Below are 144,179 nucleotides of genomic sequence, written 5' to 3'. Positions count from 1 at the left end.
GAATGGAAACCACACGAAGAGAAAAGTTAATGAATTCAGAATTCCTGTCAATTTCATTGAGCTGTTTGACTAGTCTGGGGCACTTCAGCCTAGACCTGTTGATATATGGGTTAATAAATCCTTAATTTTTGTTTTGCAGCTTGATGTTGTTTCTAAGTTCACAGTTTGTGGTATATTTTAGGACATTTTAATTGGTATCACCTTCAGAAGAGTGGCGTGGGAATAGAAAATAGTCATGTTCCCTACATACTTTATAATAATACTTCAATTTAGTGTGCTAATGCTTTGCTGAAGAACCAAGAATTTCCTTGATAAATCATAACATCTCTACAGAACTGCTACCAAAACAGGGAATAATGAAGGACATTTAATAGGGAAACTGAAGAAGAAAAAGAAAACTATTTTCTGCATAAGCAGGAATCAGTGACCATGAAACCTGTGTGCAGTATAGAGGAAAGCCGGCTGAGGCTCAGCAGTATCACTTCATGCCATCTCTGCTGGTGACTTTGTAGTGTACAGAGACCCCAACTCTGCTCAATCCTCACATTTAGGATGGGACAAGTCATTCCAGCAGAGTGGACCTAACACCTCAAAACTCCATTCTTTCTCTAATTCTTAATCCCCACTGTCTATTTGCATTTGAAAAGTGAAACCTCCCTCAGAAGGTTCCAATGCCCCCAACTATAGTACTGGAGTGAAAAAATTAATGAATCTATTAAAGAGAAGGTCAATCAAAAGAAAGAAAGTATATACATTAGGGCATCAAGATGGCATCAGTGAAGCAAGATTTCTCTAAGTCTCCTAATCAATGAGACATACATGAGATCCCTGGACTCAGTGTAGTATCGAGAGAGAAAAAGAATATTTGTTTTACCCAGGAGGTGGTGAGCTGGAGATGAAGGGCAGATATGTTCTGGAGTAGCATTTCCATAACTTCTCATTAAACATACACTTCAACTCTCATTTTTTTCATCAAAAAAATCAGTCAATTCCCAAGGGAAGAGTTGGAAAAAGTGTCACCCTTCAAGACTTGGTTCTTGAAATATCACATTAAAATGTAACTGAATTGGAAGTTATAGTCTGGTAGATAGATTGCAGGAATGTCACTAGTCCTCCATCTTTTTCTGTATTCATATCTTCATAATATTACCATGAAGCTCCACCCATTAAATGGTAGAGTCTCTTTCCCCACCTTTGAATCAGGGCAGGAATTGATGTTTCATTTGCTTTGGCCAATAGAGTGTGGCAGAATTGGCAGTGTACTTAAAGAGGATTCAGTGTGGTTCTGATGCTCTCTCTTGCAATACTGCTCAGACATTTGATCAAGTTCAAGCTCGCGTGCTGGAGAATCAGAGAACATGTGGAGGAAAGCAAGTTGTTCCAGTTAAGGGCATCACAGCCCAGTCTGCAGGTAATTAGTCCTCCAATGGTGAGAGAGCTTATCCAAGAAGATCAAAACAGCCCAGCCAATCACAAAAGACAACAGACTCATGAACAGCCAAACGAGATCAAAGGAATTCCAAACCATGGTGTCCTATGAAAAATAAAACCATGATCTGAAGCCATGTACTTTTGTTGACTTTTTATGCATCAATGGTTAAATGACACATATTAGCCAGCCACGGGAGTATTCATATAGCTTGCTGATTCCAATTTTTGCATTCTTCCAGACATTTGAAGTCAGTACTGATGATCACTTGTTATTAAGGTTTACTTCATTTAATTGTACTTAAATGTGAATACAAATAAGGTTTCCCTCCAGACAAGTAGGAGAGTATAAAAGGACATACATCTGACCACAAGGATTGAAGAAAATCTTGATGATAAGTGAGATAAAGGGATGATAGAGCAAATACAGTTTGTTCCTTCACCTTCCTTTAGTGTTTTCACAGGAAAATGGCAGATACTTGGTTTAGAGGAATAGACACACGTTTTCTGGTGTCACTGGAAGCTTTCAAACTGAAAAAGCATATAACCCAATAAACAATATATGATACATGACACTTTCCTGAACTCCGATGCATATGCACCCTTATATCCTCTTATATATTAGCATGAAGATTCCATTCTTCATGAGTGCACTTATATCATCAAAAGAAAATTTCTCTGTAGTTAGACACTGCACAATTGAAAATTTTCCTCCTCTGTATTTACATCATCTGTGATGCTATGGCCATATCATGTAAATTATACACCAATGTGTCTTCTAGCAAACTCCGGTTCAAAGATGAGCATTTGATTAACAATTTTTGCTTTAGTATTCTGTGCAAATGAACGTCAATTCACTTTGGACAATGAAAATAATAAGAGTGCGGGATCCTAATAAGGACACTAAAACTGGATGGCCTAGTGTAAGCAGCACAAACACATAAATGTTGGCATTAGTAGAAATGTAACTTATTTTATTTTATTTTTTAACATGGGCAGGCACCGGGAATCAAACCCGGGTCCTCTGGCATCACAGGCAAGCGTTCCTACCTGCTGAGCCACTGTGACCCACCCAGTAGAAATGCATTTTAAACTACAGACATAGAGTGGGATGACGAACACAAAACTGACATGCTGCACTGCCAGACTTTCATTTACATAACAATTCCATAAATAGTCTTAGGTGCTGTGTGTACTTTTCCACAGGACCAGGACAACTCACTACCTTTACTAAAACAAAAGAAATAACCACTTCTGATAATAAATGTTAATTAAGGGAAAATATTTCTTAAGAAATCCATACTTGTGATACATTAGAATTTCCAAGCTGTTTCTCATTGGAAAAGTGGGAAAGTGGACAAAGAGAAAACTGTGGATCAATTTTGTTTTCAAATCAAATGTATTGATGAAATACTTTGAAAAAATTAAAAGGCACTTCCTATTTCCATGCTCTCATAACTAAATCAGATTTCTAAATCTGTTTTTGAGCCCTGATATCAGTAGCAATTCTCAGTCCCAGCACTAACGATGCTTTTAAGATTTCCTTCCTAAGAAATTTTTCAGTGCTGCTTTTATATATTTATTCCTCAGACTGTAGATAAAGGGGTTCAGCATGGGAGTGACCACAGTGTACATCACTGAGGCCGGTGCCTTTGAATGTGTGTTCTGTGAACCAGCAGGACTAAAGTACACCCCTAGGCATGCACAGTAAAATAAGGAGACCACTGAGAGGTGAGATGCACAGGTGGAAAACGCTTTGTATTTCCCCTGAGATGACGAGATTGCACGTATGGAGGAAACAATCTTAGAGTAAGAGAAAAGGATCCCAGCCAGAGAAACCACACCCAGCAGCCCAACTGCAAGATACATCAGTAAGTAACTGATGAAATTGTCAGAACAGGCGAGATGGACGATCTGATAAAGTTCACAGAAAAAGTGGGGGATTTTCAAATGCGTACAAAAGGAGAGCTGCAACACCACTGAGCACTGTATCAAGGAATTCAGGGCACTTATGATCCAGGACCCTAGAACCAGCAGGGCACAGAGCTGGGGGTTCATAGTGACCATGTAATGCAAGGGGTGACAGATGGCCACGAAGCGGTCATAGGCCATCACAGTCAGGAGGAAATTCTCCAACCCTGCAAAGAGTAAGAAAAAGGACACCTGGGTGAGGCATCCTGCATAGGAAATGACTTTGTTCTGTGTCTGAAGATTCACTAGCATCTTTGGGATGGTGGTGGAGATAAAACACATGTCAGAAAATGACAGGTTGGAGAGGAAGAAATACATGGGCGTGCGGAGGTGGGAGTCACAGATGGTGGCCAGGATGATGAGCAGGTTCCCAACGAGAGTGACCAGGTACATGGACAGGAAGAGCCCAAAGAGGAAGGGCTGAAGTTCTGGCTCCTCTGAGAACCCCAGAAGAAGAAATTCTGAAACTTGAGTGTGGTTTTCTGGTTCCATGTGGCTGATGTAGCGAGGAAGAAAGTGATAAAGAATGTGACTAATTTTTCCATAAATGGGCATTGCTAGTCAGGTAGACATGCTATAATCTATGATACATTCAGAAAATTAATTCCTTTATGTTGTGTTTTGATCTGCTTTTTGACAACCAAATGTTGACACTGAGTCCTAGTTTTGTACCTCATACAATTTTCAAAGGATTTTCAAGACCATTCGCTATAAATATCTGCACGTGTCAAGACTGTATTATGATAGCGTCTTTCTTATTCTGTTGTATCCCTGAGAATATTATGTCACATGCACTTATTTGTTGTACTTAACTTCTGCAATCTATTATAAAACCCAAGGAAGCAGAGACTATAATGACATTGCATGTTTTCACAGAGGTTTACGAATATCTGTTCCTCATACAGAAACAATTTTAAGTACATGGTGAATAAATACTTTAGTTTCTTTATGTAAAGAAGGAAACTAGCTGGGGGATCTTTTGTCACCGGGCTGTGCTGCATTGACTTCAGATGACGTACGGTAAAAATCCTTGGCATGTGTAGTCCCTGACACTTTCCTGCAGCCTCTACATTACTTTCCAACTCACCTGGACAGCTCTGAGATGGTCTCTGCCTGAAAGTCTGAATTCCTTCCTGGGTAGCTGGTAATGGAGCCTGTAGCCCTGTCCCCAGACCAGACAGGTTGGAAGGAGTCAGTTTTCTGTCCCCCAGCGAGATTTAGGACCCCAAAGATAAAACAATGTCTCAGCTACCCAGCACTACACAGGATAAGGGATAGCAACAGAGGGGTTATTTATAGCTTTCCTAAAGCTGCTCATTCCTGCATTTCCTTCTGTCCTTCATTAGCACATTTCTCTCTATGTCCCTCATTAACACATTTCCTTGCTGCTTCACCCCAGAGCCATCATTTCCCTTTGGGACACTGATCCTGAGACAATGGAAATGGGTCCTGCTCACTCCCTGTTCCCAAGACAGCAGATTGCAACAAGTGCATCCAGGTTTATCACTCATTCTGCTCATGGATTCTTCTGCCTTGCACAGCTCTAACCTTCTAGCACTTTCCCATCCATTGAATTAATTAATCCCTTTATGTAACGTTTCTTGAGCCTAGCACATTTATAGGAACTTTCATATTGAATTCTTACAAAAATCATACTCTAAGAGTAGTACTATGGACCCAAATCTAAATTCGCATGAATGGGTGATTCAAAATTTATCTGACAAAAGTTATGACCCAGGTAAGGGCTGGGTCATTTGGAACTCTGCAGATGTTTCTAATTCTGAGTCTCACAGCCAGTGGATTTCAAATGGGTGATTCTGCCCGCCCCCTGTGATTACACAGCAATGCCTGGAGATATGGCCAGGGAAGAGCTCATATAAAATCTGTTTTATTACATATAGAGACTTCTTTTACAACTCATTCATGTTCTTTTGGTATTATAAAATACTAAAGAACTACCACTCTATTGAGCTACATGAATTGTTTGCAACATGGCAGAATACAATGAATTTCCTAATCTAATCAGCTCTTAACCTTAAAATTACACAAATGATGATTGCTCTCTTAGAATCCTTAAAAGTACTAATTTCTACAATTTCTTTTTCTTCATTTATTGTTTTTTTTTCTTTTTTATTCATTATAGAACTTGTGAGTTTAAAGAACAATGACCCCTAAAAGATGGGCTTCCCATATAACATTCCAATATTAATGCTTTTCATAGGTGTGGTGCATTTGTTACAACTGATGGAAGCACACTTTTATAATTATGCCATTAACTGTAGTCCATGACTTAGGTTAGTGTTGACTGTTTCTGTTGTGTAGTTCTATGAATTTTTTTGATATATTTTTGTTCCATGCATACAACCTAACATTTTCCATTTTAAGCACATTCTGATATATATTTCGATTATGTTCACCATGTTGTGCTTACATCACCACCATCCAATACCTAAATTTTCTTTTACCCCATAGGAACCCTGTGCATTTTGGCAGTAACTCCCATTTCCCTAACTTCACCCCATTTATTTGGAATGCTGGGTATAAGATTCTGACTTCATGATTTAGCTTATTTTAATTATTTCAAAATATTACATTCATACATATTTACCCTCTCATGTTTCATGTATTTCACACAACATAACATCTTCAAGCTTTATCCACGTTGTCTCCCATTTTCAAAGCTTACTTCCCTTACATGGCTGAATTATATTCCATCATACGTATAAACCACAATTTGTTTATTCACTCATCAGTGGCGTGACACTTGGGTGTCTTCCATCTTTTGGGGATTGTGAGTAATGCCAGGATGAACATGCTCTGAAGAGATCTCTTCGATAAGAAGAGCTATACATTTGTAGCTAAATACATCCCTTTATTAAAAGTAGATCCATCTCTGGTTTGCTGTCTTCTGGCAGCAATTAGGGAAATATGAATCATTGTGGTTTTGCTTCACATTTCCCTAATTGCTGATGATGTTGAACATCTTTTGGTGGGCTTTCTGGTCATTTGTATACTTTATATGGAGAAATAGCTACTCAAATAATTTTTTCCATTTATTTAATATTTAAATTAGTTTTAATACTGTTTTAAGTTATGAGCACAATACTGGTAATTTCCTTGAAAATTTTATGAACCACCAGAATTTTACTCCCATGTTTCCTATTTACCTATCTTCCGTTTATCACTGCTAGTTACATACATATTAACCGTATACAACAATAATGGCATATTGTTGCACAGTGTTCTTTTAACATACAAAGTTATTTTATGACTCAAGCTAGTCATGACAATCATGTTTAGAGCTTCATTAAACCTAGAAACTGACCAACATAATATAATTTTCAGCAACAGCTTTCATTTAATATGTATTAGCAAGTACTGATATGTTGAAAAAAGTGTCATATCTGTGCCTACTACTCATTACAAATTCTGCTTCAACATTATCAGATACCTTTTATAATCATAAACTTTAACTTTTATAACTTTAATTTTTTCAACACTAGATCAGCAGGCAAAATTCTGAATCCATGGTTGAATTAGTTGGCAAAGGTTTTCCTGTTAGATTTTTCCCCAGTCTAATATTCTTATCTGAGCTGAAGCTTAAGGATTTTTCCCTTTGATTACAGGATTGGCATTTCCTCAGTCAAAACTTTAGCACCGATGAAGGAATTCAAAATCACGGAAAATTTTCCTGTATTATTTACACGCAGATTTTTTTTGTATGCTGGGTGGTGGGGGTCACATTTCATTATTTTTCCATGTGGGTATCCCCTTATTGCATTTTTGTTTGGTTGGTTTTTCATTTGTTTGTTTGTTTCTTTGTGAAGTGCATGGGCCAGGAATCGAACCTGGGTCGCCTGCATGGCAGGTAAGAATTCTACCACTCTATTACACTTGCATCCCCCAAACAAAGTTTTTGCTCATTGTGTAACTTTACATATTTTAAAAAGTTTCCCTGTATCGAAAAGACTTTTCATATTTATTTGAATGACTTCTCCAGAAAAATTTTCTGTGGTTCCTCTAGATTCTCCCTTTTGTGGTAAAGACTTTCCTGTGTATTTAATTGTTTGAGGTGCTATTTCTACTCTGAGTTTTTCTTCTGCATACTCTAGAGCTCAGATGCAATCTCCTGCAGGTACCTGCAGACACAGGGTTCCTCTAAACGTTATACAATCATGTTGTTTGCAGATAAATTATAAATAAAAGCATTTGCACATTGATTACATTGAAATACATTGTGTGAGTATTTTCATTTGTTTGAAGGTTAGATTTTTAGCTTGAAACTCTTTCATATACATAACATGTTTATATCGGGTTATCTCATGTCATTTAAAATAAAAATGCTGACAGAATGTTTTCTCACCTACATGGCATTCCTATGGTAACTTTCTAGTGCCATCTAAGGTTAGAATATTTAGTGAGGTGTTTCCCAGATATCTGTCATTCATGTAAATCTATCATGTACTGTAAGTTTGGAAGGGTCTCACCAGAGTTAATTCTCTCATATCTTAAATTGGAAGACTGGCTGAAGGTTTTCCCACATAGATGATAGTCATGTGATTTACTTCTAATGTAACTTTGCTTGTGTTGATTTCAGGATGACTGTTCACGTACGACTTTTTGAAATGGTTTGCTGACGTAGGACTTGTGAGTTGGCACATATGGACTCAAAGGCGAGCTTTGATTGAAATCTTCTCCCAGATAATACATAGGAAGGGATTCCCTCCAGTATGAGAAATCTGCTTTACGAGGAAGGTAGATGTGTTCTTTCCCCAGATAAATTGAACGGATACCATTTCTTATCTTTAAAATCATTTTCCCTTCCTGTCTTTCAGAGACTATCACTCAATTAAGGAAATCTTCAGTTGACATTTTCAAGGGTCTGCTCATTCATGTACCATCTTCCAACAAGTATTGCAGAAAAGGCTCATGGAGATCACCTGTACTCTAGCTATGGAGAAATCCTATTCCTTCTCTCCACAGTTTTTCTTCTTGTTCCAAATTGGAAATCGCACCCAAATTTCATAATTTATCCAATAACTACATTGTCAATATCTCAGGTATCAACTATCTTCCTTTGTATATTCACTCACAGACAGTCCAAGCACTTATCAAGCATTGCAGATCCCAAATGGTCTGGAAAACATGATGAAGCCACGTCTTCATTGAGGATGCTGTCACTATACTTGGAGCTTAGAGCTTCCTTGTTTCTTTTGACCGTTTTAAAGGTTGGGTTGTTTGCCTTTTTGTTATTGAGTAGAAGGCTTTCTTTATATACTCTCTATATTAAAGCCTTATGGAATATGTGGTTTCCAAATAATTTCTTCCATTATGTAGATGGTGGTTTTACATTCATGATAAAATGCTTTGAAGTGAAGAAGTTTTAATGCTGTTGAGATTCAAGGTATCCATTGTTAAAGACCAGGGATGCTGTTAAAACTCATAATTATCTCAACAATATATAGGATTCATTGAAAATCTTTCTGAGATGCTTACTAGCTATGTTTCATTTACTGAAAGAAAATTATTTAATGTGTTAGTTATTTTATTGTAGTAACATATACAATGTAAAATTTAATATTTCAATCATGGTTAAGCATACAATTCATTGACACATACAACATTGTGCTTGCTACCATTGTCACCTCCTATTACTAAAGGTTTTCCTCACCCAAAACATAAACTCTTGCCTAGTAAGAAATAACTCTCCATTCTTCCTCTCCCCAGGCCCTACAAATTAATCTACTGTGTGTTTCTATGAATGTTCTTAATATCTGGGTCTACGAACTCACGTATACAACCACAGGTGAATGGATAATGAAATGTGATGGATCAATTCAATAGAATACTATGTAGACATAAAAAGTAATAAACTTCTGATATATCTAAAACATGAATAAACTTAGCAATTGGTGTCCCATTTTGGGATTCCTTCTACATCACTTCTTGGCAGATCCTTCCTTTACCTATATATCAGTAAACCAACAAATATTTAAGTCTTTTTCTCCTGGAACTTTCTTAGAATCCAGAGATGAAGCCCATTATCTTTGGTCTATTCTTCTCTACACACCAGCTCAGCATCATGGGGAATCTTCTCATTATTCTGTTCATTATTACAGGCTCCAACTCCAGAGGCCTGTGTAATTCTTCTTCTCCAGCATTTCCTTTTGTTATATGTGCTGGTTTGAAAGGAAGTATGCCCCCTAGAAAATCCATGTTTTAATCAAAATCCCATTTCATAAAAGTAGAATAATCTTTATTCAATACTGTATGTTTGAAACTGTAGTCAGATCATCTCCCTGAATGATGTGATTTAGTCAAGAGTGGTCATTAAGCTGGATTAGGTGATGACATGTCTCCAACCATTTGGGTTGGTCTTGATTGGTTTATTGGAGTCCTATGAAAGAGGAAACGTTTTGGAGAATGGGAGATTCAGAGAGAGCAGAGAATTCTGCAGCACCACGAAGCAGAGAGTCCGCAATCCAGCGACCTCTGGAGGTGAAGCAGGAAAACGCCTCCCGAGGAGCTTTGTGAAACAGGAAGCCAGGAGAAGTTAGCAGATGGTGCCATGTTCACCATGTGTCCTTCCAGATGGTGACTGTGTTCACCATGTTTTTCTCTTGAGAGAAAAACCCTGAACTTCATCGCTCTTCTTGAACCAAAGTATCTTTCCCTGGATGTCTTAGATTGGACATTTCTATAGACTTGTTTCAATTGGGACATATTCTCGGCCTTGGATGTGTAAACCAGCATCTGATTAAATTCCCCTATTTAAAAGCCATTCCGTTTCTGGTATATTGCATTCTGGAAGCTAGCAAACTAGAATATTATATCTCTTTCAATTCCACCACTGATCCTAAGATGCTGTGGAACATCCAGCATTTCCTAAGTTAGTTACATAAGACAGATATATTTTCACCATTTTTCCACTTTGGGGAAAACTTACTACTCACTGTGATGAGCGATGACTGTATTACGGTCATCTGTCACCACCTGCATAGCATGTTCATTTTGAACCACAGCTCTTTCTGGGAACTTCTAATTGGCATTCTTGAAAATTATTATAGGTCACAGATTTCTTTTCTGCAGTTATTGAATTCCCTCAATAATTGGAACTCCCTGAAGTAATCTATCTTACCTGTCCAAAATACTTATCAGAAACTAACAGATATTTTTAAACTGATCTCTGATGATTCCATTCACTGGAGCACTGTAACTTGACTATTATCTCCTCGATTTTGAAAAGTTTATCAGCCAGGGGTAGTTATAAAGTCTTTGCCACTGTGCACCTCACCTCTAGGTTGCCTCCTTATTCTATAGCACTGGTATTTGGGTCCATCTGAGTTCTGCAGTCACACTGACCTCTAGGACAATTTTAATGGCCTCAACGTTGTACAACATGAAAAACCCCATGATAAATTCCATCTATGATCTGAGGAACAGAGTCATGAAGGGATCTCTGGTGAGACACCTGGGATTGGCAGCCAGCACTTACTGACTGAGCCATTGAACAGTTGTGCCCAAATCATTGGAATGCAGTTCCCATGTATCTTTTATGTATCCAATCATCAGTATAGCTTTCTTCAATTTTTGTAATCACTACAACTTATCATGTCTTGATTCTGACCGTTGTTTAAGAAACCATTTCATCTGGACTGCCTACTAATGCAAATTAGGCAAAAAGGCTATTTCTAGCTTTTGCCAGTTTGTGTATAAAGAATTAAAATAAACTCATGTCCTTTAATTTATGGATTGAATATGGCTGCCTACTTGCTTACAATGGCAGACAAATGATTGCCACAGATATAATCTGGCATGCAGAGCATAAAATATTTGATATTTGCCCTTTGCAGAAAGAGATTATTGACCTCTGAATTCAAGTATTATCTTCTCTTCTCTTTAAATGTTAAGGTCTCAGGACACCCGTGTAAGTTAATGATAACATGAAATACTCCACCAAACTTCCCTCACAATGTATATGTGCCAATAGAATGATTGTGCATCTGTACTTGAGATACCTAATGAAACATGAGTGATTCTTATGCTAATAATCTAATTAGGTGTTTCCTACTGATGTTGTGACCCTGCCAATTTCAATATCCATATGTTTTCTGCTTCAACGTGCAACAGAGCTGCTCAACATCTCCCACCATTTGCTGAACAAGTTATATCAGTAAGCAGGAGAAACGTGACCTGCACCCACAGGTCTGAAAATGCAGTCAACTTAGCAAATGTCAATATAGTGTTAGGTACTTCTCAAACCAGCACATCTAAACCGATTTTAAATTATTTTTTTTGTAGAATCTCAGACGGAGAGCCCTGGGAGTTCTTTAGGGTTAACAGGAATGATGTTTGTTGGTGTTTGTCAAACTATGGAGATTAGCCATATCTAGCTTAAGTATGCATAAGAGTAGCCTCCAGAACCATCTCTCGACTCCATTTGAACTTTCTTAGTCACTGATAACCTTATTCTGTTTCATTTCTTTTCCCCCTTTTGGTTCAGAAAGCATTGTCAATCCCATGGTGCCAGTGAAGTCCCTGGGAGTCCTGTCTTATGTTGTCAGGGAGACTTTCACCCCTGAATATCATGTCGCACACAGCGGGGAGGGTAATGAATTTCCTAGCACAGCTGGTCTTTGAAAGAGATAGGCCACATTTTAGCAACAAAAAGTTTTCCTGGAAGCAACTCTTAGGCATGGTTGTGGGTAGGATTGGCTTCACCACTACAGAAATAAGCTTCACAAGTGCAAGCCTCAAGACCAAGGGCTTGGCTTACTGACTTGGGAGTCCCTAATGCTTGAGACATTGTCAGTTATTTCCCAGGTAGGAAAGTTTAGTAGTTCCATATTTTTTCTCCAAGGACTCTACTAATACTTTTTAGTTATTAGTCCACCACAGTCTTGCATGTATTCGGGTATTACATTAAGCTATACAAGAAATATAAGTCCTCATTCCCATTCTGGGCTCCATGCATTTGGGTTGTTTAAATGAGCTATCCATGAAAGTTGATTTAGATTGTGAGTTATAGAAGATTCAGATTCTAAACAATAAACCTCTCAGCCTTTAGTCTCATACAGTAGGTGAAGCTCTAGAATACATACAGTATCATCCTTTGCCCTGTATTCTGATTTTCCTTAACCTCAAACAAATCAACTTCACTTTTATCTATAAATGAAGGCTGACCTCTTTTTCAGTACTTTCATATTTTTATTTTTTATTTAAGATAGCAAACAATTCACTTAGAACCACCAAAAATGGGTATCTTAGTTTGCTTACCCATAGGCATATTTTAATAAAGTATCATACAATCATTGAAAAGCCTGTGTTTGTGCAGTAAGTTTCATAAACCAATGTAAAATTAAGGCAACAAGGAAAAAAATCTACAAATTCAGATAGCAAAGCTCTTAAATTCTATGTATTAAGCACTAACGTAGATTCTTTTTGATTAGGTGTCAAAACTGTGAATGTTCTCAAAATATCAAGTAGAAAGTTCTTACAAATATCTGCATGGCAATACTAATAACCTATATTGTTAAACATTTTCCTGATTTCAGGAAAATATGAAGATTCAAATATTTTTACAGTTAACATATAAAAATCTTAACCATCTGAAATGGATACCTTAGCTTATTCATAAACATATCTAAAAAAATCTAAGTAATCATTGTAAAACTTGTTTGTGCAATACGTTTCATAAAGCAATTAAAAATAAAAGCAAGAAAGGGAAAATATCCATAGATACAAAAAAATCAGAGGTTCTTAAATTCTAAATATTAAACACTATCTTAAATACCATTTGATTAACTATCAAAACCATTTGCATTCTCAAAATATGCAAGTAAAAAGTTCTTACAAATTTCAACTGTGCTATAGTAGTGAGCTACCTTACCAAATATTTTCAAATTTTTTATTTCAGGAATTTATTTTATATAATATTACTGTGGCTGCCTATAGTTTTTTGCCATCTTTTTGTTGTTGTTAAATATAGTATATAGAGGGAGAGAGAAAGAAAAGAAAGAAAGAAGCAATAATTTTCAAAGCACACTTCAACAAGCACCTACAGAACAGCTCCAAAAGACTTTCACAGGTTACTATGTCTTCACCTCAGAATTTTCCTTCTGGATGATCCAAAACACTGGTGGCTTTTTCAGAGTCATAATAACAGAATTATACAGTATCTGTCCTTTTGCGTTTGTCTTATTTCATTCAACATTATGTCCTCAAGCTTCATCCATGTTGCCATATGTTTTGGGACATCATTTTGTCAAAATGTTGCTTAATATTCCATTGTATGGATAGCCCACGTTTTGTTTATCCACTTTTCTGCTGATGGGCACCTGGATTGTTTCCACCTCCTGGCAATTGAACATAGTGCCACTAATGTACAAATGTCTGTTCATGTCACTGCTCTTAACTCTTCTAGTATATACCAAGTATTTTTATTGCCAAATCATAAGGCAACTCAATATATCATTTTCTGAGGAGTCGCCAAACTGACTTCCACTGTGGCTGAACCATTTTACATTCTCACCAACAGTGAATAGGTGTTACTATTTCTCTGCATCATCTCCAACATTTATAGTTTCCTGTTTGCTTAATAATAGCCATTGTTATAAGTGTGAGGTGATAGCTCATTGCCACCTTAATTGCATTTCCCTTATAGCTAATGAAGATGAGCAGTTCTTCATTTGCATTTCAGCTGTGTGTATTTGCTGTTCAGAAAAGTGCCTGTTCACTCCCGCTGCCCATTTTGTAATTGGGTTACTTGTTCTTTCTTTGGTAAGCTGTATAATTTCTTTAGGTACACAGGATATCAAGTCTTTATCCAATATGTGGTTTCCAAATATTTTCTCCCATTGAATTGGCTGCCTCTTCACCTCTTTAACAAAGTCCTTTGAAGCACAGAATCTCTTGATTTTAAGGAGTTCCCATTTGTCTATTTTTTCTTTTGCAGCTTGTGCTTTAGCTGTAAAGTTTTAGAGGTTATCTCCTATTAAGAGATCTTGAAGATGTTTCCCTACATTATTTTTTTAGAAGTGTTATGGTTCTGGCTCTTACATTTAGGTCTTTGATCCATTTTGAATTAATTTTTGTATAGGGTGTAAAGTAGGAGTCCTCTTTCATTGTTTTGGCTACTGAAATCCATTGATTATTTTACTTTAAGAGTTAGATATGATTTTATTCTTATCACTGGATAAGGAAACTGAACTCAGAAACAAGGATGGTCAGTGCAGCCATAATTTTAACCACATTATTTTCACCCCTTATGTTCTGCTGTGAGGATGTGAAGGGCTGTACCCAGTAACATTAGGAAGAGAATTCCTTCCAGGCTATTGGAGCCATTAGCTAAAAAGCCAAAGGAAAGCTCCTGGTTGGGTCTTCACTCACCACCCCTGGACCTCAACTTTGAAATATTTAGTGGTACAGGAAACAGGTATGTTGGAAGGCGGAGGGTTAGCCAGCACAGATACTGATAAGTAAGTGATTCAGGGCTGGTAAGGTTGGGCAGGACTTGAGGGACGTGACCATTGTGGCTCCTCAGTAGGTGAATCCCACTGGGGAAAAGGTGGTAGGTGATTTCTACTTTCAATTTTACAGTTTCCTATGTGATATTCCAGTCCCTATGTTTGATCTACTCTCTAAATCAGGGGTCAACTAATGACATTCCATTGGACATCACCCATCACCCAGCTCTGTTTGTGCAAAATTTTATTTGAACACATTGTATGGTCTTCTTGGGGTCCCCAAAAGTGTATGCATATCCTAATTCCCCACGTGGAACCAGTAAACTAGATTGATTTGGAATAAAGTTCTTGCTTAATATAAAGTGAAAGGTCTCTTGATATGATCACCAAAATTATCCAAGTGGATTTGAAGTCTAGTAAAATCTGTCTTTCTAAGGTAAACACAGAGGAGACACACAGAAGGAAGAGGAGGAGGTCAGGTGAGGACAGAAGCAGACATTGGAGTGATCCAGTCACAAGCCTGGAATAACCACAGTCAGAGGAATCCAGAAAGGGCAAAGGAGAATTCAGTCCAACAGGTTTCAGAGGGAACACTTTTGTGCATCAAAGAACTTCATCAAGAAAGTAAAAACACAATCCATACAATGGGAGACAATATTTGGAAATGACGTATCAGATAAAAGTCTAGTATCGAGAATTTATCAAGAGATTATTCAACTCAACAACAAAAAGACAGCCAATCCAATTTCAAAATGGGAAAAAGACTTGAACAGACACTTCTCAGAAGAGGAAATACAAATGGCCAAATGGCACATGAAGAGATGCTCAATTTCCCTGGCCATTAGAGAAATGCAAATCAAAACCACAATGAGATATCATCTCACACCCACCAGAATGTCCGTTATCAACAAAACAGAAAATGACAAGTGCTGGAGAGAATGTGGAGAAAGAGGCACACTTTTTCACTTTTGGTGGGAATGTCAAATGGTGCAACTGCTGTGGAAGGCAGTTTGGCGGTTCCTCAAAAACCTGAATATAAGAATTGCCACATGACCCGGCAATTCATTGCTAGGTATCTACTCAAAGGACATAAGGGCAAAGACACAAACAGACATTTGCACACCAATGTTTATAGCAGCATTATTTACAATTGCAAAGAGATGGAAACAGCCAAAATGTCCATCAACAGACGAGTGGCTAAACAAACTGTGTATATACATATGATGGAATATTATGCAGCTTTAAGACAGAATAAAGTTAGGAAGTATGTAACAACATGGATGGACCTTGAGGACATTATGCTGAGTGAGTCTAGCCAAAAACAAAAGTACAAATACTGTACATTCTCACTGATATGAACTGACATTAGTGAATAAACTTGGAATATTGCGTTGGTAGCAGAGACCACCAGGAGATAGAAATAGGGTAAGATATTGGGTAATTGGAGCTGAAGGGATACAGATTGTGCAACAGGACTGAATATAAAAACTCAGAAATGGACAGCACAATACTACCTAACTGTAATACAGTTATGTTAAAACACTGAATGAATCCGCATGTGAGAATGATAGAGGGAGGAGGGCTGGGTGCATAAATGAAATCAGAAAGAAAGATAGATGTTAAAGATTGAGATAGTATAATCTAGGAATGCCTAAAGTGTATAATAATAGTGACTAAATATACAAATTTTTTAAATCTTTTTGGATGAGGAAGAACAAAGGAATGTCATTACTGCTGGGTGCTGAAAATAGATGGTAATTAATATTTTAAAATCTTACCTTATGTGTGAGACTAAAGCAAAAAATATTTATTTGGTACAAAATTTATATTTTGATTAGTGCATTTTCTAATATAACTTATGTAGATAGGTTGATTGAACACCTTAAGTACTTGGAATCTCAGGTAGGACATGGTATTTTGTTGGTTTGTCCAGAGTGAGGCCTAAATGAATCCCAGAATGATTCGATCAGTGAGTGGAAAAGTATTTGCAAAGTCCCCTTTAGGGAATGGTGAGAACAGGGAGAAATTCAACTTCCCCAAGTTGAATTCCTGATATTCTCACAAGCAGTGTGGACAACCAAATCTATAGGATGAGCCACCAGTCCTGGGATTCATTCATATGAAACTTAACCCAGCAAAGGATAGGTCAAGTCTACTTAAAATTTAGGCCTAAGGGTCACCCCCAAGAGAGCCTCTTTTGTTGCTCAGAAGGGGCCTCTCTCTCCAGGCAACACAACAAGCAAACTCACCACCCTCCCCCTGTCTGCTTGGGATATGACTCCCAGGGGTGTGGACCTTCCTGGAAATGTGGGACAGAAATCCTGGAATGAGCTAAGACTCAGCATCAAGAGATTGAGAAAAACCCTAGAATGAGCTGAGACTCAGCATCAAGGGATTGAGAAATCCTTCTTGACCAAAAGGGGGAAGAGTGAAATGAGACTAAGTGTAAATGGCTGAGAGATTCCAAACAGAGTCGAGAGGTTATCCTGGAGGTTATTCTTAAGCATTAAGTAGATATCACCTTGTTATTCAAGATGTAATGGAGAGGCTGGAGGGAACTGCCTGAAAATGTAGAGCTGTGTTCCAGTAGCCATGTTCCTTGAGGATGACTGAATAATGATATAGCTTTCACAGTGTGACTGTGTGATTGTGAAATCACACACATTGTGTCTGATGCTCCTTTTATTTACCTTGTCAACAGACGAGTAGAACATATGGAATAAAAATAAATAATGGGGGAATAAATGTTAAAATAAATTTAGTATAAAATGTTAATGGAAGCGAGGGGTAAGGGGTATGGTATGTATAATCTTTTTTTCTGTTTTCATTTTATTTCTCTTCTGTTGTCTTTATTTCTTTTTCTGAATTGATGCAAATGTTCTAAGAAATGATCAATATGCAACTAAGTGATAATATTATGAATTACTGATTATATATGTTGATGTTTTAGTTCATTTGTTAAGATTTTAATTAATAAATAAATTTTAAAAATTGTCCTTTTTTATTGAATCCCTGGAGAGTGGCTTTCAGGAACTGTTGTGTCACTCATTGGATGTCATCACTTCAACTCTCCAGCTTTTTACTTAAATTGAGAAATGTGTGTCTCTTCCTTTCACTTTAACATATAAAATCTGCATATAACTTGGAATATAATTAAACAAGGATATAAAATCTTGAAAATCAAAACTACAAAATATTGTTGAAAGAAATCAATGTAGACCCAAATGAATAGAAGTATATTCCATGTTCATAGATCAGAAGATGAAATATTGTTACCATGTCAGTTCTACTCAAAGTGATTTACAGATTCAATACAATGGCCATCAAAATTCCAACAACCTTCTTTGCAGATATCAAAAAACCAGTCATCAAATTCATAGATAATGATCATGTGTTGTGTTTTTCTAAAATCAAGTTGAAAATGAAAAGCAAATTGGTGGGCTCAGTCTTACTGATTTTAAAACTTATTACAAACCTACAGTAATTATAACAGGTTGGTACTTTCACGGGAACAGATACATGCATCAATGAAATTGAATTCAGAAAGAAGCCTTTATGTGGATAGGAAATTTATTTTTTAACAAGAATGTGACCCCAGTCAATGGGGTCACATTTCATGTAAAACTGGGTATATGCATGTACAATAAAAAGGTGGACCCTGACCTAACACCATATGCAAATAACCACAAAATGCATGAAAGACCTAAATCATGAGTCCTAGAAGAAAACATCATCAGAATCTTGTGCTAGGCCAAGGATTCTTAGACATTATACTGAAAGCATGGGCAACAGAAGAAACAAAAAAAAGATAAATATTCTTCATCAGTACTAAAACTTGCATTCATGATTGGCTTTAGCAAGAAAATAAAAACACAACCTATGAAATGGGTATAAATGTTTGGAGACCACATATCTGATAAAGGTTGAATACAGAATATATAAACAACTCCTACAAAACAGGAAGAAGGTAAACAGTCCAATTTTTTAAATTGATGAAATGCTTGAATAAACAATTATCCAAAGAAGAGATACAAATATCAGTTAAGAATGTAAAAATATACTCAAGTTCATTAACCATTACAGAAATGCCACCGAAAACTGCAATGAACTACAATTTCATACCCACTAGAGTGGGTACAATTATAAAAAGGAAAACAAATGTTTGAAATGATGAGGGAAAATAGGAACTCCCATAAATTGTTTAGAAGGTAAAATGATGCAGCTGCTGTGGCTATTTCTCAGACAATTAAACATATAATTGTCAGATGACCCTGTAGTCCCACCTCCAGGTATATGCCACAAATTATTGGAGGCACAAATTTGAACAAGTATGTGCACATGATATCATAGTGTCATTATACCTAATTGCCAATGGTGACAAAAAGAAAGCAGATGCCGTAGTTCTTACACATGCTTTAATATGGATGAATCTTGAAGTGATCCAGTTTTGCATAATAAACCATATACAAAAGAAGAACTATTGTAGTGCTTACTCAATGGAAATGATTAGAATATGCAAAATCATATTCATATACTAGAATAAATGTTACCAGGCCAGAGATAAGGAATGAGAATGGGGAATTGATGCTTATTTTGTAGAGCTTCTCTTTGGTTTGATAGAATAATTTTGATAGCAGATGGTGGTGATGATAGCATAATGCATGAAAGTAATTAATACCTCTGAATGGTATTTTTAAAAATAGTTCAAAGGAACTTTTTAGGTTGCATAAAAGTTACTGTAATAAAACTTCAAAAAAGCATAGAACAACCAACCAAAACAGTGATTCCATAGGTAAACTATAGAGTAGAGTTAATAGTATACTAAATAAAATATTGTTTCAGAAATTTAACAACGTATCAAAATAATGGAAAGTATATTTAAACCAAAAACTGTGTATGTGTGGTGAGTTATAAAGGAGCTCTTTTCTTTTTTGCATGACTTTTCTATAATACTATATTGCTCTAATAAAAACATAAAGAAAATGTTTTCTATGAAATAAGCTAAGCACAAAAGGACAAATACACTGTTTTCCCTTTGAGATATATCCACAAATTACAAATTCACTCCTTCAGGTTGTAAGACCTAGTCAAGAGGCCATCATCAGAGAGTTGTTGTCTGCATAAGGAGACCCATGCCTGACCATGTCTTCCTTCCAAGCCAGAGTACAGAGTCTCAACCCTCACCATTTTTCCAGCCAGGTAGCAGTAATGGGTCCACAGTCTTTGAGCATGACCTAGGAGAAACACAGCTCACCCACTGAATTCCACAGAAGGTATTGGATGTAGTTGGGCATCTGGGAACATGGTTTCCCTTTGTTTAGAATAAAGCAGAAGACATAGCCAAATGGGTGGTCTCTGAAATACAAAGTTTCAGTTCAGAGGCTTACAGGGTTTAGTTCTTTATTCTAGTAGGTATTTCATTGCCATCCTTCTCAGTCCTCCTGTTCTCCACGTTTCCGGCATCCATAGAAACATCCTGCAACAGAACTGCAATAAGTCACTGTAAACTATCTGCTAATCACCCCGAAATGATCATGAAGGAGAATGACAGGTACCAAAATATCATGAAGAGTTACAGAGTGCTACCTAGTGCAAAGATCTCAGTTCAGTCTCTAAATTCCTCCTCTCATTCCATCTGCAGAAGCATACCCAAGATAAAGAGCAAATATTAATGCTGTTTTACACTTGTCCAAATGAGCATGTAATTTTCATTTTGTTTTAACAAATTCCAGTGTGGTAAGCCTTGACCCCGGCTTTAACCTCAGCGGTGGGACTCAAGGCACAGAGCAAATTGTCCAGTATTCTCCTCTAGCAATGCAACATGCAAATTAATTTTTGTTATCTCTCCAGTCAGAGTGGTTGGAAGTGAATTCCTAAGTCACATTTGCCTGATTCCCAAGGGTTTATACAGTGTGTGACATAATAGGCAAACAGATAAAATTCTATTATATATATATATATATTATACCCCTTTGATTCACAGGCACAAATTGCACCATTATGGATCCTACACAATGGGTTGCTTCATATATCTGCTTTCATACCTTTTAGGAACATTCGGTAGGACCAAAGACAAGAATGATCTAGAGCTTTAATGCTGTCCAATGAAGTTTGCATGGAACCTACTATTTTCCTCACTTAATAAGTAGGCTGTCTGACATTACATTATTTAACATTTGTCAGACTTTCATTAAAAAGTAAAGCAATAAAACTACATGGAGGTGGACAACACTATCTTATTGTGGTCTTAGAAATATTTTAGGATTTCCAGTCTTTCTATGTTATAATTTCTTGAGATAAGACAAGCTTGAACGTCTCTCACATTTTATTGAAAAAGTTAATTAACTATTTCTTGGGATAGTATTTCATCAATAAATCTGCTCCTCATACTATTTAATATTAAAATACAATTGGGTATTTTATAAGTGATGAAATTGTATGGTTTGAAAGATAGGAATTCTGGGTTTGATACTAGGAATATGTCCCTCTACTATAAAGTGTTCTTTTTTCTAAATCTACTTTGGTCCCAGAAAGAAAACAGAGGTAGAAGCATTGAATTCTCCTTGTAACAGAGGTGGGATGCATCTTTTCTTTGAGGGGGGTGTGCACAGACTGGGAAACGAACCCAGAATGTATCTTTAAATTTGCTACGTGAGCTACTTTTTAAAAGGGGATTTTGTACAAGTAATATAGAGGATCTTGTGTTTTCCATGAGTAAAATTGCATTTTACACCTCAAATTGGAGTCTGGGAACATTAATATTCTGTACAAAGATGCAAATTTCATGTGAATAATTCATAAATCAATCTTATCACAATGACATTAGTTGTACTTCTGATTCTATAACTCAACATTAAGAGCCAATACTTAATTACACTTGATTTTTCTATTAAAGAAGGTGTAGGAAAGTAATAATACCACTGAAAATGCATATATTATTACTACTCATACAAGAATACTTTACGCATTTATTTTTACAGAAATTCTCACTTGTGTCAATGGAGAAGGGAAGAACTTTCAAAAGTTTTTCATAAGAAGAAATTGGCAAATAAAATTATGCTCATCCCCCAGGCAATACCATACATTAGTAAACTAGAATTTAACTGCATGCATGTACCTGACAGAGAGCCTTAAAACACAATATTGGAGTAAATGAGAATGTATATAAGTTAATATGTATATTAAAAGACTAAGGAGATGTAAAAAAATACTTTATGAATACTTAAATCAATACTAACATAAGGAAACATTATTAGGTAAATGTACCAACCACATTCATAACAGTTTTTGCTTGAGATGGACAGAATTGCAATTAAAAAGGATAATATATTGTTCATATGAGACTTAACTCTGCAGAGGATAGGTCAAGTATACTTGCAGTTTGGGCCTAGGAGTCACCCCCAGGAGAACCTCTTTTGTTGCTCAGATGTGGCCTCTCTCTCCAGCCAACACAACAGGCAGGCTCACCGCCCTCCCCCTGTCTGCATGGGGTATGGCTCCCAGGGGTGTGGGCCTTCCTGGAAATGTGGGAGAGAAATCCTGGAGTGAGCTGAGACTCTGCATCAAGGGATTAAGAAAAGCCCTGGAGTGGGCTGGGACTCAGCATCAAGGGATTGAGAGGACCTTCTCAACCAAAAGGGGGAAGAGTGAAATGAGACAAAGTGCCAATGGCTGAGAGATTCCAAGCAGAGTCAAGAGATTGTCCTGAAGGTTATTCTTACACATTAAGTAGATATCACCTTGTTAGTCAAGATGTAATGGAGAGGCTGGAGGGAACTGCCTGAAACTATAGAGCTGTGTTCCAGTAGCCATGTTTCTTGATGATGATTGAATAGTGATGTGGCTTTCACGGTGTGACTGTGTCACACGGTTGTGGGAACCTTGTGTCTGATGCTTCTTTTGTCTACCATGTCGGCGGACGAGTAGAACATATGGAGTAGAAATGGGTAATGGGGGGAACAGGTGTTGAAATGAATTTGATTTGAAGTGCTGGTAAGGGATGGGGGCAAGGGGTGGGGGTATGTTATGTACATTCTTTTTTTTCTGCTATTTTATTTCTTTTTTGGTTGTCTTTTTATTTCTTTTTTCTGGGTTGATGCAGATGTTCTAAGAAATGATGAACGTGCAACTACATGATGATGTTGAGAATTGCTGATTGTATATGTAGAATGGAATGATATGTTAATGTTTTTTATTGTTCTTAATTTTTTAATTAATAAATAAATTAAATTTAAAAAAAGCTCCCACCCATTGAGGATAAAAGGACATGGCTTTTCAGGGATACACGACAGATTCAATCTGGCACACTTGTATACTTCAGATAAACCCAAGGTGGTCATGATTCTTTTATATATTGATGGAATTAGTTTGCTAATTGTCCTTGTCTGTTTAGTTATCTTATGCTAGCCTCATCAGATAAATTGGGAAGTTTTTTCTCCTTTCCTATAATTGAAAGTGTCTGTGTAATATAATATTGGAGTTATCTGTTCCTTGAATAATTGGTAGAACTTACTAATAAAACTGACTGGTGTTTTCTTTGTGACAAAAAAAGGATAACATATACATAGGAGGAAACAATGAAATGATATCAGCAATAACTTAAATAGTAACATATGAAGCAAATGGCTTATATGTTTGCAATATTATATAGCTTGATATAAGTGATAATAATAATAGGTAAAATTAATGGAACATTTAAAAATCTCCTGACATTGTTTTGGCAATAGTTCTTAAATCTAGGAACTTAGGGTCATCAATGGCTTCCTATGGAGAAGTTCTGATTTTATGGGTTCAGTATATTTTAACACTCATGGGTATTTATAAAGATCAAACAGGATAGAGACTCACTGCAGTGAGTACTCTCTCTCTATCATTTTATTTAAATTCTTCCAAGAAAAATCTAATATATATTTAATTATTATATATAAATATGGCCTGCTGAATAAACTTGCATTTAGGATAGAATGAATTTTTGTGATTGTAGGTTTTTATGATGGTTTTGAAGCCACAGAATTGAACACCACCCAATATTTGGTTCAGTTTTGTCCAAAAATGTCTAGAAAGTTTATTACCCACATAAAGCAGCTGTTTATGTAAAGTAGGCTAGAGCTCCAAGACTGGTTAGAAAATGGCTGGTCAAAAATGGCTTGAGGGAGCAAGAAAAGTGGGCACATTCGTGTTTCTGTTATGGTTAGTGAGTGAGACTGGTTTAAGAGTCCCCTTGCCAGGAAGTTGTCTTGCCTGGTTTAAGTCTCTGCATAATGCAGAAGGAGAGAGCAGGATTCCTTATCACCGCCAATGCTAAGTTTAAGTAACATCAACGATGAGACTTAAATGCAGTCAAGAGTCAAACATCCAAAAATGGGATCATACTCTTGATTATATAGTTATAGGAGGTATTAATTAATTGTCCAAATGAGGAAGATTTATTTCAATGCATTTTGATAAAGTACATTTCAACGCTCTGTAATTACAACATTTTTTAAAGGTGAAGAATCATTCTTATTCCTTAAGTTTCTTCATGGAGGAAAGAGATATCTAACTGCATTCATGGTTTTTTCTGCCCTTGTGTCCTTGCTCCCATGTTTCTCTATGGTGGGAGTACAGACGAACAGGGTGAAAAGCAAAAAAAATCAATAAAAAGTGACTTTAAAAAGTATTGGTTTGTAAAATCTGAAAAGTATTGCTAAGATACCAGGGTGTAAGGGTGCATGGGCAGTTTAGGGATTAGAATGGCCCGTCTTCATGTGGGAGACCCAGTTTAGATTCCCAGACCATGCACCCCCCCAAAACAAGATACCAGGGTGTATATTCCTGAAGTGTGAAGGTTATGTATATATTAGTTACTTGAATCTGAAATAAGCACACAGCGATGAGTGGCTGTATACTATTTCTTTAACAAACTCCTATTTTTTTCCCAAATATGTCTCTGCTTTGTGGAACCCCAGAATCGAACCAGTATCTCAGAATTGCTCCTCTTAGGGCTCTCAGCTGACCCAGAACTTCAACCCTCCTATCTGGGTTTTTATCCATGTATCAGGTCATTATGCTGGGAACCTACTCATCACGCTGTCAGCTGTGACTCCCACCATCATACCCCTATGTACTTCTTCCTCTTCAACCTGTCCTTGGCTGCCACTTGTTTCACCTCTACCACAGTCCCAAAGACGCTTATGGATAGTTGTACTCTTTCAATAGTAATTTCCTGTCTGGACTACCTGATACAATTGTCCTTTTTAAATCATTTTGGGTGGTTGGATGGTCTGATTCTGATTGTGATGGCCCATGACAGCTTTTTGGCAACCTCTCGCCCCTCCACTATCTGGTTATCTGGTTATCGTGATCTACTGACTGTAGCCTCAAGATTCTGACTCATTTTACCATCAGATTTTTCATTAATCTCAAAGAAGCGAATTTTGAGGTTGTCAATTTTCTCTATTGTTTTTATTCTCAATTTCATTTATTTGTGCTGAAATCTTAGTGATTTTTTTCTGCTTGTTTGGGGATTAGTTATTTTTGTTGTTGTTCTCTTCATAGTTATTTAAAAGCTGGGTCTTTGACTTTAGCCTTTGTCTTTTTTCATGTAGGCACCTAGGGCTAAAAATTTCCCTCTCAAGTACTACGTTTGCTGTATTTCATAAGTTTTGATATGTTGTGTTCTCCTTTTCATTCATCTTGAGATGTTAATGGAAAGCTCTTGCAATTTATTCTTTAACCCCCTAATTGCTTAAGTGTGTGTTGTTTAATTTTCATATGTTTCTGAGTTTTCTGGTTCCTGCTTCTAGTGATTTCCAGCTTCATTCCCTTATGGTCAGGTAGTGTGCTTTGAATAATTTCAATTGCATTCATTAAAACTTGTTTTGTATTTTGTGACTCAACATGTGGTCTATCCTTGAGCACCTTAAGAAAATGTGTACAGTACTGGGATGCAATGTATATGCATGTTAGGACTAGTCATTTTATCATTTTATTCAAGTTTTTCTGATAGAATAAATGTCATTTCCTTGAATGGGCCTTGTTTGTTGACAAAGGTTAGGACTAAATCTGCCTGGGGAGGAGGTAGTCCCTGGGGCCTGGCTCTCCATGGACTTGGATGAAATCATAGCCCCTAGGGGTGAGAAGGATGGTCTTCAAACATATTTTTCAACTTTTGCTTTTCACCTGGGCACAGAACCTCAGCTGTACAGCACCAGGCAGAAAATTTCCAGATGTCCAATTGTCTCACAGGAAATGGAAAGGCTTAGCAAAAAGAGGTCATTAGAAGCATTAGCGCTGCCTCTCCAGTTCACAACAAAATCATATTCACATATCCTCATATATATATATGTCTGCTTGAGCCTGACGTTTCATTTCAGCTTTGCCTGTGCCATATCTTGTACATACCTGGCTGCAGTTTGTGGCGATACTTCTGAGATGCTCCTGCTGATTTATTATTTTCCTGCTCCTGAGGCTTCCCCTCTCTGTATGCAGTTCAGATGATCCCAGCGGCTTCCTTAGAATGAAATCCAATGTATTTAAGGATGGAGATCTGACTATTGCTGGGTTTTCCCCCTTTATACATTTGTGCCACACTACAGAATCACGAAGCCCACCAACGATGTATATTTCCAGCAGTAAGTGCCTTTTTCATTTATTCTTTGCTTGGTTATTTTATGATGAATGGTGTCTAGGCAATTTGCGGGTGGCTAGACAGACACACCCTACATATTTGTCTTCCCTTTACACCTGCACCACCTACATCCCACACCCTCCATATGTCATTTTGCGTCTTCCAACCGGATTTTTTCTTTCAAAGGGGAATGGGAGAATTCCATTTTTCTTCTTTTAGTTCTCATGACTTCTTCTCTTCCATTGCTGAATCTGCAACCTTTTCCACTACACTCCACCGTCCTTGCTTCTCCTCCCACCTTGGATGCCATAAGCAGTGGCTCAAATGCTATCCCTTGGAAACAAATCCACTGTCAGTAGGACTGTGCTAAGAGGTTACAGAAAAATATTTCTTCCCCGAAGTCAAAGGTCTGTTAATGCTTCTTTCCTCCAGGGCATAACTACAAATATTTCTAGAAAAAAATGCCACTGGTATCTAAGTCCCCCTTGCATGGACACACTTCTTACTGTAGGGCATCTGGTTATTCTTTGAAATATTCCTATATCACAGCCTGCCAGGTATCTTCCAGACCTCCATGAACTGCAAGACAAGCCAGGAATAAGCGATGAATAATTTGTGAGGTATTTTCTACTCCAATTTGATTCTGATTCACATGCACATTTGAAAAACCTCTGTTTTAAGATTTCTGCTAATGCCAGCTCTATATTTGATGGTTTAATTAATACATCTATGAAGTAAAATATCAGCGAGTTCCAGCAGATTGTTTCCGCTTGTGTGAGAAGAGGGGAATTCCCTCAAGAATATGAATGCTTACTGCTTTTTTGAAAGTGCCAGAGGCGCATGGTTTGCCAGCAGCTGTGCCCATTTCTGACTGGGGATAGCAGGGTTAGGAATTTGGGTCTTCTTCCTTCTAGAGAAGCAGTTTGTACGTATCTTTAATTCCTTTTCATTTCCAGATGTTTGTCTGATTACCCTTTTTATTCTTTGACACTCTTCCAATGTTTCCCTGCTTACTTTTTTCTATAGCTTTCCCAAATGTATTTGCCACCTTGTTCTCCATGTCTGTGACACAGACACCTCGTGCTGACAGATGCTGCTGAGTGCTGACTCTCAGCCAGCTTCAGGGCTGCAGGCGTGGAGGGTGGTTGATTCAGGGACGCTCTGGCCTGACTCTCCCAGGGCGGCAGGCGAGCTTAGTGCACACATCCCAAACTGCTGGAAGGACCCTGTGGGGTTGAGGGAAAGAGTGTGTACTGTCATAGGAGGAGAACTAAAAGCTTTTCTCCCTGCCCTATGCTCTCCACTCAAACCATACCAGGGAAGTATGCACCGTGACAAATCTGCTCTTCAGAGACCTGAAGATAAAAACTGGGTCTGACACTTAACAGAACACACCTGAAATCCAAAAAGACTTTCTCCTCTGGGCTGACATATCCTCTAGGCTCAGAAGGACAGTGCCCATGGCTCACAGGACTTCAGGGGATCAAGAAAATGTTTTCATGTTCTTTATGCTCAGAAGAAAAAAATAGTTTTGGTCAAAGAAAATGTTTTAACATATAATATTAATATATTTGTCTTTATACCAATTCAGTCATGAAATATGATGTCTAATATATATTTATTTATGGAGCAACAGGCTCACAGAGGCAAAAGTGCCTCTGGCCCTGAAACCCATAATGAAACCCTCATCATATTCTTTACATTTCTGTGTATAAATATGAGATTATTAAAAAAATGGGATCATTTTGTCCCCATTCCTCTTTAACATGGTTTCCTTACAAAACAGGGTGTCATAAATATGTTTTTTTTAACATGGGCAGGCACCGGGAATCGAACCCAGGTCCTCTGGCATGGCAGGCAAGCATTCTTACCTGCTGAGTCACCATGGCCCGCCCATAAATATGTTTTATATACATAAATTTCTTCAACCATCATTCCTACACCTGCATTAATATTATAGACTTAGAACTAACATAATTTTAACCCAACAACTTGTTGTATTTTATTGGTTTCTAATTACAAGCTACTGAAATTGACAATAATGGGCATATGAGTAGATAGACCTTTATGCTGCATTTTGGAAAAAGCAAATGAACTCTTTAGAGTAAAGAGGTTGAGTGCAAGACTATGTGTATTTTAACGACATACTGCTAAGGAACCCTCCAGAAATGCACTAATTCACACTTTAAATAACCATGAAGCACAGATTCCATTTCCTTCCCATTTAAAAAAATACTTGGACAGATTAATGTATAAAAACAATTAATTATATTTGTATTTATTTTATTAATAAATGGATTGTTATTATTTCCTTGTCTCAATTGATAAGAATATATTGTTTGATGATTTTATGATTTTTCCTGTTTTCCTATTCAATTATAAGCATTTTCATTTTTAAAAAATACTTTACTTATCATAAAACACAAGTATTTGGCTTTTCATATTATTCAATTTATCAGATTGTTGCTTGTTTTAAGTAGTTTTGCCTAAGGCATGTTGAAGATTGAAAACAACATGAAATTTCATGTAGAATTAAATTTGATCATCTTTTTTCCTATTATATCTGCCTTTTTCCATGCCTCCCAAAGCTACAATTTTATAAACAGTACTTTGTTTCTCTTTGTGGAAAATGGGAAGCTTTTGCCTCAAGTGTGGAGTATATTACCTTGATTTTATATTCAAAATGATTTACCTTCACGACTATTTAAACAGTTCATTATTCCTCTACTGGTTTCCAATACCATCCTTATGATGCATTAAACACTTACTTAAACACACACTGTGCTTCTATTTTCTACTCTACAAGTGATATATCCATATCTTCTAGTGCCATTCTAACTTGCTTAAAATATTGTGGCCAATTAATAATAGCAATTATGGGTTTTGATACGTCAAATTCACTTCTTACCATTCTCAATTATTTTCACTAATTTCCTGAACTTTTCATGCCTTTAGAAAACCTCTAAAGCTTTCCTTACTAAAACTTTTCCTTACACTTCTGTGAGGATAAAAAAATTATGTGCTCATTGAAGTAGAAAAAACATTGAACAAGTTTAACGTCTGTTTGTAAGTAACACTGGTTGTTATTATTTAATATTATCATTTAATATTTAATATTTTAAATTAAATTTAATATTATCTTTACTTTAAAAAAATTCCTTGAAACTATTTTTAAAACTTTCTATTGTAGCAACATATATGCAACTCAAATTTTTCCATTTTAATCCATTTCAAGTGTACAATTTAGTGGCATTAATGGCATTCACAGTACGGTGCCACCGTTACCAACATTCATTATTCCCAAATTTCAACACCTCACACAGAAAATCTGCACCAACAATCAATAATTCCCCTTTCTCCAAGGCCCTGGTCACCTGTAATCTACTGTCTGTGTTAACTGATAGAAAGACTTATAGACTATTGACATCTTTGTAATATTGTTTTTAATGCTTTTACATTCATCAGTAGAGATTTATAGTCTTGTCCACAGTAGGCAGAGAAAACTTTAAGTCTAATGCTATCAATACATATTTTCCCATAATGCTTTTATAAGTTATTGATGTTATACTGAGAAACCATTGACAGCTGTATGCTTGGTTGACTACATCTTTATCAATTACATATCATTTTCATATTTTCTTTTGGGCTTCCCAGTTGAACAGTCTTATCCCCAGAACAATATTGTGGCTTGCTCCTCCCTTTCCATTCTTTTTTGCCTGTTATTTTATTGTATTATCTGATAGGCTAACGAGTCCAGGAACGTACTAAGTAATTCTGGGACTAACAGAATGCACTTTTAATCGTGATTTTAGTAGAAATACCTCTTGTTCAGGGATTCTTTAAGCATTTTTAATCCCACAATACCTGAGGGAGATGACACTTCATCAATAAACCTGGTTAATAGTGTCGGTGCCTTCAGATCTGGAAATGGAGGTGTATTTGACCAGGTAGATGAGCTCCTGGGTGGGGGTAATTCTGCCATGACTCACCCTCGCCCATACCTGAGTGTGACTCATTATCTTTGCATTAAGCCAAGCCGAGGTTCTGACTTTGAGGGTGTTTGTGTTCTTGTTTTTAAACATGCTAATGAAAAGCCTTCCTCACAACCAGTGTTACTTGGAAACAGACATTGAATTTGTTCAAATGTTTTTTCCACTTCAATGAGCACATATTTTTTTATCCTCGATGAAGTGTAAGGGCCATTAGTGAGCAATTACCTAATTTGCTAATCATCTCCTTAAGATGGTTCTTCACTCATATTTTCTTTTCAGTGTTGGTCAAACTTTTGGTGCTCCATTTTTTTCTATATTTTTCTAGAGTTTTCCACAAGAGTAATTCTCTCTTACTTAAATGTTAGAAGCTTCTATGAATCTATCCATGCTGTATATTTTGAATTTTATTTCTTAAAAAAAAGCCTGATATCTTCTCTTATCATTGGTGTAATTTCTCCCTTTCATTGATATTTCATTCAGTTGCTTGATTATAATTATATTTCCTTTGAGTAAATATAAAAAAAGGAACAGTCCTTTCATTAATATCATAAAGGGTATTTACATGTAATTATACACAATGTTCTCTTCATGATAATAAATTTCTTCTGTGGCTTCATTCTTGTATCTTTCTCTCTTTTTTTATTTTTTACATGGGCAGGCACCGGGAATCAAACCTGGGTCCTCTGGCATGGCAGGCAAGTGTTCTTGCCACTGAACCACTGTGGCCCACCCTTGTACCTTTCTCTTACCTAATGTTGCTAACCATTATTTTCTCTATTTTTTTCTACATCAAAATTGTCTGGATGATATAGTTATATTGGCCCTTTTAAAACAACAGATCTCTTGACTATTTTTCTTCGGGCATAATTTACATCTGTTGTGTACTGTTTTTGTGTTTTAAAACTAATTTCTTACTCCTTTTATTTCTCTTTTTCCCCTTGATTTTCTCCTTTTGAGTTGAGGTTTACTTCACATTATTTGATTCCTCCTTTCTGTTTTTTATTCAAGAAATGAAGCCCTCAGATATTTTATCACAGATTAGGAATTTTCTTCCTCTCTCTCTGTCTCATTGGCAACTTGCTCTTAATTTCTGATTGCTGGTATGATTACCTCTTTAACCCAAGAATTATTCATGAGTATGATTATTAGTTAATAACTTGTCTTATTTGTTTACTGCATTTTGGTGTGTAACAAGAATTATTTGGGCTAAATGAACTGGATTCGAAACCTGTTTGCTCATTTTATAAGCCACTGAATGGGAATTTCAGTGGTTGGTCAAAGAATCTCTCTTTTCTGATGGCTTCAGTAATTCAGTAACTGATTCTAATGTAGAACTTACTTGGTAAACAAGAATGAGACTTAATTTTACAATGATATGTTTTCTCTGCTTTTCAGGCAGAAAGTTTGAAATTTATATGTTAACAGTCATGTGTATGTGTATGTGAATTACCTGAATATATGAGAAATCGAGTTTACAAATAATTCATTTATTGATTTTTTTGGTACACTACAAGAAGGTAAATTGAATTCTGTCATTGTGATTTTAGTCCACTTTGCCTAATATTTATAAAAACTTTATTTTGTACGTGATATGTATTACAGATCATGTGCTTTTTATTTCATTTACTTATTTACTTATTTTAATGTAATAATATGTATATCAAATGCAATTTGCTATTTAAGCACTTTTAAGTGTATAATTCCATGCTGTTAATTGCTTTTACAATGTGGTGCTAATGCTTTTTAGACCCTACTTTTTTTCTCCTTTAACATTTATTTTGCCTTAAGTGTGTGTGAAAGTATTAATTGTCTCATATTAAATGTAACTTTATTTTTTAATATTTTTATGGCATGTCATGGATAATCCCTGGTATTTTGGCACCTATGTTTAGTGTTGATTTCATATGTTGTCTGTGCATAGGTTAGCACTGAATATTGAAAAAATCATTTAAATAATTGAAATGATATATGTGGATACACCTCTGTGGTTCTTTATTAGCTGCTGTAATTCACTTCCTTTATTTGTTCCTAGGTTTGCTAGTTGTACAATTGTTCTAGTTAAAATGTCCCCTACTAGCTTGGCAATATGCAACTTATTTGCATTCTATTTTAGAGTACTTTTCAGTTAAAAAAAAGCAAGAAGAACACAGAATCTGAGGCCTTGCCTCATTGACTTAGATGAAAATTTTACTAAATTTTTACTTCTTAATCCTCTCTTCAAATCCAGGCAATCTGGGCATAATTTGACCTGTCAATCCAGACGATTTTGTCTGTTCTCTGTTTTAACTATCTTGTATTTTACATTTTCTAAAACCACTTTTTCTGCATTTATGTTTATTTCTTGGATATTATGTTTTTTTTCCAAAACCAGTGATTCTCAAACACTATCATGCATTGCAATCACCTGAAATGTTTGTTAAAACACAGTTGGATGGGGCAGGCCACACTGTCTCAGCAGGCAGAGTTCTTGCCTGCCATACCAGAAACCCAGGTTTGATTCCTGGTGCCTGCACATTCAAAACAAAAAAGAACACAGTTGGATGGCTAAACACCACCCACCCCCAAGACCCTCTGATTCAGCAGATAAGGAGTGGGGCCTGAGGATTTTTATCTCACATTGTGATTAGAAGCTCTCTCTGCCTAATCCAACTTTCACTTCCTTAATTTTTCAAAGTTCTTATATACCAGTAAATTTCTCGTACTCCTAACTACATTTTAGCATCTACTCAATGGAGAACCTAAGTAACATGCAAGCTTTATTCTTTATTACTCCAATAGTGATGCTTTATTTTCAGGTACAAGACACATCTGCAGTAAGGAAAATGCGGCTGCCTCTCTGTGTTCTTCAGATAATTCAATTTATTTTCATAAAGCTGCATCATGCTTTTTACCTGTGAAATGCATTTATAAGACTACATTGGAAAAAAAGAAAAACTTGAAAGCCAGAGTATGCATTAGAATGTATAGATATCCTAGGCAGGTACTAACTAAAATGAATTGGTGGTAAGTATTTTTATATTAAGGGAAAATGGATCAGGATATAAGGCATATTAGACATCAAGTGGTCAATCCATAATGATAAAAGGTCCAACTCATCACAAAGGTACAATGATTGTCATATATTATGTGAGGATATTATAGACTCAAATGAATAAAGCAAAAAAAGAGAAACAAGAAGATATAAAATCAACAATCATAGTGAGAAATTTCAATATTTCTCAAACAAATAATATATATGTATATGCATATATATATAATATAAACTATATGGTGAAACAAGTTTAAGAAGTTTGATTTATTGGATATATTTGGAACCCCTTGTCCAACTATAGAAGAGTACCCATTCTCCTAGAGGGTACAGGGAACAGGAACAGTTAGTAAAATGTTAAGTCTAAACAAAAGCAAATTCAAAATAAATATATGGGACTATTTTATTCTTGTGGAATTGCAGATCTCAGGTAATGAAAGGGAAGGAAATTTTCTTGGGCCTGGGAGATGATTTCTTAAGAAAGAAAATGAAACTGTGCACAGGTCTACACCGGAAGGTGAAAAAAAAAGGATCATTTGGAGGAGATACTACTGAAGATGTTGATTTTTCACGTTAACATAATTGTTATAGTTTTAAACTGAGAAATGGATAATAGACATTTTAGACTTTATGATGCTTTTCCAGTTAGATTCCTAACGTGTTCCCCATCCTTTTTAGTTATAGGTAAGGATCAGCTCCCTCTCCAGGTTTTTGCTTCTACTAAATATTCCTTCCTTCTATGATTCAACATTCACTGGGGTTCTGTGGTTCCCTTTCGGGTTGTTGATTATTTTGTTTTTTTTTTTTACTTTTGCATGGGCAGGCACTGGGAAAGTTTATTGATTTTTCATGATGGAATGTCCAAAAGTTTGATGGGGTAAAGGCTTAGGCTATATGATTGCCAGTCTTCTGGTGGGACCTCCAGATGTTATGCCTCTGCCAAGCCCATCTGATTTTGCTCATGATGTGGAGCTGAACCATTAAGGAGATACACCCTTCAGTTGGAATTACTCTGTCTTCAACCTCATGTTCATATTAGCAGCATACTAAAAAACAGTTAATAATGTGTTAATATGATAATAAGCACTGTGGTTTCTGAATCAAAGAATAAATTGCAAATACCATCAGAAAGTCAGTCTGTTTTTCCATTCATCACACTTTCCTTTGTACATAGTGTCTTCTTCCCCTATGTATATAGCATTCAGTCAAGACCTTCTAGAGCCAATATTATATTACTTGCATTAGCTAAAATTCTAAGATCTCAAAAGAACCAACTGCTGCCACATAGAGCCTCAGTCAACTGTGATTTCCTTCTCAGTTCAGTCATTGTGCTGGATTTGAAGATAACTGTGATTTGGTACATTTGCCTAAATATCTTTGTGCCCTCAGTGCAGGTTTCAGACGAAAAACTACCAGTTTGTCCTGGCTTTGGTTTTTGCCATTGAAGAGATCAACAGGAACCCCTATCTTTTACCCAATATTTCTCTGGGATATGATCTCTATAACACCATACACAGTGAACAGAGGACATTGGAGAGTACCATCCTTTGGCAATCAGGGCTGGACAAAGGCATTCCTAATTACACCTGTAGGACAGAGAGAAAATCTGTAGCATCTCTCACAGGGACAACATGGGCAGTGTCTGCTCAGATTGGGACACTCCTTGAACTCTGCGAAGTACCACAGGTGAGCCTGGGTGGAGGGGAGGGAAAATTAAATCATGTTTCCTTTAGTGCCATTTTCAGTTCTTTTCAGAAAAAGGGGGGGAAATGAAGTACTTGTACCTGTGCATCTCTCAGCATACAACCAGTATACAGACCCTTGGCAGGATGTGCCCTTGTCTTTATTTGGAATAGAAAGAACAGTGAGGGGGGGAGACAAAAATATTTTCTTCAACCTCAGAATCATCAGTTGTGTTTTAGAAAGCTCTCATGGATCAGGGTAGGATGAGATCACAACATATGCAACTCTTCCCTTCTATCGCTTCCCATCATTGCTTAATATTAACAAGGACTGAGGTCATGTTTCTCACCAATCCTCTCCCTCACACAGGTTCACTTTCTGTTTCCCCTTTAGCTTTCCTATGGCCTTTTTGATCCTGACCTGAGTGATGGTGGCCAGTTTTCATCTCTCTATCAGATGGCTCCTAAGGACACATCTCTGGCCCTTGGCATGGTCTCATTGATGCTGCATTTTGGCTGGACCTGGGTGGGACTGACCATCTCAGAAGACAAGAGAGGAGTTCATTTCCTCTGGGACTTGAGAGGAGAGATGGACAGGAAGGGAGTCTGTGTAGCCTTTCTGGAAATGATCCCAATCACTGAGAGGTTATTTTTCTCAAAGTACTGGCACTATAATTTGCATATCAAGGAATCCTCCGTGAATGTGGTTGTCCTTTATGGGGACTCTGACTCACTGCTAGGTTTTAGCTTTCACAGATGGGAATGTTTAGTGATCTGGAAAGTCTGGGTCACAACCTCACAGTGGGATTTTTACTCCAACGAGAGAGAGTTTCTCCTTGACTCATTCCATGGAACCCTCATTTTTTCACATCATCATGGTGAGATACCTGGTTTCAAGACTTTTATTCAGACAGTTAACCCTTCCAAATACCCAGAAGACTTTTACCTCACTAAATTGTGGACCATCTGCTTTGACTGCTTGGTTTCTAAATCTGACTGTAGAACACTGGAGCAATGTCCAATCAATGCCTCCTTGGAGTCCTTGCCTTTTTGGCAATTCAAGAAGGTCATGAAAGAAGGGAGTTATCATGTGTACAATGCAGTGTGTGCCATGGCTCAGACCCTTCATGAAATGCTTCTTCAACGAGCAGAAAGACAGTCAGTAGGAAATGGAGATCAGCTGGTGACTGAACCCTGGCAGGTAATGTCTCTTCCATTTCATAAAACATGTATTTTAAGATGTGTCATAAACATACCTTTTGGCGTTCCACGCGTTCCACGTATGTTTGTGTCAGGTAGTTTAGGAATCACTCTCCAAAATCACAGAAGTTTATGTACTTTGTTCACCATCTAGGAGGTAAATCTAGACCTACATAGAAATGTCATAAAAAATAAAGTGTCAAGTGGCAGAGAGGGAATGAGTTATGAATTAAGGACAATGCTTTGTGTTAAGGACCTCAAAATCGCACCCAATGAATGTTTTTAATAGGAAATATCCAGACATCTTCCATGAAATTTTTTGGGACAACATGAAGAGAACTTGTTCTTTAACTGACTATATAAGCAGAGTACTGTAGTATATACCATAAATAAATTATCTCATTTAATTCTGCCCACTGCAACTGCTGCAGTTATTGATAAGCTTGCTTTGCAAGATGATGCTATTGGAGAATTCAGATAGCAAAAGAATCATTAGTTTTGATTCTTCCACTAAGATTTTCCTGCATCCCACAACCACCGATTGATTTGATCCCATTGTCTTTGGAGTTTTCTATTGAAACTGACTGCTATTTTACAAACATCATTATATTTTAGTCCTCCATATGCTTCCATTTGCTTTCCTTCATTGAATGCTAATAATCAAATTGCATTATGAAGCAGAGATTTACAGTGGATCAAGGGTGTTCCTGAGTTTGGGTTTTCTGTCCTCAATATTGGGGCACACTTCCTCACGTAATGATGCCTCTCTTTTAGCTACACCCATTTCTGAGGAACATCCAATTTAACAATCCTGCTGGTGACCCAGTGAATTTGGATGATGCAAGAAAATTGGATGCCAGTTATGACATTCTCAACTTCTGGAATTTTCCAGAAGGTTTTGGACTTAAAGTCAAAGTAGGACAATTTGCTTTAGATGTGTCATGTAATCAACAATTATCTATATCTGAAGGTTTGATAGCATGGGCCATAGGATTTTCAGAGGTGAGTGGGACCCAGGTCATGCTTTTTTATATTACACATAAATTATCAAAATCTTGTATTTGGGGGTTTTCTACATCCTTACTGTTCACTAAATGGGCAAATCTAGGCATTTAACAGCTCACCTTTCAAGTGGAAGATTTTCTTTTTTACCCACTATCCAAGGGATGGAGAAAAATACATTTATTCAACTACATATTTCTAAATTATTATATATTTCAAACCACACCATACAGATGACACTATACAGATGACACCATACAGATGACACCCACACCATACAGATGATAGCTAAAAGAGAGGCTATCAAATTAACAAATCATTAATTTGATTTATTTAAAATTTAAATTCATTAATGGTCCAATATCCCAAATAGCCTAATTATTAGATGGTTAAAGTCACAGATGTTAACAACACATGTCTGATTTTCTTCAGACTCCTCTGTCTGCATGCAGTGACAGGTGTCTTCCTGGATTCCGGAAAACTGCTCAGGAAAGAAAGCCTGCCTGTTGTTTTCTTTGTACCCCCTGCCCAGAGAATGAGATTTCCAATGAGACAGGTAATTGTATGTCCACAGTGAAACTCCCCACTTCTCCTTTATGTCTCCAAATGATACAAGGAATTGGGAGGGATATGGAGGACAAATGCAGAGTCAAAATTCTTCCTTCCTTCATTTACTAATTTAATTTTTATAATCAATAATATTTTCCATTGAAATGACACTCTCTGCCCTGAATTAGCTTGAGTCATTCCAGGCAAAATATTTTTTAGGAAACACTTTTTTAAACACACCACAGTAACCTGTTTCATCCATATCTTGGAATTTAATACATGGTATTATAATTACCTGCTTCCTCTCTTGTTTGAACATCTATTTAGATTACATTGAAGACATGGATTTAAACCATCCTCAGTTTTCCTGTGTCTCACACTGTGGACACAGAACAGATGTTCAGAAAAGTTGTGATTGATTTAAGAAAAAGGTATTTCTATGTTGCTCAACATGATGATGATAAAGCAGATGCTCAGTGAATAGGTTTCAATTTCTGCTCTGCTCTAGTTTAGAGCCGAGTAGGGAGAGAAAACAGAGACAGTTTGCATTCATCCTTAAAGGCTGCAATAAAGGTGCATACAGGGACCATGGAGCAGTATCTATTAGGAGGAGGGGATCATGAAGTTCTCCACAGAAGCAGTAGAATTAGGATTAGAATTAGTATTAGGTGAGATGATTGAAGGGTGGAATAAATTCTTGGCAGAATTATTAGGCTCAGGAAATTGGAAAACAAAGGTTCACGTGACAGGAGCACAGAGAAGATTGGGGATGGAGATTAGCACATGATGTAGAAAACGGACAGAAAACCAATATTTGTGATTGTTCCGTACTATAGTTAACATCTTGAAATTACTTATATTCATGATATTAAATGCTGGATTCACCTCCTTAGTGCTGATTTTCTAATTTTCTTTCTGTGAGTTATATGTAGTTTAATTTCATAAAATAAATACTATGATTTTTGTTCTTTGAAACAAGTTGAGAATGATAATATAATCTGGTGTTTAGTCAATTTGGGAAAATGATTTATGTACACATTGTGTATAAGGCAAGTTTGAGTATATGTTTCATGTACTCATATGAAGAATACTGCCCCCAACGTGTTTGAAAATTAATAAATAAATGTTTAAACAATACGTATTTAAAAGAACAGAATACAATAGGAGTTATAAAATGTTTTGAAATTGAAAATATTACATATCAAGTCTTATGGGATGGAGTTATAGCTTCCTTAGAGAAAAATGTATAATTTTACATAAGTTTTTTTATTATTTAGTATGTACATTTATATGTAAGCTCTAAGCATTCATCACAAAATGAAAAAAAACAACAAACTGATCATAAAGAAGTTAGAAGACAGAAAGCTATAAATAAAGAAGAAAACTTAATAAAAGCCAAATAAGGAGAGGATAATACCATCAAAGCCAATTCTAGTAGAAGACAAAGTGGGAAACTCCTAGAAAGATGTATTATGAAAAATTACATGATAAATCACAGCAGGAGTCAAAAGTGAGTCATCTGTATTGACATTTTTTAGCATCATAAAAAGATAGTAAAAATAACTTCATGCCAATACACTTGAAAATCTGAATGAAATTCACAAAATCTCAGAAAAGTAAAAGTTACCAAACTGTCCCAAGAATAATTTTTAAAAACCTGAAAAGTTTAACATCTACCAAGGATACTGAATCCCTGGTTTAAAATATTCTCATAAAGTTTTATTGCAACCAGTATCTTCATTGGGGAATTCTGCCAAAGTTTCAAGGAAAAAATAATACTCATTTACTCTTCCAGATAATAGGAAAACTTCGCAATTTGTTTTATGAGAAGAGCATAAAATTGGTACCAAAATCTGGCAAGATCATTGCAAGAAAGGGAATTTACAGGACACTTTCATTTTTGCATGTAAACTCAGGTATCTTTAAAACTCCACATTCCCAATCCATCTCTTTATAAAGAGGCTATATCATGACACAGTTTGGTTATGCAAAGTAATTCCATACATGAGCCTTCTGAAAAGGAGAAATAATCATTCAATAAATGTAGGAAAACATTTAATACAATTCAACACCCATTCATGATCTTAAAACAAAGAACAACAAAAACAACTCTTATCAAATCAAATCAGGAATAGAAGGAAACCATCATAATCCCATAAGGAATACTTCCTGAAAACTAGAGCAAGCATTCAAGTTCATGGTGCAATAGTGAAAGCATTTCAGGACAGAGAGATCAAGAAAGAGACTAAAGTGCTGAACATACCTCTTCCACTAGACATTACCCTGGGGGTCCTGACCAGCAGAATAAGAAAAGAAGTGAAAGGAATAATCACGAGAAATGATAAAATAAAACTGATTGGTTTGCAGGTGATATTATTTTGTAAGTATAAAATATGAAGATTTTTATAAACTGATTTCAGTGGTCTGAGTTCAAGGAAATTAGACATACATAAATTTATATAGGCCAGTCATAAGGCATTCTAAAATGAAATTTTAAAAAGATGACATTTACAGTATCTTGAAAACATAAAATGCACATAAATAAAATTAAAGAAATTTTGGAAAGACTGTGCTCATAAAGTATAGAAACATATTAATAAAATTTTTAAGAAGACTGAAAGTAATGGGAAGATAATCCATGCCCAGTGATGAAAAGATGCAACATTTCAAGATGCCAGTGCTCTCTAAATTGATCTACTGATTCAATGCAATTGGTATCACAATCACAACTGTTTTTGGAATGGGAACTTATGAAATTCTTAAGAATATGAAGAAAACAAAAGCATAGCTAAAGCAAACTTGAAAATAAAGAATGAAATAGGAACACTTCTCCTGTTTCAAGATTTTTAAAGTCACAGTAATGTGGTTCAGCATAAGGATACAAAATAAGTGAAAGGAACCAAGTGGCAAATCCAGAAACATATTGGTCATATATGGACTGAACAAAGGGAGAATTGTTATAGATCTATATGTAAAAAGTTTAAAAATGTAAAAGAAGTCAAAGGAGAAAAATTCTTTCAACTTAGGAAGGCAAAACTTTCTTAAACAAGACAGTTATTCTTTCAACTTAGGAAGGCAAAACTTTCTTAAACAAGACAGTTATAGCCTCAGTCTTAGAACCAAATTTAAGTAAATGCAAGTATATGAAACTACAATTTCCTGTTCATTAGTGAAATGACAAGCAGCTACTGCAATAACATACTAAAAATAGATAGGGCCAGACACAGCAAGCAAACTCACCACCCTCCCTCTCTCTACTTGGGACATAACTCCCAGGGGCATGTACCTTCCTGGCAACGTGGGACAGAAATCTTAGAATGAACTGAAACTCAACATCAAGAGATTGAGAAAATCTTATCGACCAAACGGGGGAAGAACAAAATGAGACAAAATAAAGTGTCAATGGCTGAGAGATTCCAAACAGAGTCGAGAGGTTATCCTGGAAGTTATTATTATGCATTGAATAGATATCACCTGTTCAGTTAAAGTGTAATGGAGTGGCTGGACGGAACTGCCTGAATATGTGGAGCTGTGCTCCGGTGGCCATGTTTCTTGAGGATAATTGTATGATGATATGGCTGTCACCGTGTGACTGTGTGGTTGTGAGAGCCTTTGTCTGATGCTCTTTTGTTGACCTTATCAACGGACAAGTAAACATATGGATTAAAAATAAACAAATAATAGGGGAAACAAATGTTAAAGTAAATTTTGTAGATTGAAATGTTGGTGATCGGTGAAGGGTAGGGGTAAGGGGTATGGTATGTATGAATTTTTTTCTGTTTTCTTTTTATTGCTTTTTCTGAATTCATGCAGATGTTCTAAGAATGACCATATGATGAATGTGATGATAGTGTGAGTTATTTATTATATAATAAGAATGGAATGATCATATAATAAGAATGTGTTTGTATGTGGTTATGTATCATAAATAGAAAATAAACAAAATTTAAAAAATAGATAGGGTCAAACAAAAACACACACACACGCACAAAGAAAGAAATGTAAAGAAAAAATAGATGGGGCCAATAAGAAAGCACATGTGGAATATGTAGAAAGGCCCCACAAAACAAGATATGAAGAAACTCCTTTAGAAAAAAGGGCATGCCTTGTAAACAGGCTCTTCACACAAAAGCATCTCTAAATGTGCAATGTACATTTGAGATACTGCTCAAATTAATTAGTCTCAAGGAAATTGCCAAAAAATTTCTTAGTGAAATACCTTAAAATATCCCCCACAATAGCTAAAACTAAACAGATATTGTGTCAAGTGTCAAGAGAGAATTTGGAACAACTAGAAATCCAATACATTTTGTTGGAGTAAAAACTGATGTAACTATTTGCAAAATGTATGGTATTGCATGCAAAGGTGGGTACTTGTATATTTTATGACTGAAATTCATATCAGACATATAAAGATGTACATAGCAGCATTATTAGTAATAACCCAACCCCATAAACAATCCAAACATTCATCAGTAGCAAAATGGTTCAATAAAATATGATGTGTTAATATAACTGAATTCTATCCAGGAGTATCAGTGTATGGATTATACCACTTCACAAGCACAGAGATCACCACATTTTCAAAATGTAAACTGACAAGTGTTGGAAAGGACACAGAGAAATTGAAATTCTAATGCACCATTGGTAGGAATGTAAAGTTGTGTAACCACTGTGGAAACCAGTATGGCAGTTGCTTAAAAAATTAAATGTAGAATTGCCATATGACCTGGTAATTCCACTTCTAGGCATATACCCAAACACAATGAAGATAGGTTCTCAAATAGGTAATTGTGCACGATGATTATTGCAGTGTTAGTCCCAGTAGCCAGCAGATGGAAAATGCCCATGTCCATCAACAATGATTGGATAAACAAAATATGGTGCATATACACAATGAAATATTATTTGATCACAAATAAAAATGAATTTCTGAGATATGCTGCTACATGGAAGAACTTTGTAAACATTATACTCATTAAAATAATTAAGATGCAAAAGAACAGATATTTTATAGAGCCATTTATAAGAGACGTCTAGATAAAACAACCCAAGAGACATAAAAGTAGATATTACTAAGGAGTTGGGCATAGAGGAAATGGGAAATGTATGTTTGCTGGATATGATATGTTTGCAAAAGGAAAGTAACAAAAAACATGTATTTAAAAAGTGATTGAACTGTATGGGTGGTTCAATGGTTAGAATGAAGACTTGAGTTCAATTCCCAGATCATGCACCCACCCAAAAAAGTGATTGAACCATATCTATATCCAATGGTATTGATGATTCTCATAAACATATTATTTGGTAAAAGTACATGAGCAGAATTTATAATTTTAATTTATAGGGTCAGAAATAAAGGAGGTATTTCCTTTGGAGATGTGTCAGGGAAAATGCTAAGGGATAAAGGGTAAGGAAAGGGGCTTCTAAGGGACTGAATATGTTTTATTCCTTGGCCTGGTGTGGTGTTACAGGTGTTCACATCCTCAAAATTCATTAATCAAATACACTTATGATTTGTGCCTTTTTATGAGTAAATAGTATATGCCAATACGTATTTAAAAGGAAAAGAAATAAAGCCCAACAGTGAAGGATAAATGCAACTGTTATTAAATTGAAAGTCTAAAGGAAGACCAGAGGTTTAAGAGAACGTTTGGGTGATGAAAACCAAACTTGGTGAAACATGAAAATCCATAAGAGCTGGACAGAATTTGGCAAAAATTGTCCAGTGTGATTCGTTTGGGGTCCTATGAATAAGAGAAAATTATTGGGCTGATGACCTTTTGCATTTCTCACTAGATACAGACCAGTGTGTGAAGTGTCCAGATCATCAGTATGCAAACAGGGAGAGAACTCGCTGCCTCCAAAAACTGTGACCTTCCTGGCTTATGAAGACCCTCTGGTGATGACTCTGGTCTGCACAGCTCTTTGCTTCTCTTTGCTCACGGCTGTTGTTCTTGGGGTCTTTGTGAAGCACTGAGACACTCCCATAGTCAAGGCCAACAACAGGGCTCTCAGCTACGTCCTGCTCATCTCCCTGCTCCTGTGCTTCCTCTGCTCCATCCTCTTCATCGGTCGTCCTAACACAGCCACCTGCATCCTCCGACAAATCTCATTTGGAATGGTGTTCACCATGGCCGTGTCCACTGTCTTGGCCAAAACCATCACCATGGTTCTGGCATTCAAGGTCACTGTACAAGGAGAAGGATGAGGCAGTGGTTGGTGTCAGGGGCACCTAACTCAGTTATTCCCATCTGCTCCTTGATCCAGATGACTTTCTGTGGAATCTGGCTGGGAACTTCTCCCCCATTCATTGACATAGACGCACACTCTGAGCCTGGGTATATCATCTTCGAGTGCAACAAGGGCTCAGTCACTGCCTTCTACTGTGTCCTGGGGTACCTGTGATGCTTGGCCATGGGGAGCTTCACCATAGCTTTCATGGCCAGGAACCTGCCTGACCCCTTCAATGAAGCCAAGTTCTTGACCTTCAGCATGCTGGTGTTCTGCAGTGTTTGGGTCACTTTCCTCCCCGTCTACCACAGCACCGAGGGGAATGTCATGGTGGCCGTGGAGACCTTCTCCATCTTGGCCTCCAGTGCTGGATTGCTGGGCTGCATCTTTGCCCCCAAATGCTATATTATTTTGTCAAGGCCAGAGAGGAGCACTCAGCATGCACTACAATGTAAAGCATATTCTGAGGGCAGTAAGCCTCCTTAAGTTTTAACTCATGTTTCCTACAATTAATAGAAACCACAGATTCCCATTGTCATATTTTAAATATAACCTCTGTTTCTAAATATACCTACATATACCTCTTTGTATAGGTCCCTTAATATTTATTATTTCATTACTTTTTTTCTCTCTTCAACAATAGAAGCCTGTTTTAATATGCTGAACTTGATGGTATGTTTTGTTTGATAGCTGACAAACTATTTCCATCCTCGTTATTGCATCATTTTACACCTTAAGAGAGAGTAAAACCTCATGATATCTGTGCCATTGAAAAGTGTGCCTGACAGAAATGTTATTTAGTGAAGATCACCTAGAAGAAGAGTAGTTTGCCCTGTCCTCTCTAGGTTCTCTGAGGTCCACCTCTGACCATATTCCAACAACAGGAAGCTGTGCACATGGACCATTAGCTTTGCTTCTCTCAGAACAACCTTCTGAAATATAGTTTATTTAATGCCATGCCCTGGTTTCAGGAAATAGTCATGAATAAACATTTCTTTTTATTAATTATAGAACTGTTATAAAAAGCTCTGTTCATTTTGCCACTCAGGGTCTTACTTAAAAGGAAGGTTCCACTCTAAGAAATTTATTTGAGTTGATTTCTAAGAATGTCTGCCATTTTTCTAAGAAAATAATATCTTTCTTGATAATGAGAATTGTGTGGTTGATGCTCAGTCACAGCAACTAGAATAACGTTTATGATCAAAATATTTGTGTTATGCTCCATTCTTTGGTACTGATTTTCTCTTTCTGTTTATTACACATGTACAGTTAATCCTTCCACAACTTTCCCCATTGCTGTTTCCATATATTGTGGGTGAGCATAAGACATTAACTGGGAATTTGGAGGGAGTTTTTGGAAGCTGCAAAATAGCTGTTGCAGTTGGTGCCATTACTACCTCAGTGAGCTGGCCTTAACGCATACAAGGAAAAAGAAAAGGAAATCTGTGAAGCTGTTTTGTCAACTACAGCAGAATCTGCAAAGCATTTGCATAAACCACTGTGTTCCGCATACCTCTCACATAGGAATTGCAACATGTTGGGGTGCAGGATTTTTATAATAAAGGCATCCTGGTTACACTTTGGCATCAAACAAGAAAAGGTTCAGTCCTTACATGATTTCTTAGAGAAAAAATGAAGGTGAAAGGTCTTTTATAGATTTTCAGTCCAGCAAAAGGCTAGTCTGAAATTGAAGAAAAAAATTTAGTCTATGCAATGTAAAAGTAACAGGAGAGGCAGCATTTGCTGATGAAGAGGCACGTAGGGACTTTCCCAAAACTCTGATGAAAACTGGTGTGAAAGGAGGGCCAAAAATTTCTACACAAATTTTCCAGATCATGGTGGGGCGGTGGGGAATGCCCAAAGCCCCCTGCAATGGGGAAGGGATAACTGTATTATGCTGTTTTGTTGTAAATAAATAAATAATGATGTAATTTGTTGTCAATAAAGCCAAATTCTCTTTTAGAGATGCAACTTTCTGCCCAGTGGAAATACTCGAATGATGATGATGCTTAAGATGCATTAGTCTACTCAAAAAATCCATTTTTACCTAATCTTTTTCAACATCTTTATCTCTGGGATTTCTCAGAAATCTCATAGATCTGAGTTATAGACTTGGACCCTCTATGGTCTTTGAAAAGTCACTTAATCTCTTATACCTCAGTATAATACCATGTGCCCTGATTGACTAATAAGGTGCTATGTAGAGTGATGGCTTCTCTCTGAAGTAAGGCTCTTTGAAAAAGACTAAATAGTGCCTAATATTTTTTTCAATTTATGACACCGCATTATGCAACAAAGAGGAGTGAGGAAGAGAACTAAAATGTATTAACCACCATGCAGTATTTTTTTTATGTTTGCCCCTCCAAATCCAGTCTCCACACAGAAATGTACAGAGAAAATTTCAGGCATGGAATGAAGCCTGGTATTGAGGTTAAAGCTGCCTTTGCTGAATTTCTCACATTCAGACTTTAGAAATGGCTTGTCAAATGCTATAATAAATACTTTTGAATTTGGTTTAGAAATATATTGCATTTATAGATTAATTTGAGGGAAAACTGATATATTTGCAGTAGCGAATTTTCCCTTTCAGGGATTGCTATATTTTTTCCATTCATTCCCTGTTCACCCTCTTTTATTAGCACTATATATGTATAGTGCATATATATATATATATATATATATATATATATATGCATGCATATAAGGACAATATGTTTTCTTGCCATATTTATTCCTAGGTAATTTTAGGGATAATTGATACTGTGAAGCGGAATCTGTTCTTTACCACATTTCCAAAGTTGATTTTCAAGTTATATAAGAAATTATTATTTATCTTCTATTATTCTCTTTTTAAAATATTTTTATGGAGAAATTTTCACACACATATAATCCATACATACTGCACAATCAGTGGCTCACAATATCAATACATATTGTGAACATTTTAGGAACATTTACACCCTCCCAGGAAAAGAAATAAAAAGACAAAAAAAGACATACCCCTTATCACTCACACTCATTGACCACTAGTATTTCAATCTACTCAATTTTTTAACCTGCATCACCCCCTTCTATTTATTTACTTTTTTACTTATCTGTCCATTCCTTGGATAAAAAAGGATTTTTATAAACTGATTTCAGTGGTCTGAGTTCAAGGAAATTAGACACACATAAATTTATATAAGCCAGTCTTAAGGCATTCTAAAATGAAATTTTAAAAAGATGACATTTACAATATCTTGAAAACATAAAATGCACATAAATAAAACTAAAGAAACGTTGGAAATACTGTGCTCATAAAGTTATAGAAGCATATTAATAAAATTTTTAAGAAGACTGAAAGTAACGGAAAGATAACACATGCCCAGTGATAAAAAATGCAACATTTCAAGATGCCAGTGCTCTCTAAATTGATCTACTGATTCAATGCAATTGCTATCACAATCACAACTGTTTTGGAATTGGAACTTATAAAATTCTTAAGAATATGAAGGAAACAAAAGCATAGCTAAAACAAACTTGAAGGTAAAGAATGAAATAGAAATACTTCTAACTGTTTCAAGATTTTTAAAGTCACAGTAATGTAGTTCAGCATAAGGATACAAAATAAGTGAAAGGAACGAAGTGGCAAATCCAGAAACACAATGGTCATATATGGACTAAACAATGGGAGAATTATTGTAGATCTAAATATAAAAAGTTTAAAAATGTAAATGAAGTCAAAGGAGAAAAATTCTTTCAACTTAAGAGGGAAAAATTTTAAGATGTTATTTTCAGATGTATGTGCACACTGCTGTTTATAGTGGCGTTATTCCCAATTGCCAAATGGTGACAGCAACCCACATGTCTATCAAGTGATGAATGGACAAGCAAATGATATCTCTCCATAAAATGGAATATCATTCAGCTGAAAAAGTAATGTAGCTCTTATACTTGCTTTAATATGGATGAGCCTTGAAGGTATCTAGTATTGTAAAGTAAGCCATACACAAAAGGAGAAATATTGTATGTGCTCACTTGTATGAAATAATTAAAATGTGCAAATTCATATTTAGAAAATAGTATACAGTTTACCAGAGCTAGGGATGGGAGTGGGGAGTGGGGAGTTAACATTTATTTTGTACAGTTTCTGTTTCACTCTTGAAAGTGGTTGAAAAGGGACATTTTATGTTGCATAAATTTTACCATAATAAAAATGTTTTTAAAAATATAGAACATCCAACCTAAACAGTGAACCCTAAGATATAGACTATAGCTAAAAGTATAACAATTATAAAATTGTTTCAACCATTTGACAAAGGTACCAAAATAATACAAAATATTATTTAAAAGAAAATCTGTGTGTGTTGAGTTATAAAGCATGTCTGTTCTTTTTACATGACTGTTCTATGAAAATATAACTCCTCTAATAGAAACAAAAAACACATTACGCATGAAAATGTTCAAAAATTGACTTTGGTGATGAATGCACAGCTATATAATGATGGTATGAACCACTGACTGTACATTTTAGATGATTATATGTTATGTGAATGTATTTCAATAAAATTGCATTAAAAAAACTATGTTCTGTGAAATCAGCAAGGCACTTGAGGACAAATTCTATGTGGTTTCACTTTATCAAATATTTCTAAAATGCAGATTCATCTAGACAGAAAATAAATTAGATGGTACCAGATGTTGAAAAGAGTGGAGAAGTGGAAATGTTTGTTTCGTGAATATAGATCGTTCATGATTTAGTTAATTTCATAAAAAATTAATTCAAAAATTTATACATTGATTCTTTATATTAAAAACATAAGTCTGGATTTTATGCTAAATAACCTGTAAGTTTGAAGCTAGAATAGATGGGACAACATAGATTCTATATAATAGATGAAGGAAATTCCTTCTCAAGAAGGAAATTCATTTTCTCCACCTACTATTACAGTCCTATTAACAAATTATCAGAGATGGATTACATCAGCCAATTTGTCTAATTATGACATGAGAGAATTGAACTCTCAAGTTCACACAACATTAAACATCCCACTGTAACCTCGAGTCCTTCAGATTGAGTGTACCAGTCAATCGAGCTCTCATCTGAGTCACTGTGTATAAAGATGCCCATGCCTGACCATGTCTTCTTTCCAGGCCATAGCACAGACTTTCAACCTTCATCACTCACTTGGAAAAGAAACACCAGTGGATTCACAGTTCTTGGTTATGCCTCAGTCGAAAGAAATCTCAGCCCAGTGAGTTCCATAAATATTGGATATAGACGGATATGTAAGAACACTGTTTTATGTCATTAGTACAAAGCAGAAGAGATAGCCAAATGGGTGGGCTCTGAAATGCAAAGTTACACTCAGAGGTTAAGGGGGTTAATTCTTGATTCTGGTAGGGATTTCAGTGCTATCATTCCTTGTCTGTTTGTTATCTACCATTGGTCTCCCGTATCCTTTGAATTATCCTCCACCAGAGCAGAAATAGGTCATGCTAACCTGTCCCCAAAGCCCTCCAAAATTATCATGAAGGTGATGATTATGATAATGATGACAAGGAAAATGAAAACAAAATATCATGAAGCATATTTAAGTGTCCCCTTGTGCAAGGCTCGGAGGACAGTTTTCTATATAGCTTCTCTCTTTTCATCTGTATAACCATCCATCAATTAAATGTGCAAATATCATTGCTATTTTTCAAATGAAGAAATTAGGGTGTCATTCTTATTTAATATTTAACAAGGTCTCGTGTAGAAAGGATCAAGCCAAGTTGAACTTGAGTAGTGAGACCCCAAACACAAAACTCCTGGTCAGTGTTCTCTCTTTCAACCTGCAATTTCATGTTTCTTGTCTCTCCAGGAAGTATGATTGGAGTGAGATTACTAAATTCCAGTTATCTGATTCCCCAGAGCCTGTATTGTGAATGCTGGCAACCAAGTAAAAAGAAAAAAATCTCTGTTAAAATTGATTACACTTCTTTAGTTCATAGGGACAAGGTGCATTTATTATGATTCCCAAGCAATCGGTGACTGCCTGATTGTGCTTTCTGTCCATCCAGAGAGATGCAGTAGGACAGACAACAATTTAAATCTCTATACCATATGAAGCAAATATTTCAAGCCTTTGAATTTTTAACATGGTGCTTGGCTTTAAATGATAAGTTAAATTAATGGAGCATTTTCTATGTTCTTGACATTTTTCTAGAGAAATGGTTCTTAACTCTACAGGTGCTAAGGGTCACCATTGGCCTCCTTTGTAGAGCTTCTAATTTAATTGGCCCTGGAATGTAGCCTGGACTTGTTCATATTTTAACAGAAACATGGGTATTTTTAATAATCAATGAGGCTAGAGAAACACTACATTAAGCATTCTCTATATAATATTTTATATAATTTCTTTCAGAAATCCTCTAATGTAAGTTAAATTATTATATATATATATATATGTCAACTGATTAAATACACTTAATTTTAGGATAGATTCAAGTTTTCTGGTTTTTCTGATGATTCTGAAGCTTCAGCATGGTCTGCAACACAATATTTTGGTTCAGATGTCAAGAATTATGAGGTTTACACACACACACACACACAACCCAAGAGTGTATGGAGAGGTTATTACCTGCATAAGATGACTTTTGAGTAAAGCAGGCTAGGTCTCCTAAACTGGTTTGAAAATGGCTTGAGGAAGAAAGATAGTTGGCAGGATTGGTATTTCTATTGTGGTTATGTGGACAAGACAGAGTTCAGAGTCCTCAGGCTATGACTATTTCTTGTCTGGTTTAAATCTCTGACCAATGCCAAAGGAGAAAGAACTAGGGTATCTTACCAGCTTACTCATATGTGGGACAGAGAACAACATAAATAGTGAGACCTAATTGTTGTCAGGAGTAAAAAATGATAAAAAGTGGAGTCAGACTATTTATTTCATAGCTTTTATAAGGTATTCATAAATTGTCCAAAATATGGATTTATTTCAACGCATTTCAATAAAGTGAAGTACATTTGACTGTGTTCTTATGTCCTTTAATAGGGCTACTTTTTAAAAAGGATATAGATTTCTTATGTCTTATGTATTTTAATGGAGAAAACAGGTGTTTAACAGCACTTTTTTCAACTCAATGTTTTTGCTACCAGTATGTCTATTAGCAAGTGTCTAGAATAACAGGTGAAAAGCAAACAAACAAATGGAAAGGTGTCCTATGAAGTATGGGTTTGTAATAATTTCGAAGCATTAGTAAAGTACCAGGGTATATGCTACTCAAGGGTGAATAGGTGACTATTTTACATAGGAAAGTACTTGAATCTGAAATAAACATACAGTGGTTGGTGTATGTATATAATTTCCTTATATCAATCCTCTTTTCTTTTGCAAATGTCTCTGCCTCTCGGATTCACAGAATCTAACCAGTGTCTCAGAATTCTTCCTCTTAGGACTCTCAGTTGACCCAGAACTACAGCCTCTCCTATTTGGGCTGTTTCTGTCCATGTACCTGGTCACTGTGATGGGAAGTCTACTCATCATGCTGACCATCAGCTCCGACCCCCACCTCCACACCCCCATGTACTTCTTCCTCTTCAACCTGTCCTTGACTGACATTGGTTTCACGTCTACCACTGTCCCAAAGATGCTTATGGATATCCATGCTCAGAGAGGAGTCATCTCCTACAGAGGCTGCCTGGTTCAGTTGTCTTTTTTCTATCTTTTTGGATGTTTGGACAGTCTGATTCTGACTGTGATGGCCTATGACAGGTTTGTGGCAATCTGTCATCCTCTCCACTACACACTTATCATGAACCCCCGGCTGTGTGGCCAGCTGGTTCTGCTGTCTTTGCTCTTTAGCATTTTGGACTGCCAGATGCTCTGCTTAATGGTGTCACAACTACTGTTCTGTTCAGACGTGGAGATCCCACATTTCTTCTGTGACCCTCCTCAACTCCTCAAACTGGCCTGTTCTGACACCTCCACCATTAGCATATTAATGCATTTTCTGGGTGCCATCTTTGGTGGAATACCAGTCTCACTGATCATTCTTTCTTATACTCAAATTCTTCCCTCCATTCTGAGAGTCCCAGTTTCAAGTGGGAAATATAAAGCCTTTAGCACCTGTGGCTCTCACCTGTCAGTAGTTTCCTTATTTTATGGAACTGCCATGGGTACAGTTCCATAAAACTGCTCAGTGTACCTGAGCTCAGCTTACTCACATTCACCCAGGAAGAGTGCAGTGGCCTCAGTGATGTATACGCTGGTCACTCCCATGCTAAATCCCTTCATCTACTGCCTAAGGAACAGAGACATCAAGAGAGCCCTGAGGAAGGTCCTCAAGGGAACACACTCATCTCAGTCCTGAGGTTTCCTTCCAGATTTGTGGATAAGAAGGCACAGAAAACCAGATATCTGAAATTACAGTATCCTCTCTGGGCACAGACTTTTTCATAGTTCCCACGGTTTTATTTTCATAAAAAAGTCATGTCTCATATCTGGTCCTGGTTCCTTCGACACGTATTTTTGATGTTGCTGTAATATTCCTCTGACTTTGACACATTGTTTAACTCTCAAGATCTTTATTTCTTCATTTGTAGTCATAGTTAGTCTAACTGCTGCATTTTGGGATTTACAAATAATGTAGGAGCATGGTAAATTTTCTTCAAATATAGGTAACTTCATGGTGATCACCTACTCTTATCTAGTACAGTGAGGGTAGAATTTTTTCCCATGTTTATTCTCAAAATGATGAATAAATAATCCTTTATCACACTAGAAAGTGTGAAAGCTTTTTCCATGCTTACATCCAGCATTTTCCTTCCTTTTCTACTAGAACTTCTATGCAAAAAACTAAGAATTTCTGTGAGTAGAAATACATGGTTTGTTTGCTTTTACAAATATGGTCGTTCAGAGTGATCTCTTAGACGTCATCTAGTAAAATGTGCAAGAATAATTCATATAGTATAGTAAATGTGTTTTCACAATTTTATGAAAAATACAGGGATAAAAAATTCAGGATCAAAATTCCTCAATTGTTTATCTGAATAGTTAAGGGGAAAAAAACTGGAGTAGTCTTGTTGTTTCTTCAAGGATGCTCAATCACGTGAGTGGTAATTGTGAAAACTAAAAACATGGTTCGTATAAATATATGCATGGTTGAATTGTGCACCAACATATATTTGGACATTTTTTGGTCCTGACTTCACATTCCAGTGGACCTATTATAAATAATCTCCCTCAGTATACAACTTCACTTATGATATGGTCCTACTGAGCAAGGCTCAGCTTCAATCCAGGTTATTAGATTCTTTTCTAAGCAGGGTTTCAATCCAGGTTATTAGATTCTTTTCTAAGCAGAGTGAAAGTCATATGGAGATAAAAGCCTGGGGAGCATCCAGAAGCGAAAAGTCAATGTAAGAAAGAGGAAGAAAGAAAATGCAATTCCTTGTGCATTGGCCTCTGATGGAAAAGCCAAGAAAGACAAAATTTCAAACCAGCAAGAAAACTGACCCAGAAGAAAGCAAGCCTTCTAGTTTTCTGAGCCAATAAATTCCTATTCCTATTATAAAGCCAGCCGCTTGCATGGTATTTATTTTAGCAGCTTAAAAAATAAAATGCTGTATGAACCCAACTATCTGTGGTTTCCATAACCCATTCCCTATACTAGACTTTACCAGGAACTCATAATCTCAAATGTGATATCTTGTACTCACCATAGCACCAGCATTCTAGAATGTCTCAATGAATAATCTCTCTGCCTTTAATCCGTGTATGCACACCTTCCATTTGGTCTTTTCTTCTGTAAAATGTTACTCTCCAACTATTAGCCACAGACTCATAAATTGCATCCTTTTTTGGATATCAATTCTAATTTATTATACATATTTAAGGTTTATTCTAATTGGTAATTTACAAGTCAATCTCAGAGGTCCGAATTACAGAGATCTCCTAACAACCACTAAAACCACATTGGTCAAAACACATATTAAAGTTTTGAGATTTGTGAACAAGAAATTCTAAAGAAAATACATTCTGAATAAAGTAATGCATTTTTAGTTAAGCAGAAATGAAAGCCTCTGAGGATGTTTGTTGACTTTGGGCATGGAATGCATACACTGTTACCTGATGTCACTGGAGTGACTCTGCTGGTTTAGGAGTCAGCAGGGTGATTCTTTTGACTGAATTGAGATAGCATCGTGTTGTGAAAAACCAGAGGAAATTCTGCATGTGCCAGTTTCTTTCCAGGGATTGCTTGCTCTGTGCATATTGGTGATATGGGTTGGGGATTGTCTTGTAAAGCAGAAGGAGATATCCAGAATCCTGTTTTGTTTTAGAAACTAAATTTCTGATACATTTTGAGGCCTATGTTGTGGGCATAACATAAGATTCTCTCGATATCTTCTGCCTCCTGGTGTCCATGCCCTTTCCTAAATCCTTCACTAGAACATCTTTAGGATCTAATGATTCACCTCCAAAGATTACTACATGGCCAAAGACATTGGATGTTACCTCTGAGTCTAGTGGTTTCAACACTAAAAGAATCTGAATTTCCCCTTGCTGACATTCTGCTGCTTTCTTGCTTGTGTGCTCAGATGGAAGCCAGCTGCTATGCTGTATGTCCTGCCCCTGGTGAGAACCTGGAAATCCTCTGCCCAATATCCCATGAGAAACTGAATCATGATAATAGACATGTGAGATTGGAAAAATATCCTCCACTGCTCTGGTCTTGATATGACTGTAACCCTTGCTGACAGCTTGTCTGTAGCCTTGGAATGCCCTGTAATATTAAAATAAAATCTCAAGTTATCAAACAAGTATGCAAAATGCACTTGTTTTCTAATAAGGTCAACATATAATATTAGGACAGAATTAACACTGGATGGTCATTCAAATTAGTAAAATTGTATATCTCAATGCATAAAACACCAAATGATGTCAAAGACATATAGAAAAGAAAATAAGTAATTATCCTTAGAGACAAAATTTTTGATAAGAAAATGTAATAGTATCACATAGGTGGTATGGAAGTCCTAATTCTTCCTAAATTACTTGAAAAATACAATGCATTTTCATGTGTGACTCATGTATTGATTCATTACATTAGAGTCTGAATTTTACATTGAGATTCCCCACTACTTAGAAATCAGATTTGGAGTAAATAGCAGCTTCCTCCTACGAAGACAAGCCAAGATCTATCGAGGACATTTCTCTTCCTCCTATTCCATTATTCTTAATTCTTAGAGAGGTAGATAACATCTACCAATTTGGCTGATTTTGTGGTCTGTCAGTTGAGCTCTTAGGCCATCCAGCAAATAAAAAATTGACCTGTGTTCTATACCACTAGAGATTGCTAATCCTAGGTAGGTGGTCTCCACGGGTGTTCTCTCCACCCAGACTCATCATCTGCCTTGGGGAAGAGTCTGTCCATGCCTGAGTTGGTCCTTCCATCAATCCTGAGGTCAGAGCCTCAAGCCTTTTCTCTCATTTAACACAGTAATGACATTGATCACACATTCCTCAGTCATGTCCCAGCAGGCATGAGATACAGCTAAGCGACTGTTGCAGATGATGATGTATTTAGATGTGACTGTTTGGAATATTGTTTCCTCATCATTAGTACAAATGTAGCCATTCATATAGCCTTATGGGTGGGTGGGGGGCCTCAAATGCAATGTCTCAACACTGAGGGCTGAGGAGTTTATGTTCCTGTTTCTAGGGGGATTTCAGAAGTCTCATTCAGAATTTTGCTTTTCTCTACCACTGGTCTTAGCTGCCATAGTACTGTCACCACCATGGCAGGCAATACAATCCTCAAAATTTGTTGATGTGTACTCCAAATGATCACAAAGACAGTGCTGATAAGGAGGGTGTGAAACTAATCATGATATTAAGTCCCATATGGAGGGTTTCCTAAGGCCAGCCTCTGAACTAGGGGTAACTTGTTTCATTTTTTTCTGAATAAACACCCTCAATAAAGAGGAACATATTTTATCCTTTTTTACAGATGAGGAAAAAAGCACAGCCTCTCAATCTAAGTTTTACCATGTCCTAGAGTAGACATGGGTAAATCCAGATATGACTTTGGATAATAAGCCTCTAGACCCAAAGCACCAAGCCAACCCAATCTGTTGCTTCATTTCCCTGGTCACTGCTGGCATGGTGCTAGGAGGGAAAGGACTGAAACTAATTTATTTTTTGTTCCCAGAGCATATGCAATGCTTGACCCAGATAGGTAATGAATCAACAAATCTGTTGAATACTGATGACCATTCCTTGCTTCATAGGAACAAAGAAGGACCAATATGAATTAGACACACTACATTGACAACCCCTCCAAGGATGTCCCATAGGAGTAAAGATAAGATTAAGAGCTGGAGCTGTGGGTATCTGTGGCATTAATTTTTTAGGGGACTTCTATTTTTCTCTTAAATATAACCTCTAACTTTATATTGTCACACATCAGCTAAGCTAAATAAAAATTTAAAAGAAAATGGGGCAGGCCACCATGGCTCAGCAGGCAGAGTTCCCACCTGCATTGCTGGAGACCCAGGTTTGATTCCCAGTGCCTGCCCATGAAAAAAAAAATTTTAAATAGAGGAACAGAAAAGGAAATTCAATCTTTTCTTGTGACCTGAAACACAGTTTAGGATTTTAAAAGAAAAAAATTCATCTGTGCCCAAATTTTTTTAGATAAGATAGGCTTCAACGTCAGCCATATAACTGAAAATAAAGGTGGCTAAATCTTTTGTGGAATTCATTAATCAATAATCTTGTTATTACAATATCGATTTATATCTCAATTCCAAATGATGAATTTTCTTTAAGTGCCAAACCACTAGGGAGTCATAAATGAGTTTCAGATATTGATTCTCATTTCCCTCCATGAGAACTGAAGAGCTTTCCCTTTTCACATCTGCTTTAATTCCAGATGAGAAAATGGAAGCAAACCCATTGGATTTTCTCCCTTGGTAATAGGTTATTTCATCTTCAAATTTGCTGAATGAGTCAGTGGTTTGCAGTATTCTTGAGCAGTTTAGATTATAGGGCTTATATGAATGTTTATTAAATTTCACCCCAGTATGGAAATCCAATATTCTGAAATAATGTTCTATAGAGAAGACGGGTATTGTTGTGGAAAAATCATAGGATAACTTTTACTACACTTCTTTGGGAGTATTTTTCACATGATAGTTTAACAATAAGAGCACATATTTGGTTGTGTATGGTTTTTCTATTGAGGAAGCATGCAGGAAATTAATAGTAAGATTTAATATGCATCAAATGTTGAAATGCATACATTTACCAGTCATGAGTATAAGTTAAAGAATTTATCATTTGGATGAATAGAGAAAGGTTTGGGAATTTTTATAAGATTGTTTAATATCAATGAAAGTGAAGTTCATCTCCAACAATGTTATGCATCAGGTTAACTAGAATTTAATCAAATGTGTGATAAAGGGAGAGTCAAAAATCACAATATTAATATGTTTTGAGGTTCTGTTAGTAGCAAGATGCTGTTTACATGAGTCTTCTAAAGAACTCTTTATGAGTTAATGAATCAATATAGAAAATTATGGAAGCATTGTCAGGTACATATCCACCCACATTTATGACACTAGTTGTTTTAGAGAGACAGAAGAGTGGAGGAAAGGAATCATTCAGTGATAGCAAGAGAACCCAAATTTTGTTGATAATATTTTAATATCTCTGTTGCTTTGAACCACTCTCTAGTTTCTTTTACTTTCATTCTGAAGCATTCCTTTAGGATGGCCTGGCTAAGTCCAGTGGTGATGGAATCCCTCAGTTTTTGTTTATCTAAGAATATCTTAAGCTCACCCTCATTTTTTAAATAGAGTCTCACCAGACATAACATTTGCGGTTGATAGTTATTTTACTTTAGCAATTTAAATTCATCAACCCAGTGCCTTCTAGCATCCATGGTTTCTGATGAGAAATGTGAAATCAATTGGGACTCCCTTTTACATAACACTAAGTAACACATTGCTTTTCTCTTGCAGCTTATCATTCTCTCCTTGTCCTTTGCATTTGATAGTGTAATCAATATTTGATGGGTTACTTTTTCTTCATGTTTATCCTGTTTGCTTTTCTCTGAATTTCTTGGATGTGCATATTCAAGTTGTTTTGCTAAGGTTAGGAAGCTCTCTGTCCTTATATCCATGACTATTCTGTCCGCCCATCTTTCCCTATTTTCTACTTCTAGGATTTCCAAAATACACAAATTGTGTGCTTGATGATGCCCAATAGCTGTCAGGCTATTTTCACTGTTAATATTTCTTTTTTTCTTTCTGCTCCTCATCCTGACTCTTTTCAAGTGTCTTGTGTTCCAGCTCACTGATCCTTTCTTCTGCCAGTGGCATTCCACTCTTGGATATCCTCCTGGATATTTTTCTTCAATTATTGTGACCTTCAACTCCAGAAGTTCAGATTGCTTCCTTTTTAAAATGTCTATCTCTTTACTTAGACTCTCACATTGTCCATTCACTGTTTTCCTGATACCCTGTAGTTCTTTCTCCATCATTTCTTTCATCTCTTTGAGCATTTTTAAAATCAATTTCTAGAAGGCTTTGTTCAGTTTGTCCACATTCTCATCTTCTTTGTTGGTGTTTTCTGTGTTTTTCTTCTTCCTTTGGATGGGCCATTATTTCCTGCTTCATTGTCTTGCAATCTTTTCTTGTATATTGTATATTTTAATATTTTAAATGTTATCTCTGGGATACTAGCTGGGAAACCTAACTCCTGGATTTATTACTAGCTGGCGAAAAGACACATTTTTTTTAACTTCAGCCCTCCCTTCAGGAAGGTCTCCCTTAGGTGGTTGCACTGTGAAGTGTCTTCTCTATCGTTCTGGGCCTCTGTTGTGTCCTGGGCTTGTGATTGTTAATTGTATTGGAGTTTCCTTATTCACAGTAGTTTGGCTGTCCCTCTACTTCACAGGAACGAAGGTTTCTTCTCCCAAGTATCTGAAGCTGGTGGGCATTTGTCACAGTCTGTTCACTTGTGCAGTGTTTTAGACTCCTTTCATTGTCCCATGTTGCTTTTATCTGGAGGTCAAATTCTGAGAGGAGGACCACCCTGAGGAGGAATTTCCCAATTCAGTCCTTCCCAACCGAAAAGATGCAGAGACCCACAAAGGGGGCACAGAGAGGCTCTAAGGTGCCCTGGAGAGGAAATCAAGAAGAGAGATAAAGCTTCTCTGAGGGTTCCCAAATGCTGAGCTTTCCTGGTTTGCCTGGTCTATGCAGCCCTTCAGCTAAATTTCTTCTGCAGCCCTGAATAAGTACTGCATCTTTATTTCTTTTCAGGGAGTATTGAAACAATGGTTGACACCATCTTTTCCCCAGTTGGGTTGAGACAATACAGTACAAACAGACCAGGACGCAGTGATGCAAACTTGTTAATCCTGTCATTTGAAGTGCACATGTGCCAGTTTAGAGAGACTCGTTTCCTCCTTTGGTGGTGACAATGCTTATGGAACCTGGGCTCAGAGATAGAGGTAGGCAAGTTTCTGGATGGGATTTATGAAATCCCCACTGAAACAACCTCCATAGCTCTCAGTGCTGTGATGATGTTACACACGAGAGCCTTCTAATATGACTATCTCAATCGTTACACTTGTACTAATGATGAGAAAACAGGAATCCCAACAGCCATCCCTAAATCTAATATCTCCCATGACATTCACTTTGCTACTGCTGGTTCCAGCTGGAGCATGAATGACAGATGTGTATGCAATGCCATTATTCTGCTGGACAAGAGAAAATGCTGAGGCAGCAACTTTGGGACTGGCAGGAAGACAAACTCAAGCATGGGCCACCTAAGGCTGAGGAGAATTCTCAGAGAGAGAATTCCCACGGAGACTGTTTCCCCAGAACCAGCAATCTCAAGTGTATTCTTTTGTGTGGGATGGCTTAAGAGCTCAATTCACAGCATGGATAATTAGCTAAATAAATGTTATTTAAATCTCTGAGGACTTATTAATGTTAATGGGCTGAAAGTAGGAGAAATCTCATTGTCCCTAATGAAAGTGACTCTGCCCTTCTCCCAGAAGGAAACTGACATTTATTCCAGATATTACTTCCAAATAGCAGACTATAACATAAAATTAACATACTCATTTTATAAATCAATATATAACTTAATGTCTGAAAATGTAGTGAACTCCTCAAGTAATTTAGGAAGAATAAGGACTACCATACCAACAACATGACACTCTATTTTCCTTATCAACATTTTGCCTCTAAGTAATTGACTATTTATTTTACTTTTTATATACCTTGATGTGGGTTGGGTTTTGTTCATTCAGATTTATCGTTATAGTAATTCCAACGACAGTTATATCCTAATTTTTCTTTCTCATTGATATATATTTACATATTAGAAAACATTTGAGTTTTGCATATTTATTTTATAACTTTTTACTTTTCTTAAATATTGCAGTGCTTCACAAGGCTGGACCCAAGATGAAAGCCAGGGTTCCAGTTACATGGAAGCCAGAAGAGTGGAGGATATTCTTACATTCTCACCCATAAGACTGTTATCATGATTCACTTCCTTACAAGCTATTGAGCAGAGAATTTCCTGGGTTCTTTGCCACATTGGTCTCTCTGTGGGGAATCTCACGATATGGCAGCTGGCTTTCATCAGAGCAAATAAGCAAAAAAAGCAGTGGAGAACCAGGAAGATGAAATTCAGGTGCTTTTAGTCTTTTAGAACCCTAGCCTCAGAACTAACATCCAAAGTCTTTGACCACTTGATAATCATTGCAGGTGAGCCATTAAGTCCTGCCCCCTCCCAAAGTGTGACATTTAAGAAAGTACATAGCCATAAGGTAGCAGGGGACATTGGGAGAGTCTTAGATGCTGCCACCACACAGTCTTAGCAGCTACGAGGACAGCTGGCTCTAAAACACAAGGCTCTGGAGATGTACTTCTGATTTCCAACATAATCCCCAAACCATATCTCCATAGTGCCATGTGCAAAATAGCCACAAGGAGGAACTGGTTTGTGCAGAACTTCCTCTGTATTTGTTCCACTGGAAGCCACAACAGGGTATGTTTTCCATGCAATCAGAAGAACATCCTGGTGTCTCCTGCATCAGAAAAGTCACTCGATCAATATCAGACAAAGCTGCAGTCATCCCGTGCTCAAATTCAACAAATATGCCCAGAGTCTCTGTTTCATGCTTCACTGAAAAGGCTCACTTTTATTCAGAATGTATTTTCTTTAGAACTTCATGCTCACAAATTTGAAGTCCTTATAAAATATGGTTTTGACTGATGTTGTTATTAGTTGTTAGTAGATCTCCTTAGTGAAGAAATCTGAAAATTGGTTTGTAAATTACTGATTAGATGAAATCTTAAATGTGTATATACAAATAAATTTGTTATTGGAAAAATGATGCCATTTACAAGCGTGTAGATCAAAGTTAGATAATAACATTTTAGAGAACTAAAAATCTAATGACAAATGTGTACAAATGGATTAAAGGCAGGGAGGCTGTGCATTGAGACCTTAAAATGCTGGTGCTAAACGAGATTGCAAAGCATCACAATGAGCGTTCTTGAGAAAGGTGCGCTGCGCCCCATACACCAAGCCTTGCTCCATGCTTGATCCACAAATACAAAACCTTAGAGGAACTAGGGAAATCAACTTCCAAATTCACCTTTTAAAAGTAATGAAATGTCTCAAATTCAAAACAAAGTTGCAAAGCATTTGAAGATGCAAACAGATATAGCCCAGCCTAATGACCAAATTAAAACACCAGAGTAGACACTGGCTGTGAAACAACTAATCCAAGATGTTCATACAAGCCTACTAGATAAACTCACTGGGTTGGATAATGACATAAAAAAGATCAAGAAAACACTAGAAGAGCATAAAGAAGAATTTGAAAGAATAAATAGAAAAATGGCAGATATCAGAGAGATGAAAGATTCTGTAGACCAAGTCAAAAATATACTAAGACACACAACAGCAGATTTGAAGAAGGAAAAGAAAGAACAAGTGAGCTTGAGGACAGGAAAATTGATTTTGAATGCACAAAAGAGCAAGTGGAAAAAAACATATGAGAAATTTGAATTGGATTTCAGGGAAATAATTGACAACAAGAAGCACACAACATAAGAATCACAGGTTTCCCAAAAGAGGAATGGAAGAGTAAAGGGCTAAAGATTAGCTGGGAAGATAATGGGGGGAAACTTCTCAACCCATAAAAAAGACATAAATATACAAACCAAAGAAATCCAACAAACCCCCAAAAGAATAAACCCTAATAGGCTTACTCCATGACACATACTAATCACTCTGGCAAATGTTGATGAGAAGCAGAAAATCCTGAAAGTGGCAAGAGAAAAGCTATGTACTACATTCAAGGAAAACCACATAAAACTGAGTTTTGACTACTCAAGAGACACCATGGTGGCAAAAAGGCAGGAGTAGGACATATACAAGAACCTTAAAGAGAAAGAATTCCAAGAATTCTGTACCTAGCACATTGTCCTTCAGAACTGAGGGAAAGATTAAAATTTTCATGGACAGATAAAGGCTGAGAACATTTGACAACAAGAGATCAACCCTATGAAAAATACTAAAAGGAGAGAGGAGGGGCCAAGATGGCGGCTTAGCAATGTGGGCATTTTAGTTCGTCCTCCAGAACAACTACTAAATAACCAGAAACAGTATAGAACAGCTCCCAGAGTCACGATAGTGACTGGACACACAGCATACCTCAGTCTGGACCAGCTGGACCGGCAGCGAGTCTCCAGAACCATGAGTTCCCCAAGCCATGGTGGCCAGCGCCCAGCACCCCCCCCCCACAAGAGGCTTCCCAGAGGGAAACAAAAGACACTCTAACAGTAGCAGGGACTGAGTCCAACCAAACACCAATTGTGCCATTAATAAACAAATTCTGACTACTAAAAATAGGCCCCCAGTTCAGGCGAAACTGGTCAAGGTGGAGGTCGCTTATTGGGCTAACCGAAAAAGAGGAAAGGGGATGAAAGGAAAGTTTTTGTGGCTGTTCCTACAGAGGCTTGGCTGCCTCTGGATTCAGCGGTGGGACTACTCGGGTTGCAACTGCCCCAGACATAGGCAGAAACAGACTGCTTTCAGGGATGTCTCCCACTTGTTCCCCACGGGAGAGGTGAAGACCAACTTAGGTGGAATCCCTCTCTCAAGGAATTCAGACCCCAGGGCTTGGCAAATGGAAGCCATTAAAACCAGCCTACAACCTCTCCTCTGTCTCCACCACGCCCCCAGCAGGGAGAGCCTTCCAAAATTAAAAGAGCCACAACATCTTTTGCTGGTGGAACCCACAGGCATACAAGCACCACATACTGGGCAGGATAAGAAAAACAGAGCCCAGAGACTTCACAGGAAAGTCTTTCAACCTGCTGGGTCTCACCCTAGGGAAAACTGATGAAGGTGACTCCTTCCCCTTGATAGGAGGACAGTTTAGTCCAGGAAAACCCGGCTGGAGTCTGTAATACCTATGTAGACCCTCCTAAGGGTGGGGAGGGAAAAGGCACCATATAAGCAGGAAAAGCAACAAGAAAACAAGAACTGAAAAATTACCCCCTGTTAAACAAAACTTAAGCTAGAGGCACAGAAAAACCTGAATTCTTCAACTCAAGGAACAGACAAAAAACTCATGTCACAAAAAAACCCTAGGTAAGATAAGTGAAAGCAATCTCCAGAATAAACTAATTAAGGTAATTAACTGTCTAGATGCCAGCAAAAAATTACAAATCACACCAGGAAAATTGAAGATATGGCCCAGTCAAAGGAACAAACCAATAGTTCAAATGAGATACAGGAGCTGAAGCAATTAATTCAGAATATACGAACAGAAATGGAAAACCTCATCAAAAACCAAATCAATGAATTGAGGGAGGACATGAAGAAGGCAAGGAATGAACAAAAAGAAGAAATGGAAAGTCTGAAAAAACAAATTACAGAACTTATGGGAATGAAAGATACAGTAGAAGAGATGAAAAAAACAATGGAAACCTACAATGGTAGATTTCAAGAGACAAAGGTTAAGATTAGTGAACTGGAGGATGGAACATCTGAAATCCAAAAAGAAACAGAAACTATAGGGAAAAGAATGGAAAAATGTGAACAGGGTATCAGGGAACTCAAGGACAATATGAACCGCACAAATATACGTGTTGTGGGTGTCCCAGAAGGAGAAGAGAAGGGAAAAGGAGGAGAAAAACTAATGGAAGAAATTATCACTGAAAATTTCACAACTCTTATGAAAGACCTAAAATTACAGATCCAAGAAGTGCAGTGCACCCCAAAGAGAATAGATCCAAATAGACATTCTCCAAGACACTTACTAGTCAGAATGCCAGAGGTCAAAGAGAAAGAGAGGATCTTGAAAGCAGCAAGAGAAAAACAAACCATCACATACAAGGGAAGCCCAATAAGACTATGTGTAGATTTCTCAGCAGAAACCATGGAGGTGAGAAGACAATGGGATGATATATTGAAATACTAAAAGAGAAAAAATGCCAACCAAGAATTCTATACCCAACCAAATTGTCCTTCAAAAATGAGGGAGACATTAAAACATTTTCAGACAGAAAGTTACTGAGAGAATTTGTGAACAAGAGACCAGCACTGCAAGAAATACTAAAGGGAGCACTAGAGACAGACACAAAAAGATAGAAGAGAGAGGTGTGGAGAAGACTGTAGAAAGAAGGAAAATTAGATATGACATATAAAATAAAAAAGGCAAAATGGTAGAGGAAAGTACTACCCAAACAGTAATAACACTAAATGTTAATGGATTGAACTCCCCAATCAAAAGACATAGAATGGCAGAATGGATTAAAAAACAGGATCCTTTTATATGCTGTCTACAGGAAACACATCTTAGACCCAAAGATAAACACAGGTTGAAAGTGAAAGGTTGGGAAAAGATATTTCATGCAAATAACAACCAGAAAAGAGGAGGAGTAGCTATACTAATATCCAACAAATTAGACTTCAAATGTAAAACTGTTAAAAGAGACAAAGAAGGATACTATGTACTAATAAAAGGAATGTTTCAACAAGAAGAGATACCAATCACAAATATTTATGCACCGAATCAGAATGCCCCAAAATACGTGAGGCAAACACTGAAAAGGGAAATAGACACATCTACCACAATAGTTGGAGGCTTTAATTCCCCACTCTCATCAATGTACAGAACATCTAGAGAGAGGATCAAAAAAGAAACAGAGAAGTTGAATATTACAATAAATGAGCTAGACTTAACAGACATTTATAGAACATTACACCCCACAACAACAGGCTACATCTTTTTCTCAAGTTCTCATGGATCATTCTTAAAGATAGACCATATGCTGGGTCACAAAGCAAGTCTCAACAAATTTAAAAAGATTAAAATCATGCACAACACTTTCTCAGATCATAAAGGAATGAAGTTGGAAATCAATAATAAGCAGAGCACCAGAAAATTCACAAATACGTGGAGGCACAACAACACACTCTTAAACAACCAGTGGGTCAAGGAAGAAATTACAAGAGAAATCAGGAAATATCTCGAGGCGAATGAAAATGAAAACACAACATACCAAAACTTATGGGACGCAGCAAAGGCAGTGCTAAGAGGGAAATCTATTGCCCTAAATGCCTATATCAAAAAAGAAGAAAGGGTAAAAATACAGGAATTAACTGTTCACTTGGAAGAACTGGAGAAAGAACAGCAGACTAACTCCAAAGCAAGCAAAAGGAAAGAAATAACAAAGATTAGAGCAGAAATAAATGAAATTGAGAACATGAAAACAACTGAGAAAATCAATAAAACTAGAAGTTGGTTCTATGAGAAAATCAGTAAGGTTGATGGGCCCTTAGCAAGATTGACAAAATAAGAAGATAGATGATACAAATAAATAACATCAGAAATTGAAGAGGAGACATAACCACTGACCTCATAGAAATAAAGGAGGTAATGACAGGATACTATGAACAACTTTATGCTAATAAATACAACAATGTGGATGAAATGGACAACTTCCTAGAAAGGCATGAACAACCAACTTTGACTCAAGAAGAAATAGATGAACTCAACAAACCAATCACAAGCAAAGAAATTGAATCAGTCATTCAAAAGCTTCCCAAAAAGAAAAGTCCAGGGAGTCTTGGGTCTCCCTCCATCTTGGGTGTGGTCAGACTTTGACCCTGATTGGAACAAAATCTCGAGTCAAATATTCACACCAGAACGCCTCCACCTCACAGCGTGTCAGAAGCCATCTCGCTGCAAATGCTTCACACACCTTGGAGAGCAGCTTGTGGAACTGATGAGGTTCTTGCTTTCTCTGTTTCATTAAAAAAATATTTCCCGACTTCCGGAGAAGATGGCGGCTTAGTAAGACGCGCGGGTCTTAGTTCCTCCTCCAGAAAAGCAACTAAAGAAACAGAAACAATACAAAACAGCTCCCGGAGACACGACAGAGACCAAAAAAGACAGCGTACCCCATTCTGGAACGGCTGAACGGGTAGGGAGAATCCACTGCTGTGAGATACCCGAGGGGTGCACGTTTTCCCGGCTGGGGTGGCTGGCGTTAGGGTCCCCTCCACGCACGTGGCTCCCCGGTCTGACTGGGAACATTGGATAGCGGGGCCCTCCCGTCACGCTTGGCGTCTCGGGCCAGCTGGGCAATTTGGACCGGCACTCCCCCAAGCCACGGCCAGCGACCCCCGCCTCCACGCGCGGTTTCCCGGGCCGACTGCCCCGCAGACAAACGACCGCCACGAGCGCCACCTACTGGGCAGGAAAAGAAAAACAGAGCCCAGAGATTCCACAGAAAAACCTTTCAACCAGCTGGGTCCCACACCCAGGGAGATCTGATCAAATGCCCAGACACCAGCAGAAAATAATGGATGACGCTCGGAAAATTGAAGATATGGCCCAATCAAAGGAACAAACCAATAGTTCAAATGAGATACAGGAGCTGAGACAACTAATGCTGAATATACGAACAGAAATGGAAAAACTCTTCAAAAACCAAATCAATAAATTGAGGGAGGACATGAAGAAGATATGGGCTGAACAAAAAGAAGAAATAGAAAATCTGAAAAAACAAATCACAGAACTTGTGGGAGTGAAGGACAAAGAAGAAAAAATGGAAAAAACAATGGATACCTACAATGGTAGATCTAAAGAGACAGAAGCTACAATTAGTGAACTGGAGGATGGAACAACTGAATTCCAAAAAGAAACAGAAACTATAGGGAAAAGAATGTAAAAACTTGAGCAGGGAATCAGGGAACTGAATGACAATATGAAGCGCACAAATATACGTGTTGTGGGTGTCCCAGAAGGAGAAGAGAAGGGAAAAGGAGGAGAAAAACTAATGGAAGAAATTATCACTGAAAATTTCCCAACTCTTATGAAAGACCTAAATATACAGATCCAAGAAGTGCAGCGCACCCCAAAGAGAAGAGACCCAAATAGGCGTTCTCCAAGACATTTACTAGTTAGAATGTCAGAGGTCAAAGAGAAAGAGAGGATCTTGAAAGCAGCAAGAGAAAAACAATCTGTCACATACAAGGGAAACCCAATAAGACTATGTGTAGATTTCTCAGCAGAAACCATGGAAGCTAGAAGACAGTGGGATGACATATTTAAATCACTAAAAGAGAAAAACTGCCAACCAAGACTCCTATATCCAGCAAAATTGTCCTTCAAAAATGAAGGAGAAATTAAAACATTTATAGACAAAAAGTCACTGAGAGAATTTGTGACCAAGAGACCAGCTCTGCAAGAAATACTAAAGGGAGCACTAGAGTCAGATACGAAAAGACAGAAGAGAGAGGTATGGAGTAAAGTGTAGAAAGAAGGAAAATCAGATATGATATATATAATACAAAAGCCAAAATGGTAGAGGAAAATATTATCCAAACAGTAATAACACTAAAAGTTAATGGACTGAATTTCCCAATCAAAAGACATAGAATGGCAGAATGGATTACGACCCAGCAATACCACTGCTAGGTATCTACTCAAAGGACTTAAGGGCAAAGACACAGACGGACATTTGCACACCAGTGTTTATAGCAGCATTATCTACAACTTCAAAGAGATGGAAACCGCCAAAATGCCCATCAACAGACGAGTGGCTAAACAAACTGTGGCGTATACCTACGATGGAATATTATGCAGCTTTAAGACAGACTAAACTTATGAAGCATGTAATAACATAGATGGACCTAGAGAACATTATGCTGAGTGAGTCTAGCCAAAAACTAAAGGACAAATACTGTATGGTCCCACTGATGTGAACCGACATTCGAGAATCAGCTTGGACTATATCATTGGTAACAGAGACCAGCAGGAGTTAGAAACAGGGTAAGATAATGGGTAATTGGAGCTGAAGGGATACAGACTGTGCAACAGGACTAGATACAAAAACTCAAAAATGGACAGCACAATAATACCTAAGTGTAATGTAACTAGGTTGGAACACTGAATGAAGCTGCACCTGAAATATGGTTTTTTGTTTGTTTGTTTGTGTGTTTGTATCTTTTGTTTTTGTTTTTTTCTTTTTCCTTTTTATAAATATATATATTATTAGTATTATTATTTTAATTCTCTTCTCTATATTAACATTCTATATCTTTTTCTGCTGTTTTGCTAGTTCTTTTCCTAAATCGATGCAAATGTACTAAGAAATGATGATCATACATCTATGTGATGATACTAAGAATTACTGAGTGCATGTGTAGAATGGAATGATTTCTAAATGTTGTGTTAATTTCTTTTCTTTTTTTTGATTAATAAAAAAATTAAAAAAAAAAAAAAAAAAAAGAAAAGTCCAGGACCAGACGACTTCATATGTGAATTCTACCAAACATGTCAGAAAGAATTAGTACCAACCCTGCTCAAACTCTTCAAAAAAATCGAAGTGGAGGGAAAGCTACCTAATTCATTCTATAAAGCCAACATCACCCTCATACCAAAACAGGCAAAGATATTACAAAAAAAGAAAACTACAGACCAATCTCTCTAATGAATATAGATGCAAAAATCCTCAATGAAATTCTAGCAAATCGAATCCAGCAACACATTAAAAGAATTATACATCATAACCAAGTAGAATTCATCCCAGGTATGAAAGCATGGTTCAACATAAGAAAATCAATTAATGTAATACACCATATCAACAAATCAAAGCAGAAAAATCACATGATCATCTCAATTGATGCAGAGAAAGCATTTGACAAGACTCAACATCCTTTCCTGTTGAAAACGCTTCAAAGGATAGGAATACAAGGGAACTTCCTTAAAATGATAAAGGGAATATATGAAAAACCCACAGCTAATATCATCCTCAATGGGGAATAACTGAAAGCTTTCCCCCTAAGATTAGGAACAAGACAAGGATGTCCACTATCACCACTGTTATTCAACATCGTGTTGGAGGTTCTAGCCAGACCAATTAGACAAGAAAAAGAAATACAAGGCATCAAAATTGAAAAGGAAGAAGTAAAACTATGAGTGTTGCAGATGATATGATACTGTAGGTCGAAACCCTGAAAAATCCACAGCAAAACTACTAGAGCTAATAAATGAGTAGAGCAAAGTGGCAGGTTACAAGATCAACATTCAAAAATCTGTAGTGTTTCTATACACTAGTAATGAGCAATCTGAGGGGAAAATCAATAAACGAATTCCATTTACAATTGCAACTAAAAAAGTAAAATACTTGTGAATAAATTTAACTAAAGAGACAAAAGACCTATACAAAGAAAACTACAAGAAACTGTTAAATGTAATCACAGAAGACTTAAATGGATGGAAGGGCATACCATGTTCATGGATTGGAAGACTAAATATAGTTAAGATGTCAATTCTACCTAAATTGATTTGCAGATTCAATGCAATACCAATCAAAATCCCAACAACTTACTTTTCAGAAATAGAAAAACCAATAAGCAAATTTATCTGGAAGGGTAGGGTGCCCCGATTGCTAAAAGTATCTTGAGGAAAAAAAATGAGGATGGAGGTCTCACACTGCCTGACTTTAAGGCATATTATGAAGCCACAGTGATCAAAACAGCATAGTACTGGCATAAAGATAGATATATTGACCAATGAAATTGAATAGAGTGCTCAGATATAGACCCCCTCATCTATGGACATTTGATCTTTGATAAGGCCATCAAGCCAACTCATTCGGGACAGAACAGTCTCTTCAATAAATGGTGCCTAGAGAACTGGATATCCATATGCAAAAGAATGAAAGAGGACCCGTATCTCACATGCTATACAAAAGTTAACTCAAAATGGATCAAAGAAATAAACATTAGGTCTAAACACTTAGAGGAAAATATAGGGAGATATCTTATAAATCTTATAATTGGAGGCAGTTTTATGGACCTTACACCCAAAGCAAGAGCACTGAAGAAAGAAAGAAAGAAATGGGAGCTCCTCAAAATTAAACACTTTTGTACATCAAAGAATTTCATCAAGAAAGTAAAAAGATGGCCTGCACAATGGGAGACAATACTTGGAAACGACATATCAGAGAAAGGTCTAGTATCCAGAATTTATAAAGAGATTGTTCAACTCAACAACAAAAAGACAGCCAATCCAAATTACAAAATGGGAAAAAGACTTGAACAGACACTTCTCAGAAGAGGAAATACAAATGGCCAAAAGGCACATGAAGAGATGCTCAACGTCCCTGGCCATTAAAGGAATGCAAATCAAAACCACAATGAGATATCATCTCACACCCACCAGAATGGCCATTATCAACAAAACAGAAAATGACAAATGCTGGAGAGGATGTGGAGAAAGAGGCACACTTATTCACTGTTGGTGGGAATGTCAAATGGTGCAACCACTGTGGAAGGCAGTTTGGCAGTTCCTCAAAAAGCTAAATATAGAATTGCCATATGTCCCAGCAATACCATTGCTAGGTATCTACTTAGAGGACTTAAGGGCAAAGACACAAATGGACACTAGCACACCAATATTTATAGCAGCATTATTTACAATTGCAAAGAGATGGAAACAGCCAAAATGTCCATCAACAGACGAGTGGCTAAACAAACTGTGGTATACACATACGATGGAATATTATGCAGCTTTAAGACAGAATAAACTTATGAAGTATGTAACAACATGGATGGACCTAGAGAACATTATGCTGAGTGAGACTAGCCAAAAACTAAAGGACAAATACTGTATGGTCTCACTGATATGAACTGACATTAGTGAATAAACTTGGAATATGTCGTTGGTAACAGAGACCATCAGGAGACAGAAATAGGGTAAGATATTGGGTAATTGGAGCTGAAGGGATACAGACTGTGTGACAGGACTGGATACAAAAACTCAGAAATGGACAACACAATACTACCTAACTGTAATGTAATTATGTTAAAACACTGAATGAAGCTGCATGTGAGAATGATAGAAGGAGGAGGGCTGGGGACATAAATGAAATCAGAAAGAAAGATAGATATTAAAGATTGAGATGGTATAATCTAGGAATGCCTAGAGTCTATAATAATAGTGAAATGTACAATGTACAAATTTTAAAAATGTTTTTACATGAAGAAGAGCAAAGGAATGTCATTATTGCAGGGTGCTGAAAATAGATGATAATTAATACCTTAAGATGTCACCTTATGTGTGAGACTAAAGCAAAAAATGTTTATTTTTTACAAAATTTATATTTTGACTAGAGCATTTCCTAATATAACTCATGTAGATAGTTTGATTGAATGTCATAAGTACTTGGAATCTCAGGTAGGACACAAGATTTTGTTGGTTAGTCCAGAGTGATGCTCCGATGAATCCCAGAGTGATTTGATTAGTGACTGGAAAAGTATTTGCAAGACTCCTTCAGGGAATGGTGAGAGCGGGGAGAAATTCAACTTCCCCAAGTTGAATTGTTGATATTCTCACAAACAGTGTGGACAACCAAAGGTATAGGCTGAGCCCCCAGTCTTGGGGTTTCTTCACATGAAACTTAACCCCACAAAGGATAGGTCAAGTCTACTTAAAATTTAGGCTTAAGAGTCACCCCCAAGAGAGCCTCTTTTGTTGCTCAGATGTGGCCTCTCTCTCCAGCCAATATGACAAGCAGTCTCACCACCCTCCCTCTCTCTGTGTGGGACATGACTCCCTGGGGTGTGGACCTTCCTGGCAACATGGGACAGAGATCCTGGAATAAGCTGAGACTCAGCATCAAGGGACTGAGAAAAACCCTAGAATGAGCTGAGAATTAAGATCAAGGGATTGAGAGAACCTTCTTGACCAAAGGGGGAAGAGTGAAAGGAGACTAAGTGTCAATGGCTGAGAGATTCCAAACAGAGCTGAGAGGTTATCCTGGAGGTTATTCTTATGCATTAAGTAGATATCACCTTGTTGTTCAAGATGTAGCAGAGAGGCTGGAGGGAACTGCCTGAAAATGTGGAGCTGTGTTCCAGTAGCCATGTTTCTTGATGATGATTGAACAATGATATAGCTTTCACAATGAGACTCTGTGAATGTGAAAACCTTGTGTCTGATGCTCCTTTTAGCTACTATATCAACAGAAGAGTAGAACATATGGAATAAAAATAAATAATAGGGGGAACAAATGTTAAAATAAATTTAGTTTGAAATGCTAGTGGTAAATGAAAGCGAGGGGTAAGGGGTATGGTATGTATAATCTTTTTTTTCTTTGTTATCATTTTATTTCTTTTTCTGTTGTCTTTTTATTTCTTTTTCTAAATCGATGCAAATGTTCTAAGAAATGATGAATATGCAACTATATGATGATATTAAGAATTACTGATTGTATATGTAGAATGGAATGATATCTTAATGTTTTATTTGTTAATTTTTTTAATTAATAAAAAAGTTTTAAAAAATACTAAAGGGAGTTTTGTGGCTGAAAAAAGAGGACAGAAGAGTGAGGTCTTGAGGACAGTATACAATTGAAGAGTACCAGTAAGGGTAACTTAAAGAATAAGAGGAGAAAGAGGGAAAGTAATATATGAATCTGAGAAATAAAATCCAAAGAATAAGATGGTAGATTCAAGAAATGCCTTACAGTAATACTTTTGAGTACTAATGGACTAAACTCACTGATTAAAAGATACAGACCTGCAGAATGCATTAGGAAGTATGATCTATTTATATGCTGTTTGCAAAAGACTTCATCTTAGACCCAAGGATATAAATAGATTGAAAGTGAAAGGTGGAAAAAGACACTCCAATTCAAGTGGTAACCAGAAGAAAGCAGGAGAAGCTATACTAATATCAGACAAAAAAGACTTTAAATATAAAAAGTCATAAAGGGCAAAGAAGAACACTACATATTAATGAAAGGGACAATTCACCAAGAAGAAATAACAATGATAAATGTTTATGCTCCTAGTCAAGGAACTCCAAAGCACTTGAGGCAAAGGTTGGATAAACTGAAGGGACAAATAGACGTTTCAACATTAATAGTGGGAGACTTCAATATACCACTCTCCTCCATATAGAGAACAACCAGACAGAAGATCAACAAGGAAACTGAGAACTTAAACAATTTGATAGGTAGATTAGATCTAACAGACATATATAGATTGTTATACCCCAAAACAACAGGATGTATAATCTTCTCTAGTGCTCATGCAGTGTTCTCCAGGACAGATCATGTGCTGGGGAAAAAAACAGGTCCCTATAAATTTAAAAAGATTGAAATTATTCAAACTACATTATAATGGAATAAAGCTAGATATCAATAACTACCTAAGAACCAGAACTTTCACAAATATTTGGAGATTAAATAATTCATATTTAAATAACCAGTAGGTCAAAGAAGATTTTACTAGTGAAATTGGTAACTATCTGGAAGTGAATGAAAATGTGAATAAGACATATCAGAATGCACTGGTTTGAAATGATGTATGGCTCCTAGAAAAGCCATGTTTTAATCAAAACCCCATTTCATAAAGGCAGAATAATCCCTGTTCAATACTACATGTTTGAATCTGTAATTAGATCATCTCCCTGGAGAAGTATCCCAGTCAAGAGGGGTTGTTAAATTGGATAAGGGAAGATATGTCGCCACCCATTTGGGAGGGTATTGCTAAGTTTCTGGAGTTCCATGAAAGATGGAACACTTTGGGGAATGAGGAGATTCAGAGAGAGCAGAGCAGAACAATGCAGCCAAGAGAAGCAGAGAGTCCACGAGCCAGCGACCTTTGGAGATGAAGAAGGAAGATGCCTCCTGGGGAGCTTCATGAACCCAGAAGCCAGGAGAGAAAGCTAGCAGATGACACCGTGTTTGCCATGTGCCCTTCTAGCTGAGAGAGAAGCCCTGACTGTGTTTGGCATGTGCCTTTCCAGATGAAAGAGAAACCCTGAACTTCATCAGCCTTCTTGAACCAAGGTATCTGTTCCTGGATGCCTTAGATTGGACATTCCTATGGACTTGTTGTAATTGGGACATTTTCTTGGCTGTAGAACAGCAAACAAACAATTTATTAAATTTCCCTTTTAAAAAGCCATTCCATTTCTGGTATATTGCATTCTGGCAGCCAGAAAACTAGAACACAGAACTTATGGGATGTGACAAAGGCAGTGCTGACAGGGAAATTTATTACCCTAAATGCCTATATTATAAAAGAAGAAACAGCAAAAATTGAGTCTTAACTGCTCATCTGGAGAGACTAGAGAAAGAAAAGCAAACTAACCCTAAAGTAAATAGAAGAATTATAACAAAGATTAAAGCAGAATTAAGTGAATTGGAGAGCAAAAGAACAATAGAAAGAATAAAACCAAAAGCTGGTTTTTCATGAAAATCAATAATACGGATGGACCCCTCACTAGGTTGATAAGGAAAAAAGAGAGGATATAAATAAAATCAGAAAGGAGAGTGGGATTATTGCCATGGACCGTGAAGAAATAAAACAAAAAAATTATAACACTATACTGTGAACAACTATATGCCAAAAACACTAGACACCTTAGATGAAATGGAGAAATTCCTAGAAACACAAAAACAAGCTACACTGACTCAAGGAGAAATAGATGATCTCAAACAAGCTAATTGTAAGCAAAGAGATTCACTCATTCATCAAAAATCTCCCTACAGATAGTAATAGTACTGATTTGAGGTGGGGCAAGATAGTGGCTGAGGGAAGTGTGGAATTTAGTTCCAGAGCAGCTAGTAAATAGCCAGAAATAGTACAGTACAATGCTGAGGCTCCATCAGTGACCGGACACACAGTGTACACGAGTCTGGACAAGCTGGACCGGCTAAGACCCCACATTGGACTGTAAATCCCTCCAAGCTTCAGATTCTGGCTTCCCTCTGCCATGAGTGTGGCAGGCTGCTTCCCTGAGGGGAAAGAAAACAAACTTTATTACTAGCAAGGGCTTAACTCAACCGAGCTCCAATTGTGGAATTGATTACCAGATTCTGACTACTAAAAATCGGTCCCAGCACAGATAAACTTGGAATAAGGGCTAAAAGTACTAGGAGCTTTTGCCCCGGGCAGAGAGGGGGCAAGGCTGATGGGGGAAAAACATTGAGGTTTGTTGAGTATGACAGCACAAAATACTGGAAGAGGCTGTACCCTAAAGAAGGGAGGCACATAGAGCCTGGAGATACATAAAGCCATGTACAAACTTATAGAAAGTGCAAGCAGCACATGTAAGGTGATACTGACAGTAAGCCTGAAAGAATACATACTCTGGGACTGGTTTCCTGGGTTTGAATTCAAGGTCTCTCGTTTACCAGCAAAAGTATGTTAGTAACTTCTTTCCTGATTTTTCTCACCTTAAAAAGCGGATAATAGAATCTGCTTCTTAGCACTTAGAATAGGGCCTGGCAAAAAGCAAATACTGTATAAATATTATATACATATATATATCATTATTTTATAGTATTTTTATAAGTGCTGCTACTATCATTTTCTTTGTCAGTTGGTGGATCGATTTACAAAAGGGATTTTCTGGAGTTTCATAGAACACATAAATATAGTCATCTTGGTAGGTTTATTATGTGTGTTTTCTATTTTAAGTTGAGGATCAAAATAGGTACTATTCTAACAACATTTTGTTTCCTTTAAGATGGCAAGTGCTTGAGATGTTTAATTGTTGGTGGAAACAGAAGATATCCATGTATGCCTAAAACCTAATATATGAGTTTAATAAATACTTGTTGAATGTATGAAAGAATTAAAATAGAAATGTCAGGCTGTTATAGCTAATGTGACTTGAAAGAAATTAGAGTGTACTCAAATTTACTTTAGACTGTATTTCTATTTCAAACTTATGATACGATTTGATGATTAGGTAGTATAAGCTAAACTATGTGGCTATAACAAATACATCCTGACATCTAAGTGATTTAACGCAGCAGAGAGCTATTTTTTCAAAATTCCAGCATGGGTCAGCAGTCTCTCCTCCATGTAGTGACTCATACACTTTGGGAGCTGAAATTCTGTGGCTCTGTTATTTCACCATGTGGCTCCTTTGCTGAAAGGGAGAAAGCTGGACCACTGGGCAGACCTCAGGCATAGTTCAGAACACACTACCAACAGCTCTCTGGATGGAACTCAGCCATGTGTTCCAGACAATCTTCAGGCAATGCTGGGAAATGTCCTCTCCTGTGTCCACGTGCCCAGGAAGGGGAAATGATGGGGAGATTGTATTACATTGTTCTTGTCTCACTTGACCCTCATCCTATGCGTCTTTTGCAGTCCTGAAGGAACATCTAGTGCTATTTTACAAGTATCTGTAGTCTACTCCAGTGAGTCTCAACATCTTTTCAAAATGGACCCATGTCTTTCCCCATGGTCTTCTGCACTCTCTACTTTGTACATAATGGCCTATGTGTTTTATCTATCTGTTCCCTCAGATAAACTTTATGTTTTATTTGACAACCTATGTATTTGAAGGAAGGCCTTTCTTCCCTCAATAAATAAGTTTCCAAGACGAAAACCACAAGGTAAGAAGTTGATCGGATAAATCGAAGCCTTTAGCATAAGTTGTATTTTTATAGGCCATTTTACCGCACAGGTGATGCAATCAGAATTTTCCACATATCTAAGAACCAGAGTTAGTTTATGGGGAAGGAAGGGGGGATGGGAAGGGATAGGTAGATTGAGGGGTATATTACTCATTGAGCACCAGACCCTTTATTATAAAACGATGAAGTGGTTTCATTTATCCCATTTTATGAATGGGGTAACAGACAGTTCAGGGTGATGCTATATATTAGAGGATGACTTCTGTTTTACATAAGGATTCTTCCTTTTCCTCCTGGATTCATTTACTCCAACTGTGAGCAAATTACAGCCCATGCACCAAACCTTGACTTCTATTTTTTCCATCCCATGAACTATAAATAGTTTCAATACTTTTAAATGGTTGGGGAAAACCAAAAGTAATATACTTAACAACATGCAAGAATTATGTGAAACTCAATTTCAGTTTTCATAAATAAAGTTTTATTAAGCCACAGTCATTTCCATTCATTTACATATGATCTGTGGCTGATTTTTCACTACCCTGGCAGAGTGGATTCTGCTGACAGAGACCATGTGGCTTACAAAGCTGAAAATATTTACCATCTGGGCCTTTCCAGGAAAAAATTACCAACACTGTCTTAAATACCAAGGGACAGGTTTTGGAGCCTATTTACATGAAATTTACTTACAACCAAATAAACGGCAGTTTGCAGAGTTAATTAATATGTTACAACCATCATCAAATGAGGAGCTGCCTTCAATTAAAAACGTATGTATTCGAAACCATGATGAACTAAAAAATGTCCACCCACTTGTAACAATGCATATTAGAAGAACACATCTAGGGAATAAATAAGTACTCCTCTATTACTGGCATTTACAATTAAATGTAGCCATTGTTTTCTTAAATCAAGTACTAATTCATTAATGTTTCTTGACCACATTTTTAATTCATACACATAGTATCCCCAAGTCCATTGTGGTTTAAGAAGAGTTTGTGAATATTTACAAGAGATGGTGAGTGAATCCCTGCAAGAAGGACAAAACAATATTCAGAATAAAGGATGGTGAGATTGGTGACCCTCCCTCTTGGTTTTATCAAGACATTCACATTTAAAGCCTTTGTTCAGCTCTTGTTTTTCTACCCCTTGTGACTGCATTTCTTATTGAGCCACTAAAGGTGCCATCCATATTGGTTATGTCTCGGTTTCACCATCACCAGTGTCCAGTACAGACCCTACATCTTCATGGTCTTCCATCTGCTCAATTGGCAGGTCATGTGAGCCTCATGCCCTGTTCCTAGCACTCACAAGTATGGTCATCCCTCATCTTTTCATGGGCTAATCTCATTTCAGGCCTGATTTTTTTATCCCCCTGCATATTGCTGACTGAAGAATAGATCTGGAGGGGCAAACTGAAAACATCCAGCATGGTGCTTAATACATTCTAGTCTCTACTTCCTCCTCCTTCTTGGTTGCCTTATAGGCATAGAACACCACTGACGTGTAAATTGGAAAAATTTTAGTCACTCTTAGACTTTTTCAAAGAACCTCACTTCAAACTGCAGTCATCATTTTACATAGCATTTTACTAGCTAAGCATAGTAGCTGGTATTATACTGAGGTTTAATAGATTAAGTGACTTTTCAAAGACCATAGAGGGTCCAGGGCTATAACCCAGATCTCTGAATTTATAAGAAATCCCAGAGATACAGATGTTGAAGAGGTTATTTGAAGATGAATCTTTTGAGTAAATGAATGGATCTTAAACATCTTCATCATTCAGGTATTTCCACAAGGCAGAAAGTTGCATCTCCAAAAAAGGATTTGATTTTACTGACAATAAAGTATACGTTTATTAATTTATTTACCACATAAGATAAATGCATGGTTAGTAAAAGAGAGAAAATCAGTATGAAGAATGGAGCATAATATAAATATGTTGACCATAAAACCTGCTGTGGATGACCCTCAAACTTGAGGCTGAGTCTCTTGGCATTAGTAAGTTACATAATTCTCATTTTCAGAAAAGAAAAACATTATTTTCTCAGAAAAATATGGCAGGCATTCTTAGACATCAACTCTAAAATAAATTTCTGATGGAGGAACCTTCCTTTTACGTAAGACAATGAGTCACAAATTTGAAAAGTGCTCTTCATAACAGTTTTATAACTATTAAAAGAATGTTTTTCCATGACTTTTTCTTGTATTCAAGGCATAATATTCAATAAGTTGCATTTCAACTTATTCACTTATTCACCTAGCAGGTGACTCTGGGAGAAGATAAACTAATGGCCCACAAGAAAAAGCTTCCTGGTGTTTTCTTATGCTCAGGTGGACTCTAAAGAACCTACAGAGAAGAAAAAGTCCTGTTTAGATGATCTTCCCTAAAAAGCTTTTCTGTCAGGCAGGCTTAGTTGGAACAGATATCATGAAGTTCTTCTCTCTTTCACGGCCTGAAATGATGGGAAAAGAAGGTAAATATGCTACCAGCCATCAAACTAAACAGACCATCAAGTTCAGCATATTTGAACAATGTTGTATTTGTTCAAAACAGAAAAAAAATCAATGAAATATAATAAGGGGGTTAGAAACAGAGTCATTTATAGGTAGGAATTAATTATATTTAAAATATGACAATGGAAATCTGTGAGAAAAAGTAATATTCCATAAATGTTCTTGGATCTTTAGGATAACCATGTTCAGATGAAAAGAGAGGGGTCTTTATTGTATCAGAAAATTAGGAAAAAAGAAGTGAAAAAGAATTGGAAGACTATTTAAAGGTGGTTATGACACACAATTAAGATAGAATATCAGTATTCATCAGAGAATTTAATGTGATGGATTAAAAAAAAGATCAAATTAAAATTTAAATTTGAAAATTGGAATGGTTAAGGGTTGTAACTCTCCCAGCACTAATAGAGAAAAATGAGAGTAGCTTGCTCATTTAAGAAGGTAAATTACATTATATTGTTACCTGGTATCTGACTGCAAGTAGCTATCACTCAGGCTCCCTATTTATCGTAGGAATCATATGAGTTAAAACTTAAGGAGGCTTACTGCCCCCGGAATATGCTTTACATCATAGTGCATGCTGAGTGTTCCTCTCTGGTCTTAATAACATAGTATAGCATTTTGGGGCAAAGATGCAGCCCGGCAGTCCAGCACTGGAGGCCAAGATGGAGAAGATCTCCACGGCCACCATGACCTTCCCCTCGGTGCTGTGGTAGACGGGGAGGAAAGTGACCCAAACACTGCAGAACACCAGCATGCTGAAGGTCAAGAACTTGGTTTCATTGAAGGAGTCAGGCAGGTTCCTGGCCATGAAAGCTACGGTGAAGCTCCCCATGGCCAAGCATCCCAGGTACCCAGGACACAGTAGAAGGCAGTGATGGAGCCCTTGTTGCACTCGATGATGATATAACCAGGCTCAGAGTGTGCATCTATGTCAACAAATGGGGGAGAAGTTCCCAGCCAGATTCCACAAAGAGTCATCTGGATCAGGGAGCAGATGGGAATAACTGAGTTAGGTGCCCCTGACCCCAACCACTGCCTCATCCTTCTCCTTGGCACAGTGACCTTGAATGCCAGAACCACGGTGATGGTTTTGGCCAAGACAGTGGACACGGCCACGGTGAACGACATTCCAAATGAGATTTGTCGGAGGATGCAGGTGGCTGTGTTAGGACGACTGATGAAGAGGATGGAGCAGAGGAAGCACAGGAGCAGGGATATGAGCAGGATGTAGCTGAGAGCCCTGTTGTTGGCCTTGACTATGGGAGTGTCTCGGTGCTTCACAAAGACCACAAGAACAACAGCCATGAGCAAAGAGAAGCAAAGAGCTGTGCAGACCAGAGTCATCCCCAGAGGGTCTTCATAAGCCAGGAAGGTCACAGCTTTTTGGAGGCAGCGAGTTCTCTCCCTGTTTGCATACTGACGATCTGGACACTTCACACACTGGTCTGTATCTGGCGAGAAATGCAAAGGGTCATCAGCCCAATTTCAGTAATTTTCCCTTACTCACAGGATCCAGGTAAATATCAGTGGGCAATTTTAACCAAATCTGTCCATCTTGTATTAACTCTGTTTTTCAGTCTGCTTAGTTTTCTTTCCACAAATGTTCTCTCACACGTCTGCCATTCTTTTAGAATTTTAGACTTTCAGTTGGATAACAGGTGCATTTATCATTCACTGTTAAGCTCTCATATGTTCCTTTTTAAAAATATGTTTATTGGCATATAGCATACAAGGCCTAAGTCATATATGTACTTATTAATGAATTATAAGAAATTGACACATGTGTAACAACACACAGGCCAAGGCAGAGCACATAACCAGGCCCTCACGAAACCATTTCCAAACCTTTAAATCATCACCTCTGGCACTTCTCCAAAGAAACTACTTTCCTGATACCTAATCCTGGAAATTGATTCTGCTTTGGGTCCTTTTACCCAATATTATGGTTGTGAGATTCATTCATGTCACAGTATATAGCTATAGTTCATTCATTTTATATTCACTTTTTAATATATATATTTTTTATATTTTCTTTTCACAAACACACCATGCCCAGCAAGCATACATTTCCCCTTGTGTCTGTACCATATTTTGTTTACCCATTCATTTGTCCATGTGTACTTGGGTTCCTTCCACCTGTTGGCTGTTGGGAATAATGCTGCTATAAACATTGTGCATAATCATCTGTCTGAGAACCTCTTTTCACACTGTTTGTGCATATGCCTAGGAGTGGAACAGCCAGGTCATATGATAATTCTATATTTAATGTTTTAAGGAACTGCCATGCTCCTTTCCACCGTGGTTGCACTATTTTAAATTCTCACCAACAATGCACTAGAGTTCCAATTCTTCTACATCTTCTCACTTGATATTTTATATTTTTAAAAGATAGTGATCTTTGTGGCTGTGAGATGGAACAATCCATTCACTATATTGTTGGACAGGCTTCAATTACATTAACACATCATATTTTATTTATCCATTTTACTGGTGATGGATGTTTGAACTGTTTATGAGTTTGGGTCATTGCAAATAATGCTGCTATGAGCATGTTTGTACATATGCACAAATATGATGTTATATTTCTGGGTCACATAATAGGCAAATATTTGTCTTTGCAGGTAACATCATACCATTTTCCAAATGAATACATCAATTTACACTCCAACAAGCAATATAAGAGTTACAGTTGGGATAGACCGTGTTTTCTTGCCTGCCAGGCTGGAGACTGGGTTCAATTCCCAGTGCATGCCCACGTAAAAAAAAAACCAAGAGTTACAATTGTTCCACATTCTCTCTAACACTTGCCATAGTAACTCCAGTTAATTTTAGCTGTTATTAGGAATATTTTCAGTATTTTCCTAAGGTTTTTATTTGGAGTTCCCTTGTAAGTAATTAATCTGAGTACTGACTCACATTGCACATTTAGACACTTTTTATATGAAGACCTTGTTCCCAGTTATGCCTTTTTTCTAATGGGTTTTCTGCCTTTATTGTTGTTTTGAAGGAGTTCCCTGTATATCATAGATTTGATTTTTGGAGGGTAGATCTATTTTAAATATTTTATCCAACTTGCTGGCTTGACCTTTTACTGATGAACTGAAACTAAAAATTTTAATATAGTTACATTTATTAAATATGTCCTTTAATGTTGATGTTATATCTGTCTTGTTTCAGAAATGTTTACTTCCCAAGTTGGAAATATTCTTCTCTGTGGGGTTCCTTTAAACTCTTTTGTTTTTTACATTTATAATTACAATATGCTTGATTTCAGTGAACCCAAATGGGACCATTTTGTTTCTGGATTTCCCATTTCTATCTTTTTATTTTTTATCATTATGTTGAAACCACATTATTGTGCCTCTAAAAAACTTATAAACACGTAGAATAGACAAGACTTCACTCATTATCAAGAAATTTGTCTTAGCTATGTTTTTCTTCTTTTCATTTTATAATAAGATGTAATGCCACAAAAGAGACTGTGATAGCAGTTGCATTGATTCATTAGGTTCATTTGGAGTGTACTGAAGTCTTTACACTACCGTACCTTTTCTTCCATGGACATGGGGTAACTCTCAGTTTACTTCAAGCTTCTTAAAGTATTTCTCAATGTCCTTCTATAAGTTTATGAGCATAAGTTTTTTCAAACTTTCCTTACTTTTATTTATAAGGATTTAATACTTTCAAAATGATTTAAATGTCATTTTTTTAAATATCACTTTAGAATGCCTATGACAGGCATACATAAATTAAGAAGGCTGTATATTAACCTTATACTCAGACCATTAACTAGATTAGGAAAATCTTCTGGATTTTATACTTACATAATATCACCTCCTAATAAAGTCATGGTAATATTGAACATTGTTGTCTCATTCTTAATCTCTCTGCCTTGAAATGCTTTCAGTATTGCACCATAAGGTTTGATGTTTGTTCTAGTTTACTAAAACTATCTTTTATGGGATTAAGATAGTTCCTTTTCATTACCAATTTTTTAAAGGTTGTTTCTGTTGTTTGTTTAAAAATCATGAATGAATGTTGAATTTTATTAAATGTTTTCCTTCATTTATTGAGGTTACTATCTCTCCTTTGGGGGGCTTACACACTAAATTGAATTGCATGAGCCAAATGTTGTCATAATATAACCTCTTATAAAATATAGCTGGATTTGGAATGCAGATGTTTTAATTTATGTGACTTTATTTTCAACTCACCTGGGACAGAGCATCCTCTTCAGCACATGGAGAATGGGGAATGGATATCCATATGTAAAAGAGTGAAAGAGGATCCATATCTCACACCCTATACAAAAATTAACTCAGAATGAGTCAAAGACCTAAACATTACAGCTAAGACTGTAAAACTTTTAGAAGAAAATGTATGGAAATATCTTCTAAATCTCCTAATAAGAGGTGGCTTTCTAGACCTTACACCCAAAGCAAAAGTTTGAAAAAAGAAATAGATGAATGGGAACCTTTCAAAATTAAACACTTTTGTGCATCAAAGAACTTCATCAGGAAAGTAAAAAAGCAGCCTCTATAATGGAAGACAATATTTGAGAACTACATATCAAATAAGGGATTAATACCCAGAATATATAAAGAGGTTCTTCAACTCAACAACAAAAAGACAAACAACCCATTTAAAAATGGGCAAAAGATGAACAGACATGCCAGAGGAAGAAATACAAATGGCTAAATGGCACACGAAAAGATGCTCAACTACACTGGCTGTTAGGGAAATGCAAATCAAAGCCACTATGAGATATCTGACACCCACTAGGATGGCGATTATCAAAAATAAAAGAAAAAAAGGAAAAGATGAATTGCTGGAGTGGATTGGAGAAAGAGGCACACTTGTCCACTGTTGTTGGGAGCATAAAATGGTACAACCACTCTGGAAGGTAGTTTAATGATTACTCAAGAAGCTAAGTATAGAATTGCCATGTGATCCAGCAATCTCATTACTAGGTATATATCCTGAGGAACTTGAAGGCAAGGGCACAAACAGACATTTGCACACAAATGTTTATAGCAGCATTACTTGTGATTGCCAAGACATGGAAACAACCCAAATGTCCATCAATGAATGAGTGGCTAAACAAACCATAGTATATACATATGATGGAATATTACCCAGATGTAAGGCAGAGTAAAGTCATGAATCATGTTACAATGTAGACGACCCTTGAAGACAATGTGATGAGTGAAATTAGCAAGAAACAGACTCTGTGTTGTCTCACTAATATGAACTAACATTAATGAATGAACTTTGAGATAACACAGGTTATCAGAAGATAGAAATAGGGAAGAGATCGGGCATTTGGTGCTGAAGGAATACAGATTGTGCCACGAGATTGACTGTAAAAATTCCGAAATGGATACTCTCTGATGGTAGCACAATAATAGAAGTACACTGAAGGAAGCTGAAGGTGAGTATGATTGAGGGAGAAGTGCTGGGGTCACATATGAAACCAGAAGGATAAGATAGAGGACAAAGGCTGAGACAGCATAACTTAGGAATGCCTAGAGTGGGCAATGATGGCGATTAAATGTACAAATAAAAAATCACTTTTGTGGAGAACAAATAAATGTCAACATTGTAAGGTGTCGAAAATGGATTGTGTATAGGAAAAAGTACAACCAATGCAAGCTAGGGTCTATAGTCAACAGTAACGTTGTGATATCCTTTCACTGAATATAATAAAGGCATTATGCCAAAAGTAAATGTCAACAGGAGGGGGAATGGTTGAGGGTTATGTATCCCTTGTACAATAAAATGAAATGTCTTCGTGTAGATTATGGTGGTGAAGTCATGTCTATATTCTTATGCTGGATTGTATAATTGTATAAACAAGTACTAGAGAAAAGGCAGAGAAAGAGATGTGTCTATTCACAATGGGTAGGGAAGCTGAGGGGTGCAGCTCCTTGGAGGGTGGTGTGGTGGTTCTATAGGAGGCTGGGGGTGGGGTTGCCAGATGATCCTGTAACCTCATTGCTCAGCATGTAACAGGAGGAACAGAGGTGGGGACACATGTGGACGCTTGCACACTGGTGTTTATGGTGGCAGTGTTCCTGATTCACAATGGATGGAGGGGACATAATGGTTCAATGGCTAAGGAATGAAAGGGGAAGCTATGGTGTGTACATAAAATGGACTACTGAGTGGCCACAAGAAGGTATGAAGTTGTGAGGCATGTATCTAGGTGAATGAATCTTAAGGACTGTATTTCAAATGAAATGCCATAAACAAAAAGACAAATGTTGTCATGCCTCACTCATATGGACTAACTATAGTATAAAAAGCTGATGAACTGAATTCGAGCACATGGCTTATCATGTTACTGCCTATTGTAAAGGATCATAGATTGTGAGCTCTTACAGCAGTCACATATATTCAAGAGTGGTAACTCTTATTTCTAAATTCTGAGATAATGAGCTATTTTTATATAACCTGGTCATTCCCAGAAATTTTGGGTATTTATGTAGTAACCAAGACTCAGATTTAGAGCCTTGAAGCTATGAAAGTCATCAGTACCCCATGCAAGAACTTTTTAAAAAATTGAAGAAATATCAGACTTTGACTAGAGATATAAGGGAAGCTAATCTGGATAGGACAAAGGTTGATCAGAATACAGGGTAAAGGATGATATTATCCATATCTTCAAACTTCAGCTTCTGGGTGAGACCAAGGGAAAAGATGGTTCATTCAGTGCAAAATTTATATTTTGTGTAGTGCATTACCTAATTTAACTTGTATGGTCAGTTTAGTTGAGCACCATAAGTACATGAAAACATGAATAGGGGGTGAGATTTTGTTGGTTTGTCCAGGTTAGTGTGATACCCTGAATATCACAGGGTAATTTGGGCAGTGAATAAAGTATTTGCAAAGTCCCCTTGGGGACTGGTGAGAAAGAAAGAAATATTCAACCTCCCCATTTGGAGAATTTCTGATAATCTTGCAAGCAGTTAGGACAACCAAATAAATAGGTTGTGCCTTCAGTCTTGGGGTTTGCCCCTGTGAAACTTGTTCCTGCAAAGGATAGACTAAATCTACTTAAAATTAGGTCTAAGTGTCACCCCTAGTGAAGCTCTTTTGTTGCTCAGATGTGGCCTCTCTGTCTAATTCAACTCAGTAGATGAACTCACTGTCATCCCTCCTATGGGGGACATGACTCTCAGCGGGTGTCAATCCCACCCTCTTGCAAGATAGGATAGAATTCCTATGAGCTAGGACCAAACGTCATCAGATTGAAAAAGCCTTCTTGAACAAAAGGAGGAAGAAAGAAATGAGACAAAATAAAGTTTCAGCAGCTAAGAGATGTTAAAAAGAGTTGAGAGATGACCCTGGAGGTTATTCTTATGCATTAGTGTAATTTTCCCTTTTTAATTTATGGTGTATTGGAGTGGCTGGAAGGAAGTACCTGAAACAGTTGAATTGTGTTTCAGTAGCCTTGATTCTTGAAGATGATTGTATACAGATAAAACTTTTACACTGTGACCATGTGATTTTGAAAACCTTGTGTCTGATGCTCTTTTTATCCAAGGCAGGGGCAGATGAGTAAAAAATATAGTTAAAATTTAATAAACAGTAGGGGGGATAAGGGGTAAAATAAATTGAGTAGATGGAAATACTAGTGGTCAATGAGAGGGAAGGGTAAGGTATATGGGATATATGAGTTTTTCTTTTCTTTTTATGTCCCTTTCTGGAAGGATGCAAGTGTTCTGAAAATGATCATGGTGATGAACATAATGATATTGTGGGTCATTGATGTTACACCATATATGGACTGTATGTATGTAATGATGTGTCAATACAAATATTTTGAATGCACGATGAGCTATCATCTCTCGCCCACTAGGATGAGCATAATAAAAAAAGAGATAAGTACTGGAAAGAATGTGGAGAAAAAGTTACACCTGTTCATTTTTGGTGGGAATGTATAATGGTGCAACCACTCTAGAAGGCTGTTTGGCAGTTACTCAGGAAGCTAAGCACAAAATTGCCGTATGATCCAGCAATCCCCTTACTAGGTATATACTCAGAGGAACTGAAAGCAGGGACATAAGTCGACATTGGAGCACCAATGTTTATAGCAGCATTATTCATGATTGCCATGAGATAGAAGCAGCCTTAATGCCCATCAACAGACAAGTGAATAAACAAGCTGTAGCATATACTTACAATGGCATCCTACACAGTGTAAGACAGAATAAATGCATGAAGCATGAAACAATGTGGATGAATCTTGGACACATTATGTTGAGAAAAATAAACTAGAATTAAAAGGGTCAATACTGTACATTCTTACTAATATAAGCTAAAATGAGCAACCTCTGAGAGTTATAATTGAGAACACAGGTTATCAGGAGATGGAGAGAAGGTGGAGCTTGGTGACTTGATGCTGAAGGAGTACAGAATGTTCAACAGGATTGGTTGTAAAGATCCAGAAATGGATATCACAATATTATGTAACGGTTGCACAATATTGTAAGCATAATGAAACAAAGCTGAATGTGAGTATGGTTTGAAAGAGGAAGTCTAGGAACATGTATGACACCAGAAGGAAAGGTAGAGGATAAAATCTGGGACTGTACTACATAGCAAAACATAGTGGACATCGATGATGATTAAATGCACAAATATGAGAGAGTTTACATGAGGGAGAACCATTGGATTTCACCATTGCCAGATGTTAAAAAGGGAATACTATAGGGAAAATGCAGTCAGTGCAAACTGGCCTACAGCTAACGATAATACTGTAATACTTGATCATTAATTGTAAAAAAGGCAATATACCAAAACTAAATGTCAATAAGAGGATGATATAAGGGAAGGGCAAAGAATTCTTGTTGTTTCTCTTTTTGTTTTCTCTTTTCTTATATTTCCATATTTTCTCCTTCTTTCTTTGTGAAAAAAATGGAAATATTCTCATGTAGATTTTGGTGGGGAATGTATAATTATTTATTATACCTGGAACCATTGACTGTATACTTAGGATGGATTGTATGTGCATGATTAAAATGGTTTAAAAAATAAATAAAAGGACAAAAGTACTGGATAATATGTGAAGAAAGAAAGATACCTATTCACTGTTCATAGGAAAGTAGAACGGTGCAGCAATTCTGCAGGACTGTGTGGTGAATCCACAGGAGGCTACAAATAAGGCTGCATGTGATCCTGAAACCTGTTATTAGACAAAGACATGGAAGAACTGTGAGTAGGAATAGAAATAGGCATTCACATATGGGGGTTTTGGTGGCATTTTTCATGACTTACAAGGACAGGGATGGCCTGAATACTTTGACTGATGATCAGAGGGGCAAATGGTGGTGTACACATGTGTCTGAACATTAAGTGGTTGCAGAAAGGAATGAAATCATGTGGCATGCAACTATGTGAATGAAACTTGGGGATATTATGGTGACTAAATCAGGCCAGAAACAAACGACAATTTGCTCATGGTTTCACTGGTGTGAACTACCAATAATGAATAAAATCTGAGAATTGAGTTCAAGTTCGTGTGTTGTCGTGGAATGGAAAGTATGTAGAGATTGCATTTTTGATGATTAGGAGTACAGAATGTCCAGGTAGGGTTCATTGTAAGGGTCCCAGGAATGTGGGCCCTTGCAGCTGTCACATCTGTTCCTGAGTTTTAACTGTTATTTTCTAAATTTTGAGATGCTGTGTTCTTGCTATTGGTACTAGTCAGGGTAATCTGGAGAAATAGAACCAACCAGAGATATCCGTAAATATGAGATTCATAAAAGTATCTCACACAACTGTGGGTATTCAAGAGGTCAAAATCAGTGGGACAGGGTGCAAGGCTGGCAACTCCAATAAAGGGTCTCAATGCACTCCACAGAAGATGCTCGCTGGCTGAAGAAGCAGTGAAAATCCTCTCTTCTCCCTTAAAAGTCTTCAATTTATTGAATCAAATCTAACTAATTGGATTCTCTCTTTTGTGGAAGACACACCCTTTGTTGATTGTAGATGTAATCAGTCACAGATGCCATCGACTGGTGGATGATTTAATAAACCAGCCTTCTGGGTATTCAACCGGTCATGAAATATCTTTGCATTAATGGTTAGGCTAGTACTTGCCTAACCAAACAACTGGGCATCATAAAGTGGCCAAGTTGACACCTGAACCCAACCATCACAGCCTGTGACCTGGTGGTCCCCTGGAGCATTGGGTATCTGTGTAACACCTGAGACTCAGGGTTAGAGCTCTACAGCTCTGAAAGTCAGCACTACTCCACACAGCAACTACTGAAAAGTGGAGAGATCAGACACCAATTGGAGATGAGAATGGAAATGAACTGGTTAAGACTAGGGTGAATCAGAATGCAGGATAAAGGATGATATTGTCTGCATTCTGAAACTTCAACTTCTGTGTGAGACAAATGGAGAGATGTTTATTTGGACCCAAATTTAAATTTTCTGTAGAAGTTTACCTAATTTAACTTGTCCTGTCAATTTATATAATAATCCTAGATAAGAAAAGAGGTCTTATTTTTCTGTACAGGCAAATGTCATACCCAGTTATATTCCAGAATAGTGTGGGCAGAAAGTTCAAAAAGTATTTGGAAAGTCCCTGTGCTGGTTTGAAACTATTAAGCACCCTAGAAAAGCCATGTTTTTATCCTGAGTCTTGTTGGTGCCTTTATTTGGACATTTTCTCTTCCTTAGAACTATTAATTCTTAACCTACTAAATTCCTTTACAAAAGCCATTCCATTTCAGGTATATTGTATTCAAGCAGCTTAGCAAACTAATACAATGCCCTTAAGGGACTGGAGAAAAATGAGGAACTATTAAACTTCCCTACCTGGAGAATTCCTGATACTCTCTCAAGCATTAAGTTCCCCAAATTCAATAAGCCAAGGCTTTGATCATGACACTTGCCTTTATGAAACATTTCTTTATTGACAAAGTTAAGCTTGTTTATAATTATCCCAAAGAATCACCTCTAACCACCTTCTCCCGCTGCAGGAAGCCTCGTTCTGATGTGGCCTTCTCTCTTTGAGCCAATTTTGCAAATAAATTTACTGCTCACCTACCCCCCAGTGAGCAACATAACTCCCAGGGGTACAAGACTCGGTGACGATGTGGGAAATGACTCCCAGAAATGAGCCTGGCCCTGGCACTGTGGGATGGAGCGTGCCTTCTTGATCAAAAGGGGGGAAAGGGATAGCCCAAAATAAAGTTGCAGTGACTAAGAGAATTCAAATAGAGTTGAGAGGCATGCCAAGACCCAACCAACAATATTCCCGAAAATCCTAGGGAATGTTCAAGGCTCTATCTAAATCTCTTTAAAAGCTTTTCTTAGTAAGTTTATTTTTCTCTGAAAAATGAGAGAAAGATCAAGTGAGAGGGAAGAGATACAACTGAGAAATTAAGATGTAACAAATGGCTGAGACTACTAACTCATTATATAGATATTTCCCTTCAATGTCTAGTGTTTTAGAGTAGCCAGAAAAAAACATCTACAGCTGTTGAATTGTAATTGTTGATAATCAATACTACATAGCAAAAAAAAAATCAGTTCCCTGCGTTTGTGTGAATCTTCTTCTGAATGTTTTAATCTTTTTCACTGATGTGTGTGTGTGTTTCTGAAAATACTATATTCCCTTATTTAAGCTTTCTCTACTGTAAGAATTAAAATTGGGTACAGTCCAATACAAGTAGACAGTATGACAATAGGGAAAGGGTTATTGGGTGTTTGGGGTTTTTTTTTCTCCTTCTTTATTTTTCTGCAGTCATGAAAATAATCTAAAAATGATCATGGTGATGAATGCACACCTGTGACAATACTGTAAACATATTTTGCAGTGTATGGTGCATGAATTGAGCTCAATGAAATTATATTTTAAAAAAGAAATAACAATCATAAATATATACACACCATCTAGAATTCCCCAAAGGACATTAGGGAAAGCATACAGGGAGAAAACAAACCTCTAAAACATTTATTATATACTCCCCATCAATGGGAAGAGCATCTAGACAAGGATCACCAAGGAAACAGAGATCTTGAATAACATGATAAATGAACTAGACAACATACATTTATGATCCATTGCACTTACAGCTGCAGGATATGCATTCCTCTCAAGTGCTCATGGATCATTCTCCAGAGTAGATGCATTGTGGCTCACAGCAGGTCTCAGTAAATTTTAATAGATTGATAGTATAGAAAACACTTTCTCAGATCATGATGGAATGCATCTAGGAATCAGTGACAGGTGGAAAACCAGAAAACTTTTTTTAGATGTATTGAGGATAATGATACACTGTTAAACAACCAGAGGGTCAAGAAGGGAATTGCAAGAGAAATCATTACGTACCTCCAGGCAAATGAAAATGAGAACACAACAGAACAAAATGTATAAGATGCAGTGAAGGCAGTACTGAGAGGGATATTTGAAGCCCAAATGCCAATATAAAAAAGAAGAAGAAGAAAGAGGGTCCCTGGATCAGATAAGCGCTGAAATGCAGAGGGGTCAGCCTTTCCAGAACATCAAATAGATCCATCCCCTTATCCTATATTATCAACTACCCCTTCAACATAAAAAATTTAGAATGGTCATGACCCAAATACCCCTAAAGAGTGAGAGAAAAATCAAAGGTGATGGTGGAGTTATACAGAGAAAGTCGGGTTTAACAAATGAGTGTGAGTACCGAATTATTATATTGACATTTCTTTTAGCCTCCAGTACCATAGAGCAGCTAAAAATAAGCACCTAAAATTGGGGAATTGTAACCCTTACCAAACTCTGAAATCTGTTCTACAACTAATTGTTGCGATGTAGTTTGAAATGTACTGCTTTTTTGTATATATGCTATTTTTCATAAAAAAGAAAAAATAGAAAGAACAGTATAATAGAGAGGTAGGTTTTAACAAATGAATTGGACTGCTGAATTAATATACTGATATTTCTTTTGGGCTCCAGAGTCTTGGAGCAGCTAGAAGAAAAAATGAAAAATCATGGAGCTGTAACCCACAACAAACTTTAAAATCTGCTGTATAACTTCTTATTGAGATGTACTTGGAAAGGTATTGCTTTTTTGTATATATGTTATTTTTCACAATAAAAAACGTTTAAAAAGGAAGAAAGAACAAAAACAGAGACCTAACTGTAGGCCTGGAGGAACTGGTGAAAAAAAAAGTACAGCAAATTAACCTAAAAGTGAAGAGAAGGATGGAAATCACAAATAGTAGAGAAGAAGTCAATGAAATTGAGAACAGCAAAGAAGCCATAAAATCAGAAGTTAGTTATTTCAGAAAATAAATAAAATAGATGAACCCTTAAATAGAATTACAAAGAAAAAAATAGATAGCTTGCAAACAAGCAAAATTAGAATTGAGAGGATGGACATTACTGCTGACACACAGAAATGAAAGAGTTAATAAGAGGATACTATGAGCAACTGTATGCCAAAAATCTAGACAAATTCCTAGAAACATCTGATCAACCAACACTGATTTGAATAAGAAATAGAAGACCTCAACTAACCAGTCACAATAAACAAACTAATTCCATTATCAAAAGACTCCCAAGAAAGAAAGGTTCAAGACAAGACAGCTTCACATGTGACTTCTACCAAGAATTCCAGGAAGAATTACTAACAATTCTGTTCAAAGTCTTCAAAAATACTGAATAGGTGGTAAAGCTAACTAACCCAATCCATGAAGCTGATGTCACCCTAATACAAAAGCCAGACAAAAATACTGCGTGCAAAGACAATTACAGACCAATCTCTCTAAGGAATATAGATTTTAAAATCCTTGGAAGTACATTTCAACAGCATATTAAAGGAATTACACAACAAGACTGTGTAGGTTTTATTCCATGCATGCAAAAATGGCCCAACATAACACAATAAATTAATGTAATAAACAATATCAACAAATCGAAGGGGAAAAACCACGTGATCATCTCGACTGATGTAGAAAAGGCATTTGACAAAATTCAATATCCACTCTTTTTTTTAACATTTTTTTAAATTTATTTTTTTACGTGGACAGGCACCAGGAATCAAACCCGGGTCTCTGGCATGGTCGGTGAGAACTCTGCCTACTGAGCCAGCATGGCCCACCCTCAGCATCCACTCTTGATGAAGGCACTTCAAAAGGTAGGAAAAGAAGGAAACTTCCTCAACTTGGGAAAGGGCATATATGAAAAAAAACACACAGCTAATATCACACTCAATGGGAAAAGACAAAGTTTTTCCTCTGAGATCTGGGAAAAGACCAGGATATCTATTGTCACCATTGTTATTCAGCATTCTGCTGGAAGTTCTAGCTGGAACAATTAGACAAAGAAAAAGAAATAAAAGGCATCCAAATTGGAAAGGAAGAAATAAAACATTCACTGTTTGCAGGTGACATGATCCTATATGTAGAAAGACCCAAAAACCAACAACAAGGCTCCTAGGGCTAATAAGTTCAGCAAAGTGGCAGCATACAAGATCAATGTGCAAAAAGAGTAGTGTTCTTATACTCTAGTAAGGTGCAACTGAGGAGGAAAATTTCCATTGACAATAGCAATTGAATTTAATCAAGGATGTAATGGACCTATACATAGAAAACTTACAAGACTTTGGAAAAAGAAATAGAAGAAGACACAAATAAATGGAAGGACATCTTGTGTTCATGGATTGGAAGAGTAAATATGGTTAAGATGTCAATTCTACCCAAAATAATTTATAGATTAAGCACAATACCAATCAGAATCCCAACAACTTACTTTGCAGAAATAGAAAAACCAATAATCAAATTTATTTTGAAGGGCAGGGTCCCAAATAACTAAAAACATCTTAAGAAGGAAAAATTAAGTTGGACATCTCATATTTCCTGGCTTTAAAGCATAATGTAAATATACAGTGATCAAAACAACATGAGTACTGGCATAAAGATAGATATACTGACCAATGGTATCGAGTTGACCCCTCAGAAATAGACCCTTTAATCTATGGACAATTAATTTTTGACAAGGAAGCCAAGTTTCCTCAACTAGGACAGTGCGGCCTTATCAACAAATGGTGCTGGAAGAAGTGGATACCCATATCCAAATGAATGAAAGAGGATCCCTATACAAACACTTTACAAAAACTAAACTCAAAATGAGTCAAAGACCTAAGCATTTTTTCTAAGAGCTTGAAATTCTTAGAAGAAAATATAGGGATATATCTTAAAGATCTTCTGGTAGGAGATGGTTTCCTAGGCCGCACACTGGAGGCACAAGCAATGAAAGAAGAAATAGATACATCAATGGCCACAAAATTGAGTACTTTCAGTCATTAAAGGAATTTCTCAAGGAAGTAAAAAGGCATCCTCAGCAATGCAGAAAATATTAGGCAACCACATATCTGAAAAAGGTTTGATATCCAAAATACATACAGAAATCCTACAACTTTCAGCAACAATAAGACAAACAACACAGTTTAGAAATGGCAAAAGATATGAAAAGACACTTTCCACAGAGGAAATACAAATGGCTAACAGACATATAAAAAGATGCTCACCTTCACTAACTATTAGGGAAAAGGGGTATGGCATGTATAATCTTTTTTTTCTGTTATGGTTTTATTTCTTTTTCTATTGTCTTTTTTATTTTTTTCTAAATCGATGCAAATGTTCTAGAAATGATGAATATGCAACTATGTGATGATATTAAGAATTACTGATTGTATATGTAGAATGGAATGATATCTTAATGTTTTGTTTGTTAATTTTTTTTAATTAATAAAAAAATTTAAAAAATAATAAATAAAACCACAATGAGATACTATCTCACACCTACAAGTATGGCCATTGTCAAAAACACAGAAAACTACAAGAGCAAGAGAGGGTATGGAGATGTAGTTACACTTATTCACTGTTGCTGGTAATGCAGAATGGGGGTCACTTTAGAAGGGAATTTGGCAGTTCCTCAGGAAACAAAGTTATAGAATAGCCATATGATCCACAAATCCCATATGCCAGAAATGGAATAGCTTTTAAAAAGGGAATTTAATAAATTATGAGTTTACAGTTCTAAGCCTATGAAAATGTCCAAACTAAGGCATCCAGGGATATATACCTTAATTCAAGAAAGGCCAGTGTGTCTGGAACACCTCCATCAGCTGGGGAAGGCACATGGTTGACATCTGCTGGTCCCTTGCTCCTGAACTCCATTCTTTTCAGCCTCTGTTCCCAGGGGGGTTCCTCATGCCGCCTCTCTGAGACTGGCTTTCATCTTTTGGCTTCCCTTGGCTCTCCCCAGGTCCTGGCTTGCTTAACAGTTCATGGGGAACCACATGGTACTGTTTGCTGGGCATCAAGTATCTTCCAACATCCGTGTCTCTGTTCTCTAAGTGTCATCATCTGTGTCAGCTTTCAGTTCTCTCCAAAATGTTTCCTCTTTTATAGGATTCCAGTAAAGTAATCAAGACTCACTTGGAATGGGTAGGGGTCACATCTCTATGTAATCAAAAGGTCAGGCCTACAATTGGGTGTACCACATCTCTGTGGAGATAACCTAATCAAAATTTCCTCCTGCAATTTGGAATCAGAATTAAAAGAAATGGCTGCCCCCACATTATGGGAGCAGGATTAAAACATGGCTTTTCTGGGGTATATAATAGATTCAAACTGGTAGGGAGGCCCTTCAGCCAATACTGATATCCCAAAAGATTGAGAATCATGATCTTAGGCCAACCTACACCAATACTCTAAAAATGGGCCCAGTAGAACACCCTGTGGTCATTAGGTACAGGTGCCAACTTGGCCAGGTGGATGATGCCCTGTTGTTCTGTTTCTGTGGACTTAAATCATCGGTATGAAAAACTCATCTATGGCTGATTACATTGGCTGTCAGCTAAGGAGAGTGCCCTCCACAATGACTTAGGTTTAATTTAAGTAGCTGGAGGCTTAAAAGAGAAAGATGGGAAGGAAGATCAATACAGCACAGCCCAAGCAGCTCAGCATACTTCATCTCAGCACTTGTAGCTCAGCCCAGACATCTGGAGATGCAGAAAGGAATTGCCCCAGGGAAAGCCGTTGGAACCCAGAAGCCAGGGGAGAAGGCAGGCAGACATTGCCATGTGCCTTCCTATGTGATGGAGGAAATCAGATGAAAACCAGCTGCCTTTCCTAAGAAGATCTAGAACTATTTAACAAAATAAATCCTCTTGTTAAAAGCCTACATTAAGGTATTGATTATGGCTACTACATCCATATTGCCTGTGCTACCACAGCTGACTAGAGAAGTTGAAACAGAGACCCTACCATGGGCAAAACAATGAAATGCATACTAAATGTTCATTAAAATATTTATGATCTTACAATTACCAAAAAATGTGTACGAAGTCCTGAATATAGTGATAAAAGAATGGGAATGAAAAATCGCATATCATCTTTCAATAATAGGATCAAAGCAGCAATTCTTCCAAAAATAAATTTATAAAAGTAATACAATCCCAAACAGAAACCAAATTTTTAAATTTGAAAATATATTTTTCATCATTTATATGAGAAAAATAAATGTGCAAAAGCACTCAAGAAAATATGGAAAAAATTAATGCAGAATGTTCTTCTACCAGATTTAAGGTATACACAAAAAGAAAAAGACATCAGTAGAAAGTAGGGTAGTGATTAAAGCTAAGATGTCCCAGGAGAAATAAGTAAACCCCCCTTTTCTCATGCACTGTGAGTGCCAATGAGGAAATTCAGCTCTGATTGTCCTGGGCCCATATTATAAACCAAGGGAGTAGAAGACTGATCACCAGGCAGTCACTGCAACCAGTGGAAAAATGAGTTGGGAAAAATCCACACCCTTGGTGACATCACTTGGCTAAGAGATGGGCCCATCTACTAGACTCACAAAATACTGAAGACCCAGCTTAATACAGTCTTGTCTGACCTTCACCTGAGAGAATTCTTCCTGAATCAGGAATGGAAGTCTTAATCTTGTGTGTTGGAGTGCTACATCAGGATGACTGTACACACAGTGACAGCAAAGGAACTATTTTTTAAACATGAAAAGCTGTGCAGCTGAAATGCTGAATCTTTGCTTTTTCCTCAGATGCAGAGCAGAGTGTCCAATGCCCAGCTCAAGAGTATCCAAACAGTGAGCAAAATTGCTGCCTCCCAAAGGTCACGGTGCCCTCCTGTCCTTTGAGGATTCAGTGGAGAGGTCTCGAGCTTGCCCCGCTCTGTGCTCCTGGTCGTCGCTGCTGTGATTTTGTGGGTCTTTATGAAGCACCGAGACACTCTCCCCATCAAGGCCAATAACAGAGCTCTCAGCTACCTCCTGCTTGTCTCCCTTCTCCTCTGCTTACTCTGATCCTTACTCTTCACTGGCCGTCCTAGCACAGCCACCTGCATCCTCCAAGTCACCTTGGCAGTTGTATTCATTGTGGCTGTTTCCACTGTGTTGGCCAAAACCATTACTGTGATTCTGGTATTCCAGGCCACGGAACCAGAAGAACAATGAGGAGGCTACAGGCATCAGGGTTTCCAAGCAGATGTCATTCCCATCTGCCTCCTGACCCAAGTGATTACCTGTGGAATCTGGCTGGGAATCTTTCCCTTTTCATTGACATAGACACACACTCTGAGCATGACCACACCATCATCGAGTGCAGAGGGGCTTCATCACTGCCTTCTACTGTGTCCTGGGGTACCTGGGATGCTTGGCCCTGGGGAGTTTCACCGTAGCTTTCATGGCCAGGAACCTGCCCGACACCTTCAATGAAGCCAAGTTCTTGACCTTCAGCATGCTGGTGTTCTGCAGTGTTTGGGTCACTTTCCTCCCCATCTACCACAGCACCAAGGGGAAGGTCATGGTGGCTGTGGAGATCTTCTCCATCTTGACCTTCAGTGTCGGATTGCTGGGCTGCATCTTTGCCCCCAAGTGCTGTATTATTCTGAAAAGACCTGATAAGATTTATTTGAATGGATTAAGGGTTAAAATGAATTCCAGGAGGAATTAAGCCCTCTAAGGTTAATCTTATTAACCTCTGTCATATTTTTATGGTTTTGAACAATAAACGTCCCTGGATTTTGTGTCCAGGTATTACAAAACAGAAACTACTTTAAATATTTTTAACCAAGATTCCTTCCCATTTTTAAGAGTCCATGTGTGCAACTCCCTTACCCTTCAAAAATCACAGTAAGGAGCATTATCTTGGATTCATGACTATCTCAAAATAGTTGCTGTAAAATTTTCTGTATTTTCATTTATCCACTCCCAGACACTATAAAAATTCATATTTTTGTAAATCTAGTACACCTGCATTATTTCCTGTTTTCTCCTGAGTCCTTTAGAGCTTTTTATTATTTTAAGATTCATAATATATTAGGAATTTTTCATGAATGCATGCGGTAATTAGTCAATGTAAGTGTTCTCCTAATGTACAATCTATTATCCACAAATGTCTTCTTATGTCACCATTGTCCAACTGCTATGCAGTGTTCTCATCATGGCATACTATGTTTTCAGTATACATAGAAATGTTTGTGAACTCGGGGTGATTGGTCATCAACTCGTAGCTTTCTGCTTTTGTGCTCACATTCTTGCTCCAAATCCAGACTGAGAAAAACGGATTATCTAAATATACCTAAACTTCTAAAATTTGCAAATGCTCTCTCCATAGCCCCTGGTCACCTCTAATCTACACTCTCTATCCCTGGGAATTTGCTATCACAGGATATTCCATATAAGGAGGATCATAAAGGATTTGTCTTTTTGTGATTTGTTTATATCATTCATTATAATATTTTCTAAGTTCATCCATGTTTAACATGAATCAGAATTTTATTCTTTTTAATGCATAGGTAATATTCTATAGTACTTAGCACATTTTGTTTATCCATTCATTTGTTCTTAATGCATGGGTGTGTCCACTTTGGGCTCATGTGTATAATGCTGCAATGAACACTGGCATAGAAGACTCCGTTTCAGTCCCTGATTTCCATTGTATTGGGTATAGACTTAGAAGTGGGACTGCAAGGTCATATGGTAACTCTAACTTCCACTTTCTCAGGAACCACCCATCAATCATATACAAGGGCTGCAGTTTTGATGACCCCTCTCCAACACTTCTTATATCCATTATTTTTAGAGCAATCCTTGTGGGTGTGTAGTATTATCTCCTTTGTTTTTTTCAATAGAGGAATGAATTTATTTTTAATGTGAAAAGCAAGGAACTTATTTTACCATAACTTATTGACCATAACATTATAAATAAGGTATTATTGAATTTAATTATATGGTTAAAAAGTTGAATTCAGACTTCCAGGTCAAGATGGCAGCTTAACAGCATGCACGTTTTAGTTCGTCCTCCAGAACAACTACTAAATAACCATAAACAGTACAGAACAGCTCCTTGGGCCACGTCAGTGACCAGACACACAGCGTCTGGACCAGCTGGACCAGCTGCGAGCACCCCCCGGAACCATGAGTTCCCAAAGCTGCGGCAGCCAGTGCCCCTCCCCCACAGGCTGCTTTCCAGAGGGGAAAGGAAAGGACTTTACTAGCAGCAGAGACTGGGCACAATCAAACACCAATTGTGGAACTAATTAACTAATTCTGACTACTAAAAATAGGCCCCCAGGTTAGGTGAACCTGATCAAAGTGGAGTTTGCTCATTTTTGCCCCAGCGGCAAGGGGGCAGGACTGACAGAAAAAGGGGGGGGAGAAGGAAACAGAGGTTTTTGTGGCTGTGTATCTATAAAGGCTTGACTGCCTCTGGATACAGCAGCAGGACTTTTCAGGCTGCAACTGCCCCAGACATAGGCAGAAGTGAGCTCTTTTGGGGGCTTGTCTGGAGCCTGTGCCTTCCCCAGCAGGGGGGTGGTGAAGCCCAACTCAGGTGGAATCCCTCCATGAAGGAATTCAGAAACCAGGGCTTGGTAATTTGAAGCCATTAAAACCAACCTACAACCTCTCCTCTGTCTCCACCACGCCCCCAGCAGGGTGAGTCTGCCAAAGTTAAAGGTACCGCATCATCTTATGCTGGTGGAACCTTCAGTCAGACAAGCACCACATACTGGGCAGGGTAAGAAAAACAGTCCAGAGACTTCAGAGGGAAGTCTTTCAACCTGCTGGGTCTCACCCTCAGGGAAAACCAATGCAGGTGACTCTTTCCTCCTGATAGGAGGCCAGTTTGGTCTGGGAAAATCTGGCTGGGGTCTATAATATCTAAGTAGACCCTCCTAAATGTGTGTGGGTGAAAGGCACCACACAAGCAGGGCAAGAAACAAGAAAACCAGAACTGGAAAATTCTCCTCTGTTAAACAAAACTTAAGCTAAAGGTCCAGATAAAGCTGAACGGAATGTCAAAGAACAGATAGACGCAAATTCATCCAGCAAGAGAACCCTAGATAAAAGAAGTGAAAGCAACCTCCAGAATAAACTAATTAAGGTAATTAATTGCCTAGACGCCAGCAAAAAATAAATCACACTAGGAAAATTGAAGATATGGCCCAGTCAAAGGAACAAACCAACAATTCAAATGACATACAGGAGCTGAAAAAATTAATTCGGAATGGATGAATAGACATGGAAACCCTCATCAAAAACCAAATCAATGAATTGAGGGAGGATATAAAGAAGGCAAGGAAAGAACAAAAAGAAGAAACTGAAAGTCTGAAAAAACAAATCACAGAACTTATGGGAATGAAAGACACAGTAGAAGAGATGAAAAAAACAATGGAAACCTACAATGGTAGATTTCGAGAGACAGAACATAGGATTTCAAAACTGGAGGATGGAACATCTGAAATCTGACAAGAAACAGAAACTATAGGAAAAGCAATGGAAAAATATGAGCAGGGACTCAGGGAACTGAAAGACAATATGAAGCGCATGAATATACGTGTTGTGGGTGTCCCAGAAGGAGAAGAGAAGGGAAAAGGAGGAGGAAAACTAATGAAGGAAATTATCACTGAAAATTTCCAAACTCTTATGAAAGACTTAAAATTACAGATCCAAGAAGTGCAGCATACCCCAAAGAGAATAGATCCAAATAGACATACTCCAAGACATTTAATATTCAGAATGTCAGAGGTCAAAGAGAAAGAGAGGATCTTGAAAGCAGCAAGAGAAAAGCAATCCATCACATACAAGGGAAGCCCAATAAGACTATGCGCAGATCTCTCAGCAGAAACCATGGAGGCGAGAAGACAGTGGGATAATATATTTAAATTATTAAAAGAGAAATACTGCCAACCAAGACTTCTATATCCAGCAAAACTGTCCTTCAAAAATGAGGGAGAAATTAAAACATTTTCAGACAAAAAAATCACTGAGAGAATTTGTGACCCAGAGACCAGCTCTGCAAGAAATACTGAAGGGAACACTAGAGACAGATACGAAGACAGAAGAGAGAGATGTGGAGAAGAGTGTAGAAAGGAAGACTATGAGTAAAGGTAAAAAGAAGGAAAATTAGATATGACTTATAAAATCCAGAAGGCAAAATAGTAGAAGAAAGTACTACCCATGCAGTCATAACACTAAATGTTAATGGATTAAACTCTCCAATCAAAAGACATAGTCTGGCAGAATGGATTAAAAAACAGGACCCATCTATATGCTGTCTCTACTCAAAGGACACGAGGCCAAGGACACAAATGGACATTTTACACATCAATTTTTATAGCAGCATTATTAACAATTACCAAGAGATGGAAATAGCCAAAATGTCCATCAACAGAGAGCTGACTAAACAATCTGTGACATTTACATAAGATGGAATATTATGCAGCTGTAAGACAGAATAAAGTTATGAAGTATGGAACAACATGAATGGACCTTTAGGACATTATGCTGAGTGTGATTAGCCAGTAACAAAAGGACAAATACTGTATGGTCTCACTGATATGAACTGACATTAGTGAATAAACTTGGAATATTTCATTGGTAACAGAGACCATCAGGAGATAGAAATAGGGTGAGATATTGGGTAATGGGAGCTGAAAGGATACAGATTGTGCAACAGGACTGAATATAAGAACTCAGAAATGGACAACACAATACTACCTAACTGTAATGTAATTATGTTAAAACACTGAATGAAGCTGCATGTGAGAATGATAGAGGGAGGAGGGCTGGGGACATAAATGAAATCAGAAAGAAAGATAGAGGGTAAATATCAAGATGGTATAATCTAGGAATACCTAGCATGTATAATAATAGTGAAATGTACAATGTACAAATTTTAAAAATGTTTTTGCATGAGGAAGAACAAAGGAATGTCATTACTGCAGTGTGCTGAAAATAGATGGTACTTAGTAGTTTAAAATTTCAACTAATGTGTGAGACTAAAGCAAAAAATGTTTATTTGTTACAAAATTTATATTTTGACTAGAGCATTTCCTAATATAAATCATGTAGATAGTTTGATTGAATGTCATAAGTACTTGGAATCTCAGGTAGGACATGAGATTTTGTTAGTTTGTCCAAAGTGTTGCCCTGATGAATCCCAGAGTGATTTGATCAGTGACTAACAAAGTGTTTGCAAGCCCCCTTCGGGGAATGGTGAGTGTGGGGAGAAATTCAACTTCCCCAAGTTGAATTCCTGATATTCTCACAAACAGTGTGGACAACCAAAGCTATAGGCTGAGCCTCCAGTCTTGGGAGTTGTTCATATGAAACTTAACCCAACAAAGGATATGTCAAGTCTACTTAAAATTTAGGCCTAAGAATCACCCCCAAGAGAGCCTCTTTTGTTGCTCAGATGTGGCCTCTCTCTCCAGCCAATATGACGAGCAGTCTCACCACCCTCCCCTTCTCTGCATGTGGCATGACTCCCAGGGGTGTGGGCCTTCCTGGCAACGTCGGACAGAGATCCTGGAATAAGCTGAGACTCAGCATCAAGGGACTGAGAAAAACCTTAGAATGAGCTGAGAATTAACATCAAGGGATTGAGAGAACCTTCTCGACCAAAGGGGGAAGAGTGAAAGGAGACTAAGTGTCAATGGCTGAGAGATTCCAAACAGAGTTGAGAGGTTATCCTGGAGGTTATTCTTATGCATTAAGTAGATATCACCTTGTTGTTCAAGATGTAGCAGAGAGGCTGGAGGGAACTGCCTGAAAATGTGGAGCTGTGTTCCAGTAGCCATGTTTCTTGATGATGATTGAACAATGATATAGCTTTCACAATGAGACTCTGTGAATGTGAAAACCTTGTGTCTGATGCTCCTTTTAGCTACTATATCAACAGAAGAGTAGAACATATGGAATAAAAATAAATAATAAGGGGAACAAATGTTAAAATAAATTTAGTTTGAAATGCTAGTGGTAAATGAAAGCGAAGGGTAAGGGGTATGGTATGTATGATCTTTTTTTTCTCTGTTATCATTTTATTTCTTTTTCTGTTGTCTTTTTATTTCTTTTTCTAAATCGATGCAAATGTTCTAAGAAATGATGAATATGCAGCTATGTGATGATATTAAGAATTACTGATTGTATATGTAGAATGGAATGATATCTTAATGTTTTGTTTGTTAATTTTTTTAATTAATAAAAAAAGTTTTAAAAAAGTTGAATTCATTAAAAGACCCAATTTAGCTTCATAATATAAAATAATGCACCTGACTGAATTTTCACCTTTTCACAATGCTTTACCAGGTTTTGTGGGCTAAGACAGAATAATGTTAGGACTGGAGAATCCGGACACATAGCTTATGTGAAGATTGAGCTAATGGCTCAGACTTAATAGATATGTAATGCAACATGACAAATTGAATATCCAATGCCTCACTGAGTTTCTGTTTTGTTTTGTAAGCTGTACAGTGGGGGTCACATATCATACTTTTTCCATGTGTGTACCCTGTTCTTGCAGCACCATTTGTTGAATTTTTGTTTGGTTTGACTTACTTTGGTTTGCTTTTGTTTGTTTTGGAAAGTGCATGGGCCAGGAATCGAACCCAGGTCTCCCTCATGACAGATAAGAATTCTACCACAGAAGTACCCTTGCACCCACCCTGCCATTTGATTTTTTTTATTTTATTTATTTTTTTTTTGGCATGGGCAGGCACCTGGAATTGATCCTGGGTCTCCAGCATGGCAGGTAAGAATTCTGCCACTGAGCCACCATTGCCTGCCTCCTGCCATTTGGTTTTGATATTCATTTAGCTGATGGCTAATGATAGTGAGTAACTTTTCAGTTGCTTATTGACCATTTGTATATCATCCTGAATAAGTGTCTATTGAAACCCTTTTTCCATTTTTTTCAGAAAACAGTATAATTCACCCAGTGACTTTAGTTTAAGAGATTAATATAATGATCATGAAGCTGCTATATACTGAAGAACTTTATGAAAAAAAATGACCAGAGATTGAGAGGCTTGATCTTTTTTTCAGCTGTTGCATTTTAGGCTTGTAGTGAATTTGCACAGCAGTAAACAAAATAGGTTTTTAATCATAAAATTACTCAATGTAGAAAAACGTGAAAATGGTCCTTCTAGTACCCCCACCATTTTTTAAGTTAAACACATGCATTTCTTTCTTCTTTTTAAAAATTTGATTTGTTTATTTTACCAGCAGTGATGGTCCATCTCTTCTATTGGGGAGATTTTCCTAAATGATAAAAAGATAATGATGACTTAGAAATATCCCTTTGTCCCAAGAACTCAGAGTTTTTCTCCTGAAAATTAAATTTTGTGAGACTCACTTTTACATAATTCAACAAATATTTGGTAAACACTTACTATGTAAGTGGAAATTGGAGCTGAACTAGGACAATGTAAAAATACTATACAACTGGGAAGCTGTATGAATTTTAGTTGGAGAAGATGCAAGAGATGAAGGTACAAGAGACAAAGCAGAGGGAAAGGGAGAAGACAAGAGGGAGGGGGAGAGCAAAGAGGGAACAAAGTGTCAAACTTCTTTGTTTTGTTTTCATTTTATCTCATATTTCAGTCCATAGGGTCAGGCATCCTATTTCCAGGATAAGACTATTTTCATGGTTCCTAATCCATCTCCCTCATCAGGAAACAGCACAGGCATGTAACTTTTCATAATTATTGTCCACATATATAAGGAACTTTTATTTTTACTTTCTTTTTTTCACGTTTTTATGGTTACAACTCAAAATTCCCCATTTTAACTATTTTCAGATATACAGATAATTAATTACATTCACAATTATGTAGAGAGTTTAAAGCGACACTGTATATAATACAGTACGGATAATGATTTGTATAGCTCCTTCTGCCTCCTGTAATGGACTTGCATGCACCTTAGAAGATTTACATGTCACAGAGAAATTGAGTTTTGGAGAAAAATTAGCTCCAGCTGGAAAAATTATGAGGTTTCACACACACTCTGTACCTCTAAATTCAAATGAACACCAACAGCATTCATTCACCCATGGCGCAAATTATCATTAAAAACACACATTTCCATTTATGTTTAAAACAAAAATGCATTTCACAGCACCATTCGCTGAAATACTCTGGGATAAAAATGACCAATTCAGGAACAACGAGTATGTCCAGTGCTCAGATTGTGAGTTAGGATTACCATTTACAAGTTAAAGGAATCAGGATGCCATGGAGAAAAAGCTGAATCCAGACATGGGGCAGGAAATATACAAGGACAAGCTTGAAATTCTTTCATATTAGAAGAACACTCTCATTAGTTATAGAGGTCATGTTTAAGGATTTAGGACCCAAACTGAAAGGACCACCCTCTGGCCAGAAATGGAACAAATGATCCTGAGAAACAATACCAATTCCCTTGAATTGAAACACGTGTTATAATACAAAACTCATGAATTTAATACAAAATATCAGAAAATAGTTTTAAAGACCACCTTTGAAAGATACTGGGAAGCAACTAAATATGTGGATAAATTCTTAGTAAAAGTCCTGAATCACGTGTTTACCGAAATTTCTTGTGTACACTGTATCTCAAGGTAACGTGGTACTAGATGATACTTTTATATTTCCATAACAGTAAGAACAACGTCAACACCTTTGAAGCATTCTTGTCAACAATAAAAGAAGAATCACATCAAGGATGTAGATTTAACTATAATTTCACAGAAAATTCAGAGTGACATAATATGATCGGTCATTTCCAGACCAAGAATTCTACTGTAAAAAGAACTCGATTTATTCAGCAATTAAATTGCAAGTAAGACAACTTATTGATAAGAGAGAAACTAGAGACTAAAGGAGACGTGAGAATGGAAAAAATCCATGGAGAGAAGAGACGTGAATATTGGTTTACTTGGGCAAGAAGTGAGAAGTCTCCCATAAGAAGAGTTCAGCTAGGGTCATTAACAAATTGGTGGAGAATAAACAAACGCAGGAGAGGATAGTGAGCCACTGAGATATCAACTATAGGGGAATATACACTGTCTTGCACAATTTTCTCTATAAATCCTATCAGGCGTTCACAGAAAAGAATGGGGAATTCCTACACAACCCCTCTTAGAGTGTAGAACTAAGAGAAGAAAACAAAATCCACAATTAAGAAAAAAAAAGCCTGTTTGCAATGGGGAGGGCAACAAATGCTGTCACCTTCAGGGCACTGATGAAAACCCAACAAACTGAGAGAAACAACAGGAAAGAAAAAACTTTCTCTCTGTGGGTGAGGCAGAAATCCATGCACAGCCTAAGCTAACAGCTGGAGTGGGCAAGGATTGCATAATTAACTCACTTCTCAGAACCAGGACATGGTGCCTCTCAAAGACTAAGGTTTATCAGACCAACAGTGAACACACCTCCCCAGAAGCACAATGTTCACCTTCTCATTAACAAGCTTTGAGTTAAAAGTTTGGAAGACAAACACTCTCTGATGCACCAAACTAAGGACAAGACAAAAACCGAAATTGGATCAGACATTGATAAAAGACGCTCTGCCACACCAACAAGCCACCTGAAAAACTCTGAATTTTTGTAGGAATTTTAAGCATGTGTGCTTTGAGGGTAGCCATAGTAATAACAAAGCTCAAATCTAGGACAAAACTTGATCATAATATTTCTGAATCCTACCGTGCTGAAAAGAAGCAAAGTCATACCAACTTCCAGGCATATCACTACCTACTTTGGTCTCTACACAAGATGCCCACTTTTCAATGACAAAAGATTGGAAGTCTACAAAGGTCAGTTTGGAAACCTCCCTCACATACAAAACCCCACAACTGCTTTTGCATCTCAAGTGCATTCAACTACTCAGGATATGATGACCCACAGTGGCAAATGGGTAGAACATGCTCACTCAAGTGCAGTTCCTTAAGAATTGACCCAACCGCAGCAAGTTGCAACCACATAGTATGGCTGTCCTGAGTTTGGCTCAACACTGGTGTCTTGAGATTCCACCTTTTTGTCGACTCTATTTTTGGAAAATACTTGTGTATATGCTGTTTGTGTATGCTGCAGTATTTATCCATCATTTATTGATGAGCATTTGGCTAATTTTCAGCATGAAAGACCTTAAGACTCCAAGTGCTGTGACCACACTAGGATGTGTCTCTAATGCACACAAAGAAACAATTCTCTTGGGAATATTTGTTTGCAGGACAGTGGTAAAATGTGTACATTCAGTCTTAATAGATTCTATAAAGGGATCGTAATGTTTATTTAGGAATCACTGTTTTTGTGTGCATGTGCTTTCTTATTAATTAGTTTTTTCTACTAACATATATACAGGGTAAACTGCTTTGTTTCGATAAACACCTGCTAGTGACTGACAAACCTTTCTTACCCCCCACTGAAATATTCATAATATTCTTTAAAATATTGTTTAACTTACTGTCCTTTTGGGATTTGATCTTACTTGCCTTTTATTGAGATTATTTGTATTCCTCACTTTTAAGAGTATATTTAAATACCAATAGGCTTTCAAATTTATTTATTAAGTGTTATAGTTTTCTCTTGATTGATAGATTGATTTCTGCATGCAATTTTTCCAATATAGTTTTTTTTTAACACAATTCATTTGTTTTTTCTTAATATTATGTCAAGGAATTATTTCAAGGATAAGATTTAGGAAGTGTGCTTTTCTCATCTTGCATCTTTTAATAATAATCATTTGGAGATGTGGGGACCACTGTATTTTATGATTAGGTTATATACTTTGAGATAAGAAATAATGATATTTTTCAATTCCTCTATACTCTGTTATATTTCTACATTATATATTAAAAAGGTTCAGCTTAAAAAACTGTGGCCCATATACATCACTCAGAGACATTGAAAACAAAATAGAAATGCATTCGGACTATCCTAAAGAACATGGTCTGACTAAGAAATTATGGTGCTCTTATGTCTTTATATTAAAATACCTGTTGAGTGAACAGGCCCAGAGAATGATTCACAGTCTTTCTTGAATGGAATATTGAATTGCAAAAGACCCCTAACATAGTGCTACCAATTTAAACTCCACTAACCTTGCATGAATAATCTCATCACCCATACCTTACCAGAATTTGATATTGCTATTTTTAATTGTAGCTAAAATATGTTCATATTTTAATTGAGCAATTGGTTTTGATCTTTACTGTAGTGTTCATTTAAATTATAACCAATTTTCCAGTTGGTGTTCAGCAGATATTTCCCTTGTCAGAATTACATATGTTTTGGATTGATGTCCTTTACTGACATGTGCAATGTATGTAACACCTTTAACTGTGTGTTTTTCCACTCCCTCTCTATTAATGGTATTTCTTTAATATGTCTTAAAGTGGTGTTGCTCCTTATATATCTTAGTCTGATACATGTTTCTTTACAAGTAATGTTTTACTGTATTGAAAATATGAATGCTCTACTGCTGATGAGGAAGCTGCTCTTTTATTTTCTTAAATAAAACTTTTCTGGTCTTATTATTAAAACTGAAATTAAGAATGTAAGAAATTAAGAAGAGGTTGATTGCAAAAAGAAGCTCATGACTTCACAGGATGAGTCAAGAACAAATATCCCAACAATTCACAGCATGCAAAACATTGGAAAGTTTAGTACTGCGTTCAATATAGAAATGGGATGTTGTTAAAAGATTAGGAGAGGGTATGTCCAGATGGCTCAGTGGCAGAGTTCTCACCTGCCATGCTGGAGACCCGGGCTCGATCCCGAGTGACAGCCCATGCCAAAAAAAAAAAGACTAGGAGAGATCCTTTATGGAACTTATGGAATAACAATGATCAGAAGTGAAAATGCACAAGCATATTCCACATTGATGAAAGACATCATCAACCCACAAATATAAGAAACTCAATGTACCATAAGTAACGACAATATCTAGGAAACTATCATGAGCCACACCATGGCTTGAAAACCAAAAGTACTGAGAAAATCTTAAGAAAATCCAGAAGCAAAGATGCAAGAAAATTATGACAGCAGATGTCACAACATAAATAAAATAAGCAAGAATTCAAAGTGGTGCCATTCATAAAGTATGCAAAGAGCCTCACAGCTCAGGAATCTAATGTCAGCACCAATATTGCCCCCAAAATAAAGATGTGCTCAGAGATTTACGAATGGAAACATTCCCTTGTTAACAAACTTATTATGGAAAAAATTACTAGACTGAATTACTAGGGTACAAAATCAAAGGATTTCAGATTAAAAACTGGAAATGCAGGAAAACTGAAGACCCCAGAATATCAGATAAATATAAAAGAATATTGTTTTATGAAGCATTAATAGAAATGTCTTATGGAGATATTCACATACATAGATTTAAAATGCATGGCAAGAATGAAAAAGGGAGGAAGGGAAAAACAGTATTAATGGTGTACTAAGTTACTAACCCTTGTGAGAGGTCAAAAATCAATTATATATGTTAGATTAAACCAAGGCTGCATGATTTAATCATCATTGTAGCTGAGTGCAGAACTGGGTGTGTCCTCTGTATTGTGGGCTGATTAGATTACAGATTCTCTCCATAAAGAGGAATCAGAGGAGGAAGTCAGGGCATTTTTCAGCAGGAGTCTGGCTTTCTGCATCTCAGGACTTCAATGGAGACAGACGACTCTGGCACCGTGGGGGATCCTGCCTCCACAAGTGTCCCCAGGCAGCCTGTCCTGGTGAGCAATGAATCCACAGGGCACCAAGGGGTCACTTAAATTCAGTTCCATCTGCAAAATTTCTTGCTAGTGTATACTTCTTTAGATGAGTCAATAACATATAGAAAGTTGTTTATAGGGCTTTGATGTTTGTCAGTAAGATGGAAAGCATTTGCACATTTTAGAATATGAAACATTCTCCAGTATCTAGATCAGATTATTATTTACAACCATCATTTCTATAAATGAGATGCAGAATTTAGCACTGCATTGTTCAAATAATTCCTTTGTGTGGAAATTATACTTTTACCCCATATGCATTCAGCCTATTTTATTCTATTCATACCAAAATATCACATCATCAGTGCGCTGGTTTGAAAGGATGTATGTTCCCCAGAAAATCCATGTTTTAAAAAACCAAAATCTCATTTCATAAAGGCAGAATAATCCCTATTCAATACTATATGTTTGAAACTGTAGTCAGATCCTCTCCCTGGAAATGTGATTTAATCGAGTGGTTGTTAAACTGGATTAGGTGATGACATGTCTCCACCCATTTGGACATGACGTTGTAGATGACAGACTGGGTTGATAGTACAAACATAAGAATGTTCTTTCATGAATTATAAGTGTATGGTCTGACATTAGTATAAAGAATTAATAATAGGGGTATAAATGGGGATCAATACACCTAATGTAAACTATGAACTATATTTAATAATAGTATTTTTGCATGAAAAATAACATATATATACAAAAAAGCAATAAATTTCAAAGCACAGTACAAAAATTAGTCGTAGAACAGAGTTCAGAGTTTGGTATAGGTTATATTTCCACAATTTTGGGTTTTTACTTCCAGCTGCTCTAAGATACTGGAAATTAAAGGAAATATCAATTTGATGATTTGACAATCATATTGGTTCATTAAACCCTAAATTCTCTGTATAACTCCACCATTACCTTTGATCTCTCTATCCCACTCACTAGGGGTATTTGGACTATGCCCCTTCTAACTTTTTCATGTTGGAAGGGGCTGTCAATAATATGGGGTAGAGAGATGGAACTAGCTGATGTTCTGGAGAATCTGTGCCCTCTAGGTTTCAGGACTTGTTTGGTCCAGGGACCCATCTAGAGGTTGTAGGTTTCTGGAAAATTACCCTAGTTCATGGAACTTTTGTGAGATCTTACATATTGTCCTGAGTGTTCTTTAGGATTGGCTGGAATGGTTTTGGTTGGGGTTTGGCAACTTATGATAGGTAGCAATGTCTAACTAAAGCTTGCATAAGAGTGACTTCCAGAGTAGCCACTCAACTCTACTTGAACACTCTCAGCCACTGATAACTTAGTTACACTTCTTTTTCCCCTTTTGGTCAGGATGGAATTGTTGATCCCACGGTGCCAGGGTGGGACTCACCCCTGGGAGTCATCTCCCATGCTGCTTGGGACACTTTCACCCATGGATGTCATGTCCCATGAAGAGGGATAGGCAATGATTTAATTTCCAGAGTTGGGCTTAGAGAGAGAGTGAGGCCACATCTGAGCAACAAAAGAGGTCCTTCAGAAGTAACTCTTAGGCATACCTATAGGTAGGCTAAGCTTCTCCACTATATATGTAAGTTTCATGAGAGTAGCCCTCAAGATCAAAGGTTTGGTCTATTGATTTGGGTATCTCTATTGTATGACACAGTATCAGGGGATTCCCTGATGGCAAAGTTTAAAAATCGTATTTTAATATTCTTTCATCAATTGTTACAAAGGTACCACACTAATGCAAAGTGTTAATAATGGGGGCCAGGATATGAGAATGCTATATTCTTTACATGACACGTGTAAATATACAAACTCTCTAAATAATTATTCCATACGTGTCCATGTGTGTGTGAGGATGGTAGCTTTGGGGTGGGTGGTGAATGGAGGAAATCCCTGCCCCGTACCCAGATACTTTGGTGGCACTAAAGACTATGCTGCAATATCTGACTTCATGTCAGCCTACCACGCCAGTGGGGGAGGGACACGAGCCTCCACAGCCTGGAAGAATTTTCTTACTATTCTGCCTCAGACTTCAAATCATTCCTGGCTGGTGTACAAGGTGCATCTGGATGCAGTTGTCTCCAAACAGTTGTTCCAGAGAGTTCCTCACTATCAGCTAGCTGCCCTAAAAGATGAACTAAATCCCACATCTCCCTACAACACAATCTTGACCCCTACACAATAAAATGTTATTGAATTAAAATTAATGCATTGACTGGAAAGTTTGCAGGGATGGTTATGAATCTCCACATTTCTCTGAATTCATATCTTTTCAGTATGACTTTGAAGATCCACCTGTGAAGATGCAAAGTGTCCTGCTTCCTTTGGAGTTCTGGAATTTAAAAATTTCTGTGCCTCATCCAGTAGGATATAGAGGAAATCAAGTTTTGCCTAAAAGAGGCAATAGCACATTTCTTCTGCTCTCTCTTGAAACACAGAGTCTGCCAATTGAACAACTCCATAGAAGTCTACTGCAGAATGAGAGGAGACATGCAATAAAAGTTGTGCATCTCAGAGAAACCAGTCTTGGCCAGCCAAGAGCCAGCTGAGCCCAAACAAGTATGGGAGCTCAGCCAAGGGAGCAGAGCCATGATGAAGGGATCAGCAGCATTCCAAGAGTGCGAGAGAAGAAGCTGCAACATCACTTAACACTTTGGCTCAGATAGTCCATCTAATCTGTTATGAAAACTTCATCAAGGCTTTAGTGATGGGTTTTCTAGCTGGTCTGTTGGGTGGAGGTCCTCTTGCTGGGATACTTTGTTCTTCCTCTAAAATTGATTCTTCCACACATGTAATATCATCAGACTAGGGTAAAGCTAAATGCATTTTTTAAGAATGTACTTATATAAAACATCCAGTTCACGTGGAAATGAACCTACAGACCTCCAAGACTAAAAACCTTTAAAAGTTTTGTTTTAATTATCCAACACACAATATTGACCTAACTATTGGGACAAGTGTCTCTCTCAGTGAATCAGGGAATCAGCAGACCATGACCAAATATGAACAATACAGAAATAAATAGCATCCCACTTTCCCATATTGGTCAGGAACGTTTACATGGCTTTGTAGCAGGAGCAAAGAATCTCTGAGACTGCATGCCACATGCTGGTGGAGACTGACATGGTTACCAGGAGCTGCATGGAAGGCAGCAGAGCAAGTTACCTGAGTGCCAGCTGGTTGAAAAGCACATGTAGGCAATCAGTTGGTGCCCAGTCATTACTACAGAAGCGTCAAGTCAGTCCCCCTTGGTGCAGAGAAAGACAGAGACTTTGGCAGCTGTGTGCACTCCTCTATGAAGTGCATTCTAGGGCCCTGCGAATGGCTTCAGCTCTTGGACGGCATAAAGGAAGCACTGTGAAGGATTGGGGATAGGAGTAGCCATGGGTGAGGATCACATCCCCAAACTCTCCATATTCCAGACCTCATGTGCAGCTTTGCATTTCCTTGGGGGTTATATTTCCTCCTTGGACTGGCTCTGATCTAGAGGAAGGGTAGTGGGCTTGTGTGATGACAACCCTTCCTGGGATGTTATGGGAACCAGGGTCTTTGGGAACGAGAACTGTGACTGCACGGGGTGCATCTGCGTTCCTGATGGTAAGTACATTTCCTGGAAAGGTCCCCTTATCCCACTTCCAGTGCCAATCCGTTCCATCATTACAGCCTGAAAGTGTCCCAGGCTTCTTCCTGGCAGTGGAAGATGGGGTTCTCCTCTGGAAGGCTGTTGGGTTGGGCAGCCACTGGATGGTGAAGGGGGTGAGTGGCCACAGGGGAAGAGTCAGCCCTGAGCTGGACATGACTGGGTGGCCACTGAGGTGTATAAGGAGGTCCTTTTTGTAGCATTACACCATGGGGTGGGAAAGGAGATAAACCAAAACCCATCCTTGAATTCAGAGATGGAGGAGTTCCATAAAGATATTCATTGGGTGACAAAGAACTTTGCCATTCGGTAGCTGTATTATGGTTGTCCAGGTCTAAAAAATTCTTTGGGACTCTCTGGCCCCATTTATTGCCCATGGCTCAAATGCCGAGGAGCTTTCCTCCTGCTTTTCACTCACTGCAATCTCCTCCTGTAGTTTTTATTCCATTTGGGGGTGTCATCCTCTTCTTTTTCCTGTTTTTCCAGGAACCCTTGAGACCTTTTTTTGTCCTTCATTTTCCCTGCTTAAAGAGGGTACTTCATTGGTGTTGCCTTGTATGGGGCCTTCCTTGTACATTCGTGTTCCCTAGAAATGCCAATAGAGTGTCCCAGAATTTTCTTCACCCAGTTGTTCCACACAGAGACTCTCTGAAACCGGAACTGGAGAATATCAAAGACGTCATCTGCATCAGGCTGACAGTCACAGAGACGGCGTAGGATCTCTACGCAAGTGCGAGGAGGCACGTCGTGGAAATGGGCTTCTCTCAGGGGGGTGGGTTTCCCTTCTTCAAGTTCCCAGCGGTGGCTGATGTTGTCTGCTGATACTGTGGAATGTCTGAAGCGTGATAGCCCTTCTTTGATAGTAACCCTGAAGCAGGCAGGCAGTCAGGTCACTGAGGAACTGCACATCCCCTCTGAGAAGAGCTGTTCTAGGTCCTGACCAGTATTTTTCAAAACTGGTAAGGTCATGAAAAACAAGGAAAGACTGAGAAAATGCCACCGATTGAAGGAGTCAAGGTTGACACGACATCTAAATATAATGTGGTATGCTGAGCTCTATCTGTCTTTCTCTCTGCTCCTTAGCCTGGTAGAAAAGGAGAAGGCGGCACCTGGCACAGGAGTGAGAATGTGGATCCCCCTCAATCTCAAAGTTAGGCAGGCAGAATGCGGAATGAAAGAGCAAGACGTGTATGAGGGCTGGCCCTTCCCACCAGGAGTGCAGCTTGCCCAGCCTGGCCACACCGCCCTACTCCAGGCATATCTCCCCAGCTCAGCAGACAGAAGCCCATACGATATCGATAAATACATTTTTAAATCTTTTAATCTACCTGTGTGACTCATCTCACAATGTCTTATTTTCTTTTTTAAGTCTTGGAGGGCATAACTTAGTTCTATTGCTATACCCAATGCACATGGATGGGCACCAGATTCACTGATGTGCATGTGGACCCATCCATCTACAGCACAAAGAACAAAGAAATAAGGGAATTCTGAAAAACTATTTGGAAGAGAAGCCATAGAGGAGTCATTGGTACTGGGACCAAAGAAGAGCCTGTGCTTGAAGAGATTAAATCCTCTGACCCAGAAACTGCATCTCTCTGATTGAGTCATGGATCTAGAACCTGCCCTATATTCAATTTTTGAATTACACTTTCTTATTAAAGAAAATTTCTTTTGCTTATTTCCATATTTGCATTGAAGAATATCTTGGTGTCCATGTGTAAGGGAGCTTATCCATTATGGCTCAAGACTGGATATGAATTATATGTCTTATATTATTATATTAGATGGTAAATGTGACTTTGCACAACTGTAAACAAAATATGTCTTTCCATATATTTCTTCATAAATATTAGAGGGCATATGAGTGAACAATTTGTGTATTTGCCGTATAATCCATTTTATTATCACTTTTTTGTTAAAAATTCCTTCCATCCCATGTAGAAACAAACTTTCAACTGTTCTCATCATGTCCTTAATGCCAATATGGTTTCTGGTTCTTGGCAGATACACGATAAAAATGAGTTGAATGTGACCCCCACCATACAGTATACAAAAAAATAAAAAATAAAAAAAATGAGTTGAACGAAAAAAAATTTCTTCCATCCTCATGTTCGTAGAATGGAAAAAATTGTAATCCTTCATGATAATATCTATAGGAATGAAGAGGTATGATACATTTTTGCTACTCCTGCAAAAAGAGGAATGTTCTCACACCGTCTTCCATTTACCTAAAATGGAAATTTAATGGTAATACTTTTTCATACAGACATCTAAAATAAACTTGAATAATAGTGTGTTCATGAATGCTATAATCAAATATCTGTAGGAATGCAAAAACAAAGAGCCGCTTATTCTGAATTCCCTGTGTTCTGTTTTTCTTGATTCAGCAAATGTACCATAACAGACTGTCTAAACATAAACGGTTTATGATAAAGCATTTATTGCTCCATAGAATTCTAGGATTGGAAGTTGCTTTGATCTCAGCAGGCTTTAAGATGGTGTTATTAGTGTGAGTGAGCAGGTGAGGCACTGCTGTTCTTGGCTAAGCTCCTTTACTCGTTTGGACTCACCTGGCTCTCAGCTGGTCAAGAGTGGCTTGTCTGAGATACACAACCTTTATTACATGTGTCCCCTCTTCCTGCAGTAAGGTAGTATAGAGTTCTTCATTGGCACACCCTGTGCTCCAAGAGAGAGTAGAAGACATGTACCATTGCCTCTTTAGGCAAACCTTTATTTCCTCTATATCTCATTGGGTAAAGCACATAAATTTTTAAAATTCTAGACCAGAGCCAAAGGGAGAAGGACACTCCCCCTTTTCATAGGTGGATCTTCAAAGTCATATTGAAAAGATACGAATTCAGAGAAATGTGGAGATTTGCAGCCATCTCTGCAAACTTCTTAGTCAATTCATAAATCTCAATTCAATTAAATTTTATTGGGGAAAGGTCAAGATGGTGGTGTACGGAGATGTGGGATTTAGTTCATTCTCTAGGGCAACTAGCAAATACCAACGAACTGTCTGGAACAACTTCTGGGAAGACATCTGCATTCAGAGGCACCTGTATACCAGCCAGGAATGGCAGAATAGTAAGAAAATTCTCCCAGGCTGTGGAGGCTCGTGCCCCCACTGGCAAGGTAGGCTGACAACAGAGTCAGACATCTCTGTGTAGTCTTTAGTGCCACCCAAGTGCCTGGGTGGGGGGGCAGAGACTTCCTCCATCCACTGCCCACAAAACTACCATCATCACAGACACATGAACATGTATGGAATAACTATTTAGAGAGTTTGCAGGTTTAAAGATGGGTCATGGAAAGAGCACAGCTTTCCCATACCCACCCTCCTATTGTTAGCACTTTGCACTAGGGTGCTCCCTTTGTAACAATTAATGAAAGAATATTAAAACAGTATAAAGTATAGGTCCATAGTTTACATGAGGTGTATTGATACCCATATACGAAACTATTATTAATGCCTAGTAATAGAGTCACATGTTTATTATAATTCATGAAACAGCATCCTTATATTTGGACTATTAACCCAGTCCATCATTGTTCTAGTTTGCTAATTGCTGGAGTGCAATATACCAGAATCAGAATGGCTTTTCAAAAGGGGAATTTGATAAGTTACTAGTTTACAGTTCTAAGGCCAAGAAAATGTCCCAATCAAAACAAGTCTACAGAAATGTCCAATTTAATCCGGGGAAGGATACCTTGGTTCAAGAAAGCCAGCGACGTTCAATGTTTTTCTCTCAGCTGGAAGGGCACATGGTGAACAGGCTCAGGCTTTCTCTCTCATCTGGAAGGGCATATGGCAACCATGGTGTCACCTGCTAGCTTCTCCTGGCTTCCTGTTTCATGAAGCTTCCCAGGAGGCATTTTCCTTCTTCATCTCAAAAGGTCGCTGGCTGGTGGACTCGCTGCTTCATAGTGTTACTCTCTTTGAATCTCTAATTCTCCAAAAATATTTCCTCTTTTATAGGACTCCAATAAACCAATCAAGACCCACCCAAATGTGTGGAGACATGTGGTCCCCTAATTCAGTTTAACAACCACTCTTGACTAAATCACATCATCCAGGGAGATGATCTGATTATAGCTTCAAACATACAGTATTGAATAGAGATTATTCTACCTTTATGAAATGATATTTTGATTAAAACATGGCTTTTATAGGGGGGCATACTTCCTTTCAAACCAGCACAATCATCCACAATTGGGTTCACTGTTACACATCCCATGTTTTATCTTCTTTCACTGTACTTACATACATGACCCAAAACATTCCCTGCAAAGACATCCACACACAGAATTCAGTCCTGTTAATTATACTCACAATGATGTGCTACCGTCACCACCATCGATTTCCAAACCTTTAAAATCAACCTAAGTAGAAATTCTGCACAAATCCTATACAAATTAAGCATTACCACACCAATGCAAGCTATTAATAATTGGGAAAACCACATGCGTGAGGAGAGGGATATGAGAATTCTACATTTGCACAATTTTTCTGTACACCAACAAAACAAAATAAAGCAAAAACAATGAATTAGATATGTAGATACTTAACTGGGAAATATCTATCCATGATGTAAGTTGCAGGGAGAAAAGTGGTGAGAAGTAGTTATGGCATGGTCACATTTTTTTAAATAAAATAAATCCCAAGTCCTTGCATACCTGTGCATCTGTACTCATCTAAAGAAAGCTGTGGTAGTTTACTTCCTAAGCTGTTCATATTAATTACCTTAAAATATGATAATGAAGGAATTTCATCTCTTCCTTATAAAATGATCTATATTGTTCCTTTTTCCACAGTAAACATGAACTACTTTTCTAACTTCAAATTTCAATAAATGTATAAAAAGCTTAAAAATCAATTAAGATCATAGTAAACAGAAATTTTTATGTGACTGTGTACATTGAAACATAACGGCCACTTTCTCAGCACATGAATGTCAATCTCATACTTCAAAATCATAGAATTCTTCACACTTTGTGTCTCTCAAAGAATTTAATATACAATAGTTTGGGTAGACCAGAAAGCTCATAGTTTACAGCAAGAAAATATGATGGACACGGCACAGACATGCTATTAAAAATCACGGCTGCTTCATGTTGAACGTTTCAAGGTCAATTTCAGCTTCTTTATGACCACCTTCTTATTTCACCCACTCTTCAGGATTTTTCTTCTGGGCTTCTCATTCACTCTGCCTCCCGTGCAAGCCTGTCTGCCTTCAAGGCCTTAGCCAGTCTCTCCCTCGCTTTCTTCACTTTCCGTGCCTGCTTCCTGACATCATCATAAGTGACCTTTTGTCTGATAAGGGGCTCTGAGAGACCCCGAGGACCTGGGGGCATGCCACCTGCCGAACCACCAAGGGTGGGCTCAGAGCGGGTGTGAAGATTTCCATCAACAGCACAGCCCAAGGGCTCAGCGAGACAACCTGGTACAATTATTCCTAAAGCATTTGGGAAATCCAGGGCACTCAAAGGTTCTCCTGAGCTGCTGTATGCCTGGAGTCCCTCCAGTCTCCTGTACCAGTACAACTGCTGAGGCTTTTCCAAGTTTTCCTCCGATCTCTTGCGTCTGACCACATTTTCAGGATGGGAAGTGATTTTTGTAACAGGCCTGCGGAATATGCAGCTGGTCATTCTTATAGGGAGGGCAGAACCTAAACCAGGCTTTCGCTTCGCCTTAGTGACAGTGTGCTGCCGTTTCCACCGTGAAGTCTGGGGAATCATAGTTCTTTGGAGCTTCCCCTTTAAAAAGAAAATGAAATGCACGTTTTGAACAAAATGGAAGACACAGACTATACACAATGGTAAATTCTCTTAGCTCAGTTGGGACCACCACCCTCCCTGTCTGCTGGAGAAAAGTGTCTCAAATTGCACGGTGCATCACTCTCATAGACAAGTTTGCAAAGTTTAGATTGTCAGGCCCGCATTGCAGAGATTTTGATGCAATAGGTCTAGGGTGGAACTTAATGGACTGAACTTCTAATTTCCCAATCCTGGTGCTACTGGGTTAGGCACTGAATTCTGAGAGCTGGATCATGGATAACGAACAACTGTGAGTCAAGAATCAAAGTTCTAGAACAGTGTCCAGTGCCAAATCTGGGCCATTCCCACCCACCATCTTCATTGAGGGTATTAATCTCTCCCCTTTTCTGCCACTGTCACTTCCACATGATTAAAGTGGGACTAACTCACTATAATGTGGATGCAAGCTTTTTTTGTACCCCAAGATTTGACATTTTCCATGCCATTCTTTTCTCCACTTTAAGTCATCTACTTTCAATTTCCCCATTGTGTGTCTCATCTCCAAAGAAATAATATACTACTCCATCCTTACTCTCATAGTTCCAATTTATTAAACCTATGCATCCAATATTTGCATAAATCTTCTATACTTTCCATTTCTTTTCTGCAAGATCTTTCCCTCAGCATTTTAATCTCCCACATCTGAAAAGCAATCTGTCATTGAGAATTCCTGCAACGCGTCTCTAGCTGTGCAGTTTTCCCCTCCCGCTGACAGTCACATCGTAATGGTCATGCATATTCGCATGTATCTATTCCACACCGCCCTGCCCTGTGTCTTATCCCTGTTCTGTAGAAGCTCCCCTCGCTAACCTCACAGGTCACCTCTGTTGTTAGCACAGTGGAGACTCAGCCTTTTTCATCTAATGTAACCCACAGCAGCATCTATGGGGTTGATAGCATTTGACCACACATTGCTTTTGGAATTCATCTCTGGGATCCACTAGCTTTACCAAATCCTTCTGACGCGTGTGTCACATCTCTGAGCTGCCTCACTTGGACTTCTAAGAACATTTGTTCTCTCCCTACAGCATCCTCTAGGCAATCCCATCCATGCCCCTGTTGAAAATACCACCCACAAAGTGAAAATACCCTCAAAATCAGTTCATCTCTGACCCGGTTCCCCAGCCCCAAATATCCACCCACGCACATTCCAACCACAGCAGAAATCCTGCTGATGGCTCAGTTCACACTGGCCAGATCACACGTTGAAATAGCGATTTCCCCCCAAAACGTGCTCTCCTCTCTCAGAACAAAATACCCACTTCTTGGTGCTAATATACTGTCCAAAACTGAGTGTCTGGACACCCTGCCCCTTCAGTATGACATCACAGAATTTTTCATCCACCTTCCTGAACCACTCACAGAGCCTCTATTTTTGAATATTGGAGCAACTTTCAAGTCATGAACTAAATCTTACAACCATATTTTGATTGTTCCTGAGCCAGCAATCTAAGTTCCACAGCTCAGTTCCCTCCTCAGTTTTTAAGGTAAAATTGTTTTTTTATTTACATATGTATAATTTATTTATTTAACATTTTTCTTACAAAATCAGACACACCAAGAAGATAAGACTATTGTAGCTTTTTCAGATGCTTTACACAGCAGTGTTCACATATCGCTTTGCACATTGAGAGTTCTCAGACCTAACTCTAAAAATGTCCTTAGATATTTCAAGTCAATCCTTTTAACACTAATCTCTTGAGTGGCTTACTGTGGTAAATTAAGTATCAGAGATTCCAAATCCTTTCACCCCATATCTCATCCAGTCTCTAGATAGGATTAAATACTGTTTAAAATGCAAACTTAATCATTTCATTTTTCTTTTTAACTCTTATTTCTGTCCTTAGCAGATATTAAGAGGCAGGGAAGCCATGCCTTCCCTTTATTTATATTGACCTGCAATGACCATATCACAATCTTTAATTCCCCAAATGTTTCAGTTTGGAGGGAAATTATGTGTTTTCCAATTTATAGATCACCTACTATGTGTAAACCTGATTTTAACCCATGATCTATAGTCTCTGCTCTGGTTTATCTTAACTCTTTGTGAAAAGAAAGAGAGAATAAAAACACCAATGACTTTACAACTTATATTCAGGTAGAATGAATTTTGTGATGAATAATAAGGTGGAGGCAGAGATGGGGAGAGACAGAGAAACATAGATGGAAGTGACACAACAATTAAAGAAAAATAGGGAAAATTAACTACAATTAACAGTTTGTTAACACTGAAGATGTGGTATTTGGTCACGAATAGTAAGCTGACAGCACATGGGGTAAAAATGTAATTTCCACTAAAAAATATTATGCGAACCTTATAGTGCTAAATACTGCTTCTTATCCATAGAAATGAGGTTGGTAAAAAATAATTTGACCTAGATAAAAATAATAATGCTACACATAGAAAAATGTACAAATACTTGCAATCTTACTTGACAAATATCAGTGCCCTGTAAACAACTTTTTATGCTATTGACTCATTTAAAGAACTATATATAAGCAAGAAATTTTACAGATGGAAATGAATTTGTGACCTCTTGGTGCCCTGTGGATTCAGTGCTCACCAGGATAGGCTGGCTGGGGACACTTGTGGAGGCAGGATCCCCCAGGGTGCTGGAGTCGTCTGTTTCCATTGAAGTCCTGAGATGCAGAAAGCTGGTCTCCTGCTGGAAAATGCCCTGACCTCCTCCTCTGATTCCTTTTTATGGAGACAGTCTGTAATCTAATCAGCCCATAATACAGAGGACACACCCAGCTCCACGTGCAGTTACCATGGTGATTAAATCACACATTCTTGATTTAATCAACCGTGTATAATTACTTTCATGACCTCTCACAAGTGTTAGTATCTTAGCATGCTATAAATACCATTTTCCCCCTTCCTTCCTTTTCTATTATTGTTTCCAAGCATTTTAATTCTACATATGTGATAATCTCCATAAGACATTTATATTAATGCTTCATAAAACAATACTCATTTAGTTGTTTTTTGGTAGAATGCTCGCCTTCTATGCGGGAGACCTGGGTTCGATTCCCGGACCATTCATCTAAAAGAGAAAAAAACAATATTCATTTATATTTGCCTGATATTCCCTTTCCAGGGGTCTTTATCTTTCCTGCATTTCCAGCTTTCAATCTGAGATCATTTGAATTTGAACCATAATAACTCAGTCCGGTCCTTTTTCCCCATAGCATGGCTGCTAACAAGGAAAAGTTCCATTTATGAATTTCTGAGGCATCTTTATTTTAGGGGCAATATTGGTGCTGAGAGTAGATTACTGGGTTCTGAGACTCTTTATATGCTTTTAAAATGGCATCACTTTAAATTCTAGCTTCTTTTATTTATGCTGTGATGTCAGCTTTCACAATTTTCATGTATCTTTGGTTTCTGGATTCTGTTAAGATATTCTCAATTTCTTTGATTTACAGGTCATGGTTGGCTCATTATAGTTTCTTAAATATTGACATTGCTGATGGTACATTGAGTTTCCTGTGTCTGTGGGTTGATGTCTTTCATTAATGTGGAATATGCCTGTGCATTTTCACTTCTGATCATTATTACTCCATTAGTCATCTCTCCTAGTCTTTTTTTTCCTCTCTCTCCCAGTCTTTTAACAATCACCCACTTGTTCCTTAAACATGATGCTAAACTTTCCAATGTTGTGAATCCTGTGCTTTGTTGGGATAACTGCTCTTGACCTATCTTCCTGTTAAAACATCAGCCTCTTTTCTGCAATCAATCTTTTCTTAATTTCTTACATTCATAATTTCACTTCTAATTATAAACCAGAAAAGTTTTCTTTAAAGAGATAGGAGATAGCATCCACATCAAGATTAGATTATTTATACTTTCAATACAATACAGCTAAATATAAAGAAAAATTATAACATAAGAAAATTATAAGTTTAAGATATATTAAAGATACACTATTAAGAGAGATAGAGTAGAAATTCACTGTGGGCGGGCCACGGTGGCTCAGCAGGCAGAGTTCTCGCCTGCCGTGTCAGAGACCCAGTTTGGTTCCCAGTGCCTGCCTATGCAAAAGAAAAAAAAAAAGAAAACCACCCAGTGGATGATATTACATATATCACGTATATCAGAAAAGGACATCAAAATAAAACATATATAACTCTGACCAAATAAAAACATAAGGCTGACCACCAACTAGAAAAATGGGTTAAAATTTGAATAAAAACTACAAAAAGGATTAAAACCAATCACTCAATTAAAATATGGGCACAATTTAGCTACACTTAAAGAGAGCAATATCAAATTCTGGAAAGGTGTGGGTGATGAGATCACTCATGCAAGGTTTTGGAGTTTAAGTTGGGTGCACTATGTGGGACAGCTGTTAGGCAGAATCTACAGACTGAGTACATGCGTTTTACCATTATCCTGTATGCAAATAATCCCAAGAAAATTGTGTACGTGTGTTCTCTATGGACACACCCTTGTGTGGTCACAGCATTTGCAGTCTTAATGTCCTCATGCTGACAATTAACCAAATACTCATCAATGGGTGGTGGATAAATACTGCAGCATCCACAACCAACAGTAATGTACATAACCACAAATATTCCCCAAAAATAGACTCAATAAAAAGGTGGAGTCTCAAAACACTCATGTTGAGGCAAACTCAACATTATGTGTTACCAGGACAGCCCATGTTATGTGGTTACAACCTGCTGCACTTTGAGGTCATGTCTTTGGGAATTACATTGGGTGGCCACATTCTACCCATTTCCCACTGTGAGTCGATCAGTTCCCAAGTACTTGAATGCACTTGAGTAGAAAAGTACCTGCTGTGAGATGCAAAAACAGTTGTGGGGTTCTGAATGTGAAAGAGGTTCCTGAACTGGCATTTTTGGAGGCTTCTGAATTTTTGTCATTGAAAAGCGGGCATCTTATGTAGAGACCAAGGTGAAGAGTGATATGCCTGGCAATTGGCATGGCTTTGCTTCTTTTCAGCAGGGTGGAGTTTAGAGATAGTCTGATCAGATTATGACCTGGATTTGAGTTTTGCTCACATTCCTACTAGATGTGGTAGGAGAATGCCCTTGTCCCCTTGCACTTGAGCTATCATCTCGGAGAGGTGGCTCTGTGATGGCCGTGACACTGTTGCATGGACTGCTGCAAGAATTTCCACCGTGGAAGGCCTGCTGCTGCCTTCACCTGTATGCTGTGGATTCGGAATCCCAGCCTTCTCAGCAGATTGAAGTCAAGTGTGCCATGTGGCAGCCTGGTAAGTCTGAATGGTTTCTCATAACTAAGAAGACTCTTGATAGGCTCTCCAGGGCAATACTTAGTAGAAGTCGGAGCTTCTACTAAGTAGAAGCCACCCTTAAAACCCATGCTTCAAATTCCTTCCCAAATGCTGTGGGTTTAGGGTGGGCACTTGATTTAGCAGAGTGCCTTTTATCCATGTCTAATCCAACTTCAGCTTTTGACTTGCCCTTAGTTTGATGCATCAGAGAGGGTTTATCCTTCAAAACATTTTACCCAAAGCTTGTTAGTCAGAAGGTAAAATTTGTGCTGCTGGGGAGGTGTGTTCACTGTCGGTCTGACAAACCTTCATCTTTGAAAGGCTTGTCCTGGTTCTAAGAAGCGAGTTCCTTCGGCAATCCATGCCCACTCCAGCTACTCTCTTGGGTTCTACATGGACTTCTGCCTCTCCGTCCAAGAGAAAGTTTTTTCTTTCTTGTTGATTCTTCTCAGCTCTGTGGGATTTCATCAGTGCCCTGAAGGTGACAGTATTTGTTGCCTTCCCCTTTGCAATCAGCCTTTTGTTTCTTAGTGGTGTCAGACCCAGAGTGGATTTTTTCCCTTCTCTCAGTTCTATACCCTGAGAGGGGTTTTGTAGGACCTCCCGATTCTTTTCTGTGAATGCCTGATAGGATTTTTAGAGAAAATTCTACAAGACAATGTACATTCCCCTATGGTTGATATCCCAGGGGGCCCACTATCTCTTTCCTAAATTCTTTCTCCACCAATTTGCTGATAATCCCAGCTGAACTCTTGTTTTCAGAGACTTGTCACTTCTTGCCCAAGTAAACCAATATTCATGTCTCCTCTCTCCATGAACTTTGGGCCAATTGGTTGCCCTAAGTAGATTCAAGAATAATTTGAACTGGCTATTTTTCAGACTATTTCACCTTATCATATTGGAAGCAATATTTTTCCAAGCTCACACTCTCTGTGAATGGGTCCTGGGTTACGTTATTAATGCAATCTAGTTTCATTGCAGGTACCTGAAGGAAGGACTCTCAGTTTATTAAGTATATCAGATGTGATTATCCCTCTCCAAAGATGAATCTTTGCAATCTGGTTTAAGGAATAGAATTCATTAGAACATATCTTGCTGTTCACAGAATCAGTGGGACAGTTAGAAAAATAGTATCTTAGCCTAAACTTCCAAGAAAGAAATGGGAGAAAACTACATCATAGAGTTTGCTGATAGCAAATCTTTCTAAAAAAATATTTGTAGTGTGTAGGTTTATTTTGGAGGTCTAAATGCATAAAAATACGTTATGTATTTAGACAAGATTCTGGCATTTAGAAAGCGTTATATGTTTTTGCTACTGTTATTTTATTATTATTAAATGTTTACTATTATTGGTAATTTTTGCTGAATTACAGGCCCATGAATTTGTATGTGCTGTCATATCACTGATCACATATCTGTGAATGTTTAATAGCTTTAAGAAAATGTTCCTACCTTTGTGTTTATTCATAGTATTTTCTTTATTTTTATACATTGTTGCTTTCATATGTTATCATCATCATAATTTTTGGCACTTGCCAAAATTTTGGCAAAGAAATAATTGAAAATGAAGGGCTCTAAGAAATTGCAAGAATAGGAAAAAATCAAGCATATATTTTCATTGTCACATCTATTTTAATCTCTGGTTCTTCCCTTCCTCTCATTTTACTGGCAAATTAATTTTTGAATAAATTATATTCTTTTTATAGTACAATTATTGGTGTGGAAATGACAAATAATATTATATGATATCACTCAACCATTCCTCTGTCCTCTGAATTTTCTGTAAAATTATAGTTAAATCTATGTGCTTAATGTGATTCTTATTATCTTGTTCACAAGAATGCTTCAAGGGTGTTGGTATCATTCAAACTTTTATGAAAGTATAACAGTATCATCAATTATTTATTTAGTTTGAGGTAGTTTATACAGGAAATTTAGGTAAACTCTTGATTCGTTGCTTTTCTTTAGAATTTATCCAAATATTTTGTTGTTTCCCAGTATCTTTCAAAAGTGGTCTTTAAAACTATTTCTTTGATATATTGTAATAACTTTATGGGTTTTATACTATAACATGCATTTCAACTCAAGGAAAATGGTACTGTTTTTATGATCATTTGCTCCAATTTCAGCCCGGGGGATCCCTACAGTTTGGCCCCTAAATCATTAAACACAACCCTTATAACCAATGAGAGTGTTCTTCTGATGTGAAAGAATTTTCTAGCTCATCCTTATAAATTTTCTGCCCCATTTCTGGATTCAGCTATTTCTCCAAGGCATCGTGATTCCTTTAACTTGTAAATGGTTATTATAAATCATGTCTGAGCATTGGACTTATTGTTCCAGAGCTGGTCATTTTTATCCCAGAGTATTTCAGTGAATGGAGCTGTGAAATGCATTTTTAAAAAAAGATCAATGGAAATGTGTTTTTTTAACGACAATAGGCATCATGGATGAATGAGTGCTCACAGTGTCCATTTGAATTCAGATGTGCAGGGTGTGTGTGAAACCTCCTCCTTTCTATACCTGAACCTAATTTTTCTCTAAGACTCAGTTCTTCTGTGAAATGTAAATTTTCTAAGGCACCTGCATGTCCATTAAGGTACCTTCTGAGCCCATTAAAGGGCTCAGAAGGAGCTATGCAAATCATCATCTTCTCTGAGTTCCTTTCTCTGATCAGTAGGAGCAGGGTATCTTTAAAAAATCCCATTATTATAGAATATTGCAATTTTTTCTTCTGATTCTGTTAGATTTTATTGCATGTATTATAAGGCAATGTCATTTAATGCCTATGGGTTTAGAACGTTCCACCTTCCTAGTGTATTGGACCTACATACTAATATAGTCATTTTCTTTATCCTTGGAAGTGCCCTTTCCTTAAATTCACTATCATCTGGCATTAAAGTCAGATAAACATGCTTTGTTTTCATTAGCATTTACCCACTGTATAGCTGTCATTCTTTGAAAATGAAATAGGCATTATTTTCAATTCTTGCGTCTTTGAAATACCCCTTTAAACAATATATGGCTGAGCGCTTTCCCCTTAGCTTCAATATATGGTATCATCATTTGCAACAGCTAAAAAGGAAAAGGAAACCTAAGGATCAATTAATGCTTCTGATTCAGAATGTCTTGGGTAGAGCCTGGGTGATGCTGGTACTTGTCCTGGGACCACATGGTGAGATCCACTGACATAAGGGCCTAATCAGACATTTTTACTGTGGTGCCGACACTAGAACATTACTGTAAGATTATTATTATGAAGCCAGCCAATGACTCTGCTTACCTGAATGTGTTTCTGCAGAAATTTAAGAGAAAGCTGACAGTAATACAGCCATGCCATGAGCCTTAAGGCCACTGAAGTCATTAAGATCCCTGAAAATGATTCCAACACATTGTGTCATTAAATACTTGTTCGGACTTCTGGGTCAAGATGGTGGCTTAGCAATGTGCACATTTTAGTTCGTCCTCCAGAGGAACTACTAAATAACCAGAAACGGTACAGAAGAGCTTCTGGGACCACGTCAATGACCGGACACACAGTGTACCCCAGTCTGGACCAGCTGGACTGGCTGCGAGACCCCCCAGAATTGTGAGATCCCCAAGCCACGGCAGCTGGTGCCCCTCCCTCACAGGCTGCTTCCCAGAGGGAAAAGGAAAGGAACTTTACCAGCAGCAGGGTCTGAGCACAATCAAACGCCAATTGTGGAATTAATTAACAAATTCTGACTACTAAAAATAGGCCCCCAGCTCAGGTGAACCTGGTCAAAGCAGAGGTTGCTCATTTTTGCCCCAGCACCAAGGGGGCAGGGCTGATGGAAAAAGAAAAAAATAAAAAGGAAACAGAGGTTTTTGGGGCTGTCTTTCTACAAAGGCTTGACTGCCTTTGGATATAGCAGCAGGACTTTTCAGGCTGCAACTGCCCCAGACATAGGCAGAAGTGAGCTCATTTGGGGGCTTGTCTGGAGCCTGTGCCTTCCCCAGGGGAGGGGTGAAGCCCAACTCAGGTGGAATCCCTCCCTCAAGGAATTCAGACCCCCAGGGTTTGGTAATTTTAAGTCATTAAAACCAGCCTACAACCTCTCCTCTGTCTCCACAATGCCCCCAGCAGGGAGAGTCTGCCAAAGCTAAATGTACCACATCATCTTACACTGGTGGGGCCTGCAGACAGACAAGCACCACATAGTGGGCAGGATAAGAAAAACAGAGTCCAGAGACTTCACAGGAAGTCTTTTAACTTGCCGGGTCTCACCTCAGGGAAAGCCAATGCAGGTGAATCTTTCCTCCTGATAGGAGGCCAGTTTGGCCTGGGAAAATCTTGCTGTGGTCTATAATACCTAAGTAGACCCTCCTAAGGGTGGGGAGGGGAAGGCACCACACAAGCAGGGCAAGAAACAAGAAAACAAGAACTGAAAAATTCTCCTCTGTTAAACAAAACCTAAGCTAGAGGTCCAGATAAAGCAGAACTGAATGTCAAAGAACAGAAAGGCAACAAATTCATCCAGCAAGAAAACCCTAGGTAAAAAAAAGTGAAAGCAATCACTAGAATAAACTAAATAAGGTAATTAAAATGCCTAGACGCCAGCAAAAAATAACAAATCACACTAGGAAAATTGAAGATATGGCCCAGTCAAAGAAACAAACCAACAATTCAAATGACATACAGGAGCTGAAACAATTAATTCGGAATATACGAACAGACATGGAAAACCTCATCAAAAACCAAATCAATGAATTCAGGGAGGATATGAAGAAGGCAAGGAACGAACAAAAAGAAGAAATTGAAAGTGTGAAAAAACAAATCACAGAAGTTATGGGAACGAAAGGCAAGATAGAAGAGTTGAAAAAACAATGAAAACCTACAATGGTAGATTTCGAAAGGCAGAACATAGGATTAGTGAACTGGAGGATGGAACATCTGAAATCCAGCAAGAAAAAGAAAATATAGGGGAAAATATGAGCAGGGACTCGGGGAATTGAAAGACAATATAAAGCACACGAATATACGTGTTGTGGGTATCCCAGAAAGAGAAGAGAAGGGAAAAGGAGGAGAAAAGCTAATGGAGGAAATTATCACTGAAAATTTCCCAACTCTTATGAAAGACTTAAAATTACAGATCCAAGAAGTGCAGCGTACCCCAAAGAGAATAGATACAAATAGATGTACTCCAAGACATTACTAATCAGAATGTCAGAGGTTAAATAGAAAGAGAATCTTGAAAGCAGCAAGAGAAAAGCAATCCATCACATACAAGGGAAGCCCAATAAGACTATGTGGAGATCTCTCAGCAGAAACCATGGAGGCGAGAAGACAGTGGGATGCTATATATAAATTATTAAAAGAGAAAAACTGCCAACCAAGAATTCTATATCCAGCAAAATTGTCCTTCAAAAATGAGGGAGAAATTAAAACATTTTCAGACAAAAAATCACTAAGAGAATTTGTGACCAAGTGACCAGCTCTGCAAGAAATATTACAGGGAGCACTAGAGACAGACACGAAGACAGAAGAGAGAGGTGTAGAGAAGAGTATAGAAAGGAAGACTCTGAGTAAAGGTAAAATGAAGGAAAATCAGACATGACATATAAAATCCAGAAGGCAAAATAGTAGAAGAAAGTACTACCCGTGCAGTAATAACACTGAATGTTAATGGATTAAACTCCCCAATCAAAAGAAATAGTCTGGCAGAATGGATTAAAAAACAGGACCCATCTATATGCTGTCTCTACTCAAAGGAATCGAGGCCAAGGACACAAATGGACATTTGCACACTAATGTTTATAGCAGCATTATTTACAATTACCAAGAGATAGACACAGCCAAAATGTCCACCAACAGACGGTTGGCTAAACAAACTGTGGCATATACTTAAGATGGAATATTATGCAGCTGTAAGACAGAATAGAGTTATGCAATATGTAACAACATGAATGGACCTTAAGGACATTATGCTGAGTGTGATTAGCCAGAAACAAAAGGGCAAATTCTGTATGGGCTCACTGATATGAACTGAAATTAGTGAATAAACTTGGAATATTTCATTGGTAACAGAGACCATCAAGACATAGAAATAGGGTAAGATATTGGGTAATTGGAGCTGAAGGGATACAGATTGTGCAACAGGAGTGAATATAAAAACTCAGAAATGGACAGCACAATATTACCTAACTGTAGTACAATTATGTTAAAACACTGAATGAACCTGCATGTGAGAATGATAGAGGAAGGAGGGCTGGGGGCATAGATGAAATCACAAAGAAAGATAGACAATAAAGATTGAGATGGTATAATCTAGGAATGCCTAGAGCGCATAATGATAGTGACTAAATGTACAAATTTTAAATATGTTTTTGCATGAGGAAGAACAAAAGAATGTCATTACTGCAGTGTGCTGAAAATAGATGTTAATTAATATTTTAATATTTCAACTTATGTGTGAGACTAAAGCAAAAAATGTTTACTTGGTACAAATCTATATTTTGACTAGTGCATCTCCTAATATAACTTATGTAGATAGTTGGTTGAACACCTTAAGTACATGGAACTTTGGGTAGGACATGAGATTTTGTTGGTTTATCCAGGTGATGCCCTGATGAATCACAGAGTGATTTGATCAGTGAGTGGAGAAGTATTTGCAAAGTCCCCTTTGGGGAATGGTGAGAATGGGGGAAAATTCAACTTCCCCAAGTTGAATTCTTGATATTCTCACCAGCAGTGTGGACAACCAAAGCTATAGGCTGAGCCCCCAATCTTGGGGTTTGTTCATATGAAACTTAATTCCACAGGGGATAGGTCAAGCCTACTTAAAATTAGGCCTACGAGTCACCCCCAAGAGAACCTCTTTGGTTGCTCAGATGTGGCCTCTCTCTCCAGCCAACACAGTAAGCAAACTCACCACCCTCCCCCTGTCTATGTGGGACACGACTCCCAGGGGTGTGGATCTTCCTGGAAATGTGGGACAGAAATCCAAGAATGAGCTGAGATTCAGCATCAAGGGATTGAGAAAAACTCTAGAATGAGCTGAGACCCAGCATCAAGGGATGGAGAAAACTTTCTCGACCAGAAGGGGGAATAGTGAAATGAGATAAAGTGTCAATGGCTGAGAGATTCCAAACAGAGTTGAGAGGTTGTCCTGGAGGTTATTCTTATACATTAAGTAGATATCACCTTGTTATCCAAGATGTAATGGAGAAGCTGGAGGGAATTGCCTGAAAATGTAGAGCTGTGTTCCAGTAGCCATGTTTCTTGATGATGATTGTATAATGATAGAGCTTTCACAATGTGACTGTGTGATTGTAAAAACCTGTGTCTGATGCTCCTTTTATCTACCTTGTCGACAGATGAGTAGAACATATGGAATAAAAATAAATAATGGGGGGAACAAATGTTAAAATAAATTTAGTTTGAAATGCTAGTGATCAATGAAAGGGGGTAAGAAGAATGGTAGGTAAAATTTTTTTTCTGTTTTTGTTTTATTTTTCTGTTGCCTTTTTATTTCGTTTTCTGAATTGATGCAAATGCTCTGGGAAATGATCATGATGATGAATATGCAACTATGTGACGATATTGTGAATTGCTGCGTGTGTGTGTAGAGTGGAATGAGCACGTTTTGGGAATGTTTGTGTTTCTTTCTTGTAATTTTTTTAATTAATAAAAAATTTTAAAAAATTTGTTTGAACTAGTATCATATCTTTTTTTTGAAAAAATTGTTGTTATGTACGTATATATATATGAATACTTTGTCTCCTTCTTTGCAGTTGGTAGAAATTTCTCATATACGAATAATAGTTTTTTCTCAGATACAGATTACAAATAGTTTTCTAGGCTGACAACTATTTAAACTTTGTTTCCATGTCCTTTGACCTACTATTGTTTACTTTTGATACAATCAAATCTATCTAGCCTTTGTTTATTTTTTATCTTTGTATCATCTCTAAACTATATGCTTACTTATAGTGTTTACAGAAAGCATTCCTAAATACTCAAAACAAGTATTATGCAAAACTGTTTATGAGCACACTGAAATACCACTGCAAATTAAAATGTTACCCAAAATTTTTAATAAATATTTCATAAAGTGACATGAATACAGATAAATCATGATTACACAATGTTCAATTCTGGAGAGGAAAATATTGTACATCAAAAATTCTATAAAAGTAACTTATCACATTAATTAAGATTTCCATAGCATCATTCAAACTGTTAATGCAAGATCATCCATTCTAAGAATCGATCCAAGATCTGATCATTTTATTCTCAAGCAGAAAGTTGGTTATTTTTACTGTATACAGTTCACTAAAAACTTTCTATATTATTACTAACATTATTAATTTCCATTATTTATATATCTGAATATAGTTAAAATGGAAAAATTTGAGTATAAACACAAAAAAGTACCAAGAAAACCCTCGATTTTTCAATTACAGTCCAATCTGTCTGATGAATAAAAATGCAAAAATCCTCAACAAATCAAATCCAGGAGCACTTTAAAATAATTACACACATGACCACGTGGGATTTATTCCAGGTATGCAAAGATGGTTCAACATTAGAAAATCAATTAATGTAATATACCTTATCAACAAATCAAAGCTTTTAGAAAAACCACATGATCATCACGATTGATGCAGAAAAAACATTTGACAAAATTCCTTTCTTGACGAAAATACTTCAAAGAATAAGAACAGAAGGGAACTTCTTCAACATGATGAAGGGAATTTTTGAAAAACCTACAGCTAACATCACTCTCAATGGGGAAAGACTGAAAGCTTTCCCTCTGTGGTAGTTGGATTCAGTTGTCAACTTGGTCAGGTGAGCATGCCTAGTTCTATTGCTGCGGACATGAGTCAATGGTACGCAAACCTCATCTGTTGCTGCTTTACATCTGTAGTTGGCTAGGAGGCGTTCCTGCTGTAATGAGTGATGTTTGTTTTAATGGCTGGTGTTTAAATTAGAGACTCAATGTGGCACAGCCCAAGCAGCTCCGCATACCTCATCTCAGTACTCGCAGCTCAGACCAGGCCTTTGAAGATGCAGAAAGAAATCACCCCGGAGAAAGTTGTTGGAACCCAGAGACCTGGAGAGAAGGCCAGCAGAGATCACCCTGTGCCTTCCCATGTAAGAAAGAACCTCAGTTGAAAGTTAGTTGCCTTTCCTCTGAAGAACTAATGGAACAAATCCCCTTTTATTAAGAGCCAATCCGTCTCTGGTGTGTTGCATTCCAACAGTAGTAAACTAAAACACCCCCCTAAGACTGGGAACAAGACAAGGATGTCCACTGTCACCGTTGTTATTCAACATTGTGCTTTTAAGTTCTAGCTAAAGCAACAAGACAAGAAAAAGCATCCAAATTGGAAAGGAAGAAGTAAAACATTATCTGTTAGCAGATGATATGATGTTATATTTTAGAAATCCAAAAAATTTTTCATTAAAGCTACTAGAGATATGAATGAGTACAACAAGGTGTCAGGGTAGAAGGTCAACACGCAAAAATCAGTAGTGTTTCTATACACTAGTAATGAGCTGTCTAGGGAGGAAATCAAGAAAAAAATTCCATTTACAAAGCAACAAAAAGAATCCAACATTTAGGAATAAATCTAACCAAGGCACAAAAGATCTATACACAATAAACTATAAGAAATTGCTAAAAGAAATCAAGGAAGATCTAAACAAATGGAAGGTCAAACTACGTTCATGGTTTGGAAGACTAAATATAGTTCAGATGTCACTTCTGCCCAAATTGATTTATAGATTCAATGCAATACTAATTAAAATCCCAACAACTTACTTTACAGAAATAGAAAAAAAATAACCAAATTTATTTGAAATGACAGGTTTCCCTGAATAGCTAAAAATATCTTGTGAAAGAGGAATGAAGTGGGAGGTTTCACACTACCTGACTTTAAAGCATATTACAAAGCTACCAAACAGTATGGTACTGGCACAAAGATAGATATACTGACCAACGGAAATGAGTTCAGTGTTCAGAAATAGACTGTCTCATATGTGAACAATTGATCTTTGATAAGGCAGTCAAGTCAACTCAATGGGACAAGAAGCTTATCCAACAATGGTTCTTGGAAAACTGGATATCTGTATTCAAAGAATAAAAGAGGAACTCCGTCTCACATCTTATGCAAAACTTAACTCAAAATTTATCAAATACCTAAATATTAAAGCTAAGACCATAAAATTTTTAGAAGAAAATGTAGGGTAGTAGCTTATAGATCTTGTGATATAAGGTGGCTTCTTAGACATCACAACCAAATCATGAACAATGATAAAATAAACAGATAAAATGGGATCTCCTAAGCATTGCACACTATTGTGCATCAAAGGGCTTTATCAAAAGTAAAAAGGCTGCCTTTTTACTTTTTTTACATAAAAAGGAGACAATATTTGGAAACCACATGTCAGGCAACCTCCTACTTCATTCCTGTTTCACAGGATATGTTTAGCTATTCGGGGAAACCTGCCATTCCAAATAAATTTGGTTATTATTTTTTTCTATTTCTGTAAAGTAAGTTGTTGGGATTTAAATTAGTATTGCATTGAATCTATAAATCAGTTTGGGCTGAAGTGACATCTGAACTATATTTAGTCTTCCAATCCATGAACATAGTTTGACCTTCCATTTGTTTAGATCTTCTTTGATTTCTTTTAGCAATTTCTTATAGTTTATTGTGTATAGATCTTTTGTGCCTTGGTCAGATTTATTCCTAAATATTGCATTCTTTTTGTTGCTTTGTAAATGGAATTTTTTCCATTTAGAGAACATTTAGAGATCCTATAAAACAACAACAAAAAGACAAAGAACTCAATTTTTAAAATGGGCAGAATTTATGTACAGACACTTTTTCAGAGAAGGAACAAAAATGACTCAAAAACATATGAAAAGAATTTGTACCCTGCTGTTGTTGGGTGCAGTGTTCTGCAAATGTCCCTTAAATTTAGTTTAAAACACTGAAAAAATAATCAGACTTTGATTAGAATTGTGGATGAAGCTGATCCGTGTAGGGCGGAGGTGAAGCAAACTAAAGAGTAAAGGGCCAATCAGTGGGTCACAGCGTCATCATTTAGCTGTAAAGGATGATATTGATTGTATTTTTAAACTTCAAATTTTGTGTGGAACCAAAGGGAAGAATGAGTACTTTGTGTAAAATTTCTATTATTGGTAGCACATTATCTAATTTTCCTTGTATAGTTGGCTTATTCAAACACCATAATTATATGGAAACTCAAATAGGGAGTGAGATCTTGTGGGTTTGTACAGGTTGGTGGGATACCCAGATATGACCCAGAGTCATCTTAGAGGAAGCTTAAAAAGTATTTTCAAATTCCCCTTGAGGGACTGGGTAAAAACGTGGAAATTTTAAATTTCCCCACATGGGGAAGAGCTGGTATTATCACAATCACCGAGGACTGCCAATTGGATAGGCCAGGCAATTGGTCTTGGGACTTGATCTTATGACACTTATTCCTGCAAAGCAGAAGCTAAGCCTACTCCTGATTATGCCTGAGTCACCCCCAGAGAACCGTTTTGTGGTTTTTATGTGGTCTTTCTCCATAGGTAACATCATTGCCCTCACCCCCTACATGGGACATGACTCCCTGGGGGTAAATATCCCAGGCAACATGCGACATGACTCCAGTGATGAGTCTAGACCTGGAATTATGAGGTTGAGAAAGCCTTCTTGTCCAAAAAGGGGAAGAAAAGTGAAACAAAATTAAGTTTCAGAGGCCAAGAGATTTCAAATAGAGTCAATGGGTCTTTCTGAAGGGCATTCTTATGCAGTATATAGCTATCTCTTTTCAGTTTTTGGTGTCCTGGAGTAGCTAGTGAGAAATACCCGATACCGCTGAACTGCAATAAAATAGCCTTGATTCCTGAAGATGATTGTAGAACTATATAGCTTTTAAGATGTGACCACATCATTGTGATGACCTTGTGACTGATCCCCCTTTTATCCAGTGTGTGGACAGGTGAGTAGAAAATAAAGACAAAAGTAAATAAATACTAGGAGAGGATGGATACATGGGATGTTTTGAGCATTCTTTTTTATCTTTATTTTTATTCTTATTTTTGGTAAAATGAAAACGTTCAAAAATCGATTCACAGCTATATAATGACATTGTGACTCATTGCGTATATCCTGGATGATTATACGGTATGTGCATATGCAATATATTTCAATAAAATTGCAATTAATAAGAATTATGACAAAATATTAACTGTAGGTAAGAGATATTTTCTCTTTGTCTTTTTCTAAGAAATTTTAAAAGCTTTTCTATGGTAAGAATGCATAACTTGTGAATACCAAACATTTAAGTTAACAAAAGGTTTGAAAATACAAAAAACAAAAAATTATCACAAGAAACCATTTCTTACCTTGTTGAGAGAAATCAAAAAGCCTGAAATGAACATGTTTTTCTGGGGTACAGACAGCTCCCAACCACCATACTTGTTTTATATTAATCATTAGCAGCAGTGACATACTTTTCCCCTCTGGATCCAATATGATTCAGCCGGGAGGGGCCTGTCCCCAACTTATCTGACCGGAGAGTTCAAATAGTTTGCATATTCCTTTCAGTGTTTCTCTGAATCAATACACAATTTTTTCCAGGAATAATCCTGAATCTAAAAACTCCTACAGAATATCATGATTTCCAGCTGGCAAACTCACAATAAAAAGAATTCTTTGATAAGTCTCGCTGTACAATAATACTTAAAAAAGAATAAACCATGTTGCAACAGTGCATGAAATGAAGATTCTATAATCGCTAGTTTGGAAAAGGTCTCAGAGAAGCTGAAGCAAATTCACATGATTTGAAGATGGGGTGGTTTGAAGGTGTATGTACCACATCTTAAGTTAAATCTATTTCTGCAGGAGTGAATCCACTGTAAATAGGACCTTTTCATGAAGTTACATTAATTAAGGTATGTGCTTGTTTGAAGCTGTGTGGTAGTTAGATTCAGTTGTCAACTTGATCAGGTGAAGGTGCCTAGTTCTGCTGCTGGGGACACGAGCCAATGGTATATGAACCTCATCTGTTGCTGATTACATCTGCAGTCATCTAGGAGGCGTGCCTGTTGCAATGAATGATGTTTGACTTAATTGGCTGGTGCCTAAATGAGAGAGCGGAACCTAGCACAGCCCAAGCAGCTCAGCATACCTCATCTCAGCACTCACAGCTCAGCCCAGGCCTTTGGAGATGCAGAGAGGAATCACCCCAGGAAAGGTGTTGGAGCCCAGAGACCTAGAGAGAAGGCCAGCAGAGACCATCCTGTGCCTTCCCGCGTAAGCAAGAACCTCAGATGAAAGTTAGCTGCCCTTTCCTCTGAAGAACTAATGAAATAAACCCTCTTTTATTTTTTTTTATTAATTAAAAAAAGAATTAACAAAACAATTAGAAATCATTCCAATCTACATGTACAATCAGTAATTCTTAATAACATCACATAGTTGCGTATTCATCATTTCTTAGTATATTTGCATCGATTTAGAAAAAGAAATAAAAAGACAACAGAATAAGAATTAAAACAATAATAGAAAGAAAAAAAAACAAAAAAAACAAAAACAAAAAACCTATACCTCACATGCAGCTTCATTCAGTGTTTTACCATAATTGCATTACAATTGGGTAGTATTGTGCTGTCCATTTCTGGGTTTTTATATCCAGTCCCGTTGTACAGTCTGTATCCCTTCAGCTCCAATTATCCCTTCTCTTTTTTTTTTTAATTAACGGAAAAAAAGAAATTAACCCAACATTTAGAGAGCATACCATTCTACATATGCAATCATTAATTCTTAACATCATCACATAGATGCATGATCATCATTTCTTAGTACATTTGCATTGGTTTAGAAGAACTAGCAACATAACCGAAAAAGATATAGAATGTTAATATAGAGAAAAAAATAAAAGTAATAATAGTAAAATCAAAACAAAACAAAACAAAACAAAACAAAAACCTATAGCTCAGATGCAGCTTCATTCAGTGTTTTAACATGATTACTTTACAATTAGGTATTATTGTGCTGTCCATTTTTGAGTTTTTGTATCTAGTCCTGTTGCACAGTCTGTATCCCTTCAGCTTCAATTACCCATTGTCTTACCCTGTTTCTAACTCCTGCTGAACTCTGTTACCAATGACATATTTCAAGTTTATTCTCGAATGTTCGTTCACATCAGTGGGACCATACAGTATTTGTCCTTTAGTTTTTGGCTGGATTCACTCAGCATAATATTCTCTAGGTCCATCCATGTTATTACATGGTTCATAAGTTTATCTTGTCTTAAAGCTGCATAATATTCCATCGTATGTATATACCACAGTTTGTTTAGCCACTCTTCTGTTGATGGAGATTTTGGCTGTTTCCATCTCTTTGCAATTGTAAATAATGCTGCTATAAACATTGGTGTGCAAATGTCCGTTTGTGTCTTTGCCCTTAAGTCCTTTGAGTAGATACCTAGCAATGGTATTGCTGGGTCGTATGGCAATTCTATATTCAGCTTTTTGAGGAACCGCCAAACTGCCTTCCACAGTGGTTGCACCCTTTGACATTCCCACCAACAGTGGATAAGTGTGCCTCTTTCTCCGCATCCTCTCCAGCACTTGTCATTTTCTGTTTTGTTGATAATAGCCATTCTGGTGGGTGTGAGATGATATCTCATTGTGGTTTTGATTTGCATTTCTCTAATGGCCAGGGACATTGAGCATCTCTTCATGTGCCTCTTGGCCATCCGTATTTCCTCTTCTGAGAGGTGTCTGTTCAAGTCTTTTTCCCATTTTGTAATTGGGTTGGCTGTCTTTTTGTTGTTGAGATGAACAATCTCTTTATAAATTCTGGATACTAGACCTTTATCTGATATATCATTTCCAAATATTGTCTCCCATTGTGAAGGCTGTCTTTCTACTTTCTTGATGAAGTTCTTTGATGCACAAAAGTGTTTAATTTTGAGGAGTTCCCATTTATTTATTTCCTTCTTCAGTGCTCTTGCTTTAGGTTTAAGGTCCATAAAACCGCCTCCAGTTGTAAGATCCATAAGATATCTCCCAACATTTTCCTCTAACTGTTTTATGGTCTTAGACCTAATGTTTAGATCTTTGATCCATTTTGAGTTAACTTTTGTATAGGGTGTGAGAGATGGGTCTTCTTTCATTCTTTTGCATATGGATATCCAGTTCTCTAGGCACCATTTATTGAAGAGACTGCTCTGTCCCAGGTGAGTTGGCTTGACTGACTTATCAAAGATCAAATGTCCATAGATGAGAGGGTCTATATCTGAGCACTCTATTCGATTCCATTGGTCGATATATCTATCTTTATGCCAATACCATGCTGTTTTGAACACTGTGGTTTCATAATATGCCTTAAAGTCAGGCAGCGCGAGACCTCCAGCTTCGTTTTTTTTCCTCAAGATGTTTTTAGCAATTCGGGGCACCCTGCCCTTCCAGATAAATTTGCTTATTGGTTTTTCTATTTCTGAAAAATAAGTTGTTGGGATTTTGATTGGTATTGCATTGAATCTGTAAATCAATTTAGGTAGGATTGACATCTTAACTATATTTAGTCTTCCAATCCATGAACACGGTATGCCCTTCCATCTATTTAGGTCTTCTGTGATTTCTTTTAGCAGTTTTTTGTAGTTTTCTTTATATAGGTTTTTTGTCTCTTTAGTTAAATTTATTCCTAGGTATTTTATTCTTTTAGTTGCAATTGTAAATGGGATTCGTTTCTTGATTTCCCCCTCAGCTTGTTCATTACTAGTGTATAGAAATGCTACAGATTTTTGAATGTTGATCTTGTAACCTGCTACTTTGCTGTACTCATTTATTAGCTCTAGTAGTTTTGTTGTGGATTTTTCCGGGTTTTCGACGTATAGTATCATATCGTCTGCAAACAGTGATAGTTTTACTTCTTCCTTTCCTATTTTGATGCCTTGTATTTCTTTTTCTTGTCTAATTGCTCTGGCTAGAACCTCCAACACAATGTTGAATAATAGTGGTGATAGTGGACATCCTTGTCTTGTTCCTGATCTTAGGGGGAAAGTTTTCAATTTTTCCCCATTGAGGAGGATATTAGCTGTGGGTTTTTCATATATTCCCTCTATCATTTTAAGGAAGTTCCCTTGTATTCCTATAACCCTCTTTTATTAGAAGCCAATCCGTGTCTGGTGTGTTGCATTCTGGTAGCTAGCAAACTAGAACAAGCTGTTAGGTACTTTGAGAAAAGCCATGTTCTTTTAATCTATTAGTGTAGGTGCAAACCCATTGTGGGTGGGACATTTTGATTGGGTTTTTTCCAGGGAAATTGAGCCACCCAACTCAAGCGGTGTCTTAATACTTTTACTGGAGTCCTCTATGAAGAGAATAAAGATGAAAAAAACCCACAGAGACAGACATAGAGAGTGGAAAGTTTAAACCAAGTGAAGGTTACAGATAGAGAGAAATGCCCCTGAGATGCAAGGAAGGGACCCAAAGGAACCAAGTGAGAAAGCAAGTGAAACAGAAGCTAAACCTGGGAGAGAAGGAGCTGTAGACATTGCCATGTGACATCCCATGTGATAGAGGAGCCCTGGATGCCAGGAGCCTTTCCTCAGAGAACGTAGCTTCTTGTGGATGCCTTAGTTTAGAAATTTTCATGGCCTTATAATTGTAATTAGTAACTTAAAAAAAAACCCACGGTTAAAAGCCAACCCATTTCAGATATATTTCATTGCAGCAGCTTTAGCATATGATAACAAGGTGTGTCTCACTTCAGTGAGATGGAAATCCTTCATAAAAGCATGAAATTCAGAGAGAGAAAACTCAAGAAAGCAAGAAGACAGAATGTAAAAAAAGGTCAGACTAGGAAATACAACCATGTGCTTGCCTTCGATACAGGATTTAAGGATTGCCAGCATCCAGTCTTGGAACACCAGTCTTCAGGAAGAAAGCATTGCTTTACTGCCTTGATGTGAAATTTCTTTCATTATCAAAACCCTTTGAACCCCTAGTGCTTTTCTGGTTATGAGTGAAAAACCAAAAGACAGTTGTCAGCTGAGCTATTGACAATGGAGTCAGTGACCTTCAAAGACATAGCCTCAGACTTGTCTCAAGAAGTGTAAGCTCTCCTGAACACATCTCTGAAATATCTGTTCAGAGATGTGATGCTGGATAATATTAATCATCTGGTGCAAACTGGATATCAGGTCTGCAAATCAGATGTGCTTTCCCACTTGGAGTAAGAGATAAAGTGTGGAGAGAAGTAATAAGATTTCTCCAAGGCCAGAGTTCAGACAGAGGAAATGGTCGTAAAAAAAAGAAAGAAAGAAACAACATCCATGCAACTTACCTGCGGGAAAGACATATCTGCAATCATGTGTTTGAGATTTCACATTAGAAATAATCCTTTAAATGTAATGATTTGCTATATTTCACTCAGATCCACTGTGACTCAACACATGTTAACTCATGTGGAAAAGAACTCCTATTTCTAAAAGCTGTTTGGTAAAACCTTCAGTAACCAGTCATCTTTTACTCAATGTAAGCAAGTTCACACTGGATGTAAATCTTTTGAATATTATCTGAGTGGTAAAATATTATGTCAAACCTCTGGCCTTAGACAGATTAATGAAACTAACTTTGAAGAAAAACCCCATGAATGTCATTTATGTGGGAAAGCTTTCATGGATTGTTCTGGCCTTAGAAAATATGAAAGGACTCACATGGGAGAGAAGCCATTTGAATGCTATATATGTGGGAAAAAACTTTACTCCTTGTTCTCATCATAAAGAACATGAAAAGCTCACACTGGGGAGAAATTGTATGAATGTAAACAATGTGAGAAAACCTTCACAATTCTTCTGCGCTGAGGCAACATGAGAGAATTCACCTTGAAGGGAAAAATTTCTGTGTCATTGATGTGGGAAAGCCTCCCATCATTTTCTTAGACAAATGATGATATGAGAAAATGCACAGTATAAATGTTTTGTACGCAAAAGAGATTTCGGCCATATAATTAAATCTTAACACACACGAGATCTAATCCACTGAGGAAACACCATTTATAAATAATGCATAAGCGCTTTTAGTACGACTTCAGTCAATCCAATGGATTCACACCGAAAGGTATCCATAGGAATGCGATCTGTACAGCCAAGCCTTCAGATGACAGTCTGATGATATATGACATGAGAGTATTCACAATCTAAATGAAATGAAAGTGGAAGCATCTTCATTCACAACTCTGACTCAAGTAAAACAGAAAAATCATACATAAGAGAAATTCGGTTTGCAATTAATGTGGGGATGCCTTAATTTGTAATATACCCTTTTAAATAAAATGAGTGAGCACCACAGGAGAGAAACACAAGGTTTATAATCACTTATTTGGTGCGTGAAGGAAAACACACTGTAGGAATAACATTAAAACAGAAAATAAGAAAGAAAAGCATTTATATACAATCACTTCCTCTATCTGAACTCTGGCCTTGGAGAAATCTTATTACTTCTCTCCACGCTTTCTCATCTATTGTCTTCTCAGCATGTAAATATCCTGATAGGTTACTTTGGAGGTTGATGGGCCTCAGTAGTCTACAGCGTTGTTTCTGCAGGATGGGTATAGAGCAGGATGCAGGGTGTGGGGAGGGCACAACAGCACAGTGACGGCTGCGTTGCACGTGTGTGCATAGGTCCGGGAGGCTATGTTGGTGCCTGTGAGCATAGGGTGTGGGGTGTGGAGTTGTGGAGGTGTGGTGCAGGGGTCATGGGGGCGAGGTGCAGCTCATGCAGGCCT

The 144,179-nt window shown here is 37.4% G+C and overlaps 3 protein-coding genes, 1 long non-coding RNA gene, 1 other non-coding gene and 2 pseudogenes across 5 annotated transcripts in view; 4 read left to right on the top strand and 3 right to left on the bottom strand.

Moving 5' to 3' along the window:
• LOC143649649 (uncharacterized) overlaps positions 1 to 1,533 on the top strand; it is a 14,976-nt gene extending 13,443 nt beyond the window's left edge. The window contains exon 3 of the long non-coding RNA XR_013159140.1: positions 1,315 to 1,533. This is a non-coding gene — a long non-coding RNA (uncharacterized LOC143649649). The remainder of the gene's footprint in view (positions 1 to 1,314) is intronic.
• Positions 1,534 to 2,961: 1,428 nt separating this feature from the next.
• On the bottom strand, positions 2,962 to 3,891 carry LOC143649204 (olfactory receptor 7A10-like). The gene has a single exon (XM_077119393.1). The coding sequence runs from the start codon at positions 3,889 to 3,891 to the stop codon at positions 2,962 to 2,964; it is 930 nt and encodes a 309-aa protein (XP_076975508.1).
• An 8,095-nt stretch (positions 3,892 to 11,986) lies between these two features.
• Positions 11,987 to 44,645, top strand: LOC143649202 (vomeronasal type-2 receptor 116-like). Its single transcript, XM_077119392.1, is given in 8 exon segments — positions 11,987 to 12,007; positions 34,882 to 35,178; positions 35,569 to 36,375; positions 37,149 to 37,376; positions 37,809 to 37,932; positions 43,725 to 43,787; positions 43,790 to 44,127; positions 44,130 to 44,645. Coding segments are annotated over 8 exon segments (2,394 nt in total).
• A 6,981-nt stretch (positions 44,646 to 51,626) lies between these two features.
• On the top strand, positions 51,627 to 52,490 carry LOC143649201 (olfactory receptor 7E178-like; annotated as a pseudogene).
• Positions 52,491 to 80,206: 27,716 nt separating this feature from the next.
• LOC143649200 (vomeronasal type-2 receptor 116-like) lies at positions 80,207 to 109,057 on the bottom strand. The gene is given in 5 exon segments (XM_077119391.1): positions 80,207 to 80,493; positions 80,496 to 81,092; positions 97,968 to 98,127; positions 98,259 to 98,565; positions 109,032 to 109,057. Coding segments are annotated over 5 exon segments (1,377 nt in total).
• Positions 109,058 to 119,517: 10,460 nt separating this feature from the next.
• LOC143649199 (methyl-CpG-binding domain protein 3-like 3 pseudogene) lies at positions 119,518 to 120,054 on the bottom strand (annotated as a pseudogene).
• An 8,601-nt stretch (positions 120,055 to 128,655) lies between these two features.
• Positions 128,656 to 128,786, top strand: LOC143651110 (small nucleolar RNA SNORA33). The gene has a single exon (XR_013159847.1). It is a non-coding gene; the product is annotated as a small nucleolar RNA SNORA33 (small nucleolar RNA).
• Positions 128,787 to 144,179: the final 15,393 nt, after the last annotated feature.

Source organism: Tamandua tetradactyla, chromosome 11 (genome assembly GCF_023851605.1).
Source record: "Tamandua tetradactyla isolate mTamTet1 chromosome 11, mTamTet1.pri, whole genome shotgun sequence".
NCBI lineage: Eukaryota > Metazoa > Chordata > Mammalia > Pilosa > Myrmecophagidae > Tamandua > Tamandua tetradactyla.
This window is presented reverse-complemented; position numbering and strand designations above follow the sequence as displayed.

What these genes read in the sequence shown, in the direction of transcription:
- LOC143649204 (XM_077119393.1), bottom strand. Translation starts at nt 3,891, where the DNA reads ATGGAACCAGAAAACCACACTCAAGTTTCAGAATTTCTTCTTCTGGGG.